Source organism: Peromyscus californicus, unplaced genomic scaffold (assembly GCF_007827085.1).
Source record: "Peromyscus californicus insignis strain IS unplaced genomic scaffold, ASM782708v3 Scaffold_2__1_contigs__length_46816999, whole genome shotgun sequence".
NCBI classification, from domain to species: domain Eukaryota; kingdom Metazoa; phylum Chordata; class Mammalia; order Rodentia; family Cricetidae; genus Peromyscus; species Peromyscus californicus.
In genome coordinates this window covers 39,155,918-39,281,147 of record NW_026294540.1, presented here as the reverse complement: position 1 = coordinate 39,281,147, position 125,230 = coordinate 39,155,918, and the positions used below count along the sequence as shown (strand labels likewise).

General features: G+C 45.7%; 1 protein-coding gene across 5 annotated transcripts; it reads right to left on the bottom strand.

Annotated features, from left to right (window-relative positions):
• Positions 1-23,679: 23,679 nt before the first annotated feature.
• On the bottom strand, positions 23,680-117,204 carry Wasf3 (WASP family member 3). Of its 5 annotated transcripts, none has more exons than XM_052754499.1 (10): positions 117,082-117,204; positions 72,622-72,746; positions 55,614-55,756; positions 45,452-45,586; positions 43,576-43,729; positions 41,619-41,736; positions 34,775-34,950; positions 30,238-30,504; positions 28,670-29,034; positions 23,680-26,951 (listed from the first exon to the last, which is right to left on the bottom strand). In XM_052754499.1, exons 3-10 carry the CDS (start codon positions 55,744-55,746, stop codon positions 26,794-26,796), a joined length of 1,506 nt encoding a protein of 501 aa, XP_052610459.1. In that variant the 5' UTR covers positions 55,747-55,756; positions 72,622-72,746; positions 117,082-117,204; the 3' UTR covers positions 23,680-26,793. The 5 variants fall into 5 exon arrangements, with proteins under 5 accessions (XP_052610459.1, XP_052610456.1, XP_052610460.1 ...); XM_052754496.1 differs by having other exon boundaries at positions 72,659-72,746; XM_052754500.1 differs by lacking the exon at positions 34,775-34,950 and adding an exon at positions 31,299-31,465 and having other exon boundaries at positions 72,659-72,746.
• Positions 117,205-125,230: the final 8,026 nt, after the last annotated feature.

Sequence of the window (125,230 nt, the reverse complement as noted above, 5' to 3'; positions counted from 1 at the left end):
ACAAGCAGAGGGAAGAATCTTAGATCATTTGGAAGTACTTGTCACATTCAATGTGTGGGTAAGTGAAATAGAGCATGTAAATGTGATCAAACTGGAAAATAGTCAGATATGGGAAGCCATGATCAAATTCCTCATGCTATAGAGATAATATATACCACTATATGTGTGAATTACACAAGAACAAAGGCAAAAATGACAAAGAAAGAAGTTGATAAAAGGAAAATGAGGTGAAATAAGGAAAAAGCATTTACAGGCAAAAAACAAAACCCAAACCAAACATGTAAATAAAGCAATGAATAGATACCAAATAGATACAAAAGCCCAAACTGAAAACCTGGTAAATATACTCACTAAGTCGAGATCCGACAGGCTTTGAAAAGTCCAAATCTAGCAGAAGCAACTGAATCCAACTGCTCTCCCACCAACCAACTGCTTCTCTGAAGTACAAAGACAAAACCCAGACCTAGGTGGCACCCTTTTATTGGCTGATATCTAGCTTACATCACTTGGACTCCATGTGATGTCACATGCAATGGTCCAATCAAGGCTTGGCAAAATCCATAGTGATTTTTCATTTTTGTTTCTCTCACATTCTTGTCTCCAGCCACTCTACTACTAATTTTTCTCATGGTTATGATCTAAGAGTTGACAAAGATCTACTTACAGGAGGCAAGGTTTATTTAACTTCAGATTTATAGAAACACAAGTCAACACAAGGGGAGGAAATAATGGCGTGGACGTCAGCAGAGTTGTCCAGTGGGTTATATGGCATTGGTAATCTCAATATTTTTTCTGACATGTACTTGTCCTCTCCAAGAAGCATTAGTGCAGTCTCAAGCATGAGTCTCTAATCAGGCAATGCCAAGTTACATTTTAGGTGCCATGACTGGTACAGTCAATCTGTGGTTCTTTCTCTCCCCCAGCCCTCTGTCATTTAACACTAAAAAGCATGGGATACATGACCTTGAACTGGCCGTGCTTAAAAAGTCCTGATCTTCTTCAATGAGAATTTTCCAGAATTGACACACATATCTCAAAATATGTAGGTGCCCCTGAATAAAATACCTATAGTTTCTATGTTCCAGAAGACACTGTCTTCCAATCAATGCCCCACTCTGCTGAGCTTTCATTCACAAAGAGTTCTCATGGTATGGATTCCTTCTGGTTCTTTCTGGTGGGCAATGAAGCAGCAATGAGCAGACCCCATAGTCATGAGTGCCATGCCACTTGCCCTTTGGCCTTGGTCTTTAACTTCATTCTTACAATCCATGGAGGATCAACATCATTTGGGTGTTATTTTCCACAAGAGATCTTGGTCATTAATGTGTGACACTGAATGGCTATGAATTATGATTTAAAACCAAGGTGGGAAGGGAGGTGTGCTGTTGCCGCCAAGACACAGCTGAAGGTCAATGGTCATGGCATTCTACTTTGCTTTTCTGGGGTTTTTCATCACTGTGGAGGTGTCCTCCTTAAGTCTCACCAGGTGGTTTCCACAGCCCACTGCTCTCAGAGTGGTTTAACTTTCCTGGGGCCCCAGTAATGCTAGGCTGGAGAGTAAGGTACTGGGTGAGATCAGGAAAGGCACGCATAACACCAAGCCTTACCTATCAAGGGCAGTTTGTTTCCACCAATGGAGTATCAATTCTTTCTTGACATGGTCCCTGCCATGTGGGTTATCTGAATCACCACCCAGCACTGGATCTGCCAGATCTTCAAAAGTGCTCACATCCCATACCCCACAACAGTATCTGCCCAATGACACCAATATATTCCCAGAGTAATAGCCATGTTTTCTTGTCCATCTACAGACCTCCTCTTATCTCAGTGTTCTCTAACCTTCTGTGAGTCAGAACTTGTCCAATTGGGATTATACTGAGTATGAGTTGGGAAGTAGAGCGGTGCACAGCAGGGACTCACAAATAGGTTCCCAAGAGCAAGGAAAGCCTGATGCCACAGCCCCTGTTACCATTGTCAGGAGTCCCACAAGTAGACCCAGCTACAGAACCAACTGATATATCTAAAAGGCTTAAGTCAGTCCCATCTAGGCTCTCTGGTTCTTGGTTCAGACTGAGTTCCTATAAACCAGGTTAGTTGTTTTTGTTTTCTTGTGATATTCTTGACCACTCTGATTTCTACAATCCCTCCTCCCTCTCTTCAGCAGGATTCCCTGAACCCCAAAGAAATCTAATGTTTGGCTGTGGGTCTCTGCATCTATTTCCATCAGTTTTAGATGAAGACTCTCTGACGACAATTGGGGTAGCCAACAATCTGATCACAGGAGATGGCCAGTTCAAGCTGTGTATCTTTTATTACTAGATGTCTTAGCTGGGTTTATCCTTGTAGATTTTGGGGTGTTCCCCTTGCATCATATTCTACCTGACCCCATTATGCTCCCCTGTTCCAGTCACCTCTTTCAGTAGAGTACACCTTCATATACCTCCCAATCCAAGCCCTCATGTTCCCATCCTCACCTGCCCCCAGGAGATATTATTCTATTTCCCCTTCCCAGAAAGATCCATGCATTTGCCATTGGGCTTCCCTTGTTACCCAGCCTTGAATTTGGTTAAGTCTCTCTACTTTGCAATTGGTCATTTGGGAGGAGTTATGTCCCACTACTTTGGGATTGGTCATTTGGGGAGGAGTTATGTTGTCCTGGATTTTCATGTTACTTCTGCATTTGTCATAGGCTCATCTGGATTTAGTTTGTTACTTGAGTGTTTCTGTTTCCTTTGTGTCGGGGAGTGTTTGGATTGATCCTTGGTGTTCCGAGTTTGGCAGTGCTAGGCTCCTCTGTATTCTGCTTGAGCTCAGGGGTGGAGACACACGATGCTGGTTTGTAGGTGGGATAACTTCCTGATGCTGGATGATCTAGGAGTGGTATCCCTTCTGACCTCACCAACCAGAATGCAGGAACTGAGATGAGATGTGTGCTGGGCCAGGATTCAGGATGTCCCACATCCTCTGATCTCATGAGCCAGGTTATGTATATTACAATGTTTGTGTGTGCTGGTCACGATGTGCTAACATGTGTCCTGACCTCATGAGCCATGTTCCACAGAGTGCAGTGGGTACATTCACCAACGTGATCCAGAGAGTGAACAAGACATGATGTTGCCACACTTCTGCCAGCCTCCTAAACTGACCTTCCTGTAATCACTGTTGCTGCTTATATGTCCCATGATTAACTATCTCAAGTCTATGATTTCACGCCTGTGTTTATACCCTCTGATTGGTGCTTATCATATTAAAAATACACTCAGATTTCTCCCCTGTCTCTGTATATATCATTGGACACTATTTGTTGTGTCTATCCTCATTCAGCAGTATTTCTCCAATCCTCACTTCACGGAATTGTATTGTACTGGTCCTTGATTTCTTTTCTCCCTGAGATCTAGTCAACCTTAAATTTCCATTTGTTCATACAGGTTTATATTACATTCTTAAAGCCAGCAGTCAGTAGATGAACTCTGGAGGATTACAAATTGAGACTAGTCCTTCGACACTGTCCTAGTATACTTTGTATTGTTGATAGACAGGTCCTGACATAACCCAATGTGGTAGAAAGAGTTTATTAGGTCCCCATGTCCTGTCCAGTGTTCATCATTAGGGAAGTTTTCTAGGAACTCTAGCAGATTCAGAGGACAGCTCTTTACTGGCTTGCTCTTCACAGCTACTTCAGTTTGCTTTCTTTCACAATTCCTGAACAACATACATGGTTGGAGGCAACGACATGGGCCTAGATCTCCCACATTAGGCATTAATAAAGAAATGGTCCTGTAAACTGCATGCAACTGTAAAATCACAGGCCTAATTTCAGACACTCACCACAATAATCCTCTGTTTTTATGGCATCTTTTTGTGTATGAGATGGATGTGGATAAGATGACGTTGAGTGAGAGAAGCCAGATCCAGGAAAACAAATGCCAGAGATCATCTCCATCAGCTGTTTCTAACTCACAAACTTCTGAAGTGAATATAAAACATGGAGGTACAGAGAGGGGAAGGGATACCAAAAGTACCCAACACCTAGTTTTCTGTGTCTAGCTTTGGCTGTATGTATATTCCTCTTACAAGCTTGATATCATGTCCTTCTAGAGATCCTCCTGAGATCCTCCTAGGGAGATTGTACTTAGCAGAAGTAGAAACCTAGCCCTGTGTGTGTATGTGGGGCTTTTGCTGTGGGTAGAAAATGTCTAGAAGTAATCGGCACATAGTTGTATGTGTGTATGAGAGAGAGAGAGAGAGGGAGAGGGAGAGAGAGAGAGAGAGAGAGAGAGACCGAGGGAGAGGGAGAGGGAGAGGGAAAGGGAGAGAAAGCTTTGACTGCAAGGCAGGGGTCAGTCAGAATGACCTAATACCATCTCTGCAAGACTTCTCTGCAGTCCTAGATAGCATAGTCTGAAAGGCTGGAACCTCTCAGCCAAGAAGCCTTGAAGCTATTCTGGATGCAGAACTAAGAGGAAACTGCAACAGAGGAGCTCTGAGAGGCTGGATCATGTGGGCCACCTGTTTTCACTGATATCTGGTTCCCTTGCATTGAGAACATGCAAACTTCCAAAGGTAACATCTGCATTCGCACAAGTATAGACTGTGCATTGTATAAAAACCAGCCAAAGATGATTTCTGTTTGATGTTTGAGCAGGTAAAATATACATCACTTGTCTTGTAGTTTCTCTAGGTTTATTTTTTTATGTCTGTAGCCAGGATTTTCAGGAAGTCAATATCACATACAGAGTGATATTCACAGCACTTCCCCTTTTCTTTGTTTAAAAAGGAAGGTTTTTACTTTAACACAGTAAAATTACATATAACAAAACAATTATCAATCAAGAATTACAGTTACAATATCTAGTCTATTTATAATATCTAGTCTATTTGTATTTGGCAAAATTAAAGAAGATAACCTATCTATCCTATATTTGGTAAGTAATGTACCTGATTCACTTTCTACTAACTTGTATTACCAACAGAAAACTATCTTATAATATGTTTTAAACTTATACACTTTACACCTCTTTAGTGAGTTTCTTTTCTGAAATTCTTAACAAAGAAACATATAACTATAACTATAACTAATCTTCAACTAACTCTAACTATCTAATCTTCAACTCCCTCAGAGACCCAAGAAGGAAATAATATTACATAATAAAACAGGAGGTGCAAACAAGCGACTTCCAAAAAAATGGGAGTTGACAGAAACAACCAACTGCCTGGACAGTCACCCGAGGTTTCTTCACAACATTGGGGCATTTTCAGCCTACAGGCTTAGCGTATCTGACAGACTCATTTGTGAAGTAGGATATACACAAGGCCTACAGTTCGACCTCACATTCGGTGCGAGTAGTCCATGTACCAGATAACCTGAATTCCAGTGTCCTCTCATGAGTTAGGATTTTAAATTCTGGACATTGCTGACTATTTTCTCTGAATTTGTCAACTTCAAATGGACTACACATTGTTGAAGTATTTATTGCTTGCATATACTGTATAGAGTTATTGTACTTATATATAGTTTTTCTTATATTAGTTATAACCTTTTTTCTTCTTTCTTTTTATTAAAATATTAACTTTAATATTAATATTATTAATAATAATGATTTAATATTAAAATATTAAAAAAAGTTGAAATGTGATATTTTATTTGTATGTTAATAAAGTTTGCCTGGAGATCAGAGGTCACAGCAAAGCCATAATCAGAAGTCAGGTGGTGGTAGCACATGCCCTTAATCTGATCACATGGCAGGCAGAATCTCTGTGTGGTCAAGGACACAGCCAAGCGTGGTGACACAAGCCTTTAATCCCAGTACCAACCATAGAGACCTGGAGGTCCGTATAGAAAGACATTGACGAGAAAGTGATGTGGTTGGAATTAGAGGCAATGAAAAGGCAAAACAGGAAGACAATAAAAGCACAGGTTAAACAGGAAGAAGCTCTCTCTCTGGGGAAGCTACTGCGTGGTGGTAAGCTAAGGCTAGTCGTGGCTATTCACTATTTCTCTGATCTCTTCAGCTTTCACCACTGTATTTGGCTCTGTGTTTCTTATTTAATAAGACTGTTTAGAAATTGGTCCACATAAAAGAACTTTCATACTAGAGAATCCCCAGACCTTTGCCCCACAACAGAATATCTTACCTTCTGATGTCATGCTCCAGTTCCATTTTGAGATTCTGGACTATTCCTTGGTAGAGTCCATCACTGAAACCACCTCCTGACTTTCTGGGAACCTACCTCAGACTTCACCTTCTTCAGGCATTGCCTTCTTGGAATGTTACTCTACAAGCTGTGACAGGATATCCTGGAAGAGGACAGCGAGGAAGCCATGTGGAGACTTACATAGACCCACAGTTGTTGGAGCCTAACCTTGTCTGGAGACCCACAAATCTCCTCCAGTCATTGTTCCATGCTCAGTCCCAGAGGAAACATAGGGAGCTGATGGAAGGAGCAGATTGGCAGAAGGTAGAGGTTGTCTCCCTTCAGCAGACAGCGGTGGTCCTTATCAGATGAGGAGTTGGCAGAGCCTGGTCTAATCACACAACAAACGTGCTGCACTGGCTGGGAGTGTGGCACACTTGGTTCCGTAGCCGCGGTATCCATAACTACAACATCCTTGTGGTGTGTTGGATCTCCCTGTGGCCCTCACAGAAGCTGGTCTCTGATCCAGATTTTCTGTTGTCCCTGACTGTTCCTGGATGTCATACTGTTTGGCCTTCATCTTTTCTTCCAGGTCAAGGATTCTGGAGCATTCCCTGGTGTAACCCATCACTGAAACAACCTCCTAGCTTACCAAGCACCTCCATAAGGTCTCCTCATCTTCAAAGACATTGAATTCTTCAACTCCTGGTATACCAGCTTGATAGGAGAACTTGGACTTGGACAGATAGACCTGAGGAGTCTGTGTGGAGACTCACATAGTTCAGCAGCTGGTTCAGGCTGGCCAGGTCTGCAGACTGACAAAAATCCTAAGAACATTTTTTCCCTTGAACAATCCTAGAGAGAAACATGGTGTTGGGGAGAACATTTTGGAGGAGAGTAGAGTTAGAAGCCTTGTCTCTCTTCAGCAAACAGTAGTGGTCCCCATCACAGGAGGATTAAACAGAGCCCTACCTAATCACACAACAAACAGCAGATGCACTGGCCAGGCTTCTGGAACACTTGGATCCATAGCCACCATTTCCATAAACATATCCTCTTGGGGTGATGGACCTCCATGTTGCTCTCACAGAAGCTAGTCTCTTTCCAGAGTTTCTGTTGTCCCTGACTGATCCTGAGGTGGGAATTCAGAAGTTGCTGCCCTGAAGAGCCCACAACCTAAGAACAGAAAGAGATTAACCATTATTGGAGGCAGCCAAGAGTTTCCAGAATGGGATGAGTTTCTCCAAGATGGCCTTGCTGGCCACACAAGGCCTGTTCATGTCAGACAATCCTCAGTGCCCTCTCCCTTTAAGAGGACATCCCAACAACTGGTGCTCAGCTCTGGTTCCAGGCCAAGGCATCTGGAGGATTCCCTGGTACATCCCATCACCAAAACCACCTCCTCCCTTCCCAGACACCGACCCCAGGCCTCCTCACCCGTTTTGAACTCCTGCTCCTCCAGCACTGATAGGAGCGCCTCGGCTTGGATAGGGACACTTCGGAACATACATTGAGCCATACATATTCCACTAGCATCTTGACAACAGCAAGATGTGGAGACTGACGGAAGTCCTGGGGTGTTTTGTCACTCAGTTGACATGACAGGAAGGGTAATAAGGCACTGCGGGGAGAAACAGGCTGGCGGGAAGTAGAGTCCGAAGCCTGGCCTCGCTTCACCAGCACAGCAGTGTCCCTTAGAGGAGGAAATGGCTGCCCAGCCCATGTGCTGCTGGGCATGGTGGTCAGGAGTGTAGCGCTGTATGGAGAGGGCTCGAGACACTTTCTGTCCCTTGGAGGACAGACTGGGTAGACTGCACTGTGCTTTGGTGGGGATGGATTCCCCTAGGACCCTTTAATTTGTATTCTTCCCTCTGCTCCTCAGAACCAAGGAGACCATTGGAAACCTCTGATTTTCTCCACTTGCACGTGAAGTCTGTGGTCCAACCATACTTTTCCTATGATGCCAGAGTACAATCATACTTGTCCTATGAGAGCATACAGTCTTGGAGAAAAGCAGAGCCATCCTCAAACCAAACCAGGAGGCCTGAGGGCCTGAACTTGTGTGTAGCCACTCAGTGTTCATCATCAGTTCCAGCACCTCCCAGGTGGTAGCAAACTTTGAGTAGATGGCCAGAAAATGGTAGATGGAGGTGTTTTCATGGTTCTGAACAGTAGTCGCCATACAGTTCCTCTGTCAGTTATCCCAAGAGCAGGGGGACTGGTAATGGCTCAGTCCTCAACCCTAGCCACCCCAAACATTCCACTGTGTAGATGGGCTCTTACGTCCCTCTTCACCCAGAGTCCAACTCACATCTCTATTTGCTGATTCTCCATATAACCATGCTGCATGGATCCATACCTGTGGCATTTCATGATGGTGTCACCACTAAGAACATGTGTCCCCACCCCACCAAGAGATCTACAGGGAACTACTTGAATCTGGTGGAGGAATAGAAGCCAGGAAGGGAGGAGGGTGCTCAGGGCTCCTTGCACTGTTCTGACTTCCATGCTGAAGGCCTGGGAATGAGCCTCTGGTCACAGCTCTTCAAGGATCTTCATGCAATGGGTGGAACCTAAGCTCCTCCGTGCTAGGATTCTTAGTTGGTATGGAGTTTCTTGAGTGGCCCCAGGGACACTTATCTGGCTCCATTAATCCCATCAAACCTAGATAGTGTCTAGAACCTTTTCTACAATGGGGGAAAAGGCTCTGCTCAAGGCATAAGTAAGGACAGTGATCAACACTTCTTGGGGAAGTGAATGACACAATCTAGAGCTATCTCCTCCACCCCCATCTCTGGCCATGTCACTTTGAAGGTCCAGGCTCAGGACCAATGATGCCAGGGTACAATCATATGTGTGCTGTGAGAGCATACAGTCCCAGAGAAGAGCAGAGTCCTCCTCAAACCAAACCAGTAGGCTTGAAAGCCTGCAAGTCCAGCATCTCCCAGGTGGTCACAAACAGAGTAGATAGCCAACACGATATATATATGGAGAATGTTTCCATCCTTAATGGTTGTTGGTACATAGTTAATCAGATCTTTCATGTAGTTTGAGCTCTTGGGATTGAATATTGTGTCATTGTCCAGATCCTGTTATCCTGAGGAAAGACCAAGGAAGGAAGGAGGGTTTAAATGTGAAATCTCAGAAACAATAACAACCCAGTACCACACACTGAAGTGAAAAGTGGGCATCAAGGATGTTCCTCAGTGTTCTCACAGGAACGCAGACCCAGTCAGGAACTGCAGAGGATCAGGGGGACCAGAAAGTTTTCCTGCCACAGGTTGGCCTGTGTTACCTCGGTTTCCTGTGGGAAAATGGACAGAGGTTTCAATGAATACAGCGTACCACAAGTTGGAAAAGGACAGGGCACTTAATTTTTTGGTGGCCTGAGCTACTGGAACTCCTCAAACAGGAGAACATCTTGCTTCCAGCGAAGTAGGTCAGTTGAGGCTGCTGCTGACATCTGGTTACCTGGTAACCAGGAGTCTGAGTTCCATCTGTAATAATGCTAAGAACGTGAGGTCACTTCCTGGAAGTCTCCAGCCCTTGCTTCCTCCACATAGGCTTTCTCTAGGGCTGACCAGGGAAGCTGACTTCTCTCCTTCTGCCTTTCCATGTGAACAGTGGGACACAGTGGTGTCCATAGGCTCATGCCACACACTGACCTGGGAAGCCTGGCTTCAGCCAGACCCTCAGCTTTGAGAAGGCAGAAGAGAGTTCCAAGCCATTACCTCTATACCACATGCATCCCAGGAAAACATAATTTTCTCTTAGGGTCTTCCCACTGTCCCAACCTGCTCCCTGTAGATCATTCTAGCATCAATTTCCTAGTATGTCATCATGTGTATATGATCACAGATTCCCTATACCAGCAAAACCCCATACCACTGTCACCAGAGGTGAAGGCACAAATAGGGACATGTGCCCATGTCCTCACACCCCCACTCACAAGGGCACACAGAGGACCCACTTACAAGTGCCTAGGAACATGGCAGTATAGAAAGGGTCATGCTTAGGTGGCCTTAGGGATATTTAGGGTTAGTGTCAGGGTAACAGACAGTAACAAATTGTATGCGTTCATTTTTAATTGTGCCTTTCACTTGGAGGACCAGGCTGGGCTCCTCTCCTTCTATGCATGCTAGTGTTTATTCCCTTTGGGCTTCCACAGGCAACGGTGTACTTCTTCTGCATCTCCAGATATTGCAGTCTGGGTTCTGGTTTGGGGTGTCAGCACCTTTCACAACGTTCCTTACCCCGAGGGAAAAGTACACACTAACTTTAAGACTTTGGTAAAAGTTTCCATATCTTCATTCTTGAATGACCAGTTTGAAATTATTCTTTTAAATATTATCTTATTATTTTACAAGTATGAATGCATGTGTTTCTATGCAGTGTGTATGTGCAGTGCCCATGGAAGACAGAAGAGGGTGTTGGACCCCTGGATCTGGGGTTACAGATGGTTTTGAGCTGCTGTGTCAGTGCTGGGAATTGAACCTGGTCCTCTACAAGAGCAGCCAGTGCTCTTAACCACTGAGACATCTCTCCAGCACATTTTTGTTCTCTTTGGGGTCACAGAGTGGCCCCTTGTAGAAACGACGATCAGTGTCCAGTGTGACCAGCTGGGTTATTCTGTGCAACTTGGTGGTGAGTGTCATTCACGTCTGTCCTATTAATTAAACTATTGTACCAAGAATGTTAGCAACCTCAGTTGATGGCCACCCTTATTTTGGCTACAGCTGTACAATTATGGAGACAGGTCAGGGGGTATGGGTGGAGCTATATTCCAGGATGCAGACGGGCTGCCCACCAGCTGGGTTCTCCAGGATCTGAGGCCTTGCTGACTCAGGTCTGCCAAGGGATGCTCTGCTGGCTGCGGGCTGGGACAGCTGGGGTCTGATTCCCACAGTATGGTGGTGGTGACCCAGCAGAAGGCCTCTCAGAGCCTGGCCTTAGAAGTCAGCCTCTCTAGAAAGAGAGAGAAATAAAGAATAATTTTTTGAATTGGTTTTTATTTATATTTTTATTAAGAAAAAATTTTCATTCATTTTACACACCAATCAAAGATCCCATTTTCCCCTCCTCCTGCCCCCTCAAGCCTCCCCCTCCCAACCCACCCCCCATTCCCACCCACAAGAAGACAAAGCCTCCCATGGGGAGGCACATCCAGTACAGGCAAGTCCAAGCCCTTCCCCTGCCTCAAGGCTGCAGAAAGTGTCCCATCATAGGTAGTGGGCTCCAAAAGCCCCCTCATGCGCCAGGGATGGATTCTGATTCTACCACCAGGGGTTCCCCCAGCAAATCAAGCTACACAATTGTTTCACCATTCAGAGGGCCTAGTCCAGTCCCATGCAGGCTCCACAGCCATTGATCCAACTGTCATGAGTTCCCACTAGTTTGGTTTGGTCATCTCTGCAGGTTTCCCCATCATGATCCTGATGCACTTGCTCATAGAATCTCTCTTTTCTCTCTTTGGCTGGACTCCTGGAGCTCTGTCTCATGTTTGGCTGTGGTGATCTCCATGAGTAAACTGGGGATGCAGGTTGGGCAATGGAGGGTAGAGATTGGGGATGAGAACATAAGGGAATGGGATGGTCGAGCTGGAAGAGGGATGGAGTGGGAAAGCAATGAGGGAGATACCATGATAGACGGAGATATCATGGGGGGTGGGTAGAGAGAAACCCGGTGCTAGGGAAGTTGCCAGGAATCCCCAAGGATGACCCCAGCTTGGACTACTAGAAATAGTGGAGAGGGTGCCTGAACTGAACTGACTTGCCCCAGTGATCAGATCGGTGAATACCCTAACTGTCATCACAGAGCTTTTCTCCAATGAGATAAAGATTAATTGACATAAAGTTGAGTGCCTATGAGCCTTTCCCCATGGATAGTATTCTTCATCATCTGGCCACTAGAGGACAGTGGTTCTCCATGGAAACACAAGGAGGCCCTCCCTGACCTGTTTGATGGAATCTCAGTGACATTTCAAATAGGGATGGGAATGGGGTAGCTCCTGAGGTGAACTCAATAAACAGGATTGGGCAGAGCTTCACTCCTACCATGGATGTCCTTGATAGGCTGTTGAGATAAAATCAGAGGTTGTAGTTTTCCATTGATCTGATTCTCTGCAGAGCAGGTGCCCGTGTCTGTGTGAAAGGAGCCCCCCTCCTGCAGAAGCATGGGCCACATCAGGACTGACAGTTGCTTTTCTGGGGCTCAGTGGGTGGTGGGGTAATTGATGGAAGTTCTTCAAAGGCAGATTTCCAGATAGCTTTACCTTTACCTCGGAATGCTGAGACTTGTCCCATGTTCAAGGAGAACCAAGCCTCTTGTGTAGTCTGGGTGGCCCTGCATGTCAGCCCCGTCCAAATCTGTGTTCACATGGAGATGATGTTCACTTAAAAAAGGGTGGGTCTGAGACTTCAGCTCCATCTGATCGCTCCTCTTTTGTCCAAGTATCCGGGGGAGCCTGGACTGCATCTCAGAGGTAGTGTTGGGAGCTTCTCGGCCCAGGATTCCACCAGTCAGACCCACAACTTGTCTTGTCTCCTGACACCTCAACTTCTCAAAATTCTGCTCCTGTTTCCCAGACATCCACCTGGTAGCTATTCATAGAATAGCATACAGACAGGGATGCTCAGGGGGCCGGGGGATTGGGGAGATGTTGTCAGAGCCTGGATCCTGGGACCTTTACAAACCTCTATAGATCTGGCAGACAACTTTAAGAGCAGAGAAATCCTAGGCATGGTGGTGCATGCCTTTTCCCCCAGCATTCTTAGGCAGTGGCAGGTTGATGTCCATGAGTTTAAAGGCCAGCCTGGCCTATCTACATGGTGAGTTCCCAGACTACATGAAAGAGAGACCCTGTTTCAAAACCAAACCAAAACAAGCAAACAAACAAAAAAAAGTGCAAAGAAAGGAGATTTAGTTCAAGTAGCCACATTGGGAATAGCAACAAATAAATAATGGGGTCCAGTGGCATATTTAGGTCCATATTTAGGGTCCTGACATGAGGGTTAGTTTTAAATGTGAAGCAAGAAGTATGAAAAACTAAGCAGTCCTGATGAAGGTGTGGTCGTGCCCACCACTGAACCATGACTCCCTCTGTCCCAGTGTCTCCTGCAGAGTGATCTGATACGAGACCAGAACTCTCTGAATCTTTTTGGGAGCCACGTTTTTTCCTCAGTCCAGCACCAGGCTTCAGTCTCTTTCCTTTGCCTGCATGAAATTTTCAGAGTGATGTCAATTATTTCTGGGCTGCATTGATTCAATCTCCTTGTATCCAATCAGAGAGGCACAGTGTCTCTTTGGAGTACCTTCCCTGTTTCCAGGACAGTTACATTGCCTCAGTGTCCCTTTATAGTACTGAATTTTGAGGTGAAAAGGCCTATATCCAAAACAAATAACAGAAACAGACCCCAAGCAGGAGCACTCAAGGCAGTGCAGGCGTCCATGCACAAGGATCACTTCTCCATACTCCCTTGGTCTTAGCTGCTCATGAGAGGACTGGCACTAGTGACTCCATTTTTGTTGTTGTTGTTGTTGCTGTTGTTTTTTTGGAGGGCTTGTAAAGACAGCGTTCTTTGTGTAGCCCTGGCTGTCCTGGAACTCACTCTGTAGACTAGCCTAGCCTAGAACTTACAGAGGTCTGTCTGCCTCTGCCTCCTGAGTGCTGGGATTAAAGGCGTGCACCTCCACTGCCTGGTAGCCAGTGGTTTTAAAAACTGAGCCATCTCTCAAGCCCGAGAGCAAACACTTAAAGAAAACTGCAGATGGCCGGGCGGTGGTGGCGCACGCCTTTAATCCCAGCATTCAGGAGGCAGAGCCAGGCGGATCTCTGTGAGTTTGAGGCCAGCCTGGTCTCCAAAGCAAGTTCCAGGAAAGGCGCAAAGCTACACAGAGAAACCCTGTCTCGAAAAACCAAAAAAAAAAAAAAAGAAAAGAAAACTGCAGATGCCTCCTTAGGCGTCCAGTACCCTTCAATTGTTTTAAAGGCACTGCTCGGAGTGCACACTACTAGAGCATTTTCAGTTACCTCTGTTTACAGATTTGTGATACAATTGGAACACTTACACCGTTAGTACTGGTGACAGGCAGAAACATGTGATAGCACACACTACTTGTTCTATCCAGGTGAGTAGATACAGAGAGGACAACCTGAAGGGCAGGTGTTCTCTCTGAATGGCACTGCTGAGGAATAGCAGACATGTCCAAAGAACGTCACTGGCTGCTTTGTATGTTGGGAGTCCAGGTATAATGCAGACTTTCACATATTCGTAAAATAGCCCTTACTAGTTTCTTAACATATATTTAGCTCACACAAAAAGAAGCCTATAAGCTTGTGCAAAATATATAAAGTTCAGATACAGAGCCCCACCCACTGACATAGGGTGTTAAAGCAGTTGCTTATAAACTGTTCATTTCAATATGTCCACAATGGATCCTTAAATAAAACTTGATAATTCCTAAATAGCCACAAGCCTGACAAAATCAATGAGTAACAAAACAATTAATGGTTTTTCTGTTTTATTTATTTACTCATTTGTGTGTGTGTGTGTGTGTGTGTGTGTGTGAGAGAGAGAGAGAGAGAGAGAGAGAGAGAGAGAGAGAGAGAGAGATGCATGCAGTCCTGTGGATGTGGGTGTGTGCACATGTGTGCATGTATGGGCCAGAGGTCAGCCTCAGGTATCATTCTTCAGGTGTTATTTTTGGGACAAGATCCGTCACTGACCTGGGATTGCCTAAAGCTGGCCTTGCTGGCTAGTGAGCCTCAGGGATCCATTCATCTTTCCTTCCTATCCACCAACAAGTCCAGCTTTTGTATGTTTTCATGTGGGTTCTGGGAATCAAACTCAGATCCTCCTGTTTGAATGGTATTTTACCAACTGAGCTATAAACCAGAAATTCTTGATATATACTGTGAATGAATGACCTCAGAATGAAAACCATATGTATACTTCCTCTGACAGCCAATAAACTGATGAACTTCAACAATTGCAGGGAGGTTGGGATGGTGCAAGCCCAGAGCCAAATTACCTTAGGGCATCTATAGCCCATTCCATACCCATTTATTACTCAACATTTTTGTGACCATTGGGTAACTCATTGGAACAGACAAACAGCACTACTTTCCAACCAATCAAAAACTGAGGATGTCCTTAGCATCTGAGGCCAATTGAACTCCCACTTTGCTTTAACTCACCCCCCTAATGTTGCCACTAATGCATGTGACAGTTGCCCTGATTTATAACTCTCTTTGTTCTGTTACTGTAAAAACACCATGAAGCAGTCATCACATAGGAACATGGAATTTGGGGGAAACTTAATTCTGTGTTACTGAGCCACAGTCGCTCATATTTGCTGTCGGCTATCCTTATCAAATTAGATATTGAAATATCCAATCTTGCAATATTTACCACAAAATGTGAAAGGAGCGGTATCAGCACAAGACACCCCAAGACCAAGTTCTCACCACAAAGGAGATTTCTTTGCCCCAGAGGGACAAAGGTCAGGGAATAGAGAAAGACAGGAGACAGAGGATGAGGGAGAAGGGGAAGGGAATAGAGAGAGGGATAGGGAATAGGGAGAGGGGCAGGAAATAGGGAAAGAGGGCAGGGGATAGGGAGAGGGGGCAGGGGATAGGGAGAGGGGCAGGGAATAGGGAGAGGGGCAGGAAATAGGGAAAGAGGGCAGGGGATAGGGAGAGGGGGCAGGGGATAGGGAGAGGGGCAGGGAATAGGGAGAGGGGCAGGAAATAGGGAAAGAGGGCAGGGGATAGGGAGAGGGGGCAGGGGATAGGGAGAGGGGGCAGGGGATAGGGAGAGGGGCAGGGAATAGGGAGAGGGGGAGGGGTATTTGTCCTGCAGGGACAGAGGACTGCCTCTGATGGAGAGGAGACAGACTGGCCCATAGGCAAACGGCAGTTTATAAGGGTAAAGGGAAACCCCCATGTTAGGATGAGGTGTTTGATTTTGATTGAGCACGTTAATTAGGGCAGCCAAAGGGGGCTTCTGATATCTGGACCCTGGTAGTCAGCCTCAGGAGGAGGAAGCGGCCGAATAAAGGAACAGACCTTGATGACTAGCGTTAGGAATGTAAGCTAACAGTTTTTAGCAAGGCAGAGAGAATGGGGGAAAGGCAAGACCTGCCTGAGCCCTGTTCACCATGCTTGGGCCTACCAGAGCCCTTCAAAATGTATTTTCCATTAGCAATCATTCTAAAAGAAAATGTGCCCATCTCAACATGGACAGAATACATGTGTATTTCATAAGGACCAAAGCCTAGAAATCATGTAAAATTATCTCTACAGAGAGGCCAATTCTAAATTAATCTTTTGAATTTATTATGTAAGTTTGTTTGTCAAAACAAATGTTTAGAAAATTTCTTAGCATTTAATAAGAGTAAATTTAACAATTTAATCACCATTTAAATTAAAGATACTAATCATCTCCCCAGGACAGCCCATAAGAAGATAACTTTCACAGCCTCAGTTTCCAGAACTAACATTTGAGAGCACCAAACCCAAAGCATTGCAGGAAGGAAGCTTTGTAGCTAGAGTTTTCCTGCCTGGCCCACAGTCAGGACAAATGTCTCTCACCTGCCAGTCCCACAGCTGCTCAGACCCGACCAAGTAAACACAGAGACTTATATTGCTTACAAACTGTATGGCCGTGGCAGGCTTCTTGCTAACTGTTCTTACAGCTTAAATTAATCCATTTCTATAAATCTATACCTTGCCACATGGCTCGTGGCTTACCGGCATCTTCACATGCTGCCTGTCATGGCGGCTGGCAGTGTCTCCCTCCGCCTTCCTGTTCTCTCAATTCTCCTGTTAGTCCCGCCTATACTTCCTGCCTGGCCACTGGCCAATCAGTGATTTATTTATTGACCAATCAGCAACACATTTGGCATACAGACCATCCCACAGCAAAGCATGACATTCCTCTGTTAAGCAGTTAACATTTTAGTGAGGCCTGCTGGAGGAGTCTCATATAACCAATTTTCCTGCCGTCTTGAATTCTAAGGAAGTGATTTCAATTCTTCTGTCTTAGCTGAACATCTTTTCAGAGGAAAAAAGGGAAAGAAAAAAAAAAACTAGATGAAAGCAACAGTTTCTATATATTAAATATGTAATCTAAAGTCATTCCCACACCCACATTCATCAGGGACACACCTCAGAGTGAGGCAGAGGCAGGAGGATCTCCATGAGTTTGAAGCCAGACAGACATGGTGAGATGCTGTCTAAAATACAAAAACAAAAATGCACATTCACAGGCTTCAACAATAGTAATCTCAGTGCACAGCAAATTCAGAAAAGAAACGTGAAACTGTAAGGGCTGGAGGTGTCCTACTAAGTAGTTATCAGGTTCCCAGGGGAGGATTTTTTGTGTTTGGTTTTTTGTTTTTGTTTCTCTTTTCTTTTCTTTTTTTTTTTTTTCAAGACAGGGTTTCTCTGTGTAGTTTTGGATCCTGTCCTGGATCTTGCTCTGTAAATAAGGCTGGCCTCGAACTCACAGAGATCCACCTGCCTCTGCCTCCCGAGTGCTGGGATTAAAGGCATGCGCCACCACCGGTGAGGATTCGTTTTTCCCCATGCTGTTTTACAGACATCAGACTACTCAGCTAGAATTGTCCCTAGACAGTGGCAAGATAGTACAGAAGATACTCCAATGGCTAAAACATCTCAATGCGGGTCACCAGGACACACTTGTTTCTGTCTCAAGTGGTTCAACAGAATCCCAAGGACTCCACAGAGCAGGGAGACAAAGGAAGCTGAGGCTTCTAGATTTTTCTTTGGGAGTATTAACATGAGCTTTTCATTTTCTTTAAAATGATGTGTGCATGTGCGTGCGTGCGTGCGTGTGTGTGTGTGTGTGTGTGTGTGTAACCATGTACACATGAATGCAGATGTGGAAGGAGGCAGTTGCAAGCTTCGAGTACTGGGAACCAAATTCAAATCCTCTGCAAGAATAGTGTGCACACTTGACCACTGAATTTAAAATAAAAACAAAAAACTTTTGAAAAGACAAGATATGCATAATTATACAGTTCTGATCAAGTGGCTGTCCCCTTAATCATGTCTTGATTCTGGTTCTCCAACATGGTCACCATTGCACGAGATCATAAACTAAGTTTAAGAGATGATCATCCTGCTCCAGGGCACAATTCTTCCTGCAGGGTAATTGCCCTCCTCTGGGATGTTACCTTTTATTCTAAGGACTGAAAAGGTGGCTGACTTGTCTATGTGTTTTCAGACATGATCTATGTTAGCTTGCTCTCTGTTGTGATAAGCACCATGACCAAAAATCACCTAGGGAGAAGATGGTTTATGTGGATTATATTTTCGGGTTACAACCTTGAGGGAAGTCAGGGCAGACTCGGGCTGGAACCTGAGGGCAGGAACTGAAGCAGACACCATGGGAAAAAAAGCTGTTTCCTGACTTGCTCCCAGGCTCAGGGTGAGCTACATTTCTATACAGCCCAGGCCCATCAGCCTAGGGATAATGCCTCCCATTGTGTTACATGGCCAGTGCTGTGAGCAACAAGGTAGACACACGGTTAGTATAACAAAAGTTGTATTTTATTATGCTAAGGGTCATAACACAAGGTTCACACTCTTAAGGTCGTAACTCTGACCCTAAGTCTGTCTCCCCAAGGCTGCTCACCTGTGTGTCGTATCTTAGCTGAAGGTCAGGTCCAGTCTCTAACACAACTCTCTGATTCGAGGGTCCAGATCCTGTTGGGTAGATCAAGCTGGCATCTCTCCAGATGTGCAGAGCTGAGCATTGCTCTTGGTCTCTGCCTATATACTGTCCAATGGGTGTCATGTGGTTCTAGGACTGTCTGGTTATTTTGAGTGAGTGATGTCACTAAGTCTTGGTTATCAGGTGCAGCCTTGGGTGTAGTGGGGTTCCTAAGATAATTTTACATGTCTAAAAGGCATCTTTTTTTTTCCTATGCTCATTATAGCCAGCCTACAAAAATAAGTTTTATTTATGTGTCTGAGAGTTTTGCCTGAGTGTATGTACGTGTATCATGTATATGTAGTGCCCTCAGATGCCAGAAAAGGGAGTTGAATCTTCTGGATCTGGAGTTACAGATGGATGAATCACCATGTGGGTGCTAGGAACTGAACACTGGTCCTTTGGAAGAGCAGTCAGTGCTCTAACCACTGAGCCATATGTTCAGCCCCCAGATTACCGTTTCCTTGAACTTGCATACCTGTTGATATTTCCACCAATGTATTTGAAGTATACCTTCATTTGTAGCTTTCCTTGTTCTGTTACCACATGGAGAGGTGCAATATGATCACTCATACTGGCTCCAGAATAAACTCTCTTATGCTCTTTGAGGTGAGAGTTGTGTGTTTCAATAGTCTGACAGCGAAATGGAGGGTGTCTTAATTATGGGTTTTATTTCTATGAAGAGACACCATGACCATTGCAACTCTTATAAAGGAAAACATTTATTTTGGGTGGTTTGAATACAGTTTCAGAGGTTCAGTCCATTATCATCATGGCAGTGTGCAGGCAGACATGGTGCTGGAGTAGTAGCTGAGAGTCCTACATCTTGCAGGCAACAAGAAGTCGACTGAGACACTGGGTATCCTGATCATAGGAAACCCCAAAGCCCACCCCCACAGTGGTATACTTCCTCCAACAAGGCCATACCCACTCCAACAAAGCCACACTTCCCAATAGTGCTACTCCCTATGGGATTATGAGGGCCAATTACATTCAAACTACCACATTCCACTCCTTGGCCCCCATAAACCTGTAACAATATCATAATGCAAAATTCATTTAGTCCAACTTCAAAAGTCCCCATAGTCTATCACATTCTCAACATTTAAAAAGTTCAAAGTTCAAAGTCTCTTCTGAGATTCATGCAATCTCTTAACTGTAATTCCCTATAAAATAAAAATAAAAAACCAGATCACATACTTTTAACATATAATGGCACAGAATATACATTACCATCCCAAAACATAGGGAAGGGAGCATAATGAGGAAATACTGGCCCAAAACAAGACCAAAAACCAGCTGGGCAAATGCCCAACTCTGCATCTTCATGTCTCGTGTCAAATTGCTCTTTAGATCTCCAACTCTGTCCAGCTTTGTTGACTGCAACACACTTCTTTCTCTTGGGTTGGTTCCAGCCCCTGCAGCTCTCCTCAGCAGGTATCCCATGACTTTGGCATCTCTAAGATCTTGGGTTCTCCAAGGCAATCCAGGCTTCAACTTCACAGCTTCACACAATGGCCTCTCTAGGCCTCCATTCAGGAACACCCCTGACACATGCCTGGCCTCAGTGGCTTTCTTTGAGAACCGAGGCAAATTCCATAACCTGTTTCTTCTATCCTTAACTCTAAAGCCAGAACTATGTGTCTGAAGCTGCCAAATTCTGCTGATTTTTGAGGCTGGAACATGGCTCCCTAATTCAATTACATCTTCACCAGCATTCTGTCCTTCATTGCCTAAGTTTGGCTGTCCTGAAACTTGCTCTGTAGACCAGGTTGGTCTCAAACTCAGAGTTCTGCCAGCCTCTGGCTTCCCAGTGCTGGGATTCAAGTATGCCCCACCACACCCAGCTCTAAGTCTTTCTTTTGTTCCTTTTCACAAGTTGGAAATTTAGCTGGGTGGGATCTTGCCCTGAGGTCACCACTCCCTTTATTCCATTTCTTAATCTTTTATCTCCTTGAACACAGGACTTATTTAGCTCCATTCCACTTCCAGGTATTCTTTTTCTCTTCAAAATTTACATTTTGTAATTTACCCTGCTCAGCTTGCTCCTTTTCATTATAAATCTTTATAAGCATGAACACTAGTTACCACAGGACAGAGTCTATACTAGGCTGTTTTAAGATTTCCTTTGCCAATGGAATTAATCCAAAACTCTTCACTTTAGCCTCAGGCAGATTCTTCAGACAAGGGCAAAATGCAGCCATTTTCTTCACCAATATATCAACAAGAATGATCTCTAGGCAACAAATTAAAATTCTCCTCTGAAACCTTAAGTGAGCACCCGGCAGTTCAAATAATGCTTAGCACCACTGTCTTCCATGCTCCTACTGGTATGGCCCATTAAGCAGTGCTTAAAGCATTCCACTGCTTTCCTAACCCAAAGTGCCAAAGCCCAAATTCCTCCAAACAAAAGCATTGTCAGGTCTATCACAACAATACCCCAGTCCCTGGTACCATGACCACGGCAACTCTTATAAAGGAAAACATTTAATTGGGGCTGGCTTACAGTTCAGAAGTTCGGTACATTATCATCATGACTGGGGGCATGGTAGCATGCAGGCAGAAGTGGTGTTGCAGTAGTGTGAGACCAAAATGAGCCATCTTAGAAATAAGACCAAAATGCTTTCACCCTAAAATTAAGGCCTAAGATTTCTCCTTTTGGTAATAGGCCATTAGTTACTGAAACCAGTCAGTTCAGATTCCAGAAACCAGGAAGTGTAAAAGTACAGAGTCACAAGATAGTCACGAGGTAATGCCTGCCGGACTATGGAATGTCCTCTCCCTGGTTTCCAGGGTAACTGACCACAGAAATGCCCCCACCTGAGGGCAGCCAATGAGAAATGGTGGCAGGCAACCACTCCCTTAGAAGTAATTTCTAGAAGTCCCTAGAAGCAAGCCAATCAGAAATGTACCCGTACTAGCACCCCTAAATGATGTAATCTTGTGATTTTTTTTCCCTTTAAAAGCTGAGCTTGCAGATAGGCGGGCACTTCCTCCAGCCTCCACTGCGTTGGGTGTATTGGACGAAGTCCCTGCCTAGGCTTGTATTGCTTTTGGATATCCAGAATTAAACCTTGCTTTTGCATTACGGCATGCTCGTCTTTGGTGGTCTCTCTGGGGGTCGCGATCTGGGCACAACAGTAGTAGCTGAGAGTCCGACATTTTGCAGGCAACAGGAAGTAGACTGAGATACTGGGAGGTATCCTGAGCACAGGAAACCCCAAAGCCCACCCCCACAGTGGCACACCTCCTCCAACGAGGCCATACCCCCCCACTCCAACAAAGCCACACCTCCTAATAGTGCCACTCCCTATGAGATTATGGGGTCCAATTACATTCAAACTACCACGGAGGGCCACAGGTACCTTATTTAATCAGGACTGTCACAGATGGGACCAGGCCCAGTGACCTTATATCCCCAAACACCTTGTTTTTTCCCCTGCCTTTGTAGGGAGGAAAGCAGGATGTTTTCACAGCATATCTATCACAGGATGACTACTCCATGGGAAACATTTTTATCAATCAAAGCAGACAGGCAGATGTCTGTCTACTGGTGTGCCATGCTTGCCCCAATGCCTGTGACCCAGAATGGAGCTTGGGGGAGGGGAATCAAGCTGTGCGAGCAGCAGCCCTAGAGGCTCAGCCATTGGCTAGAAACACACGTGTGGGGGCAGACTGGCCCCGGGGTCTGGCCTGCAAGCTGCTACGAAAAGACTCAGAATGGTCACTCACTGTGTAAGACAGACATCTTTGAGAGGTATTTGGGTCCACGAACTCACACCTTCATTGTGGCAGCACATCTCAGAGGCCCCAGGGAGCCCCAGCCAGTGACAAATGTATTGAGCTACCAGTAGCATCCCCCTGTGGCCTGAGCAGCAAGTTCACAAGAGCAGGTCTGAGCAGAAGGCCTGGTTTAGAATCTCGGTTCTGTCCCCAGGCGGTGGGCTAGTTTCTGGGCTCTGCCCTGGAAGATGGTGGAGTTTCTACTGAAATCCTGCTTCCAGTGAAAGCCAGTGGGAAAATCACAGCAGATGCCTGGGGCAGCACCCACAATCAAAGACTAAACATGCCATGTCTTTAGAGACAGTTTACATTTACTTTCTGTTTACGAAGAAGGTGGGAAGCCCAGCCTCTCATTTCATCTATTACCAAGAAGCTGCTCGCTCTCCAGGAGCCTGGGCACAGTACAGAGGCTTCTGGGTAGGTTGAGCACTACTCCAGGCTCTGCAAAGTCCCAGGCGTCCTGTGTGAAGACTCACAGTGGAGGCACAGAGGGCATTCTTGGTGCTCAAAAGCAGCCATCCAAGGAGGCACACATTCAATTTCTCACACCTACCTACCTAGCCTAGGCTTTATTTCCACTGTTTCATAAATGAAATGCTACCCCCAGCTTGCGTCTGTATCCAGCCAAGTCACACTGAACAACGTGGCTTTACTCTAGTTTCCTTGGGGGGAAGAGGGAAAGCATCCTCGTGAGAAGATGTAAGTAGTAAAAATACCTCACATGCTATGAGTGCCACAGATTATTCATGATTATTATGGAGACTCAATGCAGCTAAGACCCTCACCGTCCTGGTCTCTCTCCCCAGTGATCATGTTGTCACCATTTCTGAAGAGACATCTACCTACACATGAGTGCTTCCCCATGGCCTTCGCAGAATTCACATTGAACTTGTGGTTACATGGAAATTTAATGTAGACTTCCGCTGTTTCCTGAGGATAATGTCAACTAAAGATATTCTATGTGCCCAGCTTCTCTCCCTGAGGAGTTGAACACATAGTGTTGTCGTAAATAAGCAGATCCAGATAGACTTACACGTGTAATTTTATTTAGATGTTACTTGTGATCTATAGTAAGATATACAAACAGATTAAAAATTGTTTGACAGTTTTTAATACCACTTTAGATTCAATTCACAACTGCATTGATAATACTGCAAGATAACAGATACTCTCCTGCATAAAACAAAAAAACTCCTTGCTAGTCTTGCTGATACACTCTTTGCAGTCTTTAAGGGATTCAAATGTATCACACATTTCTGCTTAAAATATTACAAAGCTTTCATGACCCTTCCCATCCTGTGCTCATAACAACTTTGATGTGTTAAAAATGTACGAGGATGAAAACATCCATCTTCTAACTGCATCTTGGTGAATAAAATCTAAGTACTGAAGCTCATGGTTTGTTCACTCATTCCCTTCGGCAGTGCAGTGACGTGCAGACTCAGGCATCTTCTATCCACCACTCAGCCATGCACCCATCCATCTACCACCCATCCATACCTCCAACCATTCATGCATCATCTACAATTGATTCCTCTATCTACCACCCACTCATCCATCCACTCACCAATCCACCCACCCACCTATCCATCCATTCACTCATCCACTTACCCATCCACTGATCCATCCATCCACCCACCTATCATCTGTCTACCTACCTACCTACCCACACATCCATCCATCTGCCCACTCACTCCCCACCCACACCTCCATCTATCCATTCGCCTGAGTCTATATAAAGAGAAAAAATATGTCAGATACTCAGCTGAAATACATAAAGAAGACTAAAGCTGGGGACAATTTAAAACAATCTTAAAATCTGTAGCTGTAATCTAAGCATGAAACTTATAGAAATTAAATATGCTATGAAATTCTGTTCTCCATTTGTTTTAGTAGATATTTTTAAAAAATGAAAATCAAAAATTTAAACTTTACTTTTTTCTCTTTTATAAGGTATTGTATTTAGAAGCATCTTGGATTTAAATTTTAGACTAAATCAAATTTGCTGAAAAGATACTCTAAAAAATGATCTAAATTGGATTTAGTCATTTTCCATTCTTTTAAAGCTTACATAATACATTGGGCAAAAGTTTCTCACTAGCTATAAAAACAAACTAAAACTCACTGGTTGATGAAGCTACAGGACAACCAACAACTGATAAGCTCATGAATATTTATGAATAAAGTACCACTAACATCACTATGATATGGTATCAGTAAAAGAAATCCTGGCAATGGCTAGTAGCTTTACGTATTTCCTCCACCCTGAGAGCATAAGGACCCTACCAAATGAAGGAGTGCAGCCAACGTGAGTTCTGGAGTTCCACAGGGCACACGGACACAGGAGGAACAACAGAGACAAACTGCTGCCAACATAACAAAAGACTCAAAATGTCCCAGTCGTGAGGATAATGTCGACACGGTAGGTCTCAGTGCCGGAAAAACAGAAATGATCAAGAAACAGAAAAGCTTCTTAAAATCACCACTATGGTCGTGAGTCACAGCAATGGCCACGTCTGCACAGGCTCCAGGCTGATCACTCAAGTGCATGCCAGTCCACCCGGCAGCACTGGGACGCACGCCAAAGCAGGGCATAAGGGGGGGCTGCAGATGGGTTTCAGTGTCAGATTCCATGTGACTAGAACCTACTACTGGCAGGGGGTTAAAGGACAGCTTCCCAAGTGGACAGGTGTCCACTCACACAGAGGGTGACATGGGCAGCTGGGTGATGTCCCCAAACTCGTGAGCAGAAATCACTTGTTACTACCCCACTGACATTCCACATCGACTGACACAGCTCCACCCCAGATCTAGATTCTTCTTTTCATCAAAAGTGAGCCACACTATTGGCTGTGGTCCATTTGAAGTGTGCACCTAAAGAGCCCAGCATGTGTGTGAGGTCCTATGTAACCCAAGCATGGGGACACCCAGTGACTTATTTAAATGAGTGGCTGTCCTTCCAGAACGGCAAAGGAGACACTGTCCTCCTGGAGTTAAGCCCCTGCCTACGCCAGGGACCAGAGAGCAGAGGGGAAGTCAGGGTTCTTCTCTGCCATGGCAACTGGCTTGATCCAGTTTTTCTTGTGAGGTACTTTTTAAAATTAAAATGTGCCAACAACATGAGAGGAGAGTACTGTGCTTCAGGTGAAGGCCCTGTTTGAGAGCCTGAGTGTGAATCCAGCCACAGCACCGTGGGTTGTGAACAGCTGGTGGCATTTCTCAGCTAAACCCAAGCTCCTAAGATTCTGAGCAAGTGGGGTGAGGTGCTGAGTTACGCTCTCTCCATGGTGAACAGAGGAGCAGGGATCCCAGGAAGTGAAATGTGTAGGTCTCATCTGCACTGGGTGGAGGGGGAGGGGACCAGATGCTTTGTCATGTAAGCTCTGCAGACTCCGGGCAGCTTGCCCCTGGCCTGGCTAACTGGTGTCCACACTATCAGGGCTGGCCACTACAGTGAGCTCCATTTGCAACGCTGTACAAAAGTCACTAGTGAGCACTTTCCACGTGAGCACCCAGAGGGGCCTCGGCTTACAAAGGGAGCCCTCTGCGGTGGTGCAAAGGTAGCAAAAAGCAACAGAGCAGACAAGGAAAGCAGAGCAGCCCATTCGCTCGAAGGCCACCAGGCCAAGAGTCTAAATGGAGAAACGTCTCATTCTGACTTGTTAAACCTCTCCCTCCAGAACCAAGTCCATCTGGAAACCACCCTGCGAAGGAAAGAAACGGTAAAGCAGTATCTCCTACTGGTTGGAAGACATCACTGTGACACACAGCCATTCATCTTGCAAAGACCTGACACTGGGCAGCGCCACGGACACACGGCAAGTCTGCCGAATCAGGATGGACAAGAGTGAGACTCTCGCGGCCGAGAGGGAAGCGAGATGCTATTTCAGGACTATGCACTAGCTACAGCTGTCTCCTGGTGTGCAGCACGGAGTGCTGTGTTTAGTGGCACTTAAGTATTACACAGTAAATACTCAACAGATCCAGAAGGATGTGCAGAAGCAATAGCACACTGTTAATACAAAAGTTACTAAAGCTACAGGGTAATACCACTATGTGGGTGCAGAGATCACACGCGCTCCTGACACACTTCCATACGGTGCCCTGGCTGTCCACCTGCCGCCCGGCCCTGTGCGATTCAGTCCGACCAGTCATTCTCGTCAAACTCAGAGTCATCGTCTGAGTCGCTGTACTCCACAGCGATGCGTCTGGACAAGATTGTGGCCACATCGTTGCCGACGGGCTCCCGCTTGGCTTCCTGCTCACGCTGCTCCTGCACCTTTTTCAACTGGATTCCTAAAAACACAGTGGGGAGAGAATCAGTCTCTTTGCTCGTTTCCGGTGAAACCAAACAGGTTTCTACTGAGCTTACAAATACAAGGTGGTGGCCATCTGCAGGTGGAAAGAATGTGTGCGCTAAGTCTGCTGCAGGGACGGACACAAAACATAACCTTCTGCACAGCTGTGTTGTAACACAACACGCAGGGGACTCTACTTGGACCACTTTAAACCTTTGTCTTTGACAGAATTTCAGATTTATTGGCTAGCTACGAAACCAGGAGAAAAATATTCCCATATTATTTGCCCTGACAATGTTGGAGCAAGCTTTCCCAATCTGTCACACACAAACATACAGACACACAGACACACACAGACACACACACACACACACACACACACACACACACACACACACACACACACAAGCACTTTTCTCTGGACTGTTCAGGAGTTACATAGGACATAGATGTTCCTATATTACTAAAATATTTCACACGTTCTGTCCTGAAGGAAACTTGAAAACCAGAAGTTACCATAGATAAACCCTGCTACTACTTCCCCTAAAAATACTATTCAAATGCCACCACTAAGCCAATCTCCTGGGGCATTTCCCCCGACTCAGGATCCAACCATCCTGACTCATTTGCTCCCATTTCTGGTAAACCTTAATCTGAACAGTGCTTTGATTTCTGTATTTACAAGCTTGGCATCTGCAGAGAACGGAGATGGTCTTTTGGAACATGGCAGTCTCTGGTTACAGACTCACTAGACTGGCCACAGGTGTATAAAAGCACATCTAATACTCTCTTCCTATGACTGGAAAGCTGACCTCCCTTAAGGTATTCTGGCTTTCAGACTTCATCTCTTGACAAACTGAAGTCTATCAATAATGTTCAAGGGACTTGGAGGAATCTTTGAGTGGAAGAGGTGTGTGTGTGTGTGCGTGTGTGTGTGTGTGTGTGTGTGTGTGTGTGTGTGTGTGTGTGTGTGTGTGTGTACTGGCCTGATTCAATGAGCTCAGGCAGAGGCAGCTGCATCTATGTCAAGGATGTTGCAGACCAGCAACTGTTCTCAGTTGTTCTCAGCTGAGACAAGCAAACTCCAGTCAGGAGGCACACGGTTCCCTAAGGCTCCAGAAGCTCTCTGAATACTCCACAGCCTACTGCTGCCCTGGCCACCCTGCGCTTTGACTGGTTAAGGATGAACGATACCGCACACAGGGCTTCCTGGGAGGCTCTGGGGCAGTCAAACAGGCCAGGGGCCAGGCTCCCTCTACTGAGTGTACATGATGCACATGACGCTTCTCCTGTGTTGGGCTGGTGGTGAGGGCAGGACTTTCGCTGGCACAATCTGGATGCTGCTGAATAAATGCCGGAAGTCACTGGCTCGGCCCATCAAGCTTCTCTGACCAGTCCAGAGTAAACTTAGATTTGTTTAAAATGAAACCATTGCTGGCTGCTTTCTTCCATTTTATTCTTGTGGTACAAAGTGGAGAAGGTCCTATTACTTAATCTATCATGTGATGTCTAATTTCTGGTTTCTTGTCAAGTACACCTTTCCTGAATTTTTAACTTTTTATTATAATGTGTTTCCACGCTACCTGTAAAAGAATCCCAACTTATTAACAAAGTAACAAATGACAGAATGTACAGTTATCTTTTGAGGCAGTGTAGCTGACTGAACCCAAGCTGTGTCTTCCAAAAGGGAGACTGTGACATGAGGTGTGCACTCACCCATCCGGATGGCAGCCAGGAGGTCACTTCTTGCATCACTTATGGGTGGCTGTGCAGGTTCCGGGCGCTTTCCCTCAGCCACGGGGGGACCATGCAGTGGAGAGGATGAAAGAGAAGAGGGGCCAGGAGGGCCAGGTGGAGGAGGTGGGGGGCCTGGAGGCGGAGGTGCTGTGGCCAGGAGCCCAGTGGAGGGCTGGTGAGAAGGGGCAGGATACGTGGAACCAGCAGAGGCAGGGAATGGGGGGTGTGCGGGAATCTGGAGAGGGCTGACGAAGGCAGTTTGTGCTGAAGGAATCATGGGTGGAGGGGGAGGGGGGGGTGGTCCTGAGGGGTTGTAGTATTCAATTATCTGTGCTGGAAGCATCCTAAGGAACAATAAAGTACAGTCACTCAAGTGACCAGGGAGGGTCACATCTTCCTCGTTCTAATAGAGCTTATAGAGAGGATCCTTTCGGACACAGTGCATGCTGCCACCAGCTGGAGAGAGTCACTGCAGGGTACATGTGTCCACTCTGAAAGTCAGTTTCTTCCAGTCTTACATGATTCTTCATCATGACAATGAAGAACCCACTGAAATGACCTAACACGACCACTTGAAGAGCATAGTGACTTCTGTGGATGGCTAGGGTACACACATGGCAGAAAAAAGCTAGTGCCCTTTCCATCCTGGGTTCTCAAAGATGCTGTGTAGCTGCTTACCTCATCTCATGAGGCCCCTGAGACTGAGGAGACAGGGGGTTGGAAGGATGCTGCCTCCTCTGACCCTGTCCGATGAGTTAAGAGCCCAGCAGCATGTCAAACACCCCAAGAGACGGGGCAATGGTTTTCAAAACCAAAGGCTCTCCATGCGTCTGAGATAGCAGCCTTAAAACACATTCTAGTAATTCCAGCTTAGCCAAGGCCTAAGGATAGGGGACACCCAGACCCATGTGATCTCCTCTTTCAGGCCGTGGGTACAATTAGAAAGCAAGGCTGGCACTTGGATGGAGAAGACACATTGTTATATTCAACTTTCCTGGGTACAGACACTAGGGAGCATTTTAAAGACCAAGTCTGAAAGAGCTAAAGACAACCTAAAAAAATAAAGGGGAGGGGCGCAAATGAACTCACACACAGTCAGGAAGAGTCTGTACACAGTGGAGGCATTCAACAGATCAGAAAACAAGAGGGTGTAGGGCACGATGCTCCAGGAGCCCAGAGGCCGAGAAAGGGGTTACAGGATGCATGGTGAGGAGTGATGCTACATGTTTTCGAGGTCCATGACCAGCACTCCCTCAGAAACATGAGGGTGTGGACAGGTTCACCAGTAAGCATTTTACCCTTAGTGATGCCTTGGCTTAGAGTCAGTATGTGAGCAGGGGACCAGGGGAGCACACACACACACGCTGTTCACCTGAGATGTGGCTACAAAAGGAAATGGCCAGAGGCAGGCTTCGCCACCTATTTTATTTGGCACAGACTCTGCCAACACCGACACTCTGCCCACTCATTCGTGTCTACAGTCTATGGGATAAAATTCTGCCAAGACACAAATTCAAGAGCAACAACAAACAGGATTAGCAACTTACCCATAGTCGGCTGGAGCCACGGATGTAGAAGTCTGGGACCCCTCTGGGGCCTGGGGAGGAGGTGGGGGCGGTGGCTGCTGAGGTCTGTTCAGGGCCATGTGCCTTGCCGAGGCAGATGAGGGTCGGTACTCATGCTCAGCGCCTTGGTTTGAGGTGCCATGCACTGGCGCGTCACCCGCTGTGCAGGACGGTGTCACCGGCTGTGGCTGCACAGAGTGGCTGGGAGTAGCAGGGTAAGAGTAATCGGTGATGTCGGATGTGTGAGACCTGATTTTGGAGGGAAGGCGGTGAGAAAAATTGAAGTTTTAAAAATGTCCCCTAAGAGGTAGATGCATATATATCTACGAATAACAACATTGTCAGTAGACAAGGATGAGACATTTATTTCTTTTATGATCAGCTAGGTCCAGCCCCAAGAGAGCTTCCAAGCACAGCACAATTATTTCAGCAGCAAGCCCCAGTGTTACATGGATTCAGATTTGAAGCTTTGATAAGTCAGACCAGTAAGTGGGGACCAGCGGAGCCTCATTTCCACAGCATTCCATGTATTCCTTTATGAAGACAATACTGTATGTCAAACCCCATTTCTTTGAGAAACAATATCTCAGATTGACAGAGAACTTTCAGAGGCAATAAAATTTGGCAGCATATAATTAGACGGCAGGCGAACTGGATACATGTTAACGGCAAGAAGAGAAAGTAGGGTCCAGAGTGCAATCGTGAACGGCACTTGTCTTAAATGGCAGAAATATATTAAACCCAAGGAAGGAGAAGCAGCATTGACAGGTCTCCTGGGCTGCGAGCGCGACGCCACAACAGAGCTCTAAAAGGAAAGGAGACCTTGAGTTAGTTGGTGAGCAGTTTGCAAGGGGCTGATGACAGGCATCCTGCACAGCCTAGCAGGAGGGTAAGCTGGCATGTGTAGCAGCCACAAGCATGTTAATAGGAGGCACACGCTCTCGCCTGAGTTACAGGACAGTGAGTAGGGCTGCACATCCTCTCAGGACGCTGAAGCAGGGCTCGACCTCGGGCTGGGGAGCCAAGACGGCAAACCGACGCACCCTCTGGGCCTGCGGTCTTCCTCCGCGCTCCCTGCCTGATCCAGCCTCCTCACGTCACTCATGAATTCAATGCCCATTTTCCTCCTCTCCCACTCTTCTCGTCTCGTTCTGACTTTTCTCACATATACTTGTTGGTTCCTGTTAGGGTTCAGCTTGTGTTTCTCTCTCTGAAGGGAGACAGGTAAACACACACTGGGGATGTAGAGGGAGCAGGATGGAGACACAAACCCACGTCTCTCTGGGACTTCTGTGGGTAGCTTTCCCTGACCAGAGTACAGACCAAGTTAGAAGAATCTATCCTCCCTGCTGTCCCCTAACTACAGCATGAGAACTAATAGCTTATTTGTCTCCCCTGTGTGTGAGCTGTGGTCTAGATGATGATGTGCTTGTGAAGATGTCTGGTCCACTCTTCCAACCACTAGCAAATGAGCTCCAATATTTTAGGGGCAGAGGCTATCTGTCCCGTACTCAGGTTCAGTGCATTTCAAAAGTATAAACAGATCTAAAACTATAGGGTCGGTGATAACATCCACACTCTGCTAAGTAACTAGATCACTGACGTGTCACTTTCTAAAGGAAACAGTCACCCAGCACAGCGTGGAGTGTCTCCAGTGAGACACAGGCCAGGACACAGAATGTTCTGTGGTACAAATGAGAATGCCATTCTTGGAAAACAGATTTGAGAAACAGCAAGAAGGAGCCAAGACAAAGGAGGTGACCAGATAGAGACTGAGGTGCCACACAGTTGATTTCCACAGGACTAGACTCTGAGGTAGGTGAGAACAGGAAGGTGAGAACAGGAGAAGCAGGGGGAGATCAGGGAAGAGGGAAGGGCTAGGTTACAGGGGGTTGCCAGCACCCTGGGGGGCGGGGCTCAGAGGACGCTGGCTGAGTGGGCAGGCAGAAGTTGCCGTGAGGCACACCACCAATGTGGTGATGAGGGGTGTGATCCTGGGGCTCTGCAATGGTCAGTCTCCGTGTGTTGCAGCAGAGAGAACTGGCGGGTTAAGATAAAGAGGCAGGAAGGAAGCTGTTCACCTAGTGGGAGAATCCCATCAATCCCCAGGGTTTGCAGGAGGTAGGTGGGCAGAGCCACAGCACTGAAGCATGGCTTAGAACTAGAAACTAAGTTGGTAGAAACTAAGACAGGCTGCATGTGGAGATGTACTGATTTCTGACTACAGAGAACATTCCATCAACTGCGCATCCGAAACTCACAGCTGGAGACAAGCCATGCCTAGCATCTGTAAGGAGAGGGCAGAACTTGAGTTTAGTTCACCTGGACTGCGTGAGCTAAAACACTTTATATATACAACTGCTTGGTACACACACCATGAAACTGGAGATTAAACTTTCCTTGGTATCTTTAATATACATGTGAGAGAAGGAGGCTGCACCACTAAAAACCATGCTTTTACCAAACAATATTTAAAAATACGATCTTTTTAAGATGTCAAAGAGCCAGGTGTGGTGGCACACGCCTTTAATCCCAGTACTTGGGAGGCTGAGACAGATGGATCTCTGTGTGTTTGAAGTTTACATCTTGAATTCCAGGGCACCCAGGGCTACATAGTGAGATCCTGTGTCAAAAAACAAACAAACAAACAAACAAACAAACAAACAAACATACCCACTTTAAAAAAAAAACAATAAAAGAAGTCAAAGTCAAAGGAAAATGTACGGCATGATTCCAATTTTGTAAAGATAAAAATCCCACACATAGGTACAGAAAAAGACTAAAGACAGATACCGTAAAATGCAAATGGTGTCTCTGGATGATGTCATGATGAGTATTTAATTTTAATTTCTTTCTGTAATATCCAGATTATAAGTATGTTTTGTTTCATAATAAGAAAAAGTTAGGGCTGGAGTGGTAGATGGCTCAGTAGTTAAACGTACTTGCTGCTCTTGCAGAGGACCCAGGTTTGATTTCCACACTCACATAGCAGTTAAAAACCATCTGTAACTCCATTTCTAGGGGATCTGACACCCTCTTCTGGCCTCTGCAGGAACTGCACTCACACATCCAATGTCATGTACAAATACATACAAATAACTGAAAAGAAAATACACATTTTCTTAAAAAGAGAAAAGGCTGCAGTTTTAATAAAATAAGACAAACTTCCCAAACTAATTCAAGGAGTTCTGTCTAAGACCAATGATGAACTGTGATTTGTTTACTAGTAGGTTAGTTATGTATGCCAAGAGTAAGTCATGGGAAAGAGTATGAGAAAAAAACAAGTTTTGACGAAGTGATCCACCTAGCTCTGGTTTTGTAAGCTGAGAGAAATGAAACCTTATCTCGGCCATGTGAGCATACAAACAAAGTGTCAAATGATTCCAATGGCCGTCAGCATCATGCCAGGCGTGGAACAAGCTCATCTCAGAGGGTAGGATTAGAGGCATTCCACTGAGGGGTTAAAAAAATCCGAAGGTTTTCTATCTGCATGTGTTTAAATTAGCACACATATGGAGCAAAGATGGGTATGTACTTTGTGTGACAAAATTTAAATTCCAACTAAGCTTTTGTCAAAACAACAAATGGACACCAGTGGGGACACTTGGTGTATACTTGATTTCTTGCTATTTTTGACATTTTCTTGGATAAATTCTTGGCGTTTTGTTTGTTTGTTATTATTTTAAAGATAGAGTCTCATGTATCCCAGAATGGCCTCAAGTATGTAGCCCAGGATTACCCTGATTTTCTGATATTCTGCTCCACCTCTGAGCGTTAGGATCAGAGGCATGTGCCACCACGCTGGACTTATGAAACTCCAGGCTTCACACCCAGGCTTCACACATGCCAGGCGACCACTCTTTCAACTGAGCTGTACGCCCAGCTTGAGTTCTAATTTGTAAATGCTGAGGACTAGAAGTCCACACAAATGGATCATGATGATTCAATAAGACAGAGCAAGACATTAAATCAAAGTGAAAACAGGCTGGTCAACCAGCCCGTAAGTCTCCTCGTGACCTCATGACTTCACTGTTTGCACCTGCAAGAAATATTCTTACTCAGGTCTGTCAACTTTGAAAAGAAAACTCGGCAGGAAGTCCTCCTGAAATGAGAGCATGGAAGATGAGTTATCTGGAGTGAAACATCTGGCCCCTGTTGTCTGTGTTTTCTTCAAACCAAGGTCTCCCTGGGTTACTGCACCACCCATGATCATAGTTAGATGACAAGGAGCGAAGGAAATTCAACATTCACATTCAAGCAGTAAGGGACAACTAAGCAAAATTAGAGTCACTGACAGTCACCCAAGTTCAGGATCCACATTAAGACTCCACTTTCCAGATTAACCCCAGAGCAAACTTCAATTGAAAAGCATGCAAAGTACCCAACCTCAAACAGCACTGCCGTAAAGCATTATTTTGAAAACAAAATACAGATGTCATTTTTAAGGACATAGTGGGGCACAGAGAAACCCAAAGTACCGGGGCTCAGACATGGGGAGGGGTCCGTGACACGCACACACCTAGTATCTGGGGACAGAGATCCCTCGGAGGATGCTCCGTGGTGCACACTCTGAGACAACCTGTTGTCGGGCCTAAGCTCTTTGTCATACGCCATCATACTCCACTCCTGGCGCCTGTTTCTGGCTTTTCTAACCTTTTTCACCTCACGGGTGGTGCCATCTACACGTTTTTGCTCCTGATGTCCAGGAAAAGAAAGCAAGCATGCCAAGACAGAAGGGAAGGAAAACAGCAGGTTAGATGCAGTGAAATGCACAGAAAACAAGCCTGGTGCACAACGAGGCATTCCCATCCTGCTCAGACCCGACTGTAAGGAAATTCTAACACAGCAAATGCCTCGGGCTCACCAGGTCCATCAGAATAAAGTGGATCTCTAAAGAAACAAAAGGCTCTCACCCCCACCACAGCACTTACCTCCGCCTTCGGGACATGTCTCTTGCTTGCTAGGGTTATGGCCTGTTTAACACGCTCACACCTAGATTTTCATTGCCCATGTGAAGCATCTGGTAAAACCATTCATAAAAATCATTTCTCTCATTGACACACTTTGAATGTGTGTGCGCATGCACACACACACACACACACACACACACACACACACAGAGCTAAAAACTTACCTGTTCATACACAAAGCCATTCTTACACCTGTCCTGTTTGTCATAAGGCACATTCAATGCTCACTGTGGTCCCATGCAAGCCCCTCGTCCAAGGTGAGATCCTCTTTGTGCATCTATACATCTGTCCCTTTTCTTACACAAGCATTTATGATCTTTCTTGACAAAGATTGTGTCCCCCACCTACACACACACACACACTCTCCCTTATGGACCTCACCACACTGTTTCACCGTTACAGGAAACACACACTCAGTGAACGCTGGCTGAATGATCAAAGCCACACACCATGCCTCAAGCACAGGCATGTCCCAGGGAACATGCTCAGGATTCAGGCACTGTTGACACAGATGGCAAACACACACACACACACACACACACACACACACACACACACACACACACACACACACACACACACACAGTTTCTATCCTAATGGAGCTTGTACTCCAGAAGGGGAAGTCTGAAAGTCTGAAAGCTGGCATAAACAAGCGTCTCTATAGAATGTGGTAAAATATCAATGTATCTGTATTTTAAAATGTGATATATTTTATACACAACTCTATATTATACATGCATATTATATATTTATACATTTCATACATTTAAATATGTACATGTGTATATACGTATACCAAGTGTCATCGTCTGCAACTTAAGGCAGTGAGAAGACGGTGGACAGACTGGACTGTTTTCAGAGTGTTTAGAAGCTCTGGAACTAAGACATAAAACGCACACAAGATATAGAATGGCAGGTGAGGATATGAACAGACGTGATGCAGATGAGATGGGACACTCAGCAAACTAGCAATACTGGAGGCTGGCGAGGTCCGCTAGCGGTATAAACTAAGTCTTCAGCCTTTCAAGAGGCAGCAGTGGTGTGACGGGACCATCCAAACCCTGCCTTGCTTTCTCCTCATTGACAGCAATTCAACTTCTAGGAATTTATCCTAAAAACTACCTCTACTGCTATAGGAATCCAACTGTGGTGCTTTAGGAGTGCAATTTACAATCAACATCCATTCATCAACATGGTAATGGGTAGGAAGTTTATGGAGCATTTGTATTTCAGAACACTGTATGCTATTCAGAAAAAAAACCCACATCTCTAATAATTTCTGTGGGCACAATCCTGTCTGGTATGATTTTACATACAAAAAATGCTGCACCGTATGTGTATGCATGCCTTTATACATGGCCTAACGGTCTGAAAAGATGTTCACAAGACTGCTGTGCAATGCTAGGACCTCACAGAGAGGGTGTGCCTTTGTCACCCTCAAAGCCACTTGGTTGTACAATAGCCAGGACATATTGTGTGTGTACTTTTCAAACCCAAAAGAAAAACGAGGGAAGGGAATTTCAATGTGAAGCCAATCTGCATGCTAATTAAGAGCCACAGTGTGAAAGGCATGTAACAACTATCACCCTTCCTAATAGAGAGGCACGCGTGGACATATTCAGGGAATAAGTGTGTTATTTCTTCACAAGGGTTCATCCTTCAGTTCTATCCAGTAACACGTATGTAAGATAGAGACACACCCACCAGGCCATCATTGCTAAATATTAAAGGTAATAAATGCTAGCTCAACTACATCAACCTGCATTGATGCATCCCCAGACTATGCAACACAGCTTCCTGCCCTCGGGTGCACCTCCACACTTCTTTCAAGGAAACCCCTGGACTCGTGAAGCCCATCCATCACACCTGCGCCTGTCCTTACTGACCCCCACCTCATGCATGCTCTAATTCTGCTAACCCAGAATTCTGTTAATCCAGCAAAACTGTCAGTTTTCGTTGAAGGAGAAACACTTCCATGTAAAGAATATAAACGAAGGAATCCATGATGGATGGATGCAGCCCTAGAGCTGGGAAGTGCCCACATCTTGAAAATACAAGAGATTTGAAATACAAACTTAACAATGTGCCTCAGAGCCTTAGAAAAAATAAGAACAAGAAAAACCCCATCAGCAAGTGAACAGAAATAACAGACATCAGAGGAGAAAGAAATGAAATTTAAAAAAAAAATCAACCAAAGTGTCGGTTATTTGAAAAGATAAATAAGATCGACGCTGAGTCAAACCAACAGAAAGAATCCAAACAAAGACCCAAATGAACAGAATTAGAGATGAAAAGGGAAATTCAGGAACAGACAACACAAAATTTAGACGCTCACTGGGCTGTAACTGAAGAACTGCTTTAGAGTGAGCTGGTAAACATGAAAGAAAGGGTGTGTTTCTAGGTACCTATGACATACCAAAATTGAGCAAAGAGGATAAAAACTACTTAAACCTCTAAAAAAAAAGCAATGTTGAAGCAGTAATAAAAAAGAAAAAAAATCTCTCAAAAACCCCAGGTGCCTGCTGGAGTCATTGCTGACTTCCGTGAGGCAGTCACAGAGCTAACGGGGATGCTTCTCATGCTGTTTCCTAGACTAGAAAGGGAGAAATGCCACCAAATGTTCCATACAGAGCCAGCACCACCCAGATACAAAAACAGGATTAAGATAAAACAGCAACAAAAAGGAGAATTAGAGGCCAATTCCCTTATCAGAGACACAAACATTTTCAATAAAATGCTTGCAAAAGGAACATCAAAAAGATCATTCACCATGATCAAATTGGTTTCATTCTGGAGGTGTGGGGATGGTTCAACATCTGCACACTGGGGAGTAAGACCCCATGTAACACATGAAAAAATGCTCTAACCCCAGACCCGCAAGGATATGCAAATTCACAGACTACAGGAAGGAGCCTTGCAAGTACCTTCTTAGGAAACACAAATGACAGCCACACCCAGCATCTGGCCCAACTCAGCCAGGTCAGCACTCACTAAGAAAAGCACTGCCTGTGAGGACGGAGAGAGAAGGGACCCGGAAACACTTTCTGGGCATGGATGGAAATTAATCCCACATCTAGGGAAGCAATATAGAGGTCCCCTAAAATCCAAACCTGACCAGCTCTCCCACTGTGGGGATTTGCTCAAAGGACTCTAAGTCAACTTATTGAAGAGATGGTTCCTCCCCAAGCTTTACTGCAATGTTGCTCACAACAGCTAATTGTTGCCTGCCAACAGAGGAGTGGAGAAAAACCATGTCAGACACACGCACAATGAACTGAATTCAGCTCCAAAGAAGGAGGGAAAATGGATCAACGGGAAATTCTGATATTAAGTGAAGTCTGACTCCAAAAGACAAATACCACGTGTATTCCCTCATTTATGGACCCTAGATTTTATTTAATTTTTCTCTTTTATTAAACATATGTTCTTTTACATACACACACACACACACACACACACACACACACACACACACACACACACTATCCTTATGAAACCAGTATGAATACAATGAATATAGGCCAGCAACAACAAAAAGAATTTTTTTTAACAGGTTATTGGCCAGGAAAGTAAATACTGAGGACTGGAGAGATGGACCAGTGGTTAGGAACACGGGCTGCTCTTCCAGAGGACCTAGATTCCATTCCCAGCACCCACATGGTGGCTCACAACCATCTGTAACTCCAGTTTCAGGGGATCTGACGCCCTCTTCTGGCCTCTGCAGGCACCAGGCACTCAAGTGATATACAATATATATACAAGGCAAAACATCTATCCACATTAAACAAATAAACAAACAGATAAATAAATAAAATTTTTGGAAGGGGAATCCTCTCCTGAAAAGGATCCTAAGAAGGGAGGGCCTTTTGGAAGGGCGGGAAGTGTCCATGGAAGGCACTCTTAAAAGTCCTGGGTTTTGCCCTTTACAATGAAAGGCATGGTGTGTTTGAGAAAAACGCCTTTCAATATATTTCTTTCTTCCATGACTTCTTTGCTTGAATTCTTTGTGAAACTCAGCAGTTCCTCCCAGATTCCCCAGTTACATCTATGTACAGCATGGGTGTAAGAAGAGAGTGTAATCGAACACACATCTTAGAAACCCTGTCCCAGAATCTGGGCCCTCCTCCTCTCTGTCTCCTCTGTCCCCTCTCTACCCTCTCTGTCTCCTCTCTACCCCTCTGTCTCCTCTCTATCCCCTGTCTCCTCTCTACCCCTCTGTCTCCTCTCTACCCCTCTGTCTCCTCTCTATCCCCTCTGTCTCCTCTCTACCCCTGTCTCCTCTCTATCCCTCTGTCTCCTCTCTACCCCTCTGTCTCCTCTCTATCCCCTGTCTCCTCTCTACCCTCTCTGTCTCCTCTCTATCCCCTCTGACTCCTCTCTTTCCCTCTGTCTCCTCTCTACCCTCTCTGTCTCCTCTCTATCCCCCTCTGTCTCCTCTCTACCCCCTCTGTCTCCTCTCTATCCCGTCTCCTCTATACCACCTCTGTCTCCTCTCTACCCCATCTGTCTCCTCTCTATCCCCTCTGTCTCCTCTCTTCCCTTCCTTCTTTTGTCACTGCTGAGAAGTGGAGCCAAGACCTACACATACGATCAGGTGCTCCGTTGCTGAGCTACACCTGGCCCGTTCTGAAATCCTATGTCCAAACCTCATGTTCTTATTCATCTTCAACTCTCACTCCAATTAGGCCAATACATTTAAGTGCCTCAAACCTCAAGACTATCCCACAGAGTGCTAGTGTTCCAATGTGGCCTAGTATTTGTCAAGCAAGCTGGGTGGTTGTTTTGGTATTATAATTTTGTTTTGTTTTGTTTTTTGTTTGTTTTTTCGAGACAGGCTTTCTCTGTGTAGCCCTGGCTGTCCTGGAACGAGCTCTGTAGACCAGGCTGGCCTCGAACTCACAGAGACCTGCCTTCTTCTGTCTCCCGAGTGCTGGGATTAAAGTTTGTGCCACCACCGCCCACAATATTATATTATTGTTGTTTGTTCTTGTTTTTCTGGTTTGTGTTTGGTGCTTTTTCTTTTGCGACAACGTCTCACTATGTAGCCCTGGTTGGCCCAGAATCTGTTAGGTAGACCAGGCTGGTCTTGAACTTACAGAGATCTGCCTGCTTCTGCCTCCTCATGTTGGGATTAAAAGCATGGCCTGGGGGGTTAATTTCTGAATACAGTTTATATATAAAAATCACTCCTCTCAATGGGGTAGATCTAACCTCTCAGCCCCAAGTGGGTAAGTTTCAAAGCGGAAGCTCCTGAACCTGAATGAGTCACCTTGTCCTTCCAAGACCACCGGTGTGTAGGGCAGCTGTTTCTGACGTGCCGACTTGTATTCCTCTTGCTTTCTACCTCTGCCCTCCTCAAAGGGAGGATCATTTCTAGGAAATATCTCTGAAAGCACAGACCACTCATGCTTCCCAATCTCTCGCCAACACCTCACCAAGTTCTCAGTCACAGTGAGGTGGCACCCCAGCAGCCTAAGTGTGAAGAAGAGAAAGCACCCCAGTGTCTGAGAGGAGCTCTGACTGCTCTCTGAAACTGAGGGAGCAGAGGAACAGGAGCTATGAAACACGTCAGACACCAAACTGAAGACTTCTTTTGTTAAAGGCACACAAATGCTGTAGAACAAACCCTGTCGTATTGATTTAAACATAGCCTTGCTGTTTTAAAGTGTCAGGACTCATAGTTCATGTGTTTCCATTCATTTGGCTATTTGTCCCTGTGCTTTATCCAACCTTGGTCTCAACAATTCTCGCTCATATAAACCCTCCTCTTTCTCGATAATTGGACTCCCGGAGTGCCACCTGCCACCTAGCCATGGATCTCTGCATCCAGATCCCTCAGTCATTGGATGGGGTTTCTAGCACGACAATTAGGGTGTTTGGCAATGTCTGAGGGGCCCCCAACTGGATCAGGCCCTCTGAATGGGTGAGACAGTTGATTGGCTTGATCTGTTTGGGAGGCATCCAGGCAGTGGGACCGGGTCCTGTGCTCATTGCATGAGTTGGCTGTTTGAAACCTGGGGCTTATGCAGGGACGCTTGGCTCAGCCTGGGAGGAGGGGACTGGAGTGAGTCTACCAGGTTGATCTCAGTCTACGGGGAAGGCTTTGCCCTGGAGGAGATGGGAATGGGGAGTGGGCTGGGGGGAAGGGGAGGGGGGTGGGAGGGGGGAGAACAAGGGAATCTGTGGCTGATATTTAGAACTGAATTGTATTGTAAAATAAAATTAAAAAAAAGAAAAAAAAGAGGAAAACTATAAAATAAATAAATAAAGTGTCAGGACTGTCATGTGAGAAGAGGGCACCCCGAGAAGACCTGAGCCCTAGAGGTAACACCTCAACTCCCTGAGCAGAGGGCCCGTGTGCACACTGATGAGTGCACCCCCGAGCCACGCACCTTCTGGCGTCGTTTCTCCTTCCTCTTGTCTTCTGTGTCCTGCAGCATCTTTTCTTTCCAGAGGTCAAAGAAGTAAGAGGGATCCGTGTAGAACTTCAGCCCATCCTTCTTATCATCTCTGTGGACCAATGCATTCCAAGTCAGGGCGAGAAAGATCGTTAGTGTAGTGGCCTTCGTCGGGAAGTTGACATCAAATTTAACTCTTTGGATCCTAACACTACAAGAGGCATCCTGAACACCTTATGTATTACACGCTAAACTTCCCTATTTGGAAAAACATGGAAACATACACAGAAGCAAATAACTCTACAATCTTAAAAACTGAGAGCTAACTAGGTGTAAATTTTCTGTGAAAATTCCCCCCAACTCACAAATATCCAGTTTCAATAGCTCATGTATTTACGGAACTATTTGGTTTATTCCAACAGTAAGCTACATATAGAGGCAGCTGGATGCTCAGTGTATACTAACCTCTCCTGGGAACTCAAATACAGTTATATAAAAAGTAGTAAGTGCTCTGTCCCCTTTGGTCAATTCAGGTTTATTCAGCACCATTTGGGAAAGAAGGCGAAATGCTTGGGGTATGTGGACATGACAGAGACACAAGACATTTTCAAGAGACTTCACTCCTGTGGCTATGTCAGTTTCCAGCACTGCTATGATTACTCCAGTCTAAACAATATTTCAAGTCATTATGTAAATTACTCCCTTATCATTTAACCAGTAATAATGTAGCCACTATGAATTCAAGATTGTAATAGGAATCAACAGCACTACTCAGGGGGCTAGAGAGATGGCTCAGCAGCTAAAAGCTCCAACTTCTCTTCCAGAGGACCTGAGCTCAGGTCTCAGCACCCACGTCAGGTGGCCCACAACTGCCTGTAACTCCACCTTCCTCTTCCAGCCTCTGGGGGCGCTGCACTCTTGGGCCCATACACACAGACAGATACATAATCAAAAACAAAAAGGTTTAAATGTGTGTGCTCTAAATTCTAGGAAAGCACACTTGCCCCACTGAAGCCAAGGCATGTTACCTATCTCCTGTCAGTTTCCGGTGTGCATGCCCATTTGTCTGAGAGAATCTCTCTGTCCAGCAGAAAGAAAAGGTGACACTCCTAATTATCCTATCATGGAGGCTTGCTCCAAACCAGACCAAGAGCCTGGGCTCTTCTGAGGAGGACCAAATGGCCTGGTAGTAGGAATGTCAGGATGGCAACCACAGACAAAGAACACACAGGCTTCTCCATGACTATCAGACACTCGGCTCCCACTGCCGTGCCCAGCAGGTGCTGGTGAAGTGAGATCCACAGAGGGAGGAAAGATGGGCAGAGGGGCAAGGCCCACCATGGAGGACGAGGGGGCACTAAGAATGAGAAAGGAAGATCCCAAGGTGAAGACAGGAGGTATGAGAAGAAAGCCCCACAGTGACGGAGGGGCACCCAGGGCCTGACAGAGCATGTGCAGGCAGCCTCTTCCTGTGAATGCTGCTTTTCTATCCTTTCTCTTGGAGTCTGTCCCCGACATGCACAACCACCACAGCGACAACAGAGCGGCAGATGTCTGTGCGGTGCTGAAGGGCTGGGACGAGGATTTTACCATGGTATAAATGAACCGTGCTGTCTCTCTCCAGCTCACTGTGAACATAAGGAATGGCGTACCCACACCTGGGCTGCAGCGCAAAGTGCCACTTCTGCCGAAGACAGCCATGTCTGAGTGCGAAAGCCAGATCTCACACTTCTCCTGGTATACATCTTATAATTACGAACTCCAACAGTTCTGTAGCAATGGCTCATTTCATTGGGTATGATGCCGCCGTTAACTGTTTTCAAAATGTTCTTTTGCAACCCAAAGAGCCCTCAAAGGTGGTCCCACCCAGCACACCAGCACATTTTGCCTCTGCCAAGGCATCTATCCACCTCCACTGTAGAGGCTGTGGGGAAGCGTGAGGGAGCCGTACCTGTATGGTGTGAGAATGTTCAGAGGCGGAGGCTTGTCACTCTGGTTGTAAATGTCAGCCACAGGGTTGGGAATGCTGTTTTTGGAAACCACCTGCTGGTCCTGGATGGTAGAGCTTTTGAATGCTTTCTTCATGTTGATATCCTGTAGTGAGACTATGGAGAGAAAAACCCCCCAGGCTGAGTTACATAGAAGGATTTTCTGTTTAGAAGTAAGTGCCATCGTTTGACTCAGAATCATAAACATCTCCCAGAATGGCCCAATATTGGTTTTTTAAAAGAGATTTATTGTATGTGTATGTGCCTGAGTGATGTGTGCAGTGCCAGCAGAGGCCAGAAGAGGGCACTGGATCCCCCTGGAACTTGAATTATAGGCAGTTGTGAGCCATCCAATGTGGTTTGCTGGAAACTGACTCTGGGTCCTCTGCAAGAGCATCAATTGCTCTTTACCACTGAGTTGTTCCTCTGGCTCCTGAAGTGACGGTGTTTGTTGCTCCTTTAAAACCTTTTCTTCCTCTAAAAGACAAGTTTTCTCTACGACATGAGGTCAATTACAGCTCTGTTGTCTTTTGTAATAACAGAAATATGTCACTGGACCAGGGAATCATTTGTTGCTGTTTAAGTAGGCACCTGTCAGTCACCACACGGTAAACAGCTGAGTACAGCAGGCATGTGCACAGATCTGGGTATCTTAGGAGAAATCATTAGTCCCAGTTTCGGTGAAATACCTGCACAGAACATACACAAATGGGAGCATCTCTCACATTGATGGGGAGAGAGACCATGAAGCTTTTCCACCTATGACCCACACAATAAGTACCCTGATCTAGGAAACAAAGTTGAGCTAAGTAAGCACTCAGCTGATTGGGTAAGTGAGCCGTCTTGCATTTTGTTTTTTGTTTTTTTGTTTTTTTGTTTTTCCCACAACTTTTACATTGTTTTTAACTCATCTGACCATGGCATGTCCATCTGCCATCCCACTAGATCATCGTAACTATAATTCATGTATGCTGTGTGACATCACCAATAAAGTGACAGCCCAGAGAAGGGACCTAGATTCCTTAGCTTTTAGGAAAAGGTCTCTGCAATACTAATATTCTTGCCAGTGCAAACAATATAGTAAAACTGTGCCTGGGAAAGGAGTTTAAAGATAGGACACATTCCCTGAAACTTCATATCATTTAACCTACTCATCTTCTCCAGTGTAGAGTTTATCATAAGCATTCGATTCTAAGAACCAATAACAATACACAAGAAAGACTATCTACAATTCATCTGTGACACACATTTACAAAGTCAATGTAATTAAGAAAAAGAAACTGAGGCCTGAGAGATGGCACTTAGTGCTTTTGCAGGGGACCTGAGTTTAGTTCCTAGGGCCCACACTGGGTGGCTCACAACTCCCTTTAACTCCAGCTCCAGGGCTTTCAATGCCCTCTTCTCCACAGGTACCTGCACTCACCCCCACACAGACACACAGAAAGTCACATAATTTAAAAATAAAATGAATCTTTAAAAGATACTACCAATTCCTTACCTGAACAGACCAAGTAGCTATTAAAGTTTTATTTTTAATCTGTAAATAAAACTTCAAAACTCAATTAAAATGAGACTGTCCTAAGATTATTTATTACTATTGAATTCAAATGTAACATCTGCAACTTTTAAAACAAGAGCATGACATATGAAGGAGATGGGATGGGACTCTAATTTTTTAAAGTCACTAATTAAGCCACTGTTCTGGGGCATTCCCTTCCCATTCTTCCAGGAAGAGACAAGATAAACGGCAGCATGCTGCCCAAAGGGAGAAAGCCGAGCTTACACGGAAGCAGTTAATTACTACTGTCCTGTTGACATCTGCTTCACGCAATTACCTACCCTCCTCCACTGTGGAGTCCAGCTGGGTGACTTTGACAGCGAGGCGATCAATTCTGTCTTGAAGAGAATTTGCTCTGATGTAGAAGTTGTTAGCCTCATTAAACAACTCACCAAATATGTCCTCTGCATGTTTGCCTAGAGAAGAGAAGGGAGAAGGGAGAAGGGCACCTGCTGAGGAACTGCCACGCAGACTCACTGCCGCCGCCACACAGGGCTTGTCCAAATGAGTGTCACAGCAAGGGTCACGGCCCAAGGCCTTCACAACAGTAAAAGATTCCAGACAGCACAGCATCCTCCTGCGGCCTGAGCTGTCACGTAAGCTAAGTTGTCACTCAAGTTGTCACCACTAAACAAAACTTCTTTAAAGGAAAAAACTAAGTTCTCATTTTGCACAAAACAGAAATCTTACCTCAGGAATGAAGCTCTCCTTTTATTGCTCAATGAAATTCAAGAGATCACCTTGGCCGTTAGGTGTAGAATGTCATCAAATGGGTGGCACTGATGATCGTGCACTGTGCTTGATGTCTGTCTTCTAATGGCATTATGTTCTCCGAACACTTGGAAATGCAGTACTGAGTCTCGCACACTCTAAAATCAGCATCTAAGATTGCGGTTTAAAACTTCCAGCCAGGCTCACCTCCACTTTCTTATGGATGCTAGACATAGTGTAGACAGGGTCCTGCTATGTAGCCCAGGCTGGCCATATCCCCTTGACTCAGCCTCTCTGGGGCTGGGATTATTAGCATTTGACACCATGGCTGGGTCCCTCCCGTTCTTAAAATCTATTTAACATTTCTGGAAAGACGTACTTCCTCGCCTTGAATCTCCAAATCCCATCACTATTCTTTATTCATTCTACAAATGTTTCGTGAATGAGCACTCAGTGCATCTAAGAAATTAACATCTCTGACAGAAGCAACTAGCACTTATGCTGATTTTCATTTTCTATTGAGTCTTTGCCCTACTGACAAAAGAGAATCTGAACACTTCAGGGAGACGGGTTGACTGATCCAAGAACACTGCGGTGGTTTGAAAGAGAAATGCTCTTCACAGACTCATGTTTGAGAACACTTGGTTCCCAGTTAGTGGCACTCTGTGTGTGTGTGTGTGTGTGTGTGTGTGTGTGTGTGTGTAACATTTTTTTTTTTATTTTCTCGGGGTTATGGATAATTGTCATGTGTTAGGGGTTGGTTATAAGTTGTAATAGGGTTGGGCACCAGATATTGCAGAGAATCCATAGATACTGATAAAGGAATTATTTATTATTTATATTGAGAAGAACAATTACTAAAGAGGATAAGGCAAATCTGTCTCAGAGTCCTGGAAGGCTGATGGCCGGTCCCACGCTGCTTCTGCTGCCCAAGTCAGCCCCATCATCCAAGCCAATGAGGGAGAAAAGAAAATGGCCTGAATATGTGCCCCTCAGGTCTTAAGCTAGCTCAGAGGCCATGCCCTAAGGGCTGGGACCTCAAGGTCATAGATGGAACAGGTACCCACTACAAACAATGGTCAATTTTATGGTATCCATATTTGTCACAATTAAAACTAATCATGTGGAAGCCTTGAGGAGGCAGGTTGTTGGCAGAGTGGAAGCTGCGTCTGAACATCATTGACTGTAGTTAAGGAGATAGACGTGCTTTCTCGCCTCAGGGCCAAGCTGCTCCCACTAACTCCCCAGCTCCTGATTTACATAACAGCTTCCATTGAAAACTTTGAGAACACACACACCCAGGCTGTCCTGTGAATGCTGAGCAGCCACCAGGGCCGTGGCCACCACAGCACACGCAGGGACCAAAGTCAGCAGTTGCCTTGAGTGAACTGTTCTTGGGAAAGACATTGGAGTAGAGAGGGTTTGGGAATCAAAGAATGAAAACATGAACCGAATCACGAGCTGGTTAACCTAAAACCAAGCCCTGCAAGGTAGGGTTTCTGTAAGACATCAACACTGAGTTCCCATGATACCCAAGCTTATCTTGCTCCTGACTCACATAAAGCTAACACTGTTTTTAACTCACCAGCTTTCTGAGCACATGAACATTTGACCTCTGCACTACTTACGCAGAGCTGGTTCTCAATGGCTTCTGAAGAGAAAAGACACGGACTGGACCAATGTCTTCTTGTTAATGAGTAAGCACACAACAGATGCTGCCCATAGACTTGTTGAGAACATTAGCTAAAGGGATCAAATGTTTCTACTACTTCGGGGGCACCTCAAAATCCCTAACAGGCACAGAAATGTGAAAGAAGAGCATTGCTCAGACCCTGTGTGAGGAACCCCAGTCTACCAGTGCTCTGTGTCTGAATGTGTGACATAACCAAATGGTACTAATTTGTTTGCTACTTGACCATTCATGGTTCTGAACACACAGGGATGGACACAGCTTGTGTGCACATGCATACACATGCAGATGCACACACTCATGTTCATGCTTATGCATTCACCATGCACACACACACACACACACACCAAGGAAGCATCAAGAACTCTTCTTCTCACTTAGCTTTTATAAAAATCACTTTTATGGACAGTGTGCACCACCAAGACAGATGTGTGTACCGCGGTCTCTTGCAGAAGTCACAGCATCCTGTCAAAGCATGGTGTGTCCTGTTGAGAAAACTGTTCACTCTATGAGATGCTATATGAGCAGAAAATGATAGATGACATGTAGCCTCTACCATGAATACTTAACAACTTGGAGAGCATGAATTGATGGTATCTTTCCACTCAGAAGCTCTTGATTTATAACAAGATACAGAAATTAAAGACTTGCGTAATGAATGTTTTTCAGCTGCAGAAAGCAGATAAGTGGCTAAAAAGGAAGGAAATGGGAGGAAGTGTATTTTCTGGTGAATACGAAAAAAAGTGTTGCCACTACAGTTTTCAACTTTCCAAAAAGATCTGAAATGCTGAATTCTGCTAATATATATAGCAAGTCTAGTAAGAGCTAAAGTAAAGTAATTCGGGAGTGAGTTCATGACTGTATTGAGGGAGTTACAAGTTATTCATTTGTTATTGACAAAGGCTCGGCTTCTGGGTTTATCAGGACCTGGTGAACCAATAACACCAGATTGAGAGACATGTCCCCAAAATGCCAAAGTATAAAGACTGTAAAGGGATTCTCACCCATATTTGACAGCTGAGAATTTTCTTATTATTTTATGTGTATGGGCATTCTGCCTGTATGTATATGTGTGTGCAGCACATGGCCTTGGGTAAATGTATCAACGGAAGCACAGAGGTTCTATCTGGGGCAGAACTGTCCAGCAGAAGACCGCAGTGCACTTGGTGTGTGTGAGCAACACCGAGGAGGCCAGGAGGGTTGCCCGGCCCAGAGAGTGGCAGAACAGAGAAATTTATGTGCGCCCTTGGGGGCGGTGGAGCGTTAGCAAGGTGAGATGATGGGAGGGCTCTGTCCACCAGAGAGAAGGCGATGATGGCTGGGATGGGGATACTGGCAGCAGGGGAGAGAGTGGGTGTGCAAAGTCCGTATCTGACTGAACTCTTTGCTACGGAGTGGACATCTGGTTTGAGAGAAAGGAGAAGCAAAGGCAGAAATTATACATTTGTGTTTCAGGCATATTGAATCTGATGTGCTTGTGAGAGACACCTAAGCAATGATATCAAGTGAGTAGTTGTATAAATGAATTTGAAATCTAGGGGAGAGGTCACAACTATAGATATAAACTTTGAAGTCACAGCATAAATATTGTCACAGTAGCTTCCCAAATGTTTGGAAAGAGGAAAAAAAAATCTAATGGCCAGTCCCTAGAGCATTTGTTCCAACAGAGAGGATGGGAAGATGAGACCATCCCAGGAGAAACATCACAGTTCCAGACGCCAGGTGTAGACAGTCTCTCTAGACAGGAAGCTACCCAAGAACAAATGTCAATAACAAATCAAGTAATGTGGGTGAGACTGAGGGCATTAGCCACTTGGAAGTCTCTGCAAATGTTGATGTAGTTTCAAAAGATTGGACGGACAAAACCTGAGTGGGAACAGGAGACAGGGAGGGGAGTGGAGGCTGCTGAGCCTGAGGAGTTCTTGAAGGAGTCTTGCTGTGAAGAGAATCAGCAAACAGGGAGGATGATCAAGAGATCTGGGAGCACTCACACTAGGTTCTATGTGATGGGAGATGATACAGAACAGAGAGCTGAACAGGAGTGTGTGGGCTGCAGTGGCAGAATCAGATTCGATGGATGCATGAACGTCACACCCACAGTGAAGAGCGGCGAACAGTGTGAGTACAGACGCCAACCCGGGGTTGATTTCCTCAGAGGGAATGTAGTTCTCTTTTGTTTTATAAGTGAAATAAACAGCAAGTTCATGAGTGTACATGTGGGGTGGGAAGAGGAGATATGAAGCGGCAAGTCTAAAAACACAGACACTAATTAATGAAGAAATTACAACAGCATCACTGAGCAATTTACCGTGGATTTCCATAAGTAAAGCCCACAAAGACATTGGTATTTTGTGTTCATTATCACTATGAATGTGTTTCTAATTCCCATCTTGGATTTTTCTTTGACCGGGAATACTTTAAAAAATATTGCTTGATTTTCCAATATTTGAAAATTATCTTAAAGATAATTATCATCTCATTATCATCACACTCTATATATTAATCTCTTCAGACAGATTTGCTATATTCTAGCAGATGTTCCATCTGGTGAATGCTACCTGGGAATTACAACAATGTATATTCTTTAAAAAAGAAAAAAATTTATATGGGCTGGAGCGATGGCTCAGAGGTTAAGAGCACTGGCTGCTCTTGCAGAGGACCTGGTTCAGTTCCCAGCGTCCACATGGCAGCTCACAGCCATGTGCAACTCCAGTTCCAGGGGATCTGATGCCCTCTTCTGGCCTCCATGAACACTGTACATATGTGATCCACAGAAATAAATGCAGGTAAAACACTCATATACATATAAATAAACTTTAAAAAATTCCAACAGTATGTGCACATGTGCATGTGTGTGCATGCTGTCCTGCACATAGTGAGGTCGGAGGGCAACTTGTAGCGGCCAGTTCTCTTCTCCCATCATGAGTTCCCAGTTACCAGACTTTTATGTATCTTCTTACATGTGTATCTGTTATCTCATTCTTCCTTGGTGAACGTGTACTGTTATTTATTCACTTTTAAAAAACATTTTTTATTTTATGTGTATGAGTGTTTGCCTGTGTGTTTGTATGTACACCACAGGCATGCAGTGTTTGTGGAGGCCAGAAGAGGGCGTCAGGTTCTCCTGAAACTAGAGTTACAGATGGCTGTGGCTGCCATGTGGGTGCTGGGAACTGAATCCAGATCTTGTGAGAGCAGCCGGTGCTCTTATGACTGAGCCATCTCTCCATTCCCCAGTATTTGTTTTCTTCTTGATTAGTTCCCTGCCTTGCTTACTACTGAGTTTTTAGATTTCTTTGATAAGTCTTTTATCAGATCTACGTACAAAACATATTTCTTCTATTCAGTGGCTCATCTTTCCATTCTTTAAAAAGCATCTTTCTTGGAAGTTTCTGGCTTTAATGAAGTTTCAACTTATAAAAACATTACACTATAATACCAGCAAGGAGCTGATTGCAAGATACTGCAATTTTAATTGAGCAGCCGGCTGAGAGGAGCAAGAGCTTGAGATCATTAATCAAGGAAGACGGTGGAGAAGCATTCTCTGTTTCATGCTAATTGGTGTGCAGAACCGACTGTCATTATCCAAAGGAAATGCCTCAACGCTCCTCAGCTGGACACCAAGTAACACAGAGTTAGCCAAAGCTGTGTTAGCGGGGCTTTGCTCCCTCACCCACTCTTCCAATCTCCTGTATTAGACTTAGTGCCATTCAGAAATCATCTGAAAATTCATGATGAAAACTTTGCAAATGTTACTGGATAAACTCGGAAGGCTTGTGGGCCTTTGTCTTTCATACTAACACTGCTCAAGTCACAAGTGTTCCTTCCTGTGACTGTCCCTAACCTTAGTAGCAGCAGCCAATATCCTCTCATTGAAAAGGCTTTCTAAAAACCCCACTGAAAAACAATGTTGCGAAAATCCTTTGTCTTGAAAGCTGGTGTTCAATTAGGCTGTAAAAGGAATGTGCTGACAGCCTAAAGGCACGGGAGAGCAGGGCTCTGGATCCTGTTCAGTAGACAGGACCAGAATCTCTCCAGGCTTTAAACAGTCTCTTCAATCCTCACTTTCGTGAGTTTCCAATAAACTTAGTAGGATCAGAATGACCAGGTGAGTAACAGACAACCACGATTCCTTGGGGGATTTCTGGTGTTTTTGTCTACTCTAGAACCACAAGAAAATGGTGGGTCCCCAGGCCAGCCTCTGCTCTCAGAGAGGGACGGCCAATGTAAGATTAAGGCAAATCCTTTAGCTCCCACTAACACCCGCCACCATGATGGCCTGTCAGACGGCCTTTCTCTCATGCCTGTAGGAAATCCAGGTGCTGAACATCACCCATCTGGAACTGCACCTGAAAGTGTTAACTGTGGATGGCAGAAAGAGGGGTTGGATCTGATGGAGGAGGAAGAGGGATTGAACTGATGGAGGGAGGAGGAAGAGGGGTTGGATCTGATGGAGGGAGGAAGAGGGGTTGGATTTGATGGAGGGAGGAGGAAGAGGAGTTGATTTGATGGAGGAGGAAGAGGGGTTGGATCTGATGGAGAGAGGAGGAAGAGGTGATGGATTTGATGGAGGAGGAAGAGGTGATGGATTTGATGGAGGAGGAAGAGGTGATGGATTTGATGGAGGAGGAAGAGGTGATGGATTTGATGGAGGAGGAAGAGGTGATGGATTTGATGGAGGAGGAAGAGGTGATGGATTTGATGGAGGAGGAAGAGGTGATGGATTTGATGGAGGAGGAAGAGGTGATGGATTTGATGGAGGAGGAAGAGGGGTTGGATTGATGGAGGAGGAAAAGGGGTTGGATTGATGGAGGAGGAAGAGGGCTTGGATTGATGGAGGAGGAAGAGGGGTTGATCTGATGGAGGAGGAAGAGGGGTTGATCTGATGGAGGAGGAAGAGGGGTTGATCTGATGGAGGAGGAAGAGGGGTTGATCTGATGGAGGAGGAAGAGGGGTTGATCTGATGGAGATATTAGCCAGAATCCTAATACCAAGACAAACAATAACGCCTTCTGATGATAATTAGAAAAGACAAGACCATGAAAGACAAGGTCTAATGGAGTCAGGCTGGCCTGGAACTCTCTGTACATTCAAGAATGACTCTGAATTCCTGGTCCTCCTGCCTCCAGTTCCTGGTGCTGAGATTACAATCCCGTGCCACTTTGTCCAGCCTGGTGATGGTATAATGGGGGTGGAGTCCACTGTGACAAAGGTAATACTGATCTCCTCCACCCCACTTAAAAATTACACTGTAAATTCTGATTCTGGTGCTAGCACAGCCCACTTTCTCATGGTGGCACACTCCTTGGGTAGAATGACAGAGGGCCAGTGCCAAGTGCAGAGATGGGGGCAGTGAGGCTGAGATTGGCCATAAATGCCTTGGAGGGGAAAAAAAAAAAACCCAAGGGGAAGCCATCTCAGCCATTGCCTAAGCGACCAAAATCAGGCTGCTTGGTTCCACTTGGCCTGCAGTCTTGCCCACCCTCATAGTCAGAAAGTCGCTGATGAGTACCTGAGGTGAGCAGCCCCCACTCCATCATACACACACTTAGAACTCAGTCACCAATAAAACCCTCCGAGGAAAGACTCCTCACAGACTGAAGCACAATGCGGGGGGACACATTCAATGCAGCCAAACAGAAGGAATTGCACAGGGCAAGGTGGAGGGCAAGGCCGAAACATATCATAAGTGTGGTGTTTGAATGAGAATGTCCCCCACAGGCTCAGGTTTTGCTCACATGCTCCCCTATGAGTGTGCTGTTTGGGGAGCTGTGGACCTATCTGGAGAGACAGACACCACTGACTGCAGCCTTCTTCTCAGATCTGCCTGCTCTACAACTTGGGTTTCCAGGGTGGTCATCAAGGATCCTTATCCTGGGATGACATTTTAACAGCAGGCCCCATAATTCATTGTGTTTCTTCATTCAAACTTCCTAAAATGAATTGATTGGCCTAGATTATCTTTTAAATGCAGACACACAGGTCTGCATTTGGTGGCTAGCATCTCTGCTCCATGTTCCGATCTCTACCTATGGGATGCTTCCTGGAATCTTGTTTTAATGCTCTCCAAGTGAGTCTGGAGGAGAGAGAGGTTTGGGAGTCACTGAGGGAACTTAGGTAGGAACTGAGTGTCCTGGAGAGGTAGGTACCACTGCTGGTCCAGTTGTGAGGCCCCAGAGGATCAGTGGTGCACAGTGGTGCCAAGTCTCTGTTTGATCCTGTGCAATACAACAAAATCCACTTCAGAGTAACAGATGGATTCACAAATGACAGCTTTAAACCACAGATATTATCCTATACTTGGAGGACTGATGTCTAGAATGGACTTGGTCTGTACAGGATTAAAGTCGAGCTACTAGCAAGGCTGTTCCTTTGGGAGTTCAGGAGAGTCCATTCCCCCGCCTTTGGCTTCTAAGGAGTGCCTGTCCTCCACCTTCAAAGGCAGGGGAGCTGATAGGAAACACTCTGGCACCAATTTTTCTACTGCTCCCTCCACATTTAAAGGAATTCCACAATCTGTGATTTCCTGGGCCCGGGAAATATCCTTACCCTAAGGGCAGCTGCTTTATGAACGTTCTTGAGTGTTTAGCACATCTACAGGTTTCAAGCACAGGGTGTGGCTGCACTTGGAGGGGGTTTGGGGGTACAGATTACAAGAGCTGTGTGCAATGAATCAGGCGGGAAAGCCAGTTACACGGGACTGTGCCCAAACAGGCAGAATAAACCTGATTAATACAACATTCTGCTGAATACCACAGTTCAAGGGGTAGCCTGGTTATTAAATTTTTAAGTTTAAGTCCGTTTTTGTTACTTATACTTTGTCAGCAGACATTCTAGCTACAAACAAGAAAATAAACTTGCAAAAATACACAAAAGCAAATAGAAATGTGTGTCTATCGTAACTTGCAAGAGATTTTCCCCCTGTAATTATATAAATGTATATATTCTATGAATAACCACTACCCCAAAGTCGACTGTAATTAGCTTAGATTTCTGAGGCAATCCATTTCAAAATACATGTTAATCAATTTCCAAGTTATGTTTTCCATAATTTACAAATCTCCTTAAAAACATCAGTACCAAATATAATTCTTATAAGAAATAGTCATGTGCAGTAGTTCTTTTCCAAAATAAATACATTAAGGTACACATGAGTCAGTCAGTCTCTCTCTCTCTCTCTCTCTCTCTCTCTCTCTCTCTCTCTCTCTCTCTCTCTCTCATACACACACACACACACACACACACACACACACATCTACCTTCTGTGCTTAAGGCTACCAGAATACAGAATTTCATGGAGATTTTCTAGCTCTGACCAGTTCCTACAGATTTTAAGTGTGAAAATCTGTCATCACTAAAAAGGAGTGGAGACAAGTGAGAAAAGAAGGTCAGGACGGAAAAGTCAAAGTGGGAGAAATATATAACTTCAGAAAGCTTTGAAGAAAAAAGCCTTTTCATGCATAGTTGAATTCCCAGAATAATCCCTTGAATATTTAATATTAACTTTCATTGACAGAGTGACGGAATCTTTCCTTCCTTAAGGGTGTATCCATTATCAATCAACTACATATATGTCTAACACACATGACATGCATACAATAATCAGCTTACCTGTTGATTTTCTATTTGGAATTGGGCACAGATCTGTTGAACACCAACAGCATACTCTTACACTGCGATGCTAACTAATTTTCAACCTAACAGGTTAAAAAAAAAAACTTGGTCCTGTCAATTTAACAAGGCAGTTCGCTAAAGAAAAAAGTTTGATCTACAATCAAGTTCATCTGAAAAGGCATTAAAAATGAACACCATGCCAAGTCTACACCTCTGGTCCTCTCTAGTGATGTGCAAGCTCCTGTTTCCATGATGACAACTCTAAATGCAGAGGCAGGCTTCAGGAGCCTAGGGCAGACACACTCATTGGTCACGGCGGATGGAGGAGGAGTCTTATTGCCACAGCTGCCACTCTTGAGTCAAAACCCACTGGGTAGTGTGAAGTCCATAAAATACTGCCAATAACTGGGGACAAAGTGGGGACTTACTCAGACTGCTTAGCTGGCGGATGATGGCGGCGAGAGTGCTATTAGTTACACATTCAAGCTCACTGGTGATTCCTTCCGGCAGAGCGCCGCGGCACAGGTGCCGGGGCTCGATGTTCCTCTTCACTAAAGGCATGGCTGGCAATCTAAAAATTGAAAAGATATATATGGTCTTTAAAAATAAAAAAAGGTCATGGTTTCATTTAAACAAACCTGGAGTTTTAATTATTTTGGAAATGGACTCTTGGCCAGGAATTTTAATTAGCCTTTCATTCCTATGTGAAAGAATTGGCTGGGCGATACATGTTTGATTACCTTAAAACTTCACAGATTTCAGATATACGTAGAATTCTCCTTTAATAGAAGAATACACGCCGGGCGGTGGTGGCGCACGCCTTTAATCCCAGCACTCGGGAGGCAGAGCCAGGCGGATCTCTGTGAGTTCGAGGCCAGCCTGGACTACCAAGTGAGTTCCAGGAAAGGCGCAAAGCTACACAGAGAAACCCTGTCTCGAAAAACCAAAAAAAAAAAGAAAAAAATAGAAGAATACACTGTTCCCGGTACAGGTAAGAGCCTGAGCACGTGAATCATTCCCTCGCTCCCTCTCCACTGAAATGACAGCAGACAGAAAAGAAAAGGGGCCAGAAAAACAAAAACAAATTACAACCGGGCATGGTGGTGCACGCTTTTAATTCCAGCACTTGGGAGGCAGAAGCAGGCAGATCTCTATGAGTTTGGGGCCAGTCTGGTCTACAAATCAAGTTCCAGGACAGCCAAAGCTGTTTCAAAAACAACCAAGACCCTGTCTCAAAAGCGAACAAAAACAAAAACAAAACAAAACAAAAACAAACCCATTAGTATTAGTTAAAGCAAAATACATACAGAATTCTTCATACATCTCTCCCAATGCTCAAGGACGCTTTGCAGTGCTCCTGTTATTATCACGGGGTGGGGGACTGCTGGCAGCCAGGAAGGTCTCTGAACGTCCCTTCCCGGTCACAGTTCCATTCTCATTCCCTGAGACCCTGAGTGTCTGGCAGGTGTCCCCAGTCCTTTCTGTAGAGTTTACCACCTATGTATGAAGCCTCTAATCATATGGTTTAGTTTTTGATTGATTCGATATAACCGGAGTCATACCAAGTCTTGTGATTTTTCTTTTATATAATGTTTGTAATACTTGTTATCAGAATCAGTTTATTTAATTTTCGTTGCTTTATAACAACAGGAGGAAAACCTAGCCAGTTTCCTGGGGCCAGTGAGGTCACGGACCTTAGAAAAGAGTCTACAACTGCCACTGCTAGAGCAGCGTAACCCCTAACTGAAGTCTAAATCTTATCTTTCTATCACAGAGAAGTGTAACGACCACCCCTCATCAAAGACAACTCTCTTTACAGCGAATGGAGACCACCAGAGAAAACCACAAAGGAGTGCAGAGATAACAGATTGCGGGGAGTTCAACTCCAATGGATATGCACAGCTCCTGCATCTATGGCTCAGGGAACATCGAGAAAGGAGGGGCAGAAAGACTGTAAGAGCCAGCATACCAGGAATTCCACTACGAAACAGCCTCTTCTAGAAATGGCCACATAAACAAGGCTGGAACAATGGCAATATCAATGGACAGGTCAACACTGGAGGGGCGACATTTTGCAGGGTCCCACTCTAGACAACAAACTACAAGCAACTGGTGGCTTCTGGGAGAACAAGAATTAGCCTCTCCTAGGGATGAGCCCCACACTGGTTGTCCAGTGCAAGGTGGTCAGCCTTGAAATCATACGTATACACCAATAAAAACGGACTCAGCAGGGTGTACACATAGAGTAATAATCAAATAAAACGAGGCTATCAATTTGAAAGTGGGGGCATGGAAGGAGTTTGAGGGAAGGTGCCTGGGAGGGACTGGAGAAAAGAAAAGGGGGAATGATGTAATTCTACTAAAATGTTTTAAAAACATTTTAAAAATTAAAAAGACTCCATAGCATTCATTTTTATGGGTTTTCAATACTTCTATGGAATGTCCAGAAATATTTGTGAGTATTCATGAAATAGACTACATATTATTTCTTTCTTCCTTTGCTGTTCAACATCTGTTTTCCCACATCAGCTCTGCCTATGCCACAATTTACTTACACATTCTACTGTGGAATGCTTTTGAGTCATTTTAAGTTTGAGTCAATTATAAAGGATGCTGCTTTGAAAAATAAACACACACGTGGACACATACAAGTGCACCAACTGTCAGGTTTCAATGTCCTTCAAAGACTCAAGTGTAACAGTCCTAGAATCTGAGGCAATGCGATGAGGGCAGGGTAGAAACTTTAAGAAACGGGGTCCAGGACTCGGTCACTTCAGGAGTGCCGCTGAAGGAGGCTGGCAGACTTTAGTCACGTGCCCCTCATTGCAAGGTTCTTAGCAATGAGGTAAACAGTTTGTCCCACTATTGCCTCCAAGACACGTTACCTCACTAAAGGCCCGATGCAACATGCCGACCAACTGTGGAATGGAACCCTAAACTGTGAGCCAAATTAGGGTTTCCTCTTTGATGACTGACTCCGGCGTTTTCTAACACACCGAGAAAAGCTGACAGACACAGAACTGAAAACAAGAGACAGGAAGTCGCCGCAAGACCTGACGGAGCACAGGCAGATCGCAGACAGACGAGGCTGTGCCACCTGAACTCCAGAACATTCCCCGCCCTCGCTACCAAATGTTCAGGAGTCAGGGGCACCGGGTACTAAAGAAATGGGAATGGAATACAAGAAAATTAGAAAAATGGCTTTTAAAAACTGCACTTAAAGATCCTTCTTCCCTTGCTGGGAATCCCCTCTTCCGTCCACTCAGCATGACGCTGGGCACAGGAATAGAGATGGGAAATGCAGACAGTCAGTAGGGCAAACATCTTAACTGCCCAGAACACTACACGTCGGAAAACTCCCTACCCAGAGACTGGGATATTTCCCCCAGGGAACATATGAAAAAAAACTATAAACACTGACACTGGTTTCTCCCTACTAAAATGACAGCCAGGTCACCCTGCAGTAGCACTTGTCAACAGTCGCCCAGGCACACATGTTCAACCAGCTTTCGGGGCCGCAGATTTCAATAAAAGGCAGTCACAGCAGGAAAGAGCTCCCCAACAGGACCCGTTTCCACCTGTCTCCCCCCACAATATATTATATATTTTTCAACAAAGAACTGCTTTCCCAAGAGGAGATGGGATTCTTTGGTTTTTAAAACATTTTTTAAATGTTTTATTTCATGTGTATGAGTGTTTGCCTACATGTCTGCAGATGCACCATGTATGTGCAGTGCCCCCAGAGGCCAGAGGAGGCATTGGAGCTGGAGCTATAAACAGTTGTGAGCCATCATATAGGTGTGGGAATTGAACCCAGTCCTCTGGAAGAGCAGCCAGTGCTCTTAACTGGTGAGCCATGTCTCCAGCCCCCACACATAAATTATAAATGCAATCAGAACTCCACACTCATTGAAAGAGGTTTATGAGTTTCATACATCGCTCCTTATGCAACACTAGAAAATCCAACCACTGAGATGAATTTTCAATTTCATAAGCTTCTCCTGTTGCTTTCCCAACTTCCAGGAAGAGAAGCCCAGTACCTAGATGACTCTTGTTAGCAGTTAAATCAGTCCTGACACACTGATCTGGGATTCCTATGGCTCAAGAGAGATTAATAACCTATGTTTAAGCCCATGTAGTTGAGTTTTCGGTTACCTGAAGCAAAATGTCAGCCAGTACAGTAACTAAATGGCATGCTGCGTGGACAGAAGCCAGGAAGTCGCATGCGCGGATCAACCCTTGATTCTCTTCATGAGCTCAGAGTCCACTGACTCCAAAGCAATAACCTTCTGATCACCTTCCAGGTACCCGTGAGATGCATGGTGCTGAGGATGCAACAGTGGGGCGAAGATGCCAATAAAAGCAGAGGTCGGGGGCTTATGAAACCTTGCAAGGACATGGTGCTGAGCAATCTCAGGGCTCATGGGCACTCTCTGTGACTGTGACTGATGAATTTAAACCTAGGGAATGCATGGCAGCCAACTTCCAAAGAGCCCATAACAGAGACTATGTGAGGGAAGAGGAGGAGAAGGAGGAGGAGGAGAAGGAGGAGGAGGAGGAGGAGGAGGAGGAGGAAGAGGAGGAGGGAGTCAAGCCATGAAGAGTTAAGGAAAAGTTTTGTTGAATCACAGCTTGTTATTTGCTATTTTTGCCTTAGTCTACCATGATGGCAATTGAGCACACTGATGATATTTCAGACCAAACTACCTCATCCATTCTGGTACGTGTCTATGCACATCACTTCACCCATCTGCACGTCAGATGCCTTTCTAAAAAGTGGGGACAATGACATTTCCCCAAGGGGAACTGGGACTGTGTGTGCCTCCACACACACATCAATCACTCAGGAGACTGACTAGTATGAAGTAACACTAAACAGTAACTGGTCATAATAACTGCATTTATACACCAATGATTATGATTTTAATTATTAGTCTCACGTAATGAGAACAGTTGGCTGACGAAGGACAGACCCAAGAAAACTCTCAGCATTATTTGCAAAATATCATTGAAGAGGTACATGTTCACTGTGGGTGTGCTAAAATATGAAATTCCAGATAGTAAAGTCTCTGAGTAAAGGGGTAAAAGATTTATTATGAATTAATGTTTACTTGTGGGAGAATCATTTAAAACAAGGCGGTAAGTTATCACGGTGAGCTACAAAACTGGGGTTCCTTACGAGGAAGAAAAAAGAAGAGAACCCATCAGTATGCCTGTGTTGTGTGACACTGATCCCAGGAGATGGGTACAAACATCCACTCCCTCCAGATTAGGGAAGCAGACAGACCAAAGGACACCACTACAGTCAAGCGTGCTGAACCACGGAGGTGACTAGTGTTACTCAGGAGCAGAACTGACTCACCCAGTCTGGACGACCACTCACAAAAGCTGCTGCACAACCTGTGGCTGGAAGGTTCCTCCCTGGCGGCGAGCTCTCACGGTGCCAAAAGGTACTAGATAGTTGCTGGCAGAGAAAGGTCACCAATGTTTCTACCCAGCTGTGGACTCGACCGGTTACAACAATGACCTGCCAGGTACGCTTGCTGACACAACAGTAGCATGACTTTTGTGGGAATAATCAACTTTCTTTCTATTCCTTTCCATAGGAGGGGGCTCAGGCCTCGACTGTAAACCTGGTCAAGAATCTGTGGCTGGTGATGTCATAGGCCCCAGGAGAAAACCCACTACTGCTGTTTTGTGAATGGACACGAATTGCCTTCTAAATGTTTGTGTTTATATCCACAGACTAGCTCTGCTCTCGGCCTTCATCAGAGGAGCTCCTTTTTGCAATGATGGGGTGAATGCAGACTCACAACTCATCAAAGCACTGAGAGTCACTGACTGGTATGCTCGATCCACAAGTTATCTCTACCCACCTCCAAGGCTGGAGAACATCCTGGGAGGAGGTCCAGGAGGAGTGACGTAAAACAGCATCTGGTCACGGCACTGCCTTTGCGCTCCTGAACTCGCCACAGCTGTGGTTACCTGCATAAAACCTGCACAGGACTGGGCTGGTCACCGTGCTATCATGCATGGAGGAGGAGCCAATGAGGCCCATCCCTCCCAGACTATGGGACTATAGGCAGCTAATGGGTGCTGGGGTGAAAGGGTGGCATCGACTGTAATGGGATTGCCCATGATTCATGAATAACCTCCACGGATGCTCATGCAAACAATCTTCATTTAACTCTGTGAGACACACACATGCACGCACATGCACACATGTCCCAAGGGCCATGTTGGGAAGGAGGATGTCAGCAGGACAGGGAGGTGGGTGAGACACAGATGTGAAAATGACCGAAGTTCTGTGTACGCGTGTATGAAACTGCCAAAGAATTGAAAAAAAAAAAGGAGCGGCAAAGGCAGAAGAGAGGGCCAGGGCTTCTGAAGAGGAAGCTGGGGAGATGATGAAGCAGAGGCCAGACAGGATCGCGCTCCCAAGGCCTGCTGAGACTGCCTAACACTCACTGCCTTCTCAGTCCTTTATCCCCCACGAAGTGTGACACTTGGGTTGGACATCTGTTCAGAATTCAAGGCCAAACTTTCAATCTTGGACCTGCCAGAAACGTGGTCGGTACAGAAGCCTTCCGGACAGGAAGGAATCACCCACATCTATTTGGGCTGAACCCTAATCACACATGTATCGCTGGTGCCTCACTTTCAATCTATACCTTAGCTAAAATGAGAGATCTGGGTTCCATTTTCTCCAGAGCCAATCACTACCTCCCAGGCTGGGGGTTAAATGTGCACACTTGTTCTTTCGGCCAATCAGGCAGCTGGCTTGGACTGATTCCCACCAAAACAAAAACAAAAACAAAAATGTCTCCTACATAAACCTGTACAAGTCTGTGCCTTCCTATCCCATCCTGCCAAAGGGTACAACATCTTCGTCGATCCGAGTGGGCTGCTGGCTCATGACTTCCTTGGGAGATAGATGAGATAGATGTAAAGGCTAACCTGAGACTAACAAAATGTTTTTAGGGCACAAATGAGAAAAGTTTAGCGCCTCATAGTCCAAGTGGAACATGGGCTTTTCAGCCCACCCTCCCAAGAGCTGCCAATCCCTAGAAACAAACATCAACTAAGTGTGTTCTTAAGTGCAGCTCTCCAGAATGAGAACCTCATACCCACTACCTCCTTTGCCAGGTCCCTGCCCTGGACTACTGCCCACCTCCCCTAAACCATTCTGGGCCACCTGGCAAGACCGCTACCCACAGCCCCCATAACCCAAAGACCACAAAGTTATTCAAACCAGCAAATTCCGAGTCTGCCCTACCTCAGAGATTCTTTCCCACAGAGACTATGATGAAGGTCTTGTTCAGGGTCCCTGTCACCCTCACCTCCTGATAGATCAGGTGCCTCCCATTCGGCATGGCCAACCCTGCCCTGTTGGGAACTGTCTTCGTAGTGGTGACTGTCTCAATGGCTGGGGTCCCTGCATCTGAAGTGTTCACTCATCACACTATACAGCTACAAGGAGGTCTGAGGATGAGGAAGACGCAGCAACTTGACACTTCCTTTCTTCCCACTTGAAACGCATTCCTGCAGCCTGCAGGAATGTCTGTGACTATTACAGGGAGGCCTGCAGCTGCCTTTGCTCCCAAGTGATCCAGATCTAAGAATTCTGCTCACGCCGATGCCACCAATGGCCCTCAGCACAGCCTGATTCCGGAAAAAGGAGTCCGTTGGTTATTCAGCCACATGCTTATGTATCGTTTGTTTCCTCTGCCCGCTGCTGTTCTAGAATTTCAGCCTTGGCTAGTCTCTCAACTGTTTCTCCCGTGTCTCTCTCTCTGAAGCTCCCCCACACACGTAAACACTGACAACACACACACGGGACTGGAGTCCCTACCTGCAATTTTAGCAAGATAGTTTTCCAATCCCACCGTAAGCAACACTTTCTGGGCCAATGTGAAGTCCCTGCACACTTTTCCCAGGTTGCCTTTATTTTATCTGACACTAATTCAGTCTTGAATTAACTGAGCACAAGAATGAGAAAGGAAAACCAATGCTGGGTTGGTCCTTACCCCTGAGAATGCTTTACAAATGACAAAGACAAACAGTTGATTAATCCAACTGTCGCCCACAGAAGAGCTCAGCACGAGTCTCTATTGGAAGAACCAGGATGCATCAAACCATGCTTTTAAGTCTGTCTGTCTGCTAAGTGTGAAGCAAAGGTTGCCAGAGAAATTTTTATGGGTTATCAGGGGCTTTGTGAGGAATCAGTGTTAGCGGTACGGTTGATTTGTCCCACTTTTCTGGGAAATGGTCTCAACTTAGCGAGACAACCTAGATCCCAGAACTGTGAACTAGATCTCAGACTCCTAGGAATCTGGAAGTGGGACCATGATGCCCAGCTTGGAGTGACTGCGCTCTTTAATGGAGGAGACGGACAGATCTCCCTGCATGAGACAGATGGACAAAGTCTGCAGTGACAAACTGGAATGCAGAAGCAGGCTTTGAGATCTCATATATGCTCAAGCCATGCCCAGTGAGACAGACCACTTCCTGTTGCCTACAAGTGAAGATGCTCCCTCTCCAGTATCTAGCCTACAGGCCACCACGTTTCCCACCATGATGATGATAATGGACTAAACCTCTGCACTGTAAGCCACCCAATTAAATGTTTTCCTTTATAAGAGTTGCTGTGTGCTGCAGGTCACAGGAAAATGTAATGGAATCCAGCTGCTATCACAAAAGCTACTACTCGGAAAAGTCTTTGACTTTTCAAAAGGTCAAGCCATGGCTTAAGAAGTCTTGGAGATATTTTAGCTTTTGTGTATGTATTAGCTGATTCCTACAATGATTTTCTTGGATGCTATGTGTGCTTCCAAGAACTCCTAACAGTGTATTTATCTAAAATACCTGTCAAGCATCCAAGGCCAAACGATCCTCTGAACTAAGGTAACATCCTTATGGAAACAACGCCTGTCTCCTAGGTCAGGCGGATAGCTTTATTTCTTGGGCAATTTTAGCTGAGACCCTCCTTTCTTATACAGCCTAACTAACTTTATAGACTCTGCCATCTCTTCAGAGAAGGCCCTTGGTACAAAGCTTTCGGTGTGTCACCAGGTCTTGTTGGAGACCACACACCGCCAAGGGATTCCCAGAATGAGTGCAGTTCCGTCAGCTGAGCCAGCAGCAGTGCATGAGATAGGGCTGCTCAAGTCAGAGCAGCACCCGAGACAGAGCCAACAGGAGCCCTGTGAGCATCAGGTCAGACCTCCCAGTCTCTACTGGAGTGGCAGACTCACATGGCCAGCCGACTGAGCGGAGCGGAAGCCGCAGCCTGGTGTTCACAGTGGTGACTCAGCACGTGGGTGCTGGTCAGAACCAGCACAGCTGCGATGAGAATGGTGACAGGAGACAGCAGAGGAGGAGCCGACAGGAGCTGCTGCAGGCGGGCAGTAACCGACTTGTCCACCCGCCATGCAGAGCGAGGTAGTCTGGTTCAAAGGTTACCGGACAAGCTAAGTTGGGTTTCTTAAGCAGGTCATGATAAAGGCATAAGACCTTATGTTCTGCAAATTAACAAAATTAACCCCCCCAAACAATGTCCCACAATGCGAGAGAAACTGAATACGAAGCCAGTAAAAGTGCCTGTCTGAGGCAGTGGTTCCCATGAGCTGGTCCAGTGGATTCCTGCACAAGGTCTCAGGAAGTGTGAGACTTTAAATATGATAACTAAAAATTCTGAATTACAGAGTCTTTCTGGAAGGATAAAGAAAGCCAGATGAACTAACTCATCAACTGGGAAGTGGGCATCCCATCATCCCACTCAAGCCTCCACGCGGCCTACAAGAAAAGGGTTCCACCCTGCTAGGTCCAGTCTACTCCTATGCTATAAACCTCAGGAGACAAACTTTCAGCTTGCTGTTTCAAACACGTGTCGGCTCCCTCCCAGAACACATCCACATGATGTAGAATACCGGATGACACTCATCTTCAACTACATTAGCAATGCAGTACCTAACACCTAAACATTTCTTTTCTTACGTTTCTTAAATTCTTTTTAAATTAGATTTTTTAAAAAGTTGCTTATAATATTTAGTATTTTTGTCTATTCCTATATGGTAAAGCAATATTAATCTTGGCAGTATTAACTTTTAATCAAGTTATCTTTCCTGGGAATTAGAGCAGGCTAGTCCATGGTTGTAGCTCTAAGATCAAGCCAGCTAAAAGATAAACTAAAATTAAAAGGCAGTAGGTTTTTTCAAAGACTCCAAACAATAAAATAAGCTCATAGGCTACAAGTAACTGTCAGTACAGGAGGAAACAGGCAATCAATCAAGCATTTTCAAAACTGTAAATTTTGGTTGTTTAAATGATCTGTTTCTCTCATTTGCTTTGCGAGCCTTCCAGGGTTCTTGATTATTTTAATTTTAGATTACTCCTGGGACCTGTTACATGTCATGACAAATACAGACCAAAAAAACCAAATCTGGATGAGACTGGCTAGTAAATTTTGATAGGATCCAATAATTGTAGTTTGTTTTCTAATGGCTTTACCAGACATGACCATCTCCTGAGGAGTGGCTGGTTGTTCTGCCCAGCACCTCATCTACATCAGGTCCTAGGAATGAAACATTCCTGGTGATGGGGACACTAATAATATTTAATAAGTTATATGCAGTCCTCACATGCACAAAATGTTGATACATGGCCAAGAGGGGGGAACTGTGAGCCGAAGTCCCCCCAAAAGCTCACTGGCCACTGATCCTTCTGCAAGGCTGACTGACCGATCAGAACCTCACTGACTGCAGAGAGGTTGGAATACTGCAGGTCCAGGACCTAACTACAGTTTATCTTGTATGTACAACATACAACATACCTTCAGCCCGCTAAACAACTATTCCTTGTCCACTTCTGTGTCTGATCTTCCATGACTAACAGAGGAACCTCCTGGAACAGATTAACTTAACAAAACCCTACTTTTCATCAGGCAACATCTAAGAAGCCACCAAACAGCATCTGAAGTCACAGCTGAGACTTCCCAGCTTTGCTGTAACCCGAAGCCTAACATTTTCCATTTGAAAAATGCTTTGATTTATGACTGTCTTTGTTCTGTTACTATAAAAACATCATCAAACGATCACAATATTGGAACATATTATTTAAGATAACCTGAGTCTGTGTTCCTGGGCCATGGTCACTCACATTTCACTCTAGAACTGACTGCCTCTTAACCCTTGTGAGGTGAGAGTTGTGTCTTTGGGCCGAGGGTTCCTTCATGATAAAAAAAAAAAAAACAACAAAGAAACCAAGAATAGAGGGACTGCAGCTCAACAAAACAAGGGCACATGCGAAAACCTTGGCCAGCATGGTACCAAATGGAGAAAACATCAAAACCTCTCCACTAAGATCACAGGAAGACTTCAATACAGTGCTTAACGTCTTCACTCTAGCAGTGAAACAAGAGAGGGAAATCAAAGGGTTAAAAACAGCAAGGCTGCCCCTATTTGTAGATGATGTGATGCTTTACACAAGCGACTCAAAGGCCCCATCCGTTTGCAAGACCTGGCAGGGCTAACGATTCTGTCTTTTCTATTCCTGATGGACTGGTGACCTTTAGTCTGATTGCTGCATGCCAGGCAATTAAGACTGCAGCATGTGGCAGAGCTAAATTGGGTGGCACAGAGTGCATTATACACACTGAACTAGGTCTGTACGTGCTGCAGATGCTGGCTTTCTAATTACATGAATGTGTACCTCACCTCACAAGACAAGCGGTCCCAGCAGCATCCTTGTGGTCACACTGCGAGTGACATGATGCTGACCAGAGCCACTCTGCTTTTCACAAGGGTGCCCTTTCTATCCCAAGGGTCAGGACTCAGTCTAGTTGTATTTGCCTCTGTGTTACGGTACCCTGGGTGGAGTCAAGGGCCTCCTGCTATCTCCCAGGAGACAGCCATCACTAGCTCTACCTTCCCACAGTCAAAGCAAGGACTTGGCTTCCTGAACTCCCACTAGTCACATGGTCCTCTGCAATCATGCTGCCTGAGCATATCCTCTCTGTTACACTTTAGAGAAATGCAATCTGAGTGGGCAGAGGGACCATAAAGATCACACTCACCAAAGTACTGCTGTGCTAACTGGTTTCCTCTGCTGTCCACAGTGTGGTCTGATGTCAGTTTGAGAACTGGAGATGACCTTGACTTCCAATGCAATGCTCCTGTTTTCTCTCCTTCCCTCCCCCAATTTAACTCTCATGTGCCATGAACGTCAACTCCAGCAGGTGAAAGATAAGCTGGCTACATTTCTACTGTTCCATTTGTGTCTGAGATTTTATCTCACTAACGGACGACCTGCCTGGATCCTCACCTCCCCACATTGCCTTGTAGCTGACTGTGTGCATGACCTAAGACTCTGTCTCACTCTCTTCTGCACTTTCCACACACACGATTAGCTTTTGGCTGGTCACTGTAGAGATGTAGATATTTGTGTCATAGCCTACACTTGCTCAGGCCAGAGGAATAGTCCCAAGTCTCTGTAGGCCAGGATCCAGTATGGCCTCATGGGACACTAATTCTATTTGGTAACTGTGAAGAAACTGAGTGTGCAAGACTAGAATGCACAGAGTCGCTAAGGAGACTCAGTGAAACGCTGTGGCCAGGCCAAGGAAAAGTGTGATTTCCCACAGGAGAAGGGAGAAACGTCTTGCTCTCCTTCAGTGCTCCATGAAATCTATTCTCCTTTCAAGCCCCGGCACACGCTAAATGTATGTATTTCTTGACTAAAATGAGAGATGTATGACTAGGTGTGCATGTCAACAGGTATGTTTAGAATGATAACAATTATTTATAGGAATTATTTCAAAAGTTTTATAATCAATAAAAACATCCCTGTGTAGGTTTGTCCTTCATGTTCCGATTCATAGAAATCAAGAGCCACATTTCAAATGCCTGAATAATGCTGCTGGGCTACAGACGACAGACAACCCCCAACGGTTAAAAAGCAACAAAGAAACCACAAGTTAAACACGTGCTGAGGGCTGTGCTGGTCAGCAGGCATGGCTAAGAGACGTAACAGAAGAGGGAAGGAAGTCCCATCCAGGAAACACAAATGGCCGGCAAACAAGAGAGCAAACGAGGGTCCTTCCCTCGAAATAAAAACAGCAGATGTCAATCAACCAGGCTCTTTCCCTTGGGAGGCCAGCAAACTGACAATCAAGCCTGCACCTCCCACCGCAGCCCTAAAAGATGGGCTCCTTGGTACGGCTGCCACTACCATCCTAAAGGGTCCAGATGGTCCGCAGAAGCACAGATCAGCCCAGATCAGGCATGGCTGCCGGGAGCCCTGGCTCTGAATTCCGGACCTCTGAATCTTAGCTGCCACAACACCTGTCATGGCTTCTACTGCGGCTGAGGATTCCACTGAGCGTGTGGGTGTACAGGCTGTCCTGAGGATCGATCTAAGCTATCATTCTGACAGCACAGAAAAGCCCCTTCCAGGCACCATCACTTCTGAAGTTGTTATAGCAACCACCAGGTGTCTTAATTCCTGTCTTAGGGTTCCTGCTGCTGTGATAAAACACCACAACCCCAAGCACCTTAGTGGGGAAAGGATTCATTTCAGCTTACAGTTCTACATCATAGTCCATCACTGGAGGAAGTCAGGGTAGGAACTCAAGCAGGGCAGGAACCTGGAGACAGGAACTGAGCAGAGGCCATGGAAGAGTGCTGCTTACTGGCTTGCTCAGTCTGCCTTTGTGTACAACACAGGACCACCAGCCCAGGGCCAGCACCATCCACAGTGAGCTGGGTCCTTCCACATCAATCATCTGTTGGGGAATATTATTTTAAGGTGTGTTACTTCTGTTTATGTTGCATTTGTTTAACTCTATGAAGCTGTGTTACTGTGCCTGTCTAAAACACCGGATGGTCTAATAAAGAACTGAACAGCCAATAGCAAGGCAGGAGAAAAGATAGGCCGGGCTGGCAGGCAGAGAGAATAAAAAGAAGGAGAAATCTGGGAAAGGGAGATCTAGGAGCAAGAGAAGGAGGAGGACATCAGGGGCCAGTCACCAAGCTTCACAGCCAGCAATGGAGTAAGAAAGAAAGGTATACAAAAATTGAGAAAGGTAAAAGTCCAGAGGCAAAAGGCAGATGCGTTAATTTACAGTTAAGTAAAGCTGGCAAGAAACAAGAAGCTAAGGCCGGGCATTCATAATTAAGAATGAACCTCCGTGTGTGATTTATTTGGGAGCTGGGTGGAGGGCCCCCAAAGTAAGAAAACAATAAACAACAATCATCAGTCAAGAAAACTTCCCCACGGGCTCGCCACAGGCCAGTCTGACAGGGGCATTCTCTCAACTGAGTTATGTCAGGTTGAACTAAATCTGTCCAGCTCCATTCCTGGCTCGTTTCCTTCAGCCCCGTGTGCAGTGGTCTCTCTGCAAGTGCCCTGGACACAGCCTCAGCACTCCAGCTATCTCCACCCACACTACAGCCATTTCAGGTGGCCTAACTCTGGTCTGTGACCAGCATCCCCCATCTATGACAGCCAGGGTAGGTAAGCCCAATGTGTTCAGGCTGGCATGGCCATACAGGAAGTCCACAGTTAGTGAGCAGCAGCCTGTGCATGAGCCCACCCTTTATGATTATAGAAGCAGCATCCATCTTGTCCTCCCTGGGCCAGTGTCAGACCTGTTCCAAGCAGAGCAGCTTATGTAAACCCCAGTCTAGCCATGTTCTGAAGGTTTTATCATCTGCTCACGTCTGCGTCAGGGATTGAGTGGGCTGAGTTCCTTTCACTGAGAGCTGGTAACACCAGGAGCTCTTGGCTTTGAAAATGCCAAGCAGGCAGAGAGTTGTGAGGAGAGCTGCCAGGAGCTGGGGACGGCTGGGGACAGCGACAGAGCTGCTCAGAGGGCGGCCAAGAGCAGCCGTCAACACTGGCTGCTGACAGCTGCTGGCAATGAGAGCTCAGAGCTGCTGAGGCCGAGAGCCGAGAGCCGCTGACACGGGAAGCTCACGGCTGGAACACTTAAGAAGATGGACTTTGCGTTTGCAAGACTTCGACCCAATTTAAGCAAAGAACAGCAGCTGACTGATACCATTTAAACCTGTCGACGCCACATTCAGGATTAATGTGTGCACTGCTGCACTATTCCACTGCACAGGGCACTAGGAGGGAAGGACACACTGTGTGTGCACTACTGCACTATTCCACTGCACAGGGCACTAGGAGGGAAGGGCACACTGTGTGTGCACTACTGCACTATTCCACTGCACAGGGCACTAGGAGGGAAGGGCACACTGTGTGTGCACTGCTGCACTATTCCACCCACCACACAGGGCACACTGACACAGCTTTTAGAAAATGTCTAAACGTCCTACCCAGGCTAAAGTAACTGACTTATTTCAAGTGACTTATAATTCTGGAAAATCATCCATAGCCACTAGATAGGTCACATAACTGTTCCAAGCAGTTGGGACCAGAACTCAAATTTCCTCCACTCCATACTGCAAAACTTCATAAAAAAAAAAACGAGTAAAGATTTGGGAAGCACTAAGCAGAAATCAACAGCCATAATATGTGACTTATAGTGCTATACAATATGACTCAAATGATAAACACCATACAAGCATACACATGGGCATACATGCACACACTAGTGAACATGCACATGTGAGTGTGCACACACACACACATGTTCCCCACAAGCACACACACAAGCACACGCACACCTGCACACTTGCATGTACATGTGCTCACACATGGACACACACACACACATTTAGCAGACAATGTCTACTGGCATTCAGCATCCATTCCTATCCGCAGTCCCCTTGTAAGAAATGAGTTGCTATGGTCCATCTTCAGTATGAGGCACACTGAGAATTCATCAGCGTTACAGGTGCTGAGGGAACAGCCCCTTCCCCTCGCTGCTGGCCCCTGCCTGTTTCGGAACTCTTGAGAGAGAGTCGCAGGCTGGATGCTCTGTGACAGAGTACACAATTAGAAATGGAGGCAGCCCAAGCCCTCTGTGGCCTAAACCAACAGGGTGGGGAGCTTTAGGGTCAGGTCTTGGGCTGTGGGGAAAAGGACAGAGACTTCGAGGGATTTAAAAACCACTGTCCTGTGCTGCGCTACACACCAGCTGTTTTCTCTTTTTCTGTTCATCTCTCTCGGCAGAGGTGAGTTACAGACTGTGCTGCTGTCACGAGTGTCTAGACTTTATTATCTTCTCATCCTTCGCTACTTCAGAGACTGGAAGGTGATTTGGTTTCTTTCTTCCTGAGTCCTCTGATTTCCATTCCTGCTTCATTGTGCTCCCAGATCTCCGGGCCACCTTGGCGTGTTCCCAACCTCAGGTAAAGGTTCCCAACATTTACAGTCACTAATGAGTCCAGTATTAGCCACAGGGTTTTCACGGACACCTTTACCGCATTCTGGAAGGATTTTCTTTTCCCATTTTTGAAAATGTTTCTTACATTCCTATTTTCTGAGACCTTACCAATTATGAATTTTATCATTACACGAAATGATGAGTATTGCTAGATGCAGCTACATAAACGACCACAGGAGTTTAAAACACTCTGCTGCTGATTCTGTTAATATTGTGAATCATGCTGATTTCTAAACACTGTCAGATTCCTGGGCCTCTGCAGTAAACAGCACTTGGCATCCCATATTTTCCTTTTCACACTAATGAAATCAAGTGCTCAGGATGTTTTTGTTACCACGAGTCCTTAGTATCGGACTAATTGAGAATGCACAGCCAGGATGTCTCCTTTCATCACTGGAGTTCTGCAATCAGCAAGAGAACCTTTGATTACATTTGGATACAGGATGAATGGTCTGTTAGTCGGGACCACCTGACAAGGAGTGGGCACAGAAGAAGTGGAAGAAAAAGTTCCGGACATGCCCGACCTTTTGACACTGTGACACAACTCTGTCATATACAAAGGTCATTCTTGAGAACTGTACAGTTCAATTAAGGGGGGGGGGAGGGAGACAGTGCTGGAGAGATGACTCAGCAGTTAAGGGCACTGGCTGCTCTTCCAGAGGACCTGGGTTCAATTCCCGGCACCTGCATGGCAGCCATTTGCCAGGGGATGTGATGCCCTCTTCTGACCTCTGCAGGCACGGCATGCACATAGCACAGATAGACACAAACATACAGAAAAACACCCACACACATAAAATACAAATAAAATCTCATTTAAAAAAATCTCATGGGGGGGAAATAAGAATAGAACTGTGTAATAAGATGTAAACCAGATAGTCATGTTACTTGCTTCACACAAAAATGACATGAATCTGTCCAGCCATAGTCCTTCTCTTTTAACATCCTGAGACACTGGTTAGAATCAAAGGCCTTTAGTTATTAGCAATATATTAAATTACACTGTTAGTAAATATCCAAAGCCATCAACATCCTTTACGCCATTCTATTTCCGGTTACATTTCTAGATTACACTGTTGCTGAACCTGGGCGGCCGTGAAGCTAAGCGGCTGGCACTCCTACCATGCAGGTTGACTTGTGGGCTGCAGAGGTCTTGGCAGCATCACCGCTGCGGCTCAGGTGTCAGCAGGGACGGCGAGCGGGATCAGAACTAGATGAGAAAATAAAGGAACTAATTAATAACAGTAGCTGAGACATTCTCCAGTCTTCACCTAAGCCCGAAATTCAGATTTTACAGCTCAACAATTTCACCAAGGGAGCCCTAATCCCAGAACAACTAATTTTTTTTTAATTAGTTTAGCAAAGATCTAATACAGTACATAAAGCTTTATTTAGCTCCGCTTCCTATTCTGGAAGAAATTCTAGAAGTAACGTCAAGGATTCATAGTTAATAAGAGTTAAAGGGCAGAAAAACTGTCAATTGTATTCTAAGCACCTTCAGTTAAGTGATTTGATTTGTTCATCCAACAGTAAGTTATTTTAGGCATTGTTACCGCCTCTACAGAATTAGTCAAGTAATATTGATCATTCATGTAAGGACTGCTCATTTTTCCCAACAATATTTGTATTTAATTAGAATCTTGATAGTTGTGTTACAAACATTTTAATGGTGAAAAACATGGAGATAAACACCAGAAAAGACAAGTCAGCCCCCTTTAGACACCAAACACATAAAACCATTGAGAAACGACTGCTCACAAAAGAGTCAGAATGAGAAACGCATGGGAGATTCTGTCGCAAAATCAGTTCGTGAGAGACATGGAGAACAACAACGCAGCCTAGAAGTCGGATGCACCTGCCAAAAGCCTCTTAGCGGTCACCAGTGGCCGAGCAGTCACCAGTCACCAGGAAAGCCTGGGGCAGGCAGTCCCGGCACAGGGGAATAGTGGAAATGGTACAGGTTCTGAACAGAGCAAAGCAGCTTCAGTCTTCCAGAAGAATCATTTGAACCTGCCTCAGTTACACCAGTTCAAAAGGCTGAGAACCAGCACGGCGAAGCTTCTGAGAACCCGTTTAAAAGTCAGCTGTGTAGCTTGCTGTTGATTTTGAAGAGCAAAAGAGAAAACCGGGCACTGAGGAGATGGCTGGGTGGTTAGGAGTGCCTGCCTACTGCTCTTGCAGAGGGCCTGAGTTCAGTTCCCACGAGCCACGAGAGGCAGCTCACAATGGACTGTAACTCTAGCTCCAGGGCTCTGACACTCTCTTCTGACCCCCACAGGCACCAGCACACATGGCCACATACACACAACACACATGAACACATAAAACTCAACAGAAAATAAACCCTTTTTTTTAAAAAAAAAAAATGTCCTTTTTTCCTAAGTAATTTGTGTATGGTATCAATTTATTTATAAATTCAGAAAATTATCCTTGGGTTTTGGATTATCCAGGCCTCATTTTTCCTCCACTAGATGATTTTAAGAGTAACCAATTATCATGGTCTAAATCAGAAACACCATTCCCCCCAATCCGACTCATGTGTTTGAATAGTTGGTCCCCAGTAGGTGGTGCTGTTTGGGAAGGTTATGATACCTTTAGGAAGCACATTGTTGGGGTGGGTTTTGAGGGTTTATGACCTCTCCTCGCTTCCTGTTTCCTGTCCCTGCTTCCCATGTATGGTCAAGATATGATCTCCCAGCTTCCTGTTCCTGCACCATGCCAATACCTTCTCCACCATGGACTCTGGCTCTGGAATGGTAAGCCAAAATAAATTCCTTCTAGCCATGGCATTTTATCACAGCGACAAAAAAGCAGCCAATCCGCCAATACTGTTAGGCTCACTTTAGAAATGGGTACGTCTAACTGCACCTCAGGGAAGGAAAGTGTCCAGTGTCCTGGTTTCCAAATACTCAGTTATCCCCAGGCACTCTCCAACCTCATGAAGTCCACCGAAGCACTGCTCTTACTACTAACTGACGTTTGGTGATTGCTGCAGTCAGGACCATTCTAGAACCAACATCACACACGGGTCCAACTTAGTCCTCGAAGCAGGTAGAGACTCCACTGCATTGAAGAACCGGAGTGTCAGGAGGTGACCTGTCCAGGACCACACAGGACAAGCAAGCACCCGGCTGACTGACTGTGGCTGGCACAGCACCCTGTTCCTAACTAGATCGTGTGGTCTCTCTTCAGATACAAACATATGCGGTTTTCTTCCCTGAAAAGCTGCTAACGTTTCTAATACAGGCCAGGAACCACAAAAGTCTTTGAGAATTAACTAGATAGTGTTAGTGATCAAAGCTATTACATGTGAAACCCAGCACAGCTACCAAGAGGTGAAATCCTGGTGCTGGAGAGATGGCTCAGTGGTTAACATTGGTTGCTCTTCCAGAAGACCTGGGTTTGAGTCCCAGCATCCATATGGCAGTTCACAACCATCTGTAACTCGAGTTCCAGAGGATCTACTGCCCTCTTCTGACCTCCACAGGAATTAGGCATGTATGTGATGTACATACATACATGCAGGCAAAATAGTCATACACTTAAAATGAGTAAATCTAAAGACAGTTTTTTTCTTTTTTCCTTTTTTTTTTTTCCATTTTGGTTTTTCGAGACCAGGTTTCTCTGTGTACAACCCAGGCTGTCCTGGCCCTCGCTCTGTAGACCAGGCTGGCCTTGAACTCACAGAGATCCGCCTGCCTCTGCCTTCCTACCGAGATTAAAGGCATGCGCCACCACCAACTAGCTCTAAAGATAAATTTTTAAAGAGGTGAAATCTTGCCAGCTCAGGGCACAGGTTTACAGAGAGCTCCATAGTTCCAGCTCTTCTCCTGCCCAAGGCTAACCCAGCAGCCCTATGTGGCTACCATCCAGGAGCAGACTATAGCCCCCCTCCCCCCGCCCCCCGCCAGTTCCTGCCCATCATGTTCCTCTGTCAGGAGCACCCACCTCAGTTCTAGCTTACAGGTACCCAAATCATCTCTACCCTTCAGAATGCAACCTACTCTCTCATTCACTTTCACACTACACTCCTCAATCAATACATTTGCAGGTACAGGTCAAACAGCGTGAGTTCACACTCTGCAATGACCAAAGCCCCATCCTGCATATCAAAGCTTTTCTCAGCAGACCTGAAGAAGCAAGTGAGGTTTCAGGTAACCAGCACTTTAGAGGTTTCAATGGTCCAAACCAGCACAGGGCAGGGGCCTGCCATCTATGGATTTTTTGACTTTGAGTCACAATTCAGATGACTGGTGATACAGCCTCACACTAAGATGCAGGAGAAGCTTACAGGGGATAAAGTGTGAGATGCAGGTCACGGTCAGAAGTGGACCTGGGGGTCAAGGAATACCCTAAGGTAGCCTGAACACCTAAGCTCTTTGCCATGAGAGAAATGCTCCAGAGAATAATGTTCAATCGGACAGCCTCCAGGGACCTGGAACACTGGCCTGGGTGTCGAAAATCCAGCTAGTGTGACAGAGAGACTTAGTGTTACATTTCATTTTAATTAATGTTAACATAAGCAATAATATGAAGCAACTGGCCACCGTGTCAAACAGGACCACCCTGGGGGTTCTGGCTCAGAGAGCTGGACAGAAGATCCTATTACAAGTATCTAAGAAAGAAATACTGTGAAGAATAGCATACATACGCTCAAGTGTTCACTGACTCCAAGACCAAGCAAATCAATAGTTAAAGGGGTGGTCTTTGTGGAGCCACACTCTCTTCCAAAATCCCATCAAAGATGTATCTACCCTTAGCCATTTGGGTACTGATTAGCGGCCTCAACACGGCAGCATCAAAATACACTCGTGTTGTCTCCAGGTAATTGTCAAAATGTTGCTACCAAATAAAAAAATCACTTTTCGTACGTACATCATGAAGTCATAGTGAGTCACAGCTTTGGATAAATAACCACCTAGTTTTGTTGTTGTTATTGCTTTCAAGTCTTGTCCTAAAAGCAAGAGAGGAGAGAGGGGAGAGGACCAGACATCTTTTATGATAACGAACATGAGTTCAGGTAACTTCAAATGCATTTTAGACCATTTATGGCAACAGCAGCAGTACAAATTACCTTCAGTTCACATTTCTCAGCGCCCAGCATAAAAGGCGACTGTACTACGCATGCTCGGGAAGTCTTCTAAAAGTCTTCCAAAGCCAATGGTAATCTAACGTTCTCTGTCTTTATGTCTGCTGATCTCACTTGCTCATGACATTCAAAGTCAATATGAAATAAGGAATTCTGTGATATGAAAATGCTTCACATGCAAACAGGCTGTGTCTAAACTGCTCACTGTTAATCTGCCCAGATTCCCCTAATCGGACTGCACTAAACCTGTTGACTATTTTGGTCCATGCCACGGCTCTTAAGCCTGCCGATCCTAGTTCCACAGAACTCAGAAGCTCTCACACACACACACACACACACACACACACACACACACACACACACACAACTCACAGGTGGCCCCTCCTGGTGTGGCTGTTTGCTGGCTTCCTTTCCTTCTTCCACTCCCTTAACTAGACTCCATTTTCATCTACCAGTTCAGGCCAGCAGCATCCTCAACTATTCACAAATGACGTTCTGTTTGCAACTCCCTGCTCAATCCTATAAAACGCATAGCCACAATTAGTGTTGGAAAAACACACTTCATAACACACGAAACAAGACATTTCAAGGGACTGGGGACATAGTTCAGCACAGGGAAGAGAAAGGAAGGACAGAAGGAGAGAAAGAGAGAGGGGGCGAGGAAGGGAAGGGGAGGGAGGGAGAGAGAGCGGGATCATGAACACCACTGCATTACACGACTCCACCTTTTACAGCAGAATCAGTAGGACCGCGTTTATCTGGTCCCACAACTCAATACAACCTATACCTGGACTGTTAAGAGGATGGGGGATCCACTGTTGAGTAACAAGAGACGGCCCTTGCCCTTACAAGTCTTTACTGAACTGGTAGGAGCACACAGATAAATATAAAGCAAGTGCTGGAAGAGATAGTGGAGTAAGTTAAAATAAAAACACCAGGTGGCATTCATCAAATGTAGCGCAAATCACACTGTCAGCTAGCATTTTCGCTTCTGAAAATACCTTTTAGATTTATTTATTTCATGTGCATGAATGTTTTGCCTGCATGTATGTATGCACATCACCATTGTGCATGGTGCCCTTGGAGGTAAGCAGAGGATGCAGGATGCCCTGGGAACTGGAAGTGAGGATGGCTGTGAGCCCGATATGATAGGAAGGAAGGAAAATCAATCCCTGCCATCGTATGACTTTGCAGAAACTCGGGACTGGAACGTGTGTTGACCATACTAACAGTGCCTGGTGGGAAATATTGAAAGGATGACCATGGAAGGCTACTGTTGGGGACTCAACTGCAGTAGGCCTCTGTGGGTCAGACCTAACATGAATGTTGTCATTCATGCTAGGTGCCACACCATCAAATGGAATCCTGAAATGGACTGACTTTCAAAAGGGGGAAAAAAAAAGACAAATCTGAAGAGAGAAACACTGAGCAGCCGATCAGAAGGGTCCAGTTACCTGGGCTGCCGTGTAAGATGGACAGTGATGCTAAAGCAGCCAATCCACTCTTCATCCCTTATTTCTGCCAGTGAATCCACACCTGCCTGCCCAGCACACGAGAAGACTTACTGTCTTTATACAAGTAGTTGCCTGATTACAGAATCACCAGTAACAGCCACCTTGAAAGCACGTGTCAAATTCTGCCCCTTGGCTCTAGCCTCCCACTACAGGTTAGAAAGACGCTGCATCCCGGGCTGGAAGAGTGTTGGAGGGAGGTAGACTGAGTGCTGAGAGCAACCTGGCAGCAGCTGCAGCTAACCAGAAGGATCTAAAATTTGCCCGTGGAACACCGACACCGGGGAGCCATCCTTTGGATGCAGAGTATATAAAGTGAACGTGAAGATAAAGGGCTGACATCATCTGAACACCATGCTAGCTGGCTGCTTGCTCCTGACACGTTACATACAGTGCACACGCGTCTCTACGGAGACGGGCCTCTCACACTTGACTTCAGCGGTGTCAGGTGTTGAGGAGTCCAAGAGACACACCTCCTACTTAGTGAGAGCTCCCCTCCTCCAACTCCCGTCCACTTCTACATAAACAAAGCAGAGGCCCAGAGGGAGTTAATGTTTTGTCATCCCGGAGACCAAGCACCCCAGTCTGAAATAAGGCTTGCTTTGTACTCAGAGGAAGCTGCATCCTTGAAACATCAAATCAGTACTCCCTGCTCTAACTCAACACCAGGGTCTGAAGTCTACAACTCCACCGCCTTCCTGAGGTCTAACACAGGCCTAAAGGTACCCAGGGCTCTCTAGCCATGGGAGAGATGCCTGCCCACCACACAAGGTCTACCACCACACAAGGTCTACCGGGAAGGCACACACACTTCCGGGCTGCAACACCCGTCTGTCCCCTCGGTACATATCCACTTCCTTGACAATGTCAGCACAAATCGGGTCCCTGTTCCTTGACCCTGCAGCACTCCCAACAGTGAAGTCCAGTTCTTGAGCATAGCATCCAAGGCCTTCCATGCAGGATGCCAATTGCTTTTCCAGGGTGGCCTTCAAGTACTTCTCATCAGCACACATCACCCCAGGCCTAGCAGGCCAGCACTGGCATTTCCCATCCTTTTCTTAACAGTGAGCAACCAGCAGTGACCACTGTGGAAGAGTACCGCTCAGACACCCAGGCGATGCCCATCTCTCTTCTCTGTGCCCACTTCACAGAAGGCCAGTCTGCAGTGGGCACTTGAGCCAGCCTCACTCTCTCATGGGCTTCCCTCCACTTCCTCACAAGAGAAGAAGGGTAGTTCTTTCAAACCTGTTCCCAAGCTACAGAGATGAGACTGAGAGAATCATTAAATGACATCATGATAGAAGAGCCAGCCTCGGCACATGACAACACTGGCCACCGAGCACTGCCACAGCCTGACCTGCAGCCACTGCACCAGACTGAAGACTGCAGAGCTGGGTCACTGCACATGGATCCTAAGTCCTGGGCTCACCCAGAAAGGACATCACAGCAGTTTCCACTCAATGTTAGCCTAGAACAAAACCAACACACAAAACTAACCCTTGAGATGTCTTCTGGAAAGGTTCAGCGCTGGTATTAAATCTGTTGAGTTCTTCATTAGCATATCAAAATAACTGGACCACTGGAGAGCAAAAAGTGTAGAGGTTGGAGATGGTCAGATATTCATAGCAGGAAAAACGGATTCTCCAGCTGTACAATGTTTCAGCCTACACAGGCCAGGCTAGTGTTTCTTTTTCTGTTAATTTCCTTTGGAGGGAAAGTATGGCCCTAAAAGTTCTCAGACCTTCCATCCTAACTCCACTCTCCCTCCCCTGTTTCCCCCTTAGTGCATACACAATACCCAATCATTTGACAAATAAGCGAGTTTCTCAAATGCCTAAGCTAAAAAAAAAAAAGAAGAAGAAGAAGAATTGTTTCTGACCTATTTGAGCAAGAGAAAGCTGGCTGTGCCTTGGACTCAATGACCTCAAACTAAATCTGTGGTCACCACTCTCAAGAATCACATGGGCTTAGCATGAGAATGTGTGCCAGGGAGCAGCTGTTTCCAGGCCACCAAACGGTTAATGAGCCTCTCTGGGATGAGCATCGAAAGATAAAAATAAGAATAATTTGTTCAGAATGAAATAAGGCTTCCCACTTTGGGAGAGGCTGATGAGGAGAAGCACGTGGCCAGGCTGGTGAACAGCAGCACCACTGAACATCGACAGCATGGACTGGTCCCAGCTGGCTTCGGAAGCAGTTTTCTCGAGCTGTCCTCAGAGGCAGCCCAAGACTGAGGACAGAGACGAGCAGCAGCCAGGTCGGGCCGCAGACGGGATGGGGTCCAGAGGGTGGACACCAACTGGTAACAACAGGACCCGAGGACAGGAAGGAGGCAGTGGGGCCACGGGACGCCTGACTGACTCCTTTGTCCAGCATCACAGATACAATGCAGCTTCCTCATTAAGCAATCCCCGGACTCCGGAGTTTGTCAAAGTGGAGCAGCATGTCCTTGGCTGATCCTCTGGCTTTCTCTCCCCGCTGCTCTTGCTCCTTCAAAGACTGCAAACCACTGGCTCCCAGGAAGTGCCCCGTCACATGTTAAAGCCCGAAACAGATCTGGGCCGAGGGGAAAGCATCCTGGCCTAAACAAACTGGTTTATGTTTTTCTCTCCTTCAATGGTTGAATCTTGAAATGAGAATTTATCATTGATTCAAAGAGATGCTAAAAATAGTCCGCTAGAGAATGCAGAATGAGACACATCTCACCATCTTGCTCTTATTTTTTTCCCAGCTCAGTTTTCTTCAATGTGTCCTTCAAACATGCTGCCTTTTTATTAGCCAAAATGTGAAACACTTCAGATACACAAAAACATTAATTTTCAATATCCATTACGTATCTATTCTGAAATGTCTGCATTATATCTTACTTAAAAAAGGTTTCCTAGCCAGGCATGTTGGAGTGCACACCTTTAATCCCAGCACACAGGAGGCAGAGGCAGAGGCAGGGGGATCTCTGTGAGTTCAAGGCTCCAGCCTGGTTGATATAAAAGTGAGTTCTAGGACAGCCAGCACTACATGGTAAGACCCAGTCTCAAAACAAACAATAACACCACAGTTTACTGGCTTACTCCTTCTACTTCTAATCATGACCTTCATTAAATGACTCTGATTGCAAGAATACAGTATCATTTACATGCGATGAATGAATTAAAACAAAGCAATCATCTATCTGGTTCCCCATCAAAAATGACAAGTTATTCTTATCAATAACAACTTACATTTGAATCCAGAGGGTCGGTTACAAAAGGCTTTCACATAAATCATCTTATTTAATCCACGACACTGACACCAGCAAGGTAAGAATTACTTTTAAAAAATGTATGTGTATATGTGTGTAAGCGCCTGTGTAAATGTCTGCCATGTGTATGGATCTGTGGAGACCAGAAGTGGGCACCAGGTCCCCAGGAGCTGGAGTGTCAGGCAACTGTGAGCCTTCTGACTTAGTGCTAAGATCCAAATTCTGATCTTCTAGAAGCACACTTGCCGCTCTTAACCACTGAGCCATTTCATTTCTCTAGGCCCAGGAATTACTTCTATATATTCAATAAATTAGGGCACAAGCTAAAGAGTGAAAAATGAACACTTACAAGTCACCCTTCAAGGACTGGGAATATATACCTTAGTAGTAGAGCACTTGTCTAGCATCTGGAGGCCTGAAATTCAATTCCCCACACTGGGGAAAAAACAAAAGAATCCTACATGAAGGGGACATGGAAGCCCACTCCCCCACAAAAGTCTGCTCCTTCTGGCTCTGCATCCCATTCTCTTCCTCGGCATGTTTTGGGACCACCTCACCCAGAAAGAGCACCACTCCCAATAACTGTGAATAAACTCAGAACCCATGTGATGCTCAGCACAAACTGCCTTCCATCCCTCTGCCTTTCCCGTGCACACTAAATACATAAATGCACTTAACCTTGACTCCTCAGTACTCCACAGGTGCCAGTATCCTCTTGAATGACCAGCCCCAGCCCCACTGGCTAACCTCTGCTCCCTCAGCCTCTCCAGGGGAGCCACACAGCCTTCTGTTGTTGGCCAGAGAGAGGTCGTGCCTTTTTTATTTCTTTTTCTTTTTCTTTTTCTTTTTTTTTTTTTTTTTAAACTTCTGCTGACAGCTGGAACTCTGCACTGCCACAGCTGTTTGGGGAGAAAGAAAAATGTAACAGCAGCCCTAATGGCTACTCTCACCTCCCCAGGACCCTGACCTCCTTCTGTTTCAAACTCCTGCTTCCAAACAGGTGGCAGATACCCTGACCTAAAACACCATGTCCAGCAACCTCCCCAACACCGAAAGTTAAGTCTTAGCCTGATCACGGGACTGCCATTCAGGGTCACTGGATGTGTTAACTCTAGTTTTGACAAAGGAAAATAATGAGAATTATTACATAAATGAGCAAAAATACTTGGGAAAACTGCACCTGTATCAAATGAAAGCAAAGAGGCCTGAGGAACATTACAGGGAGTTTTGTTAGGTTTTTTTTTTTTTCTTTCATTATTACCATGACAATTTTTACTATTCTAGAATCAAACTATATTTCACAGCTAGCTGTGAAATAAATACTAAAAATCTGATACAAAGATTTCGTGTACAAATTATCTGAGGATAAAATATGATCATGGCTATTGAAACAAACAGGTCTATAAACTTATACCCGCAGAGGATTGTGTTCAAATAAGACTGAGAACACAGCTGGGCTGCTTTACAAAGTGGCTCCACCCCCCTCTCCCAAGCCTCTGGTGTGACCCATATAAAGTCGTGGGAGAGCTAAATGACCACTTCTGTCAGGGACTGTGGCCACTGCAACAGGGAAGTGACTACCACAGAGCTGGTACCCAGACACGTCATCTTTGTTGTGGTCCATGAGCCTTTGGAGCTGGTTTGCTGGAAGAATGTGGAACAGTCTGGAACTTCAGGCTAGAGAAGCCCTTGGATGTTATAAACAGAACCTGCTGGATCATTCTGGTGGGAGCTCAGAAGGCCAGAATGCTGAGAAAAACGTAGGCAGTGAGGGTCTGGCTGGTGATGTTTCAGAAGGGAACCAGGACTGTACTGAGAACTCACCTAGAAGTCATTCATGTTACACTCTGGCAAAGAATGGCTGCATCACTGTTGAATTCAAAGGTAATGGACTCATCTGTTGACACAGGATGGCATTTAGGCTTTGTCATCATCCAGGTCTACAGCAAGCCAGAGCAAACAGCGAAGCAGAAGATAATTAAGATGTGCAGTTTGTGCAGGAAAAGTGTGAGCAGGTTTGGCCTTACAGATAAAGCAGGTCTGAAGGCAGCTGTGATAGCTAACGAAAGCATAAAAGAGAAACCATACTCTCTGCACCGGGACAGCATGAAAGGGGCCCTAAAGGCAAGACCTTACCCCTGAAGCTTCCATCTACTGAATATGCAAATTCATCTGAAAGGGCGGGGCCACCCAAGGGATTCCCTGCTTGAAAACAATCACTCAGGGAAGTGTTTTTCCAGGGTCAGTACACAGAAGCTAATAAAACTGTGATCCGAGATCTATCCCAAATCAGCAGCAGAACTTGGCAGTGCCGACCATATGGCACTTCTTTTGCAGTCGTGAACTATGCAAGAGTAAGGGGGGTGTGGGGTCTGGGGCCTGGGTTCCAAAGAGACACTGAGGCCAGGCGACGTGTGGCAGGGTCGGAGTTGCTGTAAGAAGGCTCTGAGGGGCGATGACACAAAGCTATGGAGGTGAAGTCGAGGCTGTAGTGGAGATCTCAGGATATTAGAGATGTTGGAACCATGAGACATCTAGGGAGGAAAGCTGAAGACTTGGAGTGGAACTGGCCCAAGAGAGAGGCTATGTGTGCTGCAGACAGCTACTTAAGCCCCTGGAGACCAGCTGAATCCATCATGAGTCCCATATGCCAGAGCTGCAGACAGCTACCTAAGCCCCTGGAGCCCAGCTGAATCCATCATGAGTCCCATATGCCAGACATGGAGCTGCAGATTTGGTGTTTTCCCTGCTGGGTTTCAGTCTCGCTTTGGTCTGACCATCCTAGTCTTCTCTTTGGAAACGAGGATATTTACTTTATGCCAGTGCATGTTGGAAGCATTTAGCTGGTTTTCTGATGTAGGGACTCACAGATAAGAGATGGCCTTAGTCTCTGAAGACACTTTGTACTTACCTTTTCACAGTGTTGGGACTGCTAAAGATCATGGGCACTTTTAAGTTGGATTGCACGCATTTTGCATTATGAATTAGGAGATGACCACTGGCCAATGGGGACTGTGTGGTGTGGAGAATAAGGTTGTGGTTTAACACTGATGTGTGTTAACGCCAAATTGACAAGGAGGTAGACTTGTGATGGTTAATATTGTCAGCTTGACAGGATCTAGAATCACCCAAATCTCCAGGCATGTCTGTGAGGAAATGTCTAGATTAAGTAAACTGAGGTGTGAAGACCCACCCTAAATGTGGGTGACCCATCTGAGCACCAGTATCCATCTTTCTGCTTCCTGGATGTGGGTGGCATGTAACCAGCTCCTGCTGCCAGCCTTCTCACCGTGATGGGCTGCACTACTTAGGTCTATAAGCCAGCATGAAGCCCTACTTCCTTACCTGCTTTGATCAGGCATTTCTGTCACACCAACGAGAGAATTGACCAGCACGATGATTCACAATAAGAGTATCTCTAACATCAAATCCACCTCTGATTGGTTAAGTTGCGGTACTCATTTCATTATAGCATCCAATACAATCTTGCCAGGAACATTTTCTGCGACTCCCAAGCCTATATGGTAAAGGGGAGGGGGTGTCCTGCAGAGATCACCTCACCAAAGCTCTGGGCACTGGTGAGGACACTGCTGAAAGATCCTCAAGTGCCCCTTGTATAAAAACATAGCTGACAATGCCCCCTTTCAGGGTGTGAAGATAGAGAGGGTGGGCTATCCCAGGCAAAGAACCCAGGGGAGTGGGCGGTGCATTTCATGAATGGCAGCTATCACTCCTCTGCTGTAGGGAGCACAGTGTGGAGCCTGTCAGCAGATGGAGAAGGCCGCGGAAGAGCACAGCTGCCACACTTAGCTGCTTCACCTGGATGCTCGGAAGAGGAAGCGTTGGCGTCACCCCACACTCGTGTGCAGGGGGATGAGGAAGTGTTGGTGTCACCCCACACTCGTGTGCAGGGGGATGAAGAGGAAGTGTTGGTGTCACCCCACACTCGTGTGCAGGGGGGTGAAGAGGAAGTGCTGGTGTCACCCCACACTCGTGTGCAGGGGGATGAGGAAGTGTTGGTGTCACCCACACTCGTGTACAGGGGGATGAGGAAGTGTTGGCGTCACCCCACACTCGTGTGCAGGGGGATGAAGAGGAACTGTTGGCATCACCCCACACTCGTGTGCAGGGGGGTGAAGAGGAACTGTTGGTGTCACCCCACACTCGTGTGCAGGGGGATGAAGAGGAAGCGTTGGCGTCACCCCACACTCGTGTGCAGGGGGTGAAGAGGAAGTGTTGGTGTCACCCCACACTCGTGTGCAGGGGGATGAAGAGGAAGTGTTGGCGTCACCCCACACTCGTGTGCAGGGGGATGAAGAGGAAGTGTTGGCGTCACCCCACACTCGTGTGCAGGGGGATGAGGAAGTGTTGGTGTCACCCTACACTCGTGTGCAGGTGGCACACCCCCTTCTCCATCCCTGAATGTGACAGTGGGAACACCAATCCCAAGGACAATGCAGATGCTGTGGCAAATGACCAAAGAAAGTACTAGATGTCCCTGGCCAGCTCCTCTCTTATCTCTACACGGTACAAAAAGAAGTGAGTCAAACCTGGAAGACCTGCTTCTAGAAAACAGGGCTTTCAGCCATTAGCCTTTTATTTAGAACAAAGCCATCTCACTCTAAAGATGTCTCTGGAAGTAGAAAGCTGCCCACTCCACTACTGACAGCAAACATCTCAAAAACGCTCTGTGCAGTAGGTAATCCGGGCAGCCATTCAAGCCCACGAAGTTGCTGTGCTCTTCTGTATACACTCAACTCCATCATCTTCAGGGCGCAGAGAGGATGGCAGATTAATGAATGAGTACTTCCAGAGACACTTACTGAATCCTACCACAAAGCTGCCAGGGATTAAAGCCGACATCTGAACTGCCCATTTCATTCACAGATGACGCCTCTGGAAATGCTGTGTCTAAGGGATCAAATCAAACCTTGTGGGGTGGGACAGTAATGCCCGTTATACAGACACAGTATGCCCCAGATCTTAAAATAAGCCCAGAACACAAAGAAACCTAAATGAAGGAAATGCCAGGTATCAACAAGGCTTCCTAGAAAAGCAGACATCCACAGCTGTGCTCGGCATGGCAGCACACCACCGATGGGGATAAGAAGGGACTGGATAATTGTTTAGCTTTATAAATCACGTGTGAGCCGAGGCCAAGCCTGAACAAGTCTGCCTGTCAGTTCTTCCCTGTGAGACACTATCAAGTACACAGGGGTAGGACCCCGGCCCTGGGGAGAACTGGGAGGTCTTCCCTTCGCACACCTGTGGACGTTCTTGAACGCACAGGTTGCCTGACATTGGGATGAGGCTGGAGAATGGAGCCCAGTTCTTCTGAAGAAAAGGAAGGCAGAGAAAAACCCTAACAGCGGTAAGACAGAGAGAGCATCCCTGTTCAGAGCTCAGCAGCTGGTCTCTGGAGCACAGAGAGCTCCCAGGTCCTACCTGCACTGCGACCTGAAAGTCTGCTAGGAACAAAGGCTGATCCCAGAATATGAGACAGCAGGAGTGAAATTAATCTGACTAGTGCTGCTACAAGGCCCAAGCCCGTCCTCAGAAACCCACACAGCAAGCAGTGTGACAAGAGAATGGACAGGTCCTTTGCCAGAAGCAGGGACCCAGGGTCTTCGGTGGCCACAGTTTCCCCTCCCTCCTCTCCTCCTAGTCCCTCCCCATGGCCCCTCTCCTGTTCCCAACCCCCAATCCACTCCGCCTCCATTTCTGTTTAGGAAAGGGCAGGTCTCCCATGAGTATCAACAAAACATGGCCTATCAAGTTGCAGTAAGACTAAGCACCTGTCCATGTATTAAGGCTGGGCAAGACGACCCAGCATGAGAGACACAACACAAAGAATCCATTAAAAAACCATCAGAGGTAGACCTAGAGATGTCCCTGATGTAGAAACCAGCACAGGTAACCCTGAATGAGACCATAAAGGATCTGGTAAGAACAGCAGATGGACGTGAACAGTAAAGAGTGAGGGCCAGTGAGTTGGCTCAGCAGACAAAGGTGCTTGCTGTCAAGCCTGACAACATGAGTTCATATCCTCAGGACTGAAGGGGAGAACCAAGTCCTGCAAGGTGTCCTCTGACCTCCAGATGTGCCCTGTGCCCCACACACATGCGCCCACACACATACAAACATACATACATCTATACTAAATTTGGAAAATGTAAGTTTTTTTCAAAAGATACAACTGTATCCACAAACAGCAAACCTAGAAATTATAATCTCAGAAATAAAGGCCATGAGATTAAGAACAAACTCGATACAGAGAAAGGTCTATGTTCTGAAAAGAGAGATGGGAAACTAAGGAATCCCTGAAGGCAGGAAGAACAAACATGGGAAGGAGAAAGCAAACAGCTGCGTCCATCACACTGAGAACACTGCAACTGTAACGATCGGCAGATCTGCACGGCTCCACTAACCCCAAGGAGGGTCCATCACACTGAGAACACTGCAACTGTAACGATCCGCGGATCCGTACGGCACCACCAACCCCAAGGAGGGTCCATCACACTGAGAACTCTGCAGCTGTGGCGACCCGCGGATCCCAGCGGCTCCACCAACCCCAAGGAGGGGGAGTGCCACGCAAACAGGGCGGGCATCACAGCTCTTCGGGTCCACTTCCTGCCACTGTGACAAAGGCCTAAAAGACAGAGTGAAGGAGCCAGGCAAGAGCCATGGGTGGCAGCTCAGAGGTTCAGCCCGCAGCGGCTGCTCCACTGCCTCTGGGTCTAAGATGAGCAGAGGCACGGTGGGACAGAGCTGCTCACCTGGCGGCCCCTGGGAAGCGTACAAAGAGGCAGAGAAGTGCAGGACAAGACGCCCTTTAACATCAAGCTCCCGCTAGCCGACTTGCCGCGGCCGAGCCCCCTCTCCGAACAATTCCATAACGTTATGAATTTCCAGAGGATTCGTCCAGTGATGACACCAGAGGCCTCATGAGCTGATCATGTCTGAATGGATAGAACCCTGAGGTAGAGACCAGGTCTTCATTCACACCTGAGCCTTGTTGGGAGGGCACCTCATCTGCAAACCAACAGGGGAGCTGCTAACTGAAGAGAAAATAAGTCAAAGAACCAAAAGAAAAAGAGGCCTATTGAAGGGTGGCGGGGAGAGCAGTGAGAGAAACCTAACAGAAAAGTACTCACCATGTCTGCAAAGATCCAGGGACCTGGATCTGACTGGGGCGCAGTGAGTGTGTGAGGAGCGGATGGAGTCCTGAGTGAGTGTGTGAGGAGCGGATGGAGTCCTGAGGGAACGTGTGAGGAGTGGATGGAGTCCTGAGAGAATGTGTGAGGAGTGGATGGAGTCCTGAGTGAATGTGTGAGGAGTGGATGGAGTCCTGGGTGAATGTGTGAGGAGTGGATGGAGTCCTGAGTGAAGGTGTGAGGAGTGGATGGAGTCCTGAGGGAATGTGTGAGGAGCGGATGGAGTCCTGGGTGAAGGTGTGAGAAGTGGATGGAGTCCTGAGGGAATGTGTGAGGAGTGGATGGAGTCCTGAGTGAATGTGTGAGGAGTGGATGGAGTCCTGAGTGAATGTGTGAGGAGTGGATGGAGTCCTGGGTGAATGTGTGAGGAGTGGATGGAGTCCTGAGTGAATGTGTGAGGAGTGGATGGAGTCCTGAGTGAACGTGTGAGGAGTGGATGGAGTCCTGAGTGAAGGTGTGAGGAGTGGATGGAGTCCTGAGTGAATGTGTGAGGAGCGGATGGAGTCCTGAGGGAATGTGTGAGGAGTGGATGGAGTCCTGAGTGAGTGTGTGAGGAGTGGATGGAGTCCTGAGGGAATGTGTGAGGAGCGGATGGAGTCCTGAGGGAACGTGTGAGGAGTGGATGGAGTCCTGGGTGAATGTGTGAGGAGTGGATGGAGTCCTGAGTGAATGTGTGAGGAGTGGATGGAGTCCTGGGTGAATGTGTGAGGAGTGGATGGAGTCCTGAGTGAATGTGTGAGGAGTGGATGGAGTCCTGGGTGAATGTGTGAGGAGTGGATGGAGTCCTGAGGGAATGTGTGAGGAGTGGATGGAGTCCTGGGTGAATGTGTGAGGAGTGGATGGAGTCCTGAGTGAATGTGTGAGGAGTGGATGGAGTCCTGAGTGAATGTGTGAGGAGTGGATGGAGTCCTGAGTGAAGGTGTGAGGAGTGGATGGAGTCCTGAGGGAATGTGTGAGGAGCGGATGGAGTCCTGAGGGAACGTGTGAGGAGTGGATGGAGTCCTGGGTGAATGTGTGAGGAGTGGATGGAGTCCTGAGTAAATGTGTGAGGAGTGGATAGAGTCCTGGGTGAGTGTGTGAGGAGTGGATGGAGTCCTGAGTGACGTGTATTATTGGCAAGGACCAATGCCTCAGACCCGTGGGAATGGCAAAGCCTTCCTCTGGTCTCTGTACAGATGTTGGCAGCTTCTTCCTCCCAGACTACTGCAACCTGAGACTCACCAACAGAGACCTCCTGTGGAGAGCAGCTCACCCCTCCCACTGGCACTGAGGTTCCAGGTTGGTGCATCAGAGCACAGCCCGTGGGCACCCAGATTTTCTGGACCTGTGTCAGTGTGTCTGTAGTTTCTCCATTCCCTGTTACCCCAGTCAGGTTTCCAGGACCACGCTGAGCACGATGCGGCAATGGGCAGTGACATTTAGAATGTTAAGAGGCTCAACTCCCAGCATCCACTTGGCAACTGTCTTAACTCAAGTTCCACAGGGTCCAGCGCCCTCTTCCGGCCTCTGTAGGTACTGCATGCATATAATGCACAGACATACACACAGGCAAAACACCCATATACATAAAGTAAAAAAACAAAAACAAAATACAAATCCCAAATGAAAAGAACTAGGTGAAAATAAACCACTTACGAAACTAACAAAATACAAAAAACCATTTCGTCACAGAGGACACACAGAAGGCAAGTGAACTGCTTTAAAGGAAAGGAAAATGCAAATCAAAACCAAAATGAGAGAACATTACACACACCATAGAACATTTGCAATAAAACACCGACAGCTAAGAATCCAAAAACAATGGGTCATTCACACTCTCCTGGTGCAAATGGAAACAGCACAGTCATTCTAGGAAACAGTTTGATCAGGTTATACAAAATCAAATACTACTTCTGCTTACTGTTCAGCAATCACTCCCATGGGTGCTCATCCCAGAGAAATGAAAGTTTATAATCTCACAAAAACCTTATCTGAAGGTTCATTTCAGCTTTACTGCTAATACCAAGAGGCTATTTGGATGGGCATTTGGACAAGCTGCATAATGACATACTAGTCGGCAATAAAATACATATATAATGGATACAACCACCTGAATAGATCTGAAGGGTGTTCTGCTTCATGATAAAGGGAAAGCTAAAAAGAAAATATATTTGGGACTGGAGAGATGGCTCAGCAGCTAAGATATTCTACTAATTGTGAAGGATGTCATCGTTGGAGAACCTGGGCAAAAAAACAGATGGGATACTGTAAGTGTGTGTGTGTGTGTGTGTGTGTGTGTGTGTGTGTGTGTGTGTGTGTGTGTGAATATTCTGTGAGAGTAAAATTATTGGAAAATTAAAGTGTTTTTGTTTTTTAGAGAAAGACAAAATAAGACTTTTTCTGGTCAACCAAACCAGAGCAGACCCCCAGCAGAAAGACCCTCCAGTTCCTCGGGCTGAAGGAAAGCACTGAATTGTGCAGGAAGGACGGACACAGGAGAGCCAAGAGCACTGGGCACCGTGAGTCCCCAATGAGACATCCGTTAGCTCAATGCACACTGCTAGTCAGCTCCTCCACGGAAGTTTCCAGAGAAAGTCTTCACCGAACTGGATCTCAAGAGGAATGTAGTCAATAGTGGGCGACGATACTCGGGCATAGAACTACGGATGTATAAAGAAGACACGTGAGGGACGTGCAAAGGGCTCCAGACACCCAAAGAGAAGAGAGAGGAAGCCCTAGGAAACGGCAAACAGGCGGGTAGGCAGAGCACAGGGCCTCTGCTGAGCCAAAGGTTCAAGTATCACTCTACAAGCGACTAGGGGGGTGTGGGGGGCTGGATCCACTTAGGAGGGGAAGGGGAGGGGTGTTTTAGCTTCTCGGTGTGGGGGATACACATCAAAAACAAGAGAAGGCGATAACACAACAGTCTAGGAGAGCCACCCTCATAGCCTGAGCCAAAGCAACATCAAAAAGCGCAGAAATGAAAAGGTGTGCTATGCTGTCACTGTGACAAAGCCTGGCAGAAACAACCTGAGGCAGAGAGGGACTGAGGGAGGGAGGGACTGAGGGATGAGAGGGTCATCTGGGTTGGCAGCTGAAGCAGCTCCCTCGGCACAGGTAGGAGTGTGAGGCTTCTTGCTAACACTATGGCCTCAGACCAGGAAGCAGGACTGGGCTGTCATCCTCAAAGGCCCACCCTACAGACCCATCTCCACCCACATCTGCCAGCCAGGCCCATCAACCAAAGCCTCCATAACTTCCCCAGACAGCGCTGCTTGCTGGCAATCGAGCGTTCAATCACAGTGGCCCTGGGGGACGGTTCGGATGCGAACTGTAATAAATCGCATCTACAAGCTAGTTAAGGACAAAAGGGAAGACGGAGCTGAGACTCACTCTTAGAGTTCCACTCAAGAGTTTGCTGTCATCTCTCTCAGGAGGGTTACAGAGGCAAACCAAACACTACACACTGGGAGATGGCGAGTTTCTGGTGCAGGGGAATGTCCTGCTGTCTACAAAGTGCAGAGCTGCCACTGGGAACAGAACCTGCAAAGCAACAGTCATGGCCGCAGTCAGAGGTCTAGTCCAGCCATAGCTGAGGTCACCCAAGGGGTGAACGCGAGAGGAGACGAGCACAGCAGAGGGAGCACATGTGAGGAGCCCCGGGACCTCTGTGGTCAGTACATGTCAGGCTTTTCTTAAATCACTTCAACTGACATTTCTTTCTGGCAATAAACTCAGATATAACTAACTACACCAAGTCAAAGAATTAAGGCAAATTTTATCAGATCTGCAAATATGCAGTATTTATATGCTTTGTAAAATTATATACTTTGCAAAATTATTTGAGAAGACTCACATTTTGTAAAATCCTCTTCATTACTAACATTTTTACTAGTGGATAGTATACATAGCAATGAGTTTCATGCTGCTATTTTTATGCACTTCAGACCACTCAGTCATCCTGACACCCAAGTCTTCCCTTCCTTCTACATAGACCGAAAGCGGACCTCTCTACTGCTTCAGTCTCAGCCTAAGCCTCATGCCTGGTTTTCTGGTCTTTTCTTTTGTTCCCAACAGGCTGATCTCCATCACACAAAAGCCAGAGCAACTCTGTCAGAAGAAAGAACTCTTCCAAGGACCCAACGTACCCACTTCCCTTCTTGCCGTCTGGGGTGTGTGTGTGTGTGTGTGTGTGTGTGTGTGTGTGTGTGTGTGTGCACGCGTGCACACAGATCTACCCAAAGGCAGCAACCACCTGAGGATTTAGGCTCCAAAGCAATCTCTCCTGGAATGTTCTTCCCCAATCCCCGCCCTATTGTGTGACATTTTGATCCTATTCTGACAATAAGGCTCACTTGGAGTCAGAGGGCTGGGCTAGCCACCAAAACCATTAACCAAAGAGGTCTGGAGGACTATAGATAGATAGGAGACAGAAAGTAGGAAGTAGTAGTAAGAGAGGATCTCAGCCCTTTTGGATGAAGGAACAGAAGAGACAGGAGGTCACTGGTGGCTGCTCCGCCGCTTCTCTGATCTTTTGGGTTCTTACCCCGATATATGACTCCCGATTTTTTATTGATAAAATAATTAGATAAATGCATCATCGCCCCATTCCTTCCCATTTCTGCTTAAACATTACCCGCTCTGACCCCACTCCAACTGCCACGCCAGGCCTCTGCCTTCTCCGTTACAACCTGTGAGCTTCCGCTCTGCAGTGCGAATCTCTCCTGCCTGGGTCTCCGATGAGACTTCCGCTCTGCGTGCCGGGCGGGGCGGGGAGGGGCAGGGCAGGGCAGGGCAGGAACTTCTTAACTATTTTGTTCAATCATGTGTCCCCAGTGCCCAAAATAGGCTGTGGCATACAGTAGTTACTAAGTAGCTGCTTAAAAATAAAAGTGGAGTGTATCTGGCATTCCACTCTATTTTATAAGAAACTAGAGAAATGCCTTCAGATAGTACCGTTGGCCCTCCACAGTTTTGTTCCTGCAGACCCAACAGCAGCAGGTTGGACATATGCAGGGGAAAGCCACACTCTACTGAACAGATACTGACAAAGCGGGCTAAAGTATCGCTGAGGTAACCTCTTTATTCTCCGCATTCAACAATATCCCAAAGAGCAAGACATCTCACAAATGCATCAGCTATGGATGCCACAGCAGGCTAAATCTCTCCACCATAGTAGGGCCTTATTGCTGTCCAAGCAAGTCACTTCCTGCAGCACACAGTGGTCCCTTTCTTCTGAGGGCAATTTGTGGTAAGGTTTGATATCTACCAATCAAGACGTCTCCCAACACACTCTGGTCACACCATGGGATGGTTTAAGTAAGAATTGTCCCCCATAGGCTCCTGCATTTGAAAGCCTGGCCCCCAGCTGGTGGCACCCTGGGGAGGTTTAGGAGTGGCTTTGTGGACTTTATCGCTGAGGAGGCAGGCTTTGGGTTGCGCTTCCTGCTTTCAAAGCAGGCACTTGTCAGTTCTGAGATGAACCATAAGTAGCACTCAACTTCCTGACAGAATAAAACTGCCTCCATACTGACTCCCAAACCAGAATCTTAGTACTGCCCACCAATCTGGCTAGGAAGAAAAAAAAAACATAGAAGAAACCAAGTAACCACGTACCTAACAAGCTGTCTGGTTGTGCCTACAGCCCAGCACATCAGAGTGGGGGGCAGGAGGAGCAGGAGGCTCAGCAGTTCCAGGGCAGCCTGGGCTACATGACACACTACCTTAAAAAAAAAAAGTCAATACCTGTTGGGTATGTGTATAAACCTTTAATCCCAACACTCAAGAGGTAGAAGCAGGCAAATCTCTGTGAATTTCAGGCCAGTTAGGGCTGCTAGGTGAGACCCTGTCTCAAAAACTAATTAATTAAATAAAATGCGCACCTACTGATTATTCGTAAAATAGATATTTTTTAAAAAAAGTCCAGCCTCATGCAACAAAAAGAAATGGAAGGGAGAGGTACAGTACAATGCAATGCATAATAATTTTAATTTATTAGACTAGCAAAGGTGAAAAATCCCAGTGCAGGCCAGAATGGGGGAGCACGAAGGTACCCGCAGGCTCGAGTGGAAATGTGGACAGCTGAGAAGAGGCCACAGCTCAAATTCAGCTCTAGAAGAAAGAAACACGTAATTCTCCAACATAATCAGTGACGACAACTGAACACAGAAGTAACTGGGACATGGATGTCACTTCATAAACCTGGAGAAGGTTGTCCAAACAGGCACGACCCAAAACGGGCCCAAGCGGCCCTCCAGAAAAGCGGAATGGTGCCTGAGCGATTCTGATTTTCTCTAGTCACACACACCGACCAATCTACAAATGCCATCAAGAGCTCCCTCCTCCCCCACCCCCACAGCCTCGGCAAGTCATTCCTATTCAGGGCAAAACAAATGACATTTGAGGGGTCATTAAACTGACCCTGCTTTGAATTTTTCACACTCATCCTCCAGGATTATTTTTTGTTTATATTTTTTCTAAACTTCCTCCTCTCATCTTGCTAATTTCAATAATGATCGTTTACATCAGTCCATTTGGTCATCACATTTACTCCCACTTGAGAACATTATCGAAATTCTTCAACAGACTGTCTAGTGTAGCCACACGACTTTGAAACCTCGCCCTCTTCTGTGGACTATTATCATGACTGGAATGATAGACTATGGTTAAAGTTTAAGAAAAGTTGTTTTCAATCCTGTGGCAACTTTAACAAATCCTCAAAATAATTTTCCAAAAGGGACAAAACAACAAGCAGAGCCACCCCATTTAAGAAGTTCATTGTCAATTAGCAGAGCCGGCATTCACCAACAGAGGAAGGTCAGTTTTCGATCACCATTTGCTCCACTGTTTTCCAATCTCTCACAGAGTTACTGAAGCATGGATTTGATCTGCCCTTCAAGGTCTAGAGTTGGCCTTCACCAACGACCAGTCTTGACTGTCTTTGGTAAACTGTTCTGTTGGCAGCTCTCAGAAGAAGGCTTACTGCAACCATGAACGGCAGGCAGAGAACTCAGGCCCTCCTGCTGCTGCAGACCCGCAAGTGTGTTCCATGCTTCAGATATGAGGGCCTCTCTCACCCTGGTTCTGGAGAACTCTGAAAATCTGGACAGCACACTTCCTCCCAAAACGCCGACTGGTTTGGAGGAAAAGGCAGAGAGAAACATCTTGCCAAAACCATTTCTGAAGCTTCTCTCTTGGTAGGAAAGCCTTTTTCCTATAAATGTGTTAATTCAAGCCTTAACTGGATTGGTGATATAATGACCTTTTATTATTCCCAGTTGAGTTTTACAACAACGAAGGGGCTGAGCTGTGTCTGCCAACAGGAGGACTACCGCTCCCGTGCTCCTGTCTGCCAACAGGAGGATTACTGCTCCCGTGCTCACGTCTGCCAACAGGAGGACTACCGCTCCCGTGCTCACGTCTGCCAACAGGAGGACTACCGCTCCCGTGCTCACGTCTGCCAACAGGAGGACTACCGCTCCCGTGCTCACGTCTGCCAACAGGAGGACTACCGCTCCCGTGCTCACGTCTGCCAACAGGAGGACTACTGCTCCCGTGCTCACGTCTGCCAACAGGAGGACTACTGCTCCCATGCTCCTGTCTGCCAACAGGAGGACTACTGCTCCCGTGCTCCTGTCTGCCAACAGGAGGACTACTGCTCCCGTGCTCCTGTCTGCCAACAGGAGGACTACTGCTCCCGTCCTCCTGTCTGCCAACAGGAGGACTACTGCTCCCGTGCTCACGTCTGCCAACAGGAGGACTACCGCTCCCGTGCCCATGGGTTTGGAGGATTTTTACACTAACCCTTGCAACTGACAAAAATAAAACAAAACAAAAAACACTGCAAAGTAAGTCTTCAAAGACCAGTGAGCACTGTCTGATAATAAAGCATAAATCTAAATATTTTTTTCCAGAACCAATGTCAGACTGAAGTCTAAAACCATGTTTCCAGATCTGGAATCCAGACAGGGCCCCCAAGAACTTACACAGAGAGAATGGTTTTCTTGAGCATCTCTGACCATCTTCTAGGAACCAGACAAGCTGACTTTAAAATCCTCACAGAAAAACAAAAGAAAATCTACAAAAGAAGAATGACGAACAGAGAGCATCTCCTGTCACATATGAAGACATCAGAAGTGCTGTGTTAGGCAGAGCAAAGGAAACAAAGCTATGAGGAACAGAAAGGGCAGAAATGGAGCCCAGTACGGCCACCCAGGACCAGCGGTCTCAGCACTGAGGAGGCTGAGGAGGGAAGACTGTAGCGATCGAGGCCAATCTGGGCTGAACAGTAAGTTACAGGCCAGCCCCAAGTACAGAGTGAGACCTAGTCTCAAAAAAAAGAGGAGGAGGAGGAGGAGAGAGGGAGGGAGGGAGGGAAGGAGAGGGGAAGGGAAAGAAACAAACAAACCAACTGACAGTACAGAAACAAACACGTCAGTGTTGCCATAACAACTAGATTGACATGAGGGGTCATTATTGGACACCTTATAACAAAAGAAAAGTCAAGTATTTCAATGGTAACCACTAAGAACTAGAAGAAATCGAATTTTTAAGCAGGCCTAAATTAGAAAGGTCTTTTAAATCATTATTGAGGGGTCTGGAGAGATGGCTCAGTGGTCATATTGAAGGTCCTGGAGAGATGGCTCAACAGTTGAGATCACCAGCTGCTCTTCCAGATGACCAGAGTTTAACTCCCAGGACCTACACAACCATCTGTAACTCCAGCTCCAGGGGACCTGCATGCACAAGGTGCACACACATCCACTCAGGTACACACACAAACCCTAATAGAATAAATAAATAAATAAATAAATTTAAAGATCTTTAAAACCCTAAAATACTTCAGCTGTGTATCACCCGAAACTATTAGCTATGAAGAAAAAATCACTAAGGTCCCAACATTCTGTTCAATTACTGGTCTCCTGTAACCAATCTAAACTAATCTAAAATGAGAGAGAAAAAGGCGAATCAAGAAGGAATTACTTTATTACAGTGTTTGCTTGATATCAGTAATCTTGTAAAATCGAATATGTATCTTGGAGGATGAGGAGAGAAGCAGGTGGAAATTGAGGATTAAAACATCAGGCAAAAATGCACTGTCTCTTGGAGACCACAGGCACCACGCAATGAGGGCAAACATCTTCCCAAATTGAGTTGAGCCTTTCTGAACAGAAGCCGTCTCTGTACAGCATCTGCTTCCTCATTCCAAACTCCCCAGGCTCCTCTTAAGAACACCCTCCGACAGCCCCAGCTCTGATCCTGTGAGGACCCATCTGGGTTGGGGTGGGGGGTGGCTGAAAGACTGGCCACAGCAAGGCTGGAGTGACTTCAACAGACAATAAAGGCTCTGACAGAGAGAAAGGGAAATCCTACATGGACATGCACAAGAGTAACTTAAAGATAACGCAAAATGCCCTTGGAGGAGAACGGTCATGGTCAAGACTATCACACTGCAAAACTGTTTAGGAACCACAAAAAAAGGTAACAAAACTAAACTCACATCTATGGTTTGGATGTGACAATGTTCTCATGAGGTGGTGACACTCTGAAATGATGGAACCTTCTGGAGGGAAGATGGTAAGGAGCGCCAAGGTTACTTACTGACGACATGTCCTTGAAGGGGATTATGGAACCTCGGTTCCCTCCTCGCCATCCCTCTCTCTGCTTTCTGGCCATGAGTGGCTTTGCTCTACCACACACGTCTCCCATAAGGCACTGCTTCTTTACAGGCCCGAAACAAGACAATCTATCGCAGAGTGGAACTTCTAAAATACTGAGTGAAAACAACAACCTCTCAATAAACTGACCACCTCAGATATTTGGTTATAGTGACCAAGACCAACACATCCCTAATATTGAGTTTTTAATAAAATGAGGTGTTTTCAAGGAAATGCTAGCACACAGCTAATAACAATAACGAAAACCGCAAGAATGACTTGAGCTCAGCCTACTCTCTTTGAACTACTCATGTGAATTACTCTTCATCTTCCAGCTCACCTGTCTCAGAAATAAACGAACACTAGATGAATTTTCCGCCCAGCTTTGCCATCCATCACTCCCCTCGTGACAGAGAACTTGTTTCTCGCTATTTAAAAATAATAATAATAATAATTCTGGGGCCAGACAGAGGCTCAGCAGCGAAGAGCGCTTGCTGATCTCAGAGAAAACTTGAGTTTGGTTTTTAGTACCTGTGTCAGGAGGTTCACAATTGCCTGGAACTCCCGCTCCAGGGGATCTGACACCCTCTTCTGGCCTCTGTGGACACCTGTACTCACATGCACACACACACCCACACACAGACATAAATAATAAAACAAAAATCTTTTCCTCCTCAACTTGACAGGAGACATTTACAAAAAAAGAAAGAAAAAATGTCACTACAACTAATATCACACTTAATGCTGAGACTGAGAGCCAAGACACACACCTCTGTGCAGGACTGCAATGGGATCCCACCCAGGCCAGTGAGGCAAGAGAGGAGGGGAGATCAGGGCCAATGAACGTGGTAGATGAGCAGCAAGTCAGACTGGGGAGACAGTGACGTCACTTTGCCGTTCGGCGTCATGACTCACCCATGTCACCATGTCACTTGCAGAAAATCTGAAGGAGCACACAATCAAACTACTCGAATCTGGGAGCGGGACGTGGCTTCGGGGTGCAACACTCACAGTGTTGGTGAGAGGGGTTAAAAATGGGCGATGTTGAGAAAGGCAAGAAGATTTTTGCTCAGAAGTGTGCCTGGTGCCACGCTGTAGAAATGGGAGGCAAGCTTAAGGCTGGACCAAAGCTTCAACCATCTGCCGGGGTGGAAGATGGGTCAAACCACAGGATTCTCTTACACAGATACCCTCGAGAGCAGAGGCATCACCTGGGAGATGACGCAGGCATGGAGTGAATGTCTGGAGAAACATCCCTGAGCATTAATGACTCGCCAAGATTAAGAAGGGGGAAAGAGCAGACCTGATACCTTTAAAAGGCCACCATAGCCACCGCCTTATTTACAAGACAAATATCCTGTGACTTTTAGTGACAACCATAATGTAAGCCATACACCAGAACTCTGATCATGAGCGGCTACCAGAACGTTTTGTTTGGACAGTCCTGATTTACGCAAGGTTGGCTCGCAGTAACAATCCCAGTTTGGAGGCACCGCCACTGTGGCCCTTTCTAAAGGTGGGGTTGGATTTAATCAGGAATGTTCAACTTTCCGCAGAGATGGGAAATGCCAACTTCAAGCCTATGGAACGGTCTTCCACTTAGATTTCTATGACTGTTTTACACTACATTTACAGAAAATGTCTAAACGTGGGGAGACTCCCTGCCGCAGATCCGAGAAGAGTCTGCACTTGTGTTCATTGGCCTGTTCCTGTTCCAACACAAGGAAGCAACGGTCTCTATTCTTGACGATGCCGATTTAATTAAAATTCCCTGTTGTCAAAGAATGACGCCTTTCACTGCTGAACAGTGTTTTTGAGTGGTTTGGTTATAATACCAAGCAGAGAAGATTTAACACTTCTCACACACATGAAAGAGAAAAAAAAGCCTCACAAGAATCAAAAGATAAGTTCAAGGGTGGAGTCCCTTGGAAAAAAGAGTTGGGTCAGTGGTCAGTGGTCAGTAGGGAAGGTACTTGTGGCCTAAGCTAACGGCCTGAGTTCCACCATCTGATCCACGTAAAGTTGGAAGGAGAGAGAACACAAGCTCCACAAAGCTGGTCCTCTGACTTCCAGAGTCCTGCTGTGGTGTGCACACACACACAACAGTAATCATAGATCATTTTTAAGTGGTTTTGTTTCAGGGTTTTTTTTGTCTGTTTTTGTTTTTTGAGACAGGGTTTTTTGTGTAGCCTTGGCTGTCCTAGGACTAGCTCCGTAGACCAGGCTGGCCTCGAACTCACAGAGATCTGTCTGCCTCTGCCTCCCGAGTGCTGAGCTCAAATGTGTGAGCCACCACTGCCCTGCCTACAGTGATTATTTTTTTGCAGTTAGGATGAGTCCTCTTAATTATTTTATTTTATGTATATGGGTACCACGTGCATGAAGTGCCCATGGAGGCCAGAAGAGGGTACCAGATCCCCTGGCACTGGAGTTAGAGCCGTTTATAAACTCCCATGCTAGTGCTGGGAATGGAACCCAGGTCCTCTGCAAGAGCAGCCAGTGCTCTCAACTGCTGAGCCCTCTCCAACCCTGTCAGTATCCTAACTTTGATACTGCACTAGTCCCAACAGATGTGATATTGAGCAGAGGGTACATAGAATTGTTCAGTACCCTCCTTGAACTTACTATGAACCTGCAATTGTTTAAAAATAAAAAGTTAAAAATAAACTGTAATTATCTATGCCTGGTGATGCAGGCCAGAAATTCCAGCTACTTGAGAGGCAAAGACAGGAGTGTCTCAAGTTCAAGGCCAGCCTGGGCAGTTTAGTGAGACCTGGTCTCAAAATAAAAAGTTTAAAATACGAGTTGAGGGGGCAGCGAAATGGCTCAGGTAAAGGTGTTTGGTGCATAAACTTGACAACCTGAGTTTAATTCCCAGATCCAGATCCTACAGCAAAAGAAGAAAACCCACTCCTGAAAGTTGTGCTCTGACCCACACACACACACACACAACCAGGGCATGCATGCATCCACACTCACACGCACACACAACGATAAATTTATAACGATAAATAAATTTTATATTTAAAGGAGAGAGGGTGATATAGCTTGGTGATACAGTGCTTGCCTGGCATTCACAGGACCATACATCCAATGTTCAATACTAGTAAGTAAATCAATATTAATTGCATTTCTATATAATAACAGCAAACCCCCAAGAAGGAAATGAAAATCTGTAGATGATCCTTCTGTGCGTTTGGGAACCTATCTTGCATCTTTTTTGAAACAGCAAATACGGTTAGGAGCAGTATGCAGCTCCACACCACTCCAAGCCAGACCAGTCATGTCCCCAAACAAACTGGAATCACCCAATTAACACCCCAAACCTCAGACCCATGTAGCACTCCAGAGGCATCACAATTCAGAGACTGGATCCCAGAAGTTAGGATTCTGGAAACCCTAGAGGTAAAGCATTCCTGTAGGAAGCAATACCTTTCAGATGCATGTCCCCAGGACCATCTTATGGTACTGGATCTCAACAGGTGCCAAGAACAGAAGGCATGCTGGATGGCTTTATGTCAGCTTGACACACACTAAAGTCATCTAAGGGGGGTGGCCTCAATTGAGAAAATGTCTCTAAAAGATTGGTCCATAGGCATGTTCTTAATTAGTGATAGCCAAGTGAGCTTCCTTCACATATCAAGGCTATTTAAATACAGACACACACACACACACACATCTGAACAAGCAGAGACTCAAAGTACTTACACACCCATGCTAAAACCCAGGTTCATCACTTGGACCACAAATACAGTCAATTATCTCAATAACAAGTTCTCAGTTATCCCCAAATGGTACCCAACTAATACCACCCTAGATACATCAGCAAGAGGTGCCTTCTTCAACAGATGCGTCAGAGCTGGAAGTCTCTCTAACTGGGGTTTACTAAAGCAAGCGGAGTAAAAGGCTAGTGAAGGAGTCAACATCTGTGTATCCAGTGGTAGAATGAAGATGAAATAAGACTGGAGTCCCGGACAGACAAACAGCAGGCATGAGACTGAAGAGATGGCTCAGGGGTTAAGAGTACTGGTTGCTCTTCCACAGAACCCAGGTTGGGTTCCCAGAACCCACATGGTAGCCCATAACTCCATACTCCAGCTCCAGGAGATCCAATGCGCTCTTATGGCCTCCACAGGTACTGAATGCCGGTAGTGTACATATATACATGCAGGCAAACACTCAAATACATCAAATAAAACTAGATTGAAAAAATAAATTAATTAATGGAGGTTAACCTTCTATGCCTTAACTATGTAGAATACCACGAAGATATTGCGAGGAAATGGGGGGAGAGAGGGGAACACAGTCAGGTCAGAATTACCACGCAGGCAATAGGTGAGAAGAAAGGATGCTAGTCAAAATGGACAGGTTCAAATGAGCAGGCCATTAAGGTGCTTCTGAGGTTGCTATTTCAAAGTCAATCACTAGAATAATAAAGTCTTTCCTGACATCCAAAGAATTTAATCAATGAAAGAAACCTAACAATGAATAACTAAGTAAATAAAGTGAAGTGAAATACAGACATAATTACAGTGACAGAATTGAAAACAAACATAGTTAAATAGCAATTAATGTAAATGATCCTAACTTGCCTATTGAATGAAAAATATTTTCAAATTGTTTAGGGCAAACTATTTTGACTATATGAGTCGTGTTTAATATTCAGAATAATTAGTGCATTTATAGGAAGTTCCAATGCATACTCAAAAGGTTAAAGAGTAGACAAAAATTTATTAGGCAAATGGAAATATTATGTTTTAATAATATCGGTTAAAATAAAATTCAAGCTGAAACTACTGACATAGACAATGACTACTTATAGACTGAAAGCTCTACTTCCAATGAAGGAAAAGCTAATGACTCATGGGAACCAAATAACGCATAAGAAACAGAAAAACTGCAGAAACACCATCAAGGGCTCATACCAGGAATGTAACAATGTTTCACTATTGGCAATGTAGCAAGAAATTCACCAAACTAATAAACAGCAAGAGAAGAATTGTATTGTTACCTCTCGAAAGGGTGAAGACGTTTTGGATAGAATTCAACACCCATTCATAATCCCAACAACAAAAAAATCTCTTGAGGAGGCAGGAGCGATAAACTCAGTGGTTAAGAGTGTGTAGTGTGCTGGGCGATAATGGCACACACCTTTAATCCCAGTACTTGGGAGGCAGAGGCAGGAGAATCTCTGTGAGTTGGAGGCCAGCCTGGTCTACAGAGCAAGTTTCAGGACAGGCTCCAAAACTACACAGAGAAACCCTGTCTCGAAGAAAAAAGAAAAAAAACTAACAGAGAAAACAACAACAAAAGAGTGTGTACTGCTCTTCCAGAGGACCTGGGTTGGATTCCCAGCACTCACATTGGGTGGCTCACACCCTACTATAACCCCAACTCCAGAGGATTTGGTACCCTTTTCTAGCCTTCACAGGAACCTGCATTCACATGTACATATCCCCACACACACATACAAATAATTTTTTTAAAAAATTTAAGTCTCTTGAGTGAATAGGAATGGATGAATTCTTTCTTGATGTGACTTTAGACAAACATGAGAAAGAATGAAGGAAGGCACACAGGCTCACACGAGGGTGTACAATCACTAACATTTAACACCCTAAATGAATGCTCAGAGCACTAAATATTTTCCAGGTTTTTCTCTTTCCTAGCATTTATGGCTAAGAATGTTCCTCTGAGTACAATTTTAGCTGTATCCCAAGTCCTTACATACAGTATTTTTATATTACTTCTAATCAAAATATTTCTAAAATGTAGTCATTCCTATTATAACATTTTCTCTGGCCATGGGTTACTTAGGGAATAATCTTCTGGACACATTTGGCTATTGATTTTGTTTAATTTAAAAAACAGCATTCTATTTTATTTGAATTGTCTAGCATCTGCTGGGATTTTCTTTTGCCCCAATGAGCTGGGAGCTTGTGTAAATATCTGTGTGAACTTTAAAGAATGTGTACTCATAGCTTTTAGGAGCAACATCTGGACGTGTCAGAGAAATGGATTAATTATGTCATTCAAATCTTTACTAAATTTAGTTCCAGCCATTGCAGAAAATGTGTTTATAAAAAAAATCCTACAATTTGTGGTTTTAGTTCCTTTATTTCATTTTAAACCTAAACTATAAAAACTAAAAATATTTCTAATTATGTAGACATCCTGTTATAGGGAACAGGAAAGTAAATGACCTCCTCCACAATTTTTTTTTAATCACTTTTTTTTTCAACTAATCGTTATCCAAAACGGCTTAATGTCATCTACCTGGAAAATAAAGTAATTTCTTTAGGCATCTTCCCAAGTTTAATTGGGTCATATCCATAACTCTGGGGAGCACAGCAATTTGTTTAATTACACAGAGGTGCATTTTGCAACTAATTCATATTGCTGGGTACACATGAAGACAGCAATTCTCCACAATACACTCTTGACAGATTACTGACTTTTTATAACTCGGGGATACTATTTTTCCCAAATCAAAATTACCTTGGCCTCGCTCTCGGCAAAGAAGGCAAACGTCACTCCTCTCCTCAGCACCTAGGCACCGTCCTTCTGGGCTGAGACAGGGGCCTAGCATCGCTCCTGCTCATGGGTCCAGACAGCCACCGCTGGCATGGTCACCTGATCTTAACGCCAAACCACCTGGACTCTAGCATAAAGCTCTAACAATCCAGCCGAGTGCCTGGACTGGGTGAAACACTTGTATGCCACTGTCCTTCCAAGAACCTCAGAACGTGGGTACAGAAGTAGTCTTGATTGGCACCCTCTAAATTCGGTGATGTGTTACCTCCCAATTTGACCCAGCACCTCCGCTAAGGCCAGTGTGCTGCCCCACCTAAGACAGCACATTGCAGGAACCCCTTCCCTTTGCGATCACGCCATGAGATCCTCAAGGAAAGGGAGGTCTGAGTCATCCAGATAGCCATAGAACCCAGCAATGCCTAGCACATACACCCTGCCTCAACTGTTCCCCCTGCAACTTGTTTTCTGCATAGCAGTTCCAGGAATCCATCATAAATGATACCAGCCTCTTTCCTGCTCAAAAATGTGTAAAAACCTCCCACTTCAGAGTACAAAGTGCCACCACGGCCCACTCGGTCCTAGATTGCCCTCCCTGCAGTTGCAATCAATTCACACAGCTGGGCACACACATCTCCAGACATCTTGGGGACAGTTATACTCCTCGGTTACCTTACTTAGCTCTTTCCCAAAGTATCTGTGCAGACAGCTCCCTCCTTCCCTTCCCTCACAGGTGCTTACGTCTCACAGAGGACTTCCCTGACCACTGTACAAACCTGGGATACTCTTTGCCATTATCCCTTATCTTCCTAGACCATCCCTACTGTCTGTGTTTACAAGTTGCCCATCATCTCTCCCCAGTGAATGGTACAAAGCCGATCCTCTGAAACTGGGGTAAGTGTTTGGCTATAAAGCGTCACAGCTAACTATTCCACTCTTGGCAGGTTGCACACTTCTGGTTGCCACCACTGACCTCTGTTCCACTCTACCTAGCTGTCCTAAGGCAGTTACACACCACGAAGAAACAAAAGGGTATGTCTGTATACCAACACAGTCTTACCCAATCAGGTAACAATCTGGGATGCAGCTTACCAACTGTCCTACTTTCTGATAATGAGATAAAACATTATGACCAAAAGCAACTTGGGAAGGAAATGGTTGATTTTATTACCCTAACACTGTCAACCTTAGTCCATCATGGAGGAAGTCGGGGCAGAAACCTGGAGGCAGGAACTGAAGCAGAAGCCTTGGAAGAACCCTGCTGACTGGCTTGTGCAGCCTGGCACCCAGGACTACCTGGCCAGGGGTAGCCCCACCCACAGTGGGCTGGGTCATCCTACATCAGTCATTAATCAAGAAAACGGCCTACAACCTCCAGGCCAATATGAAAGAGGCAATTTTTCGGTTGAGGTTCTCTCTTCCCAGATAACTTAGCTTGTGTCAAGTGGATAAAAACCAAAAAACAAATGGGTGCACCAACCTCTGCTGTAGCACACAGTGAGCAGCACTCCGAGTGAATGAAGCATCCATTTGGTCTCTAAATCTGCCTTCAATGAACAGCACAAAATACTGTGTCCCTGCCCCCAAGCTGAGAAAACAGTCACACAAATCCTATAGACATCTTACACACACACACACACACACACACACACACACACACACACACACACACGCCTTTTAAACTGTTTCTGAATGGCAGCTTGAAGAAAATGCGATGTGAAATCAAGGATTTATTAAGGAAGCTGGTACGTTCTTTGCGAATAGTGCAAACCACAGCACAAAGCTGAGTTTTGCTCCCTTCACTAAAGGCCACCAGGATGCAAACCACCACTCTCAGTCACCCTGGGCAACAGCTGGTGACGCCGTCTCTTCTCTGGGGGTTCCCAGCTACACCTACGGCAGGCTAAACGAGCCTGAGTCCCAGCACAGCCAGCAGTTGGGGGGTTGACCGTGCTGGCTCTGGGAGCCTTCCACAGGCTCTTATCTTTTCCCAGCCACCACTCAAACCACCCAGGATCCCAGTTCCGACAGAAAGCGTGATGCAAGGCGAAAAGACTGACTACCAGAACATCCACACAGAAGTTCACTAGGGATGCCAGCTGTGGCGGAGACACAAGCCTCCACGCACACAGATTTCTCCGGCCAAGTCATTGAAATCTGGCAGTTACTGAAGCTGTTAGCTCTGCCATCTAAAATGCTGGCCATGGAAACTTAACCAGACCGGAGGGATGGGCCTTGATGTTTTACTCCCGATCCCCATAGATTAATGATTCTTGGAATCCACAGTTAGCTCTTTATTGTTATGGGTACTTCTTATGAGCTAACTCAGATCTTCATCTAGTGAAAGGCAAGCAAAAAGCCTCCACTGACTATGGCCAATAAAACCATAAGCATCTCAGACAATAAACACACCCACTTAAACACAACTAGTCACTTTCACTTACCTGCAAGTAGACCTAAATTCTTTGTCCAAAAAGAGAAAGCACTCTGAGTATATTAAAATGCAGAGTAAGATACTGTGTCTAAATTAAATCTGACAATCATTAGACACCAAAGAGCAAAAAAGGGAAACCATAAACTTCTGAGTGCCTACTGGCGAAACAAAGTTAATAATAAATAGACTGGGAGTGTGGCAGCTGTGTGGCTGTTCTAACCACTGAACTGCCTGCCCTAGCTGGCTTGCTGCTGCTGCTGCTGTGATAAAGGCACAAGCAAAAGCAACGTGGGGAGGAGCAGGTTTATTTGGCTTCCAGATTACAGTCCATCACTGAGGGAGGCGGAGGGAGGAACCGGAGGCAGGAACTAAAGCAAAGGCCATGGCGGAATGCTATGTTGTTCACTGGCTTGCTCCAGGCTCACGTCCAGCTGTCTTTCTTAAACAGCCCAGGCTCTACTGCCTAGGGATGGCACCGCCCACCGTGGACTGGACCCTCCTATATCAATTAGCAATCAGAAAATGCCCCACAGCTCATACTCACAGGCCGATCTGATGGAGGCAATTCCTCACTGAGGTTCCCTCTTCCCAAGTGACACTTGACTGTGTAAAGTTGACAGCTGAAGCTAATGGTAACAACGTGTGAGCCTGATACAGTTCTTCCAGGTTTTATGCTTTTGTTGGTCTTTGTGTGTTTGCTTTGTTTTGAGGACGTATAGAAGGAACTGGACATGTCAACACTGGAACAATTTTTTTTTAATTAAGCTTATGTAAGGCTCAAACAGCAAAGAAGTCATGAACATTGTGAGGATAGCTCAGGTATGAATTTATCATTATCCCTGGCAAACCTTGAAACTGCTAAAGGGCAATGTCAACTTTGGGGGCGGGGAGTAACAGCTTAATAGAATATTTCAAGGAATGGTTCAACTGCAGTGAAGTCTTGAGAAACATTGTTGCATTGTGTAATTAAAACCAGTTGCCTGGTGACTGGGGAATTGGGGGATTTCTGTAATTTCTAGTTTTAAGTTAAAAGTCAAGAAGCCAGGCTCGGTGGTACTATTAAGGCTGGTGAGTAGGGCCAAGAGTGAAGTCCAAGCCTCACACAAAGACTGCAAAATTAGTATTCCAGAAAAAGCCCCCCTGGCAAAGAGGATGAGGGACATTTGACCCAGCAAGGCCAGTAAGTAACAGACTCCACAGGCATGACGAAGGTTCTTCAAACGTCATGGCCAGGAAGCCAGGAAGTCAACACACCACCTAGATCCTTGGTGCACCGCTCCCATGAGCCTCTCCCTCTCCCTGCTCAGATCTGCTGCCTACTGTAGTCTTTCTTAATACATCTGAGCTTTCTATCTATCAGACACGTGTCTCTGTCCATTTCCCCTTCCTGTTCAGAGACACAAAAACCTCGAAGTCCCAGCAGCTGCATCCAGAACTCCATACTGCTGACATGGGAACTCAGGGTCCCTTCTTCAGGTTTCAGGTCTCATAGATGACAGAATTTTACAGCTGACCCAGAAGGGAACTGGAGAACAATTTCATGAGAGCTGGATTAGAGGAAGGGACAAAGCCAGGATTTTGTTGTTGTTGTTGTTGTTGTTTTGTTTTTAAGTGAAGGGGTCAGAAAAGTAGAAGAAAATGGTAGATCAAGAGAGAAAGAAAAAGACAGAGTTCTAACTCAATGCAGGGAGGCTTAGTGAGGATTTATAAACTACTGCAGTGAGGAAGGGACTTCTGGGTAAAGTCCCTATCTCAGGGGCAGTAAGCCGGCTGTACGGGAAAGGCACTTGCTACCAAGCCTGAGGAACTGCATTCAACCCCCAGGACTCATATGGTAGAAAGAACTCCTGTAAGTTGTCCTCTGATCTACACACACACACACACACACACACACACACACACACACACACACACACACACACACACATACACACGGAGAGAGAGACAGAGAAAGAGAGAGTGAATATAATAATAAAGACATTTTAAGTACATTCCTTTTTTTTTTTTTTTTTTTTTTTTTTTTGGTTTTTCGAGACAGGGTTTCTCTGTGTAGCTTTGCGCCTTTCCTGAAACTCGCTTTGGAGACCAGGCTGGCCTCGAACTCACAGAGATCCGCCTGGCTCTGCCTCCCGAGTGCTGGGATTAAAGGCGTGCACCACCACCGCCCGGCTTAAGTACATTTCTTATTAAAGGAATAGTTAAACAGATCACTTAAAGTATAACTAGGGCTGTTTGTGTTCAGGTGGTTAACTTGACAGATCTATTAACATTAATATTCTCTCTCTCTCTCCCTCCCTCTCTGTTTTTTTTGAAACAGGGTTTCTCTGTGTAACAGCCCTGGTTGTCCTGCAACTCACTCTGTAGACCAGGCTGGCTCGAACTCCCCAGTGCCGGAACTAAAGGTGTGTGCCACCATGGCCCGGCTCATTTATATTAACTCTTAAAGTAGGATGTGTCTTTGTAATCTTATATTCTTTTGGGCAATGTAAACTATTTTATATATATATCCATCTAGCACCAGTCCAGGGCTATAAGTACAACTCAGAGCCTGATCTTTCACTAAAAATCATGTAACAGTAGTTTAAAACAACTAAAAAATAAATGAACGAGAAATGCCATCTATAAAATAGTCAAGATTTACCTGGAGAAAAGTTCCTCTTAGTGGGCTGGGCTGTCCTGTTTGCTCCTACCGCTGTCATAAACACCAGGACCAAAAGCGGTTAGGGAGAGAAGGATTGCTTTGGCTTCCCCATCCTGATCAAAGGGTGTCAGGGAGGGAAGTCGGGGCAGGAACCTGAGGCAGGCGCATAGGCAGGTTTCACAGAGGAGCACTGCTCACTGGCTTGTTCTCCATAGCCTGCTCAGGCCACTTTCTTATAGAACCCAGGACTACCAGCCTAGGGGTGACACCACTCACAGTGGACTGCCCCCCCCCCACATTAACCATTAGTCAAGAAAAGTCCCACAGACACTCTCACAGGCCAATCTGATGGAGGCAATTCTTCTACTAAGGTTCCCTTTTTCTAGGTGATTCTACCTGGGTCAAGCTGACAAACACTAACTAGTGTAACTTCTAATCCAAAGACCAAGACGTTAGGCTACCAAGATGGCCCAGTGGGTAAAAGCTCTTGCCGGTTGACTCCATGTTGGAAGGAGAAGACAGAATCCTGAGATTTGACCTCTGACCACACACACAGAGACACACACACAGACACACAGAAATTCAAAAACCAAAACTTTATAAGCTCTGACGTATGACACAAGTAGAATGTGCCCCACCACAAAACTCAGTTTAATGCAAAACAAAAATATTATAAACGTCGTGTAAGATTAACTTGAGGCCACGCATATGATATATATAAAACATTCATGAATTCTGTGTTTGTACTTTGGTCCCATACTCATGATACCTCATTATGTTTATGCAGAAACTTCCAGCATCCAAAGCACTTCTGACCCTGGCCACTCCAGATAAAGGATACTTAAACAGAAGCTTGATCATGTAACCAATGGGACCTAAGACACAGGCATCCAAACATGAGGACTGACCGTTAGTGTTGAACCTTAAACACTCCAAGGTCTAGTGTTAAAGTTTTGACTGCCATAGAAATGCGACAGGGAAATGGTAAGATTAAGAGGTGGGGCCTGATGGGAAGTTTCAAGGAATTGGGGGTGTGGGATTGTAGGACTCAGTTTCTTCTTCCTATACCTACTCTGGCCTTGAGTCCCTTATATCATGATGTAACATCTTGTCATATGCCTAAAGGCAAGAGAGGGCCAACTGATCACAGACTGAAACAGTGACCCAAAATAACCTTTCACTTCATAAGCTGGTTATCTCAGGCATTAGTTACAGTAACAGACTGAAAATGACTAGCACACTGAAAAGGAAGGAAACCCATAAAATTACATGGTAAAAGAGTCAACATATACATATATAATACATATTTACTCTAATTTATATATTTATAATAAGATATGTAAATGACAGAAGACATTTTCTGTGGGAGCCCGTTCTCGGGTTCCTCGTGGCTTTACCCAGCAGGTCCGTATAGAGGATGATTAGACCACCGGCCTGAGTGCAGGTGTCTGAGATGGTCTGCACTTGGCTGTGCTGGGGGAGGAGGTCTTTTGCTCCACCCCTTGGCATCTCTATAAAAACCCTGGGGCAGAGACAGTCGGGCCGGTTGGAATAGGTTCCAGGCCCTCTCGAGGCTATCCTTTATTTTCTATCTGTTTATCTCCGCAAGATTCTCCGCAATAAATCCTTCTATCTAATATTTCCTGCTGCTCGCACTCAAGAAAATTCTGGGGAACTGTGGGAGTGGTGGGTAAACACCCCACAATTTTCGACCAATTTCAACACCACTGCTCCACTGGGCTGGTGGTAGAGGGGACCCTAAGAACACGCCCCAGGAAAAATTTCAAAAAAGTACAAAGTGGGGGGCATAGGCCTGGTGATGCAGGCCAATAATCCCATCTATTCAAGATGGAGGCAAGAGGAGCCGAGGTTCTGCTTGAGCAGCCTGGGTAACCAGTGAAACTTGTCTCAAAATAAGAACGCTTTAAGAAGAGTTGGCGGTAGAAGGCATACCTAGCGTGGACAGGGCGTAGGTTTAATTGTTTGTACCATCTAGAAAAGGTAAAGCCAAAGCTGAAAATTACCCACAGATCCTGAGATCAGAACCAAGGCTTAGAAGCTTGACCTGAAACATGAGAGTGTACCGTGGGATATTCGGAGCATCTAAAATTAAAATTAAAAATAATTTAAGAGAGTCCTCAGAAGAAAGAAAAAAACAGTAGTAACCTTCAGAGCGGGCATGGGTCCAGGGAAAAACGATGGAAGAGCGACTGAAATGTGAGCATGGAAAAGCCACTCTATCTAGGGCTGCCTACCAGCCTGGGGGACAGGCTCTGACCCAGACAGAGCTGGCCTTGAGGCAAGTGCACAACACACCCCTCAGAGAGTACTCATTCATCAAAGAAAAACAGCCAGAAAGGGACACTGCCCCTTTAAGGACAACATGACCTCAAGGGGAAGCCAAAGACAGACTAGCCCAAGCTGGAATCCATTCAAACAAGGACTACCCTGTTCTAAAATCTCCAAAAGAATTATCCTGTACCCGACGCCCTTCTCTGGTTCCCATCTGGAAAAAAGAATTTCTACTCTTCTCTCCTCCTGGAGTTTTAGGAGCCCACCTACCCTGGCTGGCTCCTCTCTCTTCCCTTCATTTCTTAATCCACAGTAACAAGGCTTGGGAGACTACTCACCAAAGCTACTAATGGCACCCCAGGCCAAACCCAACAGCTTTCTTGAAGTCACTATGAAGAGGAACTTCTCTCTGATTCCTCCCATCCAAGTTCTCTACACTAACTCAGAGCCTTCCAGGTAAAACCCCAAAGGCCACCCTTTACCTGAACTCCCTGCATCCACCCTTCACCCCCACTCCCTGCATCCACCCTTCACCCCCACTCCCTGCATCCACCCTTCACCCCCACTCCCTGCATCCACCCTTCACCCCCACTCCCTAAATCCACCCTTCACCCCCACTCCCTAAATCCACCCTTCACCCCCACTCCCTAAATCCACCCTTCACCCCCACTCCCTGCATCCACCCTTTACTGTTACCACCAAAGTTCCAGAACAAGGCAGTCTACACTCCAGATCTCCACCCACTAGTGAACCCTGGTGCATACCGGCCTTAAGGCTCCAGTCTCCATCACTAGGTGTCACTGTCACCTCAGGGTCACAGATGATGTCCCGGCTGCAGCACACTCCTGGTAGAGGCTCCCTTGAACACCGTGACCTTCTTGCTTCTCAATCACCTCACACCTACCTTTCAAATGCAGAGTCCCTCAAATCTCATGCCACCCTCCACTGTTCTTACACTCCAGAACACTTGTCCCGCAGCAGCCGAGACTTAGCCTGGACAAGGGTAACCCACCATCCCATATCACTAGCACCAGATGCTGCTGTCCCAATCTACGCCTAGAAATCCCAGGCTGCCAACCAAATCACAAACCACCAAGGACAACAGAGGACTGCCCTAGAAGTACCACCCAGCCAACTAACGATGGAGTCCTAGCAATTCGACCTCTTCAAATCTCCCTCCTCCCAGCCTTCCCTCTTCCGGCTCACCACATCTAACCATGTCTCTCTTTTGTTCAAAATCCTTCAACCACAGCCTGCTGTCCGCTGAGGTTCCAACTCCACCATCAGCAACAGCCTACACTGTTTCACTCTCTCTCTCTCTCTCTCTCTCTCTCTCTCTCTCTCTCGTCTCGCTTCGTGCCTCTTCCACGCGCTCACACCCTCCGACTGTTTTCAGTGACTCCACTGTACCCTGCCCATCTCTCTGTACGTTAGTTCTCCCTCCGCTGAGACCAGAGCCGACTCCTTTTCATTCACTTACTCTGGGAGCTTTTCTCATCTCAGAACAACCCCTTAATTCTGGTCAGTGGTCCTCCTCTGAGGTTTTATGGTCCTTTCAGGATACAAACTGTAGGCTGGGCAGCAGTGGCGTACGCCTTTAATCCCAGCACTTGGGAGGCAGAGCCAGGAGAATCTCTCTGTGAGTTCAAAGCCAGCCTGGTCTACAGAGCGAGATCCAGGACAGGGACCAAAGCTACACGGAGAAACCCTGTCTTGAAAAACCAAAAAAAAAAAGATACAAACTGTAGCCAGTGTGTACACAGAAAGCTTCACAGGCAGCCAACAGAGCTATCTATCCTGTTATCAGTATATTGCTACCATGCATGACAAACTCTAACGTATCCTGAAGGTTGAAGAGAAGTAAATGAACACATTAGGTCACTCAGGAAGCTTGCCCATCATGATACTGACCACACTCCACTGTCTGTCAGAATAAAGTACGGAGATCTGAAAATCTCCTGTCTCTCACCTCTGTAACCCCAGTGGATAAGGTAATGCTTGGTACTGAGTACGCACTCACTAAATAGAAAAGGCCGCTTGAAAAAAAAATCAAATCAAATCTGGGGGCTGGAGAGATGGCTCCGTGGACAGGAGCACTTGCTGCTCTTCCAGAGGACTCAGGTTCAGTTCCCAGCACCCACATGTGGGCTCAAAACCATCTATAACTCCATTTCCAGAGGCTCTGACGCCCTCTTCTGGCCTCCATGGCGCTACACGCACATGGTGCATAGACATACATGCAGGCAAAACACCCATACACATGAAATAAACAAATAACTTTCTAAAAAGCCTGGAAAGACATACCCCATAGTATAAAGTTTAGTTAGTCCCGCAGAAAGAGCATTGGCGCAGACACAAGGCGGGAAGGGTAGAAGTCGACACTCTTTAGTCCACGCGTCTCTATATTGACATTAAGTATTTTTTCCCATGTACATGTGGTTCCAAATGCCCAAAAGTAAAGTTAGAAAGGACGCCTAACAAAATGAAAGCGCTCTGAGGCTGGGGAGACAGCTCAGAGGGTAAGAGCTTGTTACACACGCGTGGGGACTGGGTTTGGAGCTCAAGCACCCACGTAAGAAGCCTGGCATAGTCATGGATCTCTGCATCCAGATCCCTCAGTAGGCCCCGGGTGGATCTCTGGGAGTCCAATTAGCGAGAATGAGGAGGGTTTATATGAGCGAGAATTGTTGAGACCAAGGTTGGATAAAGCACAGGGACAAATAGCCAAATGAATGGAAACACATGAACTATGAACCAATGGCTGAGGGGTCCCCACTGGATCAGGCCCTCTGAATGGATGAGACAGTTGATTGGCTTGATCTGTTTGGGAGGCATCCAGGCAGTGGGACCAGATCTTGTGCTCATTGCATGAGTTGGCTGTTTGAAACCTGGGGCCTATGCAGGATTGTTTGGCTCGGCCTGGGAGGAGGGGACTAGACCTACCTGGACTGAGTCTACCAGGTTGACCTCAGTCTGTGGGGAAGGCTTTGCCCTGGAGGAGATGGGAATGGGGGGGGGGGTTGGGGGGAAGGTGAGGGGGACGGGAGGGGGGAGAACAAGGGAATCCGTGGCTGATATGTAGAACTGAATTGTATTGCAAAATAAATTAATAAAAAAAAAAAAAAAAAAAAAAAAGAAGCCTGGCATAGCGGTGCATCTGTAACCCCAGCACCGGGGAGGAAGCGGAGGCAGAGACAAGGGGTTTGCAGGGGTTGATGATCATCCACTAAAAAAAAAAACTGAAGGTCAGAGATCTACAGAGGACCCAGTTACACACATACACACATGTGCACACATACACACATGTACACTGGACACACCAAAACTGAACTTAAACAAGCACTTAAAATAAGTTAATTAACTTGTAAAGAATTGAGAAGGTGAGCAATTTGAAGTCTGGGCAGCAATTTAGAGACACACTCCCAAGGGAGAACCACAACCTACATTCTTCAAAGGAAATTTCTGGAATCAGAAAACCAGCAAAACACAGCACAGACAAGTCTTTTCGTATCTATTGAACAAAACTGTTTTCATGCAAGCATTCCAACTGCCTGTCAACATGTAAGTCTCTATGAAAACTGTACAGTATGTCTACACAGACACACTGATGACAGACCACGTTGAGGGTGAGGGGGGTTGTCAATGCTGGCACGACCACCTAGCAAAATGTGTTCCAGCTTTATCTGCAGAATTTTTGAGATGATCGGCAACCATCACTGAGAACGAGATTATAAATTTTAAGCAAACCGGTCAAGCCATGCTCTAAAGCAGCTTCACTTGAAAAAGCTGACTGCGCAGAGGTGAGGTTTATACACGGGTCTAGAACAAGAGTCTTTCCCCTGCTGTAAGTAAAGCACCACAAACACCAGTCCAAGCGAGGTCCCCTTTACAATCCAGTGAGCTTTGAACATCTAAAACAACACAGCTTTCTTAAAAATCAACTCTGAAGATCTTTTAAATTCAGAAAACTGAGCGCTACAAAGCAGCTATGAGACTCCTGGGAGAAGGAAGCTGAGAAGATACGATCTTTAACTGCCTTTGGGAAAGGTCAAACCTGCTCTCTCTGGTTTAGCCTCTCAAGTACATGAAAGAACTGGCTGAAAAGATCCACTCACTGCATTGTCTCGCTGCTTGAATAGGAAAGTTTGGTAAAGCATACACAAAAACAGCCGGTGCTCAGGAGAATTTGCCCTGGACCAGACAGAGAAACCAGCCAAGTGTCTAACACTCTAAGCTCGGTTTGGTGTAGAGTCGCAGGTATTGTCACAGTTTTAGACAAGCTAAACTTTCAAAATGTAAAACATTTCAAATGCTCAGTCTCTCTCTCTCTCCCCTTACAAAAACGTGGATTCAGAATCTTAAAAGTCAAAATATCATGCCTCATTAGGCATTTGAATTCAACAGCTTCGACGCGAAATAAAAAGGACCCTTTTTAACCTTCGTCTTTTGAAAACTCAAAAAAAAAAAAAAAAATCACTGCTAGAAAGCAATCACCATATTAAAACCAACCCCTAAATGATAAAGAATCCCTTACTCCACTCAACAGCAGCCAAGAAGATGACAGGCTCCCTTTAATCCCAGGCCTATCGCATAGTTTCTCAATAATTAAGAACTCTGCTCTCCACTGCAGAGAGGCCAAACCAAGAGGAAAAATCGGCATTTGCTGGGAAGTACCAAAGCCAGAGGGGGGAAAGATGTTCAGTCCGGGAAGCTGCGCCGTGGACCAGGCCGGGAGCAGCCGGAGCCTCGGTGCACGCGGCCCGCAGGACCCCGGCGCAGGCCAGGCCGCACGCGGGACGGGAGCTGTCGGGATGAAGGATGCGCAGGGAGGATGCGGCGCCACCTGCGGCCGGGAGGGACCAGGGCAGGTCCGCAGCCCGAGCGCGGCGCCCCCGGAATCCCGCTCCACGTCCCCCAGAGGTCGGCCAGGAGCCTGGCAAGGACCCCCAGCCGCACTCACCGTGCCGCGATCCCGGCTCCATCGTCCCGCCGCCCGCACCGCAGCGCGCAGCGGCGACAGACGCCGCCCCCGGCCCGGCACCGCGCGGCCACGCCCCCTTCGCGGCCAGGGGGCTGGATTGGCGAGCGCTGCGGCCAATGGTGAGCGGTCAGGAGCGGGTAGCGTAGGCGCTGCGGGGGCGGGGCGTTGCGGAGGAGGCGGCGCCTCCTCAGGCCTCCTCCTCCTGCTCCAAGGTGGGGAACTAGAGGACCTGGGTATCCCCTCTGCTTGCAGACCCCATGAGTCACCACCTGTAGCCTAACCTTCACCTGGGTCTTGAGGGCTTCTGACACAAGCTGTCTACATACCTGTAGGTCCTCAGACACCGTGCAGGGCTGAGGATTCACCCAAGCCTGAGAGGATTATAGCCCTGTCATCAGTTGGCATTAAGCCCTGATCAGATCGGTTCAGAACCCTCCCATCTTTTTCATCCACAGATTCCTCTTCCCTCTGTCTTCACCCATTTCCAAATTCTATTCCCCCACCTATGAGGAAAGCCATACTATCTATTAAACAGGACAGTCTTGAACTATCAACTCATCCCAGTCCCAGGTGGTGCCAGATAACTGAAAAATAAGCGAAAATAAACAAGACAGGGAAGAAAGGGAATAAAAGAGAAGACAGTATGTTCTCCCAGGTTCCAAAGGAAATGAGTTTTACAAACACAAGTGTTACACATGCCTTTTGTTTTTATTTACAAACCAGATCACAAAATGGAAACGTGTGTGTGTGTGTGTGTGTGTGTGTGTGTGTGTGTGTGTAATCCCAATATACATAATCCCAATAAAGAGCTCAAGGAAAACTGATTCAGGTTGTCTTTAAGGCAAGTGATAAACTAGCCACTTGTAAATGCCTGTTGATAGAGATTTTAGCAGAGTTCACACCACCAGAAAGACAGTAGAAAAACCATGCACTATTCACAAAATCTACACTGCTTTCAAAGAATTTTAACAGCTCTATCCTCAGTTTCCAGAATGTAGCACTGTGGAATATACAGGTAAACAAGATTTCAGTTCCTCAATATTCTAAACATTGACACTGGGATGATAAATTTTTGCCCAGCCCAAAGATGAATTGACATTCAAATTAAAATTGTCTTTCCTCCTTTTCATCTGCTCTTACCCAGGGGAATGGCTGCCCTGTGTATATCCAGGTCATCGATCAAGAACTCCAAACGCTGAAGGTGTTTGATACCCAGAATGCCTTGTCTCGCTAGTTAACATTTTCCTCAGTGCTCCTTCTTCAATAACCTTCGCCGTACCTAAGCTGCCTCTAGACTTACTTTGAACATACTGTGATCCCTAATTGCCTGTTCCTGGAGTGTTGGCAGTTGCTACATACAGGTCACTGCCCTTTAACTAGATCTCAGTTCCCTGGGGAAGACATCACTTTATTCTCTGCTTCCATCCAGTGTGATACCATGTACCGTCATACTGAGTATGTAGTACACATAACTTACTGTTAGCATCATGTCCACAACATACTGAAATTATTTCAAATGCACTACATCTCTAAACAAGAAGTCTGGAGCAAGCACCAGAGCTCCTGCAACAACATCTCCATGGTGTCACATGTCTTGGGCTTTTTAGAGTCATTAGTAATATGTCCCTCATCGTGTGACACTTGCCATCATCTTTACAAGATGGGTCCTCTAGACATCGCATCACATTCAGGAAAATGGTAGATAGACAGACAAAGGGCGAAAGATCAGTGATTTCCATGCCAAGGGGATCTACCCCTTTTAACAATCTTTCCAGGAAGCCCCAGTGAGCACCTTCCCTTTGTTTCTTCTTTCTTTGTAGCCTGTGTCACATGGCTACAAAGGAGTCGAAAGTATTACATATTGAAGATAGAAAGACATCCAGTTTCTGCTAGTAAGAGGGAAAAAGTATGCAGAGCCTGTGTATGGCCACTACCTGCCGAAGTTGCTAAATAAGTAAATTCATGACTGAGTCTCCCATTTGCCTTATTCATGAGAAGACCCACGTTATAAAAAGCTACTGAAATCTCAGTAAGAAAACAATGTACAGGGTTTAAAAATGAGTAATATATCTGATCAAACCCTTTGTCAAAATGGGCATGGGAAAGCACAGGGATTGAATAGGCGTATGCTCCACCAAATACACCATTGGGGAGTTATAAATTAAAACACAAATTAAACAGCACAGCATACATACTGGATTGACTGAAATCCAAAGACGCAACAATGCCAATTGCTGGCAAGGATGCAGAACCACAGGACTGCTCATTCACTGCTGCTGGGAATACAAATGACACAGCCACTCTGGAGGAGAATCTGGCAGTTACATACAAAGTAAAGACCAGTTTTTCCATAGGGTCCTGCAAACACATTTTTAGAAATTTATCCAATGGAATTAAAATGTATCCAAGTGTATACAAAACTCGCACCTCAGACTGGAGAGATGGCTCAATGGTTAGAGAAATTGCTGCTCTTGCAGAGGACAGGGGTTTAGTTCCCAGCACCAATAGAGAGCTCACAATCATCTGTAACTCCAGTTCCAGGGATCAGACACCCTGTCCCGACTGCTATAGGAACTGCACACACAGTACACATATATACACTCAGTCATACACACATATACATAAAATAAATATTTTTTAAAATCTTAAAACATATGCTTAAATGTTTAGCCATAATCACTAAACACTGAAAGAAACCAAAATGTCCTTATTGGTAAGGAGATAGCCAGTGGTGTATTCAGATAGTAGATATTCCACAAGGAGAAAAATTGAGCCATGGAGCCACAAAAGAATGATGAAACCACTCACAGCTAAATAAGAGAAGCCAGTTGGGGGAAAAAACGGTGTGTTACATGATTCTGAAAATGTGACATTCTGAAAAAGTCAAAAATATGGAGAGCACAAGATCAGTAGTTGCTAGAGGTTGGGGGAAGTAGAAAAGCAAAGACTGGATAGACCCTTAGGACAATGCAGTTCCACTGGAGGTGACACTACAGTGGCCACGTGTACATCACACCTTTGTCCAGACCCAAAGAATGAAAAGTTCTCATGTAAACTGTGGGCTCTCTTTAATAAAAATGTACCTACGTGGGCCTGCCAATTGTAACAAGTGGGCCACACTAATATATTTATAACCAAAGCCTAGGAGGAGAGGCTGAGTGCTGGGAGGAAATGTGTGTGCTTACATACTCAATTATTTTTTTTATTTTTTATTTTTTTTTAGACTTTTTTTTTTAGAATTTATTTTAATTTATTTTAATTTATTTTGCAATACAATTCAGTTCTACATATCAGCCACGGATTCCCTTGTTCTCCCCCCTCCCGTCCCCCTCACCTTCCCCCCAACCCCCCCCCCCCCCATTCCCGTCTCCTCCAGGGCAAAGCCTTCCCCACAGACTGAGGTCAACCTGGTAGACTCAGTCCAGGTAGGTCTAGTCCCCTCCTCCCAGGCCGAGCCAAACAATCCTGCATAGGCCCCAGGTTTCAAACAGCCAACTCATGCAATGAGCACAAGATCTGGTCCCACTGCCTGGATGCCTCTCAATTATTTTGTAAACCCAGATGTCCTTTCTAAAATGAGTTAGTCGTTGACAATGGCAAACCCACAGAAACTGTAGCCAACACAATGAAGACAAACTTTCATCATCTCAAAAGGTCACCTTTGCCCTAGTGAAGTCACAAATTACATTCGAGTCTTTCCTCACATAGATAATTAAGTCCTTATGCAACTTTGTATTGAAAATCTTCCGAATGCAGAAGAAAAGGTAAGGAATTGTAGGGCGAATGCCCGTCATTATTTTGTCATTGCCCACACACCGCCACACTGGCTTTTCCTCCTGCAGGTGCTCACTCTCGCTCCCTCTTCTTTTTTCTCTCTCTCTCCCTCCATTCCTCCATCTCTCTCCCCCTTGCTCTCTCTCCATCCCCCCCTCCTTTCTTTCCCCTCTCTTCCTCTAGCCATGTAAGTTATTTAACTAAACCACTTGGAGGCAAATTCCAAACACCAATACATTTGACCCTAAATGTGTCGGTTTTCCTTCAGAGTTGGAAAAAAAAAATTGCCTGAGAAAATGAACTGTAAAGGTGGGGCGTTGTATTTTAACTATGGTTTCAGAAGTCCAGGTCCCTGTTTGCTTAGCTCTGTTGCTTTGGGCTCCTAGCGAGATAGGACATCATGACAGGAACGCTGTGGCGACTGCTTACTTCACAGTGGTTATGCAAAACAGGAAGAAGAGGTGGAGACCCCACTATCCCTTTCTGCTTCAAAGGTAATTCCGCAGTGACCCCCCTCCTCACACAAGATCCCAACTCTTAAAGGGCCCACAGCTTCCCAACAGCACCTTCACATGTGGGCTTTTGGGAGACATTTAAAATTCAAACCATATCACCAAATACTTCAACAAGCATCTCAAATGCGAAACTTCCTTCACTTCTTAGGCGTATAAGAAAGGCATGTAGTGGCATCCTAGAGACCAGTCATTCAGACTTCACTGTGTCTCCATTTTATTTTTGCTATAAATCTTCAGCTAGCTGATATGACCCAGCATCATACTAAGGTGGCAAAATTAAATTTGGAACAAGGCTAGAGGGGATCAGTCACCATGGCGGTGAGAATTCTGGCGATGTGAGTGACTGTTAATGTTCCATGGAATCCTGTGTGAGGAGCACAAGGTGTAGCCAGACTTGAGCCCACCCCTTTCTATGTGTGGGATGCAGCTGTCCAGCGTTATTATGTACCTGGACAGCTTTCAATCATAATCCTAGTAAGAGCATGACAGTGACATTTCTAAAATCTCTTGAAACATGCCATCTTTGTTCCTTGGCTAATCACACTCTTGGGTGGGTTTCCAAAGTTAAAAGAAGTAAAGCTCTAGAAGTCCATCTGTGCTTGGAATGGATAGTGACGGCCCAGGTCTTTTTTGAGACACTTTATAAGTTAGATATTTGCTCAGTAATTGGTTTAGGCTCTCTTTTGTCATTGCTAACCTGTTAGTAGAAAAACAATTGTCATTCTTCTGCACTTAATAGCATGTCATCTTTACAGAAAAATTACACACTGTTTTGTATCAGATGCAGAATTCAGTCTCACTTCAGGAAGGCTGAAGAACAAAGAGGTGCCACTAATTAAGAGAACATAATTAAAATATGTAAGAAATCAAATTATAAAGACATAATCATTGCCATTGCTCCTGACATGTTCATTTGTATTTGTTCTCAGAATGAAGTGAAATAATGACTACAGATACTTGGCTTCTCGGGAATTAATTTAGATCCATGCATAAATTTTTACTTATCTACTTCACTTATTCTAGCTTCCTTTAAAAAAAAAAAAGCAGTATTGGGACTTGAGAGGCAGAGGCAGGCGGATTGCTGAGTTCGAGGCAGCCTGTCCTACATAGTGTCCTGCATAGCCCAGGCCAGTCAAGGGCTACATAGTGAAACCCTAGATCAAAGAAAATAATAGTATTGGATGTAGCTTGAGTTTTCCTGCCTGGCCCATAATCAGGACAAATCTCTCTCACCTGCCAGTCCCACAGCAGCTCAAACCCGACCAAGTAAACACAGAGACTTATATTGCTTACAAACTGTATGGCCGTGGCAGGCTTCTTGCTAACTGTTCTTACAGCTTAAATTAATCCATTTCCATTAATCTATACCTTGCCACATGGCTCGTGGCTTACCGGCATCTTCACATGCTGTTTGTCATCATGGCGGCTGGCAGTGTCTCTCTGACTCAGCCTTCCACTTCCCAGCTTTATTCTCCTCCTTGTCCCACCTATACTTCCTGCCTAGCCAATGGCCAATCAGTGTTTTATTTATTGACCAATCAGCAACACATTTGCCATACAGAACATCCCACAGCAATTGGAGGCTTGAGAGAAGGCACATCAATTAAGAACACTTGCTGGTCTTGCAGAGGACCCATATTAAATTTCCAGCATCAACATGGCAGTTCACAACCCCTGTAACTCCAGTTCCAGGACATCTGGTGCCCTCTTCTGGCTTCTGTATGCACATATATGCAGACATTCATATGCACAAGTAAAAATAAATCCTTTTTAAAATTTAGAAATTAGAGTTTATTCTCACCTTGACCCAAGAGTCATGTAAACATATCCTGTATGCATACATTTCATAGGGATAAAATCTCCACTTATGTAAAGATCCAGGTCTGAAATGGAAATCTTCGCTTAATTACCTCACAACAGCAGGACAATATATTGGTGATAAGCTTATCATGAGGGAAGCAAAATTAGAGATGAAAATAACAGACATTTATCACGAACTCACTATGTGCAGATATGTGTTCTCATGTCCATTCTGCAGTGAAAATATAAAGAAGTGTTATTTTCCCTAATACCACCCAGGATATTTTACAGGTAAGCTATTTTTTTCCAATAACCTAGGACAGTCACTGTGGTGGTTTGAATTAGAAATGTCCCCCATAAGCTTAGATATTTAAACACTAGGTCCCCACTAGGTGGTGCTGTTTAGGGGAGGTTCTGTAACCTTTAGAAGGTGGAGCCATGCTGATGAAAGTATGTCACTGAGGGTGGATTTGGGCGTGGATAGTGTCACCCTGCTTCCAGTTTGTGTCTCTGCCTCTGGCCTGTGGAAGGGGTATGATTGCTCAGCTTCCTGCTGCCATGCCTGTCCTGCCATGATGGACTCTTCCTCCAGAAACATAAGCCAAAATAAACACTTTTGTCCCTAAGTCCCTTAAGACATGGTGTTTTATCACAGCAAGAAAAGGTAACTAATATAGTTGCAAATGTTGCTGTCCTTGCCAGGGGAAGTAGCATGGCTACAGGAAGACAACATTTGACAAATAGCTGGTGAGCGATTCTTTCAAAGCAGCTCCCGCCCCCAGTTCCCACTCCCACAACCCAGGGTCAACATCATCACTTCTTCTGCTTTATTTCTCCTTCTTTCATCCCCCTTCGGTCTGTATTACACGGATGGCGGGCATTTTTAAAATATAGCCCCAACCATCTATCTCCTGTTCAGAAGCCTCAGAGGAGGTTCCCACGCTCTACAAGATAAATCCAGCTGTCCTCATGCACTCTCAGCATTTTCTGTCTGTCCGTCTTCATCTGGAAGGCATGACCATTTCCATAACTCAAAAATCACTTTCTTTGAAGCTTTCCTGGGTAGTTGACCTGACTGCCTCTGTCATATTCCTCTGGGCTTTCCATGGCATTAGGGCCTTTAAAAAAAACATTGTTCCCTGTAACACTGGGCATTCTTCCTTGGAGGAGGTTATTTCTAATTCCTCAGCTGCAATCACATGCTCAGCAGCTAGTTTGTGGTTGTTGTTCAATGAATATTCATGATATCCTAATATTAACTAATGTCCAAGCAATCTAAACAGTACTTAGACAGTGGGTTCATAAAGGAGCATGGGGAGATGACTCAGCCTGTAGAGTGCTGATTGTGCAAGCATGAGGACCTGAAGCTGATACCCAGAAGCCAGGTGGATAAAAATAGCCAGGTGTGACGTCACACGTTTGTAATCCCAATGCTGGGGAGTCAGAGGTGGGTGGATCATTGGGACTCACTGACCTGCTAGCCTGGACTAATTGGTAAGAACAGGTCCCAGTGAGAAACTGTTTCATAAAACAATAAAAAGTGAGTGGGCCTTGGGGAATAATACCCAAGGTTGACCTCCATATGCAAACACAGATATGTGTGTAGGTGTGCGTGCATGGGAGCACACACACACACACACACACACACACACACACACAGAAAGAGAGAGACACACACATACAGAAAGAGAAACACACACACAGATACACACACACACGAAAAAAATAAAATTATGTCACCTGTAGGGAAATGGATAGAGTTGGAGATCATGATGCTGCTGAAGTGAGCCAGACACAGATAGATAAATATCATGTTTACTTTCATATACAAAATACAGATTTTAACATATGAAAAGACATATATATATTATACATTACATGAACACATAATTCAGACTATCTGAGGGAAGAAAGGTCTAAATGATAAGAGAACGTAATGAGGAGAGGAAAGACATATCTCATATGTCTTCTCATACATAGAATATACCCGTGTATATGGGGAAGAAGGGGACGTGGGAAGGGAAGAGAGGAATGTGAAA

Bases quoted from the DNA above. Each gene is read 5' to 3' on its own strand.
- Wasf3 (XM_052754499.1), bottom strand. From the start codon at position 55,746: ATGCCTTTAGTGAAGAGGAACATCGAGCCCCGGCACCTGTGCCGCGGC. The intron at 30,505-34,774 runs GTGTGTGCGTGT...CTCCAAAATCAG, and splicing joins TCTCTGTCCCCAGATACTAG to GTCTCACACATCCGACATCA. The intron at 29,035-30,237 runs GTAAGTTGCTAA...ATTGTTCCTTAG, and splicing joins GTGGCTCCAGCCGACTATGG to GATGCTTCCAGCACAGATAA.